Source organism: Saccopteryx bilineata, chromosome 2 (genome assembly GCF_036850765.1).
Source record: "Saccopteryx bilineata isolate mSacBil1 chromosome 2, mSacBil1_pri_phased_curated, whole genome shotgun sequence".
NCBI lineage: Eukaryota > Metazoa > Chordata > Mammalia > Chiroptera > Emballonuridae > Saccopteryx > Saccopteryx bilineata.
Genome location: NC_089491.1, coordinates 344176677 through 344320855, shown reverse-complemented (window position 1 = coordinate 344320855; position 144179 = coordinate 344176677). Strand labels below are relative to the sequence as shown.

Here is a 144179-nt window from a genome sequence, read left to right as displayed (position 1 = left end):
AGAATATCAATCGATTACTGGGAACCGAGGTTGGGGAGGAGAAAGATGTGTGGTAACAGGAGGAGTGAGGATTTAAGCGCCGCCATGGGGCCACAGAGCTGCCCGCACAGCTGGAGATGCTCTGGAAGGGGACACTTACCTCAGCTCAGCAGCCTCTGTTGGGGAAGAACGTGTAAAGAAATTCTTCACTGACGCTACTGTAGGGAGAAGTTGCAAAGAAAGACTTGGGTATTGAACAGATGTGAGGAACCCACTCTCTAAACCTAGAAGTGGTGAATGGGCACAGGTTACCCAGCTGCTTCTTAACTGACAGCAGGACTGGACGGCAGGTGAGTCCTGGGCTCCAGGACCACACTGGTGCCTGATGTGGCACAGGCTGACTCTCCGAGCCCCCTGGGGCCGCAGTACCCATCACCGTCCTGGAGAAGCTGCAGTGTGGGCTTGGGCATCTCACGCTGTGAAGATCTCTGCATTCTGAGGGCTTTATATGATATCTAGACTTGTCCTACGTCTCTGCAAAGACCCAAGAGGAAAGGACTTTGATGATGCCTGTTTGGGTCTCTTGTGGGAGCCATGAAAAATTTCTATTTGCGTGTTGTGACAGTCTTATTTCTTTTATATAATAGTAGTTCCACAGGGAGAAAAAAATCTATTTATGGCCACACACTTTGAAAAGAACCACATTTGAATTTATTCTCCGTTGGAACATGAAGAGGAAGAGATTATTACTTTTAAAGCTATTTACAGATTGTTCATTATTATACAATCTTCAGCTTACTTGAAACAGGAAGGTCATATCAGTTCTCCGAGGGAGCTATTAATACCCAAAGTAGACTTATATTGCTACACTTTAATACATTTTTTTTTTTTGTATTTTTCTGAAGCTGGAAACTGGGAGGCAGTCAGACAGACTCCCGCATGCGCCCGACCGGGATCCACCTGGCACACCCACCAGGGGGCGATGCTCTGCCCATCCAGGGCGTTGCTCTGTCGCAACCAGAGCCACTCTAGCGCCTGGGGCAGAGGCCACAGAGCCATCCTCAGTGCCCAGGCAAACTTTTACTCCAATGGAGCCTTGGCTGAGGGAGGGGAAGAGAGAGACAGAGAGGAAGGAGAAGGGGAGGGGTGGAAAAGCAGATGGGCGCTTCTCCTGTGTGCCCTGGCCAGGAATCGAACCCAGGACTTCCGCACGCCAGGCCGACTCTCTACCACTGAGCCAACCAGCCAGGGCCACATTTTTAAATTAAACTTTCTGTTATAAATGCGTGTGGCATCACCGTGGGCTAAATAAATTTATCATGCAATGGGATCATCATTACTTTGTCAACTGCCCTTGGGAGCGACTTGGTCAATGTTTGATGTCTGGGACAAAACTCTAGTTGACTGAACATTGCTCTCTATAATCTGCTGGGCTCTGAAGCAGCCCTCACGGAGAGAAAAGCTGTCAGAGTCACTGTAGCGACACAAACCGTCCACGGAGACACTAGCAGTTATAAACAATTCCATCTGTCACCCTTATCGATGGCAATTAAGCAGCCTTTCCTACATTTCTCTGCTAGGACGGAAGTCTGAAAACCTTTATTTGCAAATAAAAATAAGGCAATTCTTTCCCATCTCTGGCCTGAATTTATCTCAAAATCCTGGAAAAACTCCGACATGTATGATTTGATATGCTTCACAATTTCCCAACATGGACTTTAATGATATTGCAATGTGGCCGTCACTAGTGGATATGTAAATGACAGGGTGTCCACCAGACAACAGTTGCATCAACCACATCTGGTCACCTGCTGTCCTGGCAGTGTGTAGGGGGGTGGGAGCACCTGGAAAGGGGGAGCACACTTCTCCAAAGATGGGGAACGCCCAGCAATGGTGAGAGGGTTCTGTGGACTACCACAACTGGGATCCTTCATACAAAATGTCTGGGGTCCAAGTTTCATACGATTAATCCCAGATCGTTTGGAGATGTTCAGTAGATACAAATTGACTACCGTCCGTGACATACTGACTCAATCTTATCCTAGCATGCAGCTCTAGCGGCTTTTCTTGGAGGTGTTTTTGTCTGAACCTGTTTTTGGTTGGAGAATTTTTTGGATCTCTGTCCAAGGTACTTGGCGGAGGGGATCAGGAAACTCTGGAAACTCACTGTTGTCCCTCAGGTCCTGGGGTCCCTTGGCTGGTGGCTTCTGTCTGTTGTTGTGTTATGTCCAGGTTTTTCAATCATAAGGGGAGTTTGTTTTTAGTGCTGAGTAGGATGTCACTTTCGTATGTTACTAGTCCCCATGTGGACAAGTAAGGGCCCCAACGCTTCAGTTTATTAGCCTGATAGCAGATCTACCTCTGGACGCAGGAGCAGAGCACTAACTGCACATGCACCCTTGGATGACCACAGCGGTCACGGAAGGAAGCAGCATGGGACCCATGCTGGGAAAGAAGGGTCACAAGACAAGGTGTGGGGACAGGGGTGGCAATGGAGGAGAAAATGTGTTAGGGCTCACCTAACAGAGGTCATGGTGGGGTGAGAAAGTGTTGGAAAGATAGGAATCGGAGCCAGGGTCTGAGTGGGGAACTTGAGATGGAGATGTCAGAGGCAGCACAAGTTTTGGCAACAGAATGGTCTGGGGAATAATCCCAGCAATGGGTGACCGAGAGCGGGTCAGAGGTCAAAGGCATTGGAAGGAGACGGAAGCCCACTACCTGAGAGGCCAGATGCCCAGCGGATCGGCATGGATGAAGGAATTCCCATGTGGGCGGGCAGAATGAGTCACACTGTGTATAGTGAAGAGCGCGGATGGCCAATGAGGAAAGAAAGAGGGGAGATGGTGCTGTAGTTTGATAGCAGGTGCTTCACAGATGCTGGGGCTGCTTAGAGAAGAGTCAAGAGCAATGATCTGGGATGGGCAGAGGATCAGGAAAGGGGCCCTCGTCACCTTTCTACAGTGTTAGGAGGAGCTGGGGGAGGCAAAGGCGCTGTGCCTGGGAGGCTGAGGGGAACCCGAGTGCTCAGTGAACAGCCAGGTTCAAGGAGAGAAGAAACAGAAGATGCATTCAAGGAAGACACTCAGAATATAAAACCTTTTCCTGGAAACGGAGAGTGAGTTTCCCGTGATGACTACGAGTGATTGTGGTATTACAGGAGGTTGGCATTTGGGTAAGATGTGTAGGTCAAATTGAGATTTAAAAAAAAAAAAATCCACATGATGCAAGACAACTCATATAGTGCGGACTTCCTGCCAGCCTCAGTAAACAGGGTTGTGAGGCATGACAAAATTGCGTGGGATAGTCTTTTAAGGGGAAAAAGTGATTAATTAGATCTAATTAAAACCTCTTTCGCGACTGAGCTGTGTCCAAGTCCTCATATCCTGTAGGAGTGGCAGCTTTATTTTGTACTTATTACTCTGGCTTTTATTTCTTTGCCCTCAACACATAAAACTTTAAAGCATAAAAGCTTTAAATTAAGTTTTAAAAAGCTAAATTTTAATACTCTGGGGGTTTTAGCTTGTTGCCTTGCCTATCACAACTTAATTTTCACACCCCTGGGCCTTTAGTTTAAGCCATTTTTTGATTGCCTGAAGTCATTTTCACATTTTTTGTTATAATTGTGAAAGTCTTTTAAAGGATGAATGGGTAATAATTTTATTGAGTTTTTGCATATGTAACTATGCACTGGTCACCATTAAAAGGTGAATCCTGAGATGACGTCAGAGTAATGGCAGGGTAGGAAGTGATACCGATAAATCTCCCCCAAAACTCAACAAGATCTTCAACCAGAAACAGAAAAACCTATACTTGGAGCTTCCAGATGCTTCGCAATACACCCAAAGGTATGATTGAGTGAAAAATTGGCTAAATATATAACCAAACCCCAAAGGAAATAGGGAGTAAGAAATGCCCCGCCTTCCTCACTAACCTAAACAGGGAAGCTTTCTCTGGTAACTGTGAATATAGAAACTGAGGCGGGCAAAGGGGGTGAATAGATTCAGACTGCGACACGAACGGCCGAACCAGGCTGTGGCACAGAGATCCAAGCCGAGGAAAATCTGATCCTGTGGCAACCCGGGCAATACAAGCTAACACTCGAGCCAAACCCAAACAAAGAAAGACAAGCGGAGCGGCCATTTTACCCGGTCTCCTGGTCGGTGCGCAGTTAGTGGGCGAGAATTTCTTCCTAGGCCCCGAGAGTGGGTGCCCGTGTTGCCCCACGGAGAGACAGGGTCAGAGGCCTTTCTGTGGGCCGAGGGCAGAGTCTCTGAGCAGCCCCAGCGCCCTGGGAAAGCCACGCACGGGAGGGAGTGAGAACTAATTCCAACAGTGGAGATTTTCCTTGCTGGAGGGTGTTTCACTCAGAGGGAAACGCGGCCGGCCTCATATCCTGGTTTGCGCGCGCAGATAAGGAGTGAGCGATTCCTCCGAGTGCCTCGGCAGTGCGCGCCCGTGTTATAGCACAGAGGGGCAGAGTCAGGGGCCTTTGTGTGGGCCAAAGCGGAATCTCGGGCCGCCCCAGCGCCTTGCAAAAGTCGCTCACGGGGACGGAGCGAGACTCAATTCCAACGCTGCAACTTTTCCCTGCGGTTGGGGGTTTCACTCAGAGCGTGAGACTGCTGGCCGGATATCCTGGTCGCAGACAGTGAGTGAGAGTTTCCTCCAAGCGCCCTGGAAGTGGGCGCCCGCTTGTGTTACCGGACAGAGTGGCAGAGCCAGAGGTCTTTGAGTGGGCGGAAAGCCCGCCTGATTATGCTAGCAGCTCTGACTGACTGAGCCTTACCCAGAGCCCTGTGCTGAGTGGAAATAGAGTGGGGAGTTGCCAGCTCTTTGAGCCTCTTACTATCCAGGCAGAGGCAGCAACAACCCCATAGCTGGATTATCAGGCTACTAATTGAGGAAGGAAAGACTAGGAGAAAGGCTCCAGGAACACGGACTCTCTCACTGTCGGAGCCTATAAATGCTAATGAGCTTCGACTGCCAACGAGACTAAAGCACAATACATGACATTGCCATAGAGACTTATCAACTGCAAACCTCTACCTGAGCATGCCAAAGGGGCAGAACCCGGGGTACAGAGTCACCGACCAGGAAGAGGGAGAGAAAAGAAAAAGCAAGAAGATAACCTCTCAAAATCAAGAATAATCTGCAGACTTTATAACCTATCCCATTTTATTATATTTGTTCGTTTGTTTCTCTTATCTTCATTCTTGATACTTTTTTTTCCTCCTCCAATTTGGCCGATTAACTCTCTACCGGTCTTACTCTCTCCTCTCCTTGAACTACACTACCCATAAGTGTTACATCTCCCATTATCTTTTCTCTTCTCTTCCTTTCTCTCTATGAGGGTTGCACTCCAAAACCCTTAACTCTCTCTCTCTCTCTCTCCTTTCTTTTTTCTTCTTTTAGTGGTTCCCTCTTTTTTTCTCTCTCTCTCTTTCTTTTCTCCCTCTACATTAGTTTCTTCCTTTCTCCTTTACATCTCCTCTCATTCAAACCTCAATAACAAACAAATTATCTTATCTGGGACTCAAACTTATGTTTGTGGCATTTTGGGGGGTTTTTACTTTACCTTTTAACTCACTAGCAGTGCTCCCATCCCTGGCTCTCCATATTATCTAGTTCTTGTTCCACTAAATACAATAGTAATTTTTTAATTTGTCCCCCCATTTTTCGTTTTCCTCTTATTCCTCTCATCATAACTCTTAGACAACCAACACCTAAAAGCAAATCATTTTATTCTTGACCCAAATTTTTTCCTTATTTGCTTTTTGTGGGTCCATACGCTCTTTTTTTTTCTTTTTTCTTTTTTTCTATTTTTTTTTTTTGCCCCTTTATTACTTTTCCCCAATTCAGGCACTCCATCAAAGGCATTGTTTGTTATAATTCACAGTCCACCACAAGATTTTCTCAAGAAAGAGGGGAGAGAAGAGGAGAGGAAAAAAAGGAGGGGGGGAATAATTTCCTTTTTTTAATTTTTATTTTATTTTATTTTTCTTTATTTCATTATTAATTTTTTTTAAAAAACAACTCTTTTCGATTTTTTATTTTTTTTTATTTTTTTAACTTTTTATTCTTTATTAAATTTCATTAATACTATCAACAAAACCACCCTCAGATGCCATTAAGGAAGAGAAAATCGAATATCATGGATACAAAAGAAAGAGAGGTAACACAGCTAGATGAGGAAAAATCTACGAAGAAAAAATTTAATATATTGGAAACCTTGGAGCTAAATGACAGAGAATTCAAGATAGAAATCCTAAAAATCCTCCGAGATATACAAGAAAACACAGAAAGGCAATTTAGGGAGCTCAGAAAACAACTCAATGAACACAAAGAATATATGTCCAAGGAAATTGAAACTATAAAAACAAATCAAACAGAGATGAAAAACTCAATTCACGAGCTGAAAAATGAGGTAACAAGCTTAGCTAATAGAACAGGACAGATAGAAGAAAGGATTAGTGAAATAGAAGACAAGCAACTTGAGACACAACAGAGAGAAGAAGAAAGAGACTCAAAAATTAAAAAAAATGAGATAGCCCTACAAGAATTATCTGACTCCATCAAAAAGAATAACATAAGAATAATAGGTATATCAGAGGGAGAAGAGAGAGAAAATGGAATGGAGAACATACTCAAACAAATAATAGATGAGAACTTTCCAAGCCTGTGGAAAGAACTAAAGCCTCAAGTTCAAGAAGCAAACAGAACTCCAAGTTTTCTTAACCCCAACAAACCTACTCCAAGGCATATCATAATGAAATTGACACAAACCAACAGCAAAAAAAAAAAAAAATTCTCAAGGCAGCCAGGGAAAAGAAGAATACAACATATAAAGGAAGGCCCATTAGATTATCATCGGATTTCTCAGCAGAAACTCTACAAGCTAGAAGAGAATGGACCCAATATTTAAAGTCCTGAAAGAGAGGAACTTTCAGCCACGAATACTATACCCATCAAAGCTATCCTTCAAATACGAAGGAGAAATAAAAACATTCACAGATACAGAAAAGATGAGGGAATTTATCATCAGAAAACCCCCACTCCCTCCAGGAATTACTAAAGGGGGTTCTCCAATCAGATACAAAGAACAAAAAAAAACAGAGCCACAAGTAAAAGCTCCAAGAAGAACACAATAAAACCAAATTTAAACTGTGACAACAACAAAAAGAAAGAGGGGGAGAAGATGGAGATTAACAGTAGCAAAGGACGATGGAGTGCAAAAGTACTCACAAAATAGTTCGCTACAATGAACAGGGTAGGGACCCTTTTCATTACTCAAAGGTAACCACCATTGAAAAAACCACCACAGAAGCACATGAGATAAAAAAGATAGCAACAGAGGAAAGATGTATGGAATACAACCAAATAAAAACAAAAGATAGAAAAAACGAAAGAGAAGGATCAAACAAGACACAAAACTAACAGAAAGCAAAATATAAAATGGCAATAGGGAACTCACAAGTATCAATAATTACACTAAATGTAAACAGATTAAACTCACCAATAAAAAGGCACAGAGTAGCAGAATGGATTAAAAAAGAAAATCCAACTGTATGCTGCCTACAGGAAACTCATCTAAGTAACAAGGATAAAAACAAATTCAAAGTGAAAGGCTGGAAAACAATACTCCAAGCAAATAACATCCAAAAAAAAAGCAGGTGTAGCAATACTCATATCGGATAATGCTGACTACAAGACAGGAAAAGTACTCAGAGACAAAAATGGCCATTTCATAATGGCTAAGGGGACACTGAAGCAAGAAGACATAACAATTCTTAATATATATGCACCAAACCAAGGAGCACCAAAATATATAAGACAGCTACTTATTGATCTTAAAACAAAAACTGACAAAAATACAATCATACTTGGAGACCTCAATACACCGCTGACGGCTCTAGATCGGTCATCCAAACAGAGAATCAACAAAGACATAGTGGCCTTAAACAAAACACTAGAGCACCTGGATATGATAGACATCTACAGGACATTTCATCGCAAAGTGACTGAGTATACATTTTTCTCCAGTGTACATGGATCATTCTCAAGAATTGACCATACGTTGGGCCACAAAAACAACATCAGCAAATTCAGAAAAATTGAAGTTGTACCAAGCATATTTTCTGATCACAAAGCCTTGAAACTAGAATTCAACTGCAAAAAAGAGGAAAAAAATCCCACAAAAATGTGGAAACTAAACAACATACTTTTAAAAAATGAATGGGTCAAAGAAGAAATAAGTGCAGAGATCAAAAGATATATACAGACTAATGAAAATGACAATACGACATATCAGAATCTATGGGATGCAGCAAAAGCAGTGTTAAGAGGGAAGTTCATATCACTCAGGCATATATGAACAAACAAGAGAGAGCCCAAGTGAACCACTTAACTTCCCACCTTAAGGAACTAGAAAAAGAAGAACAAAGACAACCCAAAACCAGCCGAAGAAAGGAGATAATAAAAATCAGAGCAGAAATAAATGAAATAGAGAACAGAAAAACTATAGAAAAAATTAATAGAACAAGGAGCTGGTTCTTTGAAAAGATCAACAAAATTGACAAACCCTTGGCAAGACTTACCAAGGAAAAAAGAGAAAGAACTCATATAAACAAAATCCAAAATGAAAGAGGAGAAATCACCACGGACACCGTAGATATACAAAGAATTATTGTAGAATACTATGAAAAACTTTATGCCACTAAATTCAACAACCTAGAAGAAATGGATAAATTCCTAGAACAATACAACCTTCCTAGACTGAGTCATGAAGAAGCAGAAAGCCTAAACAGACCTATCAGTAGAGAAGAAATAGAAAAAACCATTAAAAACCTCCCCAAAAATAAAAGTCCAGGCCCTGACAGCTATACCAGCGAATTTTACCAAACATTCAAAGAAGACTTGGTTCCTATTCTACTCAAAGTCTTCCAAAAAAATTGAAGAAGAAGCAATACTTCCAAACACATTTTATGAGGCCAACATAACCCTCATACCAAAACCAGGCAAGGATGGCACAAAAAAAGAAAACTACAGCCCAATATCTCTAATGAATACAGATGCTAAAATACTAAACAAAATACTAGCAAATCGAATACAACAACATATTAAAAAAATAATATATCATGATCAAGTGGGATTCATCCCAGAATCTCAAGGATGGTTCAACATATGTAAAACGGTTAATGTAATACACCATATCAACAAAACAAAGAACAAAAACCACATGATCTTATCAATAGACGCAGAAAAAGCTTTCGATAAAATACAACACAATTTTATGTTTAAGACTCTCAACAAAATGGGTATAGAAGGAAAATATCTCAACATGATAAAGGCCATATATGATAAACCATCAGCTAACATCATATTAAATGGCACTAAACTGAAGGCTTTCCCCCTTAAATCAGGAACAAGACAGGGTTGTCCACTCTCTCCACTCATATTTAATGTGGTACTAGAGGTTCTAGCCAGAGCAATCAGACAAGACAAAGAAATAAAAGGCATCCATATCGGAAAAGAAGAAGTAAAGGTATCACTTTTTGCAGATGATATGATCCTATACATCGAAAACCCCAAAGAATCCACAAAAAGACTACTAGAAACAATAAGCCAATACAGTAAGGTCGCAGGATACAAAATTAACATACAGAAGTCAATAGCTTTCTATATGCCAACAATGAAACAACTGAGAAGGAACTCAAAAGAATAATCCCCTTCACGATTGCAACAAAAAAAATAAAATACTTAGAAATAAACATAACAAAGAATGTAAAGGACTTATATAATGAAAACTATAAACCATTGTTAAGGGAAATCGAAAAAGATATAATGAGATGGAAGAATATACCTTATTCTTGGCTAGGAAGAATAAATATAATCAAGATGGCTATATTACCCAAAGCAATATACAAATTTAATGCAATTCCCATCAAACTTCCAATGACATTTTTTAAAGAAATAGAGCAAAAAATCATCAGATTTATATGGAACTATAAAAAAACCCGAATAGCCAAAGCAATCCTAAAGAAAAAGAACGAAGCTGGGGGCATTACAATACCTGACTTCAAACTATATTATAGGGCCACGACAATCAAAACAGCATGGTATTGGCAGAAAAATAGACACTCAGACCAATGGAACAGAATAGAAAGTCCAGAAATAAAACCACATATCTATAGTCAAATAATTTTTGATAAAGGGGCCAACAACACACAATGGAGAAAAGAAAGCCTCTTCAATAAATGGTGCTAGGAAAACTGGAAAGCCACATGCAAAAGAATGAAACTGGACTACAGTCTCTCCTCCTGTACAAAAATTAACTCAAAATGGATCAAAGATCTAAACATAAGACCTGAAACAATTAAGTACATAGAAGAAGACATAGGTACTCAACTCATGGACCTGGGTTTTAAAGAGCATTTTATGAATTTGACTCCACAGGCAAGAGAAGTGAAGGCAAAAATTAATGAATGGGACTACATCAGACTAAGAAGTTTTTGCTCAGCAAGAGAAACTGATAACAAAATAAACAGAAAGCCAACTAAATGGGAAATGATTTTTTCAAACAACAGCTCAGATAAGGGCCTAATATCCAAAATATACAAAGAACTCATAAAACTCAACAACAAACAAACAAACAATCCAATAAAAAAATGGGAAGAGGATATGAATAGACACTTCTCCCAGGAAGAAATACAAATGGCCAACAGATATATGAAAAGATGCTCATCTTCTTTAGCTATTAGAGAAATGCAAATCAAAACGGCAATGAGATACCACCTCATACCTGTTCGATTAGCTGTTATTAGCAAGTCAGGTAATAGCAAATGTTGGAGAGGCTGTGGAGAAAAAGGAACCCTCATACACTGTTGGTGGGAATGTAAAGTAGTACAACCATTATGGAAGAAAGTATGGTGGTTCCTCAAAAAACTGAAAATAGAACTACCTTATGACCCAGCAATCCCTCTACTGGGTATATATCCCCAAAACTCAGAAACATTGATACGTAAAGACACATGCAGCCCCATGTTTATAGCAGCATTGTTCACAGTGGCCAGGACATGGAAACAACCAAAAAGCCCATCAATAGATGACTGGATAAAGAAGATGGGGCACATATACACTATGGAATACTACTCAGCCATAAGAAATGATGACATCGGAACATTTACAGCAAAATGGTGGGATCTTGATAACATGATACGAAGTGAAATAAGTAAATCAGAAAAAAACAGGAACTGTATTATTCCATACGTAGGTGGGACATAATAGTGAAACTAAGAGACATTGATAAGAGTGTGGTGGTTACGGGGGTGGAGGGAGGAATGGGAGAGGGATTGGGAGTGGGGAGGGGCACAAAGAAAACAAGATAGAAGGTGACAGAGGACAATCTGACTTTGGGTGGTGGGTATGCAACATAATTGAACGACAAGATAACCTGGACTTGTTATCTTTGAATATATGTATACTGATTTATTGATGTCACCCCATTAAAAAAATAAAATTATTAAAAAAAAAAAAAAGGTGAATCCTCTCCGAAGAATAAAAAGATAAGCCACACACTGGAAGAAAGTTTTGGCAAAAGACATATCTGGTCAACACTTATTATCCAAAATATACAAAGGACTCTCAAAACTTGACAATAAGAAAACAATCTGATTTAAAAATGGCCCCAAACCTTAACAAAACACCTCACCAAAGATACACAGGTGGCAAATAAATATAGAAAAAGGTGCTTCACATCATATGTCATCAGGGAAATGCAAATTAAAACAATAGTGAGATACTACTACCCACCTGTTAGAATGGCCAAAATTCAGAACACTGACAATACCAATTGTGGCTGAAATACGGAGCAATAGAAACTCTCATTTATTGCTGGTTGTGTTGCAACATGGTGCAGACACTTTGGAAGACAGTTTTGTTTTGTTTTATAAAACTAAACATACATTTACCATATGATCCAGCAATTATGTGTCTTGGTATTCACCCAAGGGAGTTGAAAATATGTCCACACAAAACCTGGCAGTTCTTTATTTGTAATTACCCAAACTTAAAAACAAACAAGGTTTCCTTTGGTAGATGAACGGATAAACTGATACACACAGATAATGGAGTATTATTCAGTTCCAAAAATAAATGAGCTACTGAGCCATGAAAAGACATGGAGAAAACATAAATGTACATTACTAAAGCAAAGAAGCTAATCTGAACAGGATACGTATTATGTGATTTCAATTATATGACATCTGGACCCATTTTTGCTACCTGGAGGTAGGTTCACAGTGATATAGAATTGACATGTATTATTTAGTATTTCTTCTTATAACTTTTTCTTTTTATTTTGTCTATGAACAGATAGAAAAAGTAAACTAAAGGAATAAATGGGAGGAGCAAAATGCAAAATAATCTTGGTGTGATATGTGAAATCAATAATAACAATTAGCAGAACTAAATAGACATACCTACATTTAAGTTAAAATAAAATGCAATGGGTGTGGAGACTTTGTAACCAGTTTCTAGGAAATAGGTCTTGGAAAATTAACTAAATAATAGACTATGGTGATGAATGATTTCGGAAATAGATACAGTGATGTCTATATAACATTTTTAATGCAATTAATGCCACTGAATTGTATCCTTAAAAGATGGCTAAATTGGCAACTTTTATGTTATATCTATTTTACCACAGAATAAAAAAAAAACAACAGTAAAGTCACAGATATTTTGCACATTATAAGTAAATTTGTTTCTTCAAAAGCAAATGAATTCCAATACTCTGGTCTGAACAAATATTGTGTCCATGTGTTATTTATTTCAGGATATGATATCACATTCTAGATTAAGACACAGATGGTGTTGAAAGTTTTAAAAAATTGCTATTATTTAAGGAAGAGCTGGAGAAATTACTTCTGATTATCCTGGAGGAAATAATTGGAGTATTTTCAAGTGGACAGTCTCCATTCTGTTCTATGAGGTAGAAGAAGCCCTAATCTGTGGAATTCATCTACTATTCACTGCACAAACCAGCTCTGCTTAGTGAAGCCACAGATCATTCCTTCAGACATTGATACACCAATAAAACCAAAGCTGGTCAGATAAAGTCTGAATACTACTGGATAACTGAGGCAAGATGGTCTAAGGTGAGGCTTTCTCATGGATCACTGACATAAATTATCTGGTATCTGTCTATAGAATGAAATCACCAATCAGGTAGAAGAACACTTCATTCAAATGCAAGGATCAGACCATAACAGTCTCTTCATTGTAAATGTGGGCATTCCATCTACACTTATGTGATCTCCCTTTCGTTTTGATGACAGATAACAAGAAGTTCTTACAATTCTCTATCTTTTGTCTCTGCATTTCCCTAAAACTTTCTGGAGAGCAGCCATAACTTCCTTATTTCTCAGGCTGTAGATCAAAGGGTTCAACATAGGAGCCACCACGGCATAGAAGAGAGTAACCAGCTTCTCTTCTTCCATGGAGGAGGCCGACCGTGGCTTCAGATAGGTGAAGATGGCAGCCCCAAAGCACATGGACACCACTGTGAGGTGAGAGGCACAGGTCCTAAACGCTTTGCTGCGTCCCTGAGCAGAGCGAATGTGCAGAATGGCAGCAACTATCCGGCCATAGGAGAACAAGACCAAGGAGCAGGGGAGTATGATCACCAGGAACCCTGAAACGGCCACCATGACCATGTTGAAGGAGATGTCCACGCAGGCTAGGCGCAGCACAGCGAGGGTCTCACAGACAAAATGGTTAATAGTATTGTGACACAGCGGAAGCCGGAAGGTTATGACTGTTTCCATCAGGGAGTTCGTGAAACCAGCCACCAAGCAGCCAGCGGCCAGTCCCAGACACAACCCCCCATGCATGATGACTGTGTAGTGCAGCGGGTGGCACACAGCCACATAGCGGTCATAGGCCATGGCTCCCAGCAGGAAGAACTCAGACCCACCCAATGCCAGGGACGCATAGAGCTGGAGCACGCAACTGTGGAATGGGATGGACTTCCGGACTGTGAGCAAGTGGGCGAGCAGCTGTGGGGCAATACTATTTGCGTAACAAAGGTCCACCAAGGATAAAACAGTAAGGAAGAAGTACATGGGAGTATGAAGCCTGCTGTCCAGTCGGATCAAAAGAAGAATGAGGAAATTCCCCACAACGGTCACCAAGTACATGGTCAGGAACAGGACGAAGAGGGAGACCTGAGTCCCCCAGTCCCTGGACAGCCCCAGCAGAATGAACTCACTTACCAGTGTCTGAGTATTATTTCCCTGGCTCATGAGTTTCTGAGGACCTAACTAAAGATGTCAACAGAGCACATTGTGCAAACTCAGGATGGGAAGGGCGGCTTTTGACCATATGGAGGAGGGTCTACCCATCTGAACTGCAAGTTTTCCTAAGACATCTCAGTCAGACTCTTCTTGAACATCTCCCCAGAGGAAGAACACAGGGGATCCAGCTGAGCAGCTGGAAGTCAAGAAAAAAGAAGTTACATTCTTGGAATTTAATTTATTGGAACATAATGTCTTCCAAACATCTGTTATTAAATTGGAGAAGGAAATGAATAAAGTATTTAGACATAAAATCCTACTCAGTTTCGTAGTTATTGTAGGGAAAATCCTTGACTTGCTGGTGAGAAAGTTCTTGGTCCCCGTGCAAGATAAAATTCTGAATAATGTTCGGTGCCATTTAACCACTTTTTGTTAGTGGGTTTCTTCTCTAAATATCTCTGACACAACCTTACTTTACCTCTCTTCGGTAGACTGTATCTATGAAATCCTAAATGCTTTCAATAAAAATGTTCTTACCCTTTTTTTACTAAATCATTTTAAATTGACCCTCTGTAATTTGCCTTTTTACTTTGAGAGTGTTGAGTGGGAAGTCTCCTCTCTACATATCTCACACAAGTGTCCCAGTTAGGCACGATCAGCCCAAGATAGTCTACTTCAAGAAACAGCTGCTGCATAAAGAAGGTGTACACAGCTTCTAAAATTCATATCTTATGCCCCTCCAAGAGGAATTTAATGGTGTGTTTATTGACATCAGGTTATTACTGCATAACAATGTTTTCTTAAGGAAAGGACAGCTCATTCACTCACAATATAACACTGGTGTCCTCACCAGTGAAGACAGAAGGACAGAAGATTAGCTCATAACTATAGAACTCAGTGTCATAGGCGGTGGTAGTTCTTTGACCACCAAACAAAGAACTGGTTGCTCACTTACAAAAGGAAATGAGTGATCCATCACTAATGTATACAGAGGGGCGTCTGAGGTCTTGGAGATAATCCTGTGACAATACATGTAAGGCCATTATTCAAATGGCGTCTAGACTCTTCATGTTGTAACTATACGTGGTTGGCAGACTGCAGTAACATTTATTGAAAGCTTCCAGCTTCAAACTTTTAGAATGGTTGTTTGATATCGTACCCCTTATGAGGTATCGTACTCCTCTTGAGGGTGTCATTGAGGTGCTACAGGGAACTTAAGACTGTGGTTCACTATTATAAAGATAGCAAGATTCAGATGGTTAGTCACAAAATATTCAGAATCTAGCATTGTTTTGAATAATGTCCAAAATTTCAAGACACTTATTAGAAACAGAGCTTTCTGAAATTGAGCACCACACGACAGAAATGACCCAACAATGTCAGATGCCACATCCATGGCCAGGCTGCCCTGGAAGCTCCAGTCACCCATAGCAGAATTCATTGCAACAAAACACTCAGCTCCAAGGAAGGCAAAGAAACGCCAATGTTTAAAGATGTCAGTAAGAGTCTGCACTGTGTGAAAAGACAATGAATCCAAAATCTTCATGACAAATAAGTAGTTTATAATCAAGAATAATATTCTCCTAGAATAGAATATTCAATATTATCAGGTGGTTTAGGCTCGTGGCTGAAAATCAATAATGTAGTCTTAATTTTTTATAGTCCCTTCCTTGTAATAATTTTTGTGTGTGTGTGTGTGTCCTACCTCTGTGTACATTGATTTCTTTTAGTTCTGCTAACATTTTACCCTGGAAGAGAAAATATTGCCATTATATTGGTTGGAAAATGTCCTCGCCATGAAAGCCCAGGTGACAATGTGGACGGGTAATGTTTATAGTGCTTTCTGAGCCTTGTGTTAATGTACTTCAGACACTGCAACACTTTCTCGGGGTCCACCAATAGCTAAAGAGAACACACCACAAAATACATCTAAATGCAAGCCTCATCCCCCCTTCCCCATCCAATTGCTATGTTCCTGACATATGGCTTCCTACGCTTGCAGTTTTCGGGATATTTGGATTGAGGGGGTCATCTGGTCCATGTTGATAGGCAAGGGAGTTCCCTGGAAAATTCATTATAATTCTTTTTCTTGAGGGTGTCATTTTAAATCTAAATATTGAGCTACATTTTCTCCACATGTTTACTTTTCCCTTTATTTTCTCCTTCTCACCAAATACCTGATGGCTATAGATGGCTTATAGATACGTACACTCACATATTTCAAAATATGCTGACAACACAGATGTTGAGGAAATCCACACTTTTACTCTGTGTTAGGATTTAATTAAATAAGCTACACAACCATGCAAATTACAAGTAAAACCTAAAACGTAATTCAGTGGGGTCAAATGGTTTTCTAGAAGTATTTCTGTTATGACCTGTTCTCCAAAGGCACAACTGTGGTTTGTCCTACGTGGTATGTAAGACTGATTCCAAAGGGCCTTTCTTCAGTCCTGTCCGCCAAGGGCTAAATCGTAGCTGCGATGACACAGCTCCTACAGGTCTGTCGGCAAGTACGTGTGTGCACGCAGGTGGCTAGAATGGGAAGGTGACGATGACGGTGGATTCAGTTACACTGTTACACTTCTACAACCGGGACTTCAAGAAAAGTCGGTGCTTAAAAATCAAACAAACAACAATAAAACAAGTAGCGTTTCCTACCTGTTTCCAAAGACATGCCCAAAAGTAGGGTATCTGTGCTGAAAGCCGTGCTGTTTTCGCTCAGCCATGGAGTCAGGCAAGTGTATTTCCAAGTGACACATGACTTGGGCAAGCAATTTTAAAAAACAAAATAGATTCTGTATGTTTTTAAAGTGATGTGTTCAAGTCAACGCAAAATCTGTTTCTTTGTAAAGTTGTTTCCAAGACTTACCCAACTTATTCACCCTGTGAATCACTGAATGGTCAGGTTCCAACGCAGAAAATCTTCTCGGCACCTGTCAATTCCTTTGGGGCAGATGGTGGGAGAAAAACAAAGAAACTCCTGAAACGCTCTCACCAAGCCAATGCGCAAAAATTCCCTGGGGTGGGGAGAATGTTAAGTGAAGAATTTAAAACCGTAACTGCACTTTTTTTCTATATCAAGTTGATATGAACACTGTTAGCTGAACATCTACTCTGTACTGGGCATTCTATTAAATACTTTCTGTATCTATTAAAATAATACAGTATAATGTAATGTAGTATCATCACAACATGCTGAACTTTGGCTTATTACCTCCGTTTTGCAGATGAAAAGAAAGAGGCGGAGTGAGTGGCTAGGGGAGGACATGGGTTATGCTGCTCCTATACATAGCGCAACCCTGTGAATGCGCAGCAAAGCGACTGTCACTGTTTGAGGGCTGCGGAGTCACCTAACACAAAAATCAGGAGATATAACAAGAGGACTGGGTTCCTACTTTTGATCCCATTCACTCTGGTGCAATGGTGGACCAGAGTAGGCCTCTCCCACTCACCTGTGAACTTGAAGTCGGACCCTTAAGCCACATGGCCACAATGAGAGGGAGGAACTGTAACACAGCACATGCGCCCCATCGAGGACACTCTCCTTGTGGTATGTGATTAACTGGCCGACTCTTTTATGAACTTGAGAAGGTGACCATGCTTCTGCTTTGTATCTGCTATGATGATGAATACAGCAGCTTACAGCAGATCCTTGGCGGGAAGTCTCTTCTCCCCCCTCAAAGAAAAAACATGCAGGGGTCTGAGTACGGACAATAAGGATACAATAATGGTCTTATATTGGAAAAAGATTGATTGAGTGCTTATTTTTAAAAATCAACTTTCAAAAGAAGACTTGAACCTAAGAATATTTTTGTCTAGCTCAACGAATGACCCTAACAGGTAGAAAGTAAAGCATGACATAGGGCCCTGGATGATAGGGATGAGTCTTAGCTGGTTGGGAAGATTCTTCCCTTCTGAGCTATTGATCACAAGGAACGTGGAATCCATTCTCTGCATGATGAGTATTTATAAATAGTGCTCACATATCCCCTCCACTGTTTGTGTAAGTAATTACTGTCATACTAACCTGAGGAAGAGGTTATGTTTCTGTTCACTTGGCAATCACATCAAAGGCAAAGGTAACCTGTTGAGCAGCCGTGTAGTTACGGCAACATCACTACAGAAGTGGGGAGGAGAGCCAGGGGTTCTTTCCATAGTGTCCCTTTGGGTCCCACACAGAAATACTTGCTCATACCCAAGCTATTCATGGACTCTTTTTCATACCTATTTAGTTCTATATGCACAAATAGGAAGCCAACACAACACTGTGAGTGTACTAAATGCCTCTGAATTGTGCACTATAAAATGGCCAATTTCATATTACGTGAATTGCACCTCAGTTAAAAAAAAATTCTTAACAGCCCTGGCCAGGTAGCTGAACTGGTTAGAGCATGTCCTAATACACAAAGGTTGTAGGTTTGATACCCGGTCAGGGCACATACAGTGAATCAGTAAGTGGAACAACAAATCCACATCTCTCTCTCTCTCTCTCTCTCTTCCTCAATCTCTCTCTCTAAAATTAATCAATAAAAAAGTATTTAAATAAAAATTTTTTAAACCTTCACAGATGGTAATATATACTTACTAAATGTCTTGCTTCAAAAAATCAAAACTAGCCCAAATTTAAATAGGTAGACAGGAGGTAGATAAATAAACATATGAAAGAGAAAGCTATACATAATGGGTAAGTGACAGAAAAGGGGAGGATCCTGAGATGTAAATAAGGAGTTATTGACACGCTATCCAAGCAGCAAAGTGAAAAGTTGAGACAGTGAGTTGGGAAGAGAGGGAGACTAAAAGAAGAAAGTACAATGAAGAAACCAAGTCAACAAAAACAAAATCAAATGGGGAAGAAATTGAAACAATGAAAATTAAAGAAAAAAAATTGAAAATAACATTTATAATAAATGCCATTTTCTCAACATTTAATCAATTTGCACATTGCTAGTTATCTTATATTTTATACACCAGGGTTTCCGATATTTTATTTATCCTGGTATTCAGTCCCAGAGTGTGGTGTTTAGTTCTTCCTGGCAGTGTCATTTTTCTAGAATTCGGTCCTACCATGCTGGATGTAAGGTATTTTTCCTTGCCAAGAAGAAGGAAGGGGCTGGAGCCACGAAGTGTGAAATAATAAAAGGCATTATTGAGTACAGAGCACATCCTGTCCGACAAGGTTCCCTAGCCCCGGGGACAGAGGCTAGGGAAGTTGCATGGAGTGACCCGCGTGGGAGATATTTAAAGGGTCTCTAGGGTGGTCGAGCTAATATGACGTAGTGAAATCTCACTGGCTGGCAGACGGTCGCTTTTTTCCAAAGGGCCCTTGGGAAGTTTCTTTTGGCGTGCCTGGATGTGGGCGGGTGGTTCTAGCCAAAGTTCCCAGGTCTGGTGTCTCACATGACCACCCCCCATTGCTGACCATCCCACACTGGAAACCTTGATCAAAATATATTTATCAGGGAAATCAATGGATCCTCAGAAAATTTGAAAAGTGAGATCTTTGAAGACAACCCCCCCACACCCACAAACACCCCCCCAAACACATATCTTCAGGATAAATTTCTTTCTCAGTTACATTACTGAAAAACCCCAAATTTCCCACCGAAAGAAGACTCAAAACCCCTCACCTAAAAAAAAAATTAAAAAAAAACAAAAAAAAAAACCCTCACCTAAGGTATATATAGATATTTGGCATTATTGAATTATTTCCACACAAGCTTAATTTCCGTTCTTCAGCCCCTTTATTACGATCTGCTCTGTAACAAGGAGCAAGTACGTCCAGCATCATCTCTGCATTGTCAGAGCACCGTGGAGCTGATCACAAGCCCCTATCCCTTTACTCAGACACGAGATGAAGAAAAAAAGACCCAGTAAAAATGCACAGAGAGCAGAAAGGAAGTGGGGGGAGGGAGGGTGGAGCAGATTTGAGCTGGAGAAGAAGCCAGGGCTTCAGGGTCAATCTGCCTCCTGCAGGCCTGGTCTCCCCTTCCCCTGCTCTACTCCTTCCCAGCCCCTTTGCTATTAAAGGGCTGTTTTCTCTCCTTTGTCCCAAGGTACTTGTGGAGGATGAGCATCAAGCTAGAACCAGTCATGGCGAGTAGCCCACACGAAATTTTATTTTAAGTAGAATTCCTGCACTGATCGTGAGCCAACAGCAGATTTGTCTGTTTTGATCATTTCTATGCAACTCAAACATTTTATTTTCACGTTGAAAGACCCTTTCCTTGGACTGATGCTTTACGAAAAAGCACATATTCTTCTAAAATCCTACCACAGTTTTCACATCTGTAAAATGAAGAGAATGGCATAAGGAATCCTTCTCCCAGAGGAATATACACAGTTACCTAGCAACAATAAATTAACCAAAGTGATGTATCAATATGCAACTGGAAATAAACTTGAAAATATAAGACTATTTTAAAAACATGCACCGGCTATTGAGTGACCTATTCAGCACACGGTGTGGACACTGGGACCCAGAGAGGTTAAGTTATATTCCTGCCCAGCCCCCACATGTGCAACTATGGAAAGCATTTCAGATGAAGATGCTACTTGAAAAACTTGTTCCCCAAACAGAAATTCCGTATGAAGAGAAAAGAGCCGTATGAAGAGAAAAGGTTATTTTTCCACAGACGTCAGCAAAGAAAAGGCCCATCAGCACAGACCTGGCATCTCATCCCTGTTTCCGAAAGATGATGAAAGGCCAGAGATCAAGTCTGCAAATCTGGCCCCTACTCATTAGCATTCTCAAGCTCATCACAAGTGGGGGACCCTAAGACTCATAAACGGTTCTAATTTGGATAGAGAGAACATTTTTCTTAGGACAGATTGCAACTAGAGGTCATTTATATCAAACTGCCATCCTCTTAGGGGTGAAGAATACAGAAGGAGGCATGGATTCAGGACCTGGTTTTGTAATTTATCTTCCTAAATAAGCACTGAAGAAAGGCTATTAAACTACCAGACTCACCCTTGGAGAGTGAAGGAGGCCGTCCTGTGCAAGGTGGGGAGAGCTGGGTAATTTGAAGCAAGTGTTGCCAGGTAAGGTAACTTTTTCTAACTTTCGTGATGACATCTCAAGAGGCCAATTATATTTTGTTTATTGAATTTCTTTTATTTTCCCACCCCCTGTCTGGTCACTGCTCCACCTTAATACCCTCACCTACATTTCAACGTTGCCAGTGAAAGTTTTATTTCCTGGTCCCCGGAGCATGGGAAGAAGCTTGCCAAACTTTAATTTCTCAGGAGGGGTATGTCTGGGTCTTCCGTGGCACCACTTTTCAATGGTGGGGATTTTACCCCACTTTATGAGCATGAATATATGATAACATCTCCAAGTCCTCATTCCAAGCCACCCATCTCCACATTCCTCTGAGCAACAGCCCTGGGGCCAGGCCATCATTGGGATGCTCTGTGGGACACGGTCTAATCTGAGCATGGGCAGGGAGACCTTTATTTTTTATTTTATTGGGTTGACATATGGCTTTGCCAAACCATACATGTTTCTTGATATAAGGTGACCAACTTTTTTACAATGAAAAAGAGGACAAAAATAAATGGAAGAAAACAATATCGTAAATAAAAGAAACATTTTATTCATTGCAACAATAATACATTATAATATAATAAATGCATAATAAAAACATTTGTAATATTTTATATTGTAATTATGCTTACATGCCTATTAATTTTTAATAATTGTAAGAAAAAAGTACTCATTTAGTAAAACTAAATATCAAAGAAAGCCACTAATTTGGAGTGATATTCAGGTGTATTTATCATTTTCTAATTAAAAAATGTTTGTTTTATGCAACTATTTAATCAAAATGTTTTATTAATAGATATGGTTTGAGGTTGGATTTCCACTTTAAAACTCGAATTTTGGGAAAATACTTGTAAATAAAATTATACATATTTGGAAATTATTAAATAGATAATGAATTAATAAAATGTGAATTGTATTTACCTATGACTGAATAGTCACTGAGAAAGAAATAATCGTAAGTCTATAATGTCGTATGTGCCATGTCATGTTTCAGGAAGAAGTACACAAAGCCATTTGTGCGCTGGGTATACTGCACGCTCTCTCAAGGTCTCCCGTACAGAGCGCATGTGTCTCATAATTCTCGCTACACTGTACTGATTCTTTTTTTTTTTTTTTTTTTTTTTATTTTTCTGAAGTTGGAAACGGGGAGGCAGTCAGACAGACTCCCGTATGCGCCCGACCGGGATCCACCTGGCATGCCCACCAGGGGGCGATGCTCTGCTCATCTGGGGCCTTGCTCTGTTGCAACCAGAGCCATTCCAGAGCCTGAGGCAGAGGCCATGGAGCCATCCTCAGCGCCTGGGCCAACTTTGCTCCAATGGAGCCTTGGCTGAGGGAGGGGAAGAGAGAGACAGAGAGGAAGGAGAGGGGGAGGGGTGGAGAAGCAGATGGGCGCTTCTCCTGTGTGCCCTGGCCAGGAATCAAACCCAGGACTCCAGCACACCAGGCCAATGTTCTACCACTGAGCCAACTAGCCAGGGCTTGTACTGATTCTTGACGAATCATCATGTCAAATACAAATACGTCACATCACATGCAATGGATTGACTCTGCATCAATCAAATACGGACATTTACAGATTAGTCTTCCGATATCAAAAAGGAGGACATGTAGGAGGATACTTTTCAAGGGAGGACGGAACTTACAAAAGAAGGACTGTTCTCCCTAAAGAAGGACGATTGGTCACCTTACTTGATACTATCTCCACACCTTTCCATGCCAGTGCCTAAACACATGCTGCTCATTGTTGAGCTGCTCTCCATGTTAGAACTCGACCACCACCCCATGACCTTTCAGAACTTCACCTCGCCTTTCACTTTAAGGAAGACAACCTTCCTTGCCCTGGTTTGTACTTAGGGATTTTTTAGCGTTCAGAATTGTTAATAAAAGTACAATCATCCCAACCAACTTTCTAAGCACAATACACAATCTGTGCATATATTGTGATGTTCAATGTGAGGCCATATGAGGTGGTGGCAGGGCGGAGTTGGGTTCCCTAACAACGAGTGACAGCTGAAATACGGTGAACACCACGGATTACTATAAATGCTTAGAAGCAGCCGACAAGCAATACGTGTGGGTCTTAAAAATGTAGTGTTACATAGTATAGACACAGGATGAGTAGTTAACCATATAATGCACTTTTAAAAAGTACATAAATGTACCTGAATACAATTATATACATTAAACATATTAGAACAGCTGTCCATAAGCAAGGAAGAAATAAGAGTAAAATGAGATAAAAGAGAATTAATTTTTAAAAAGTAATGAAAGGCCTTCCACAATTGATTAATGTTCCATGTATTAAGGAGTACTATTAATCAATTAACTCAACTCTGCACCTGTGATTTTTAAAAAGTTTTATTTACTAATATTATAAATGCCAACATATATGAGGCAACTCCTAAAATAGTGAAGAAAGTTTTGGGACAGATAGGGCAGGGTATAGGGGGTAAATGATGATAGAAGACTTGACTTGGGGCATTGAACACACAATACAGTGTACAGATGATGTGTTGTGGAACTGTACACCAGAAACCTGTGAAATTTTGTTAACCAATGTCACCCCAATAAATTTAGTAAAAAGGAAGGAAAAAAGTTTCAGTCAATAAACTATTCAATCAGCAGGAATTATTAGCATTGCTAAGGCTCTGGAAATACAAATACGCCGAAATGAACAGTCCTTGCTCTCCAAAAAGCTTACGGTCTACCTGGTGACTATAAGACTGCTTTTAACAAAGCAGCAACTTGGATTTTCTTCTTTTAAAAACTACAAGTTCAAGATACCTCTGCTTTTGATATTTTATTTAGAAATTTTAGCACAATTACTCACGACATGAATTGATAGGATTCAAAATTTCCAGTAAAAGTAGTATTTATGACTGAGTTACTAGGATTTATGGTGATCTACTATAGCCAAAGCAATAGGGAGAAAAGTTCATTTTGAATAATTGTATATAGAGAAAAAGTCGCATAACGCTTACTCCTGTAATTGCATCCTAAAATCTGTTTTTAACAATAGTGAATATCTACTCCACGCCACCACTCTACCTGGTACTTACATGGATGACCCATAATCTTCAAGATAATAACATGCACTGGCTATTATTTTTTATAGCTGAGGAAACTGGAGGTCAGAGAGATTAAGCACATTTTTCAAAGCCATATTGCTGGTAAGGGTTGGGTCAAGATGTGAAGTGTGGCTGTCCTCAGTCTGAAACTCTTCATTGCCCACATTGCATTTCCTAAGAGAATATGCAGGAGGCCTAGGAAGGGGAAGGAGGAATATGAATTCTAGGAGGACAGGCTACCCAACATACCTCCATTTAATCACTGAAGGCATTTTTTTTTTTTTTGGCCATATGTATAATAGGGCAATGATACATAGTCAAAATGTGGACTAAAGTGGAAAGTCAGTCTTAAAAAAAAATGTGCTCACCATGATCTACCTTATCAGCAAAACTGAGGAGAAAGGACATGTCAACTATTTACTCTTGCTTTGAAGTGTTCTCTGGGCTGTTGGAAAGGAGTAGAAGCTATCTCTTTTCACTAAGCTTTCTCAACACTAGTCTAAGGCACCCATCATCTCCTCGTTCCTCAAGCTGTAGATTAAGGGATTCAGCATTGGAGTCACCACGGCATAGAACAGGGCGACCATCTCCTCCTGTTCCGCTGAGGAGCCGGCCGCAGGTCTCATATACATGAAGATGGCCTTGCCAAAGCACATGGACACCACCGTGAGGTGGGAAGCGCAGGTCCCAAACACTTTGCTGCATCCCTGAGCAGAGAAAATGTGCAGAAGAGCAGCAACTATCTGGCCACAGGAGAACAGGACCAGGGAGCAGGGAAGCATGATCACCAGGAACCCTGAGACGGCCACCATGACCATGTTGAAGATGTCCATGCAGGTCAGCCTCAGCACCATCAAGGTTTCAAAAGCAAAGTGATTAATAATGTTACGGCACAAAGATAGCTGAAAGATGATGACTGTCTGCATCAGGGAGTTCATGAAACCAGCTGGCAAGCAGCCAGCAGCCAGCCCCAGGCACAGCCCCCCATGCCTGATGACTGTGTAGTTCAGCGGTGGTACATGACCACATAGTGGTCATAGACCATGGCTCCCAGCAGGAAGAACTCTGTGCTGCCCATGGCCAAGGACATGTGGAGCTGGAGCACGCAGCTCTGGAACAGGATGGACTTCCGGGCCGATGGAAGTGAGCGAGCATCTGTGGCACAGTGCTGTTGGTATACCAGATGCCCACAAATGACAGGACACTGAGGAAAAAGTACATAGATGTGTTCAGGCTGCCGTCCAGTCTGATAAGGAGGATGATAATGAAGTTCCCTAGCATGGTCACCAGCTACCTGACCAGGAAAAGGAAGACCTGAGTCTCCCAGCAGCTGGATAGGCCCAGGAGAATGAATTCACTCAGCCGTGTCTGGTTTGCTCTGCCCATGAGCCTCTGAAGACAAAGCGCAGGTTATAAAATCAATTGATACCAGATATGTGAGGTGACAAAGGGCTAAAGTTTGAGATTGAGAACCCTGTAGAAAAATAAATGTAGTTAACCCTACAGCTTCAGGAAAGCAGAATAACTTTACTACATCTACCATACTATGTAGGGTGGGAAGATTTCAACATTTATGCTTCATATCTCTGATCCAGAGTCCCTAAAATATCCAGATAAACCCACTCTCCATTACAGCTCTGGTAGAACTCTCTAATATTGAATAGTGGCAGACAAAATGGACCTGTCTACTTCAGTCTAGGTGTAAGTTGGCTTTTGTAAGAGTGCTGCCCTCCAACGAAGTGAAAGGCCAGAGGCCAAGAACTCACTGGTCAGACTAGTGAGGTAAGCTGCTGGGAAGAAGTCCACAGGTGCCCCACAGTTGGCTCAGACACAACCCTAAGGAGATGAAGCAATGGCTGAATGAGCAATGTGGGCTGACAGACTCCCCCCAGCAGCTCCGTGCGTCAGAGTGCTAATTGTTGTCACCTCCCAATTTCAAGGGCAAGGCCTTGATACTGCCCAATGTTTCCCCATGGTAGTCTATTCTCTCCATCCTCCTCAACCAACAGCTGAAGCCTTAGATCACTAAAAAGTTAGAGATGCTATTTTTCTGAGGTGTTAGGATGTTCTCCTATAGTCCAAACCTGTCTTTTAGCACTTGTTAGCCTGTTCTAGTGAGCAGTGACCAGGCATGCATGCGTACCTGGTGGAAACACGCACACATACACACACACAATTATCTCCCTAGGCTCTAGGGTGCCCTCATCTCTCCTTCTGCAGATAAGAGCATTGTGCTTCAGTCCCTGAGATATGTGCGGACTGCGGGACTACTGTGAGCAGAGCAAGGTTGGAAGGACACGTAAGAACATTTTTCATGGTGCTATTCAAGTCGTTAACATAATAAAATTGCATGGAAATATTTCAGACTCCAGATAATGTCCCAAAAAGGAGATGAAGAGAAAGTTATGATTTTTAGGGCATAAAAGGGTGGGGGTTGGGGATGTGGTTATCTAAAAAATTCTCAACACAGAAATGTTAACTTTCTCTACCTCTTCAAATCTTTAATATATGTAAATCGACTCAATGTAATTTTGGTAGAAAATAATAACATTATCATTCTCTGATATGATAGTTATGCTCATGCATCATTTAAGTGAATCATTTATCCATTTATCCATTCATCTCCCAAGTAGGATACTAGTAACTCTGAGTACCACCATTTACATATCCACTCATTTACCCAACTGTCTGTCATCATCTCTATACTCTCACCTGACCATTCATACGCTCATGCACCCACCTGTACATTCCATCAGTCATGTGCATACATGATAACCCCTGTATTTCTTGATGTCCATTAATTATCCACTGAATCTTCCATACTCACCCAGCATGTCATCCTCCTCACCCACTAAGCTATTCCATCCTGGTGCCATGGCCTCTGACATTACAGTGCCCAGGGGCTCTGACAGAGGTTCTGTGAGAGTCCAGAAATAGAAAGGAGAGATGTTTCCCAGTTCTCACTTAAATTCCTGAACTCACATAGAATTGGTAAAACTGGTTTTTTATTTTCTCTGAGGAAAGTTGGAAAACTTCCATGACTAGGAGGGGTTTAGTCACAGTATCCAGTGCACATGACGACTGTTTTCTCCACTCACCTGCGGACGAAAAAGGTAAATGCCCAGACTCCAGGTTTTCAACAGGAAGTCCACAGCACCTTCAGTCACTCCTGCTCAACACCTTGGAACGTCCTTCTTCCCATTCAACTCCCACCATTCACCAAGTCATATCAACTCTGACTTGGAAATCTCCTTCACATGGATCCTTCCTTTGCATTATCGATACTGCTGACTTCTACTGCTTTAGCATTTAGTTCCTAAGTGCCCTTCAAAGCATGATCAGCTTCACCCTACCCAGACTGACTCCCTCATAAACTATGCAGACAGGGTCCAGCAAACTGTGTTTCAATTAGCCTTTGTTCCGGTTGAATAAAATTTGAAAGCTGCTAAAACAATTCATTTTGTAAGCCACTGGCAACCAGCCTTTCATTACAACACAAGGGTTTGTTAGCAAGCATGTAATGACTTACATGCCAAACCTCAACTAACTCAGAGCGGAGAGTTGCAAAGTCAACTGCAGTCTAAGTTTTTCACAGCTTCTCCACCACATGAACCCCACCCATCCTACAATTCCTGTTCCCCAAATAGGAAATGCTTTCTCTTCTGCCCACGGTCATCCTATAGGTATCTACCTGCAAGTTGAATTAGTTCCTTTAAGAAGCACTTGTGATAGAAAACTAATATATATATATATATATATATATATATATATATATATATATAACCAACATATTTGCTTGGGTTTGCGAAAAAAACAAAAAACAAAACAAAACATATGCACCACAAATTATTCTGTTATAGGCACTATGCATATAATTTGGATAAGCCACTTCCAAAAAAGTGATTTGTTTGACTTAAAATACATTAGCCTAAAAGTATTATTTTAACTGTTATAATATTTAGTTAAAAATGAGCACCTAGTGAACCCATTTTACTGTGTCTGTTAACTGACCTTAGAAAAAGTAATTTAGCTTCTTCTAGACTCATTTAGGTAATAAAGTTAAAAACATTGCCTCCATCTTAAACAAGCAAAAAATCAGATAATCTATAGCATTATAACTATTTGAAAACGTCAGCGAGCTGAGGTTGCAGAAAATCCAACTAAAAGGAAATCTTAATAAAAGACCAATATATCCAGAAAGACATGGGTGTGAGCAGCATGGCCTTACCTGGGCCAGGATACGGGAGAAATATGGTGCCATCACACATGCCCGTCAAAGCTGTTTCACCAAATGGCTAAAGGCTCAGTTTGGGTGCTATGTGTATACAATTGCTAAGAGCCACAGAAGATAAATGAGTTTGTGTCTATTCTCAAGAGTTCTCCTCATGAGAATGTCTGGGGAAGGCTGGGAAACTGGAGGAGCCCCCTTCATGGTGCAGGTCTTGTGACAGTGTCCACAGCCTCTGCAGGAGGCAGGAGGCTCGCTGCCACCACCAGTCTGTCTCCTTATGGGACAAAGACCAAAGCCACTGGGGAAGGACATCAAACCCTATTCCTCTCAGAGATGGATGAGGACTCATTACTTAGGGAAGAGAACAGAAAAAAAAAAAAAAGAAAACACCACATTCTAGTCCTGGGATTTGCATTGTCAGGAAACCCCTCCGTGTTCAGACCATGAACCAGCTCCTCACAGAGTGGAACAGCAAGACCATGAAGAAAGCCCTGACTCTGAGACACAGGGAGACAGGCTCTGCCGAAGACTGAGACAGACACAGGACAACAGAGAATAAGCCCTCACCTTCCACTGAAGGAATTGAGGATCAGGGAACAGCAGGTGGCCATGGGGGAGAGGCGGCGTGCGGGAAGACACGCTCTCTGACATGCAGTCTCACAGGGAGAGCTGAAAACTAAGGGTGGGCCAGCAGCACTGGGGAAGCCCTCTCACCATTGAGCATCCCTCCTGAGGCACAAGTAGTGACAGAGACAATGGGATTTGCTGGTGCACGAAGGATACCACTGCAGCAAGACTCAAACCCGGCTCAAACCATGACTAGCATAATTCCCACTCTCCACACACTCTATGCTATAGAGTAAACAGCAGAGATGTGCCCACTGCCAGCGCAGTGCTGCTTATATCAGAGTCGAAATGTCTGGGTGTCAATCAGAATTGAAGATCAGAGGAAAAGAAAGGAAAAATAGTGTCCCTGGACCAAGCACTTAACAGAACCAGAATCAAGGATGACTTGGATATAGGAACTACAACGCAGAGGATGAAGACAGCTCTCGTTCACACATTACAGGACCCAGTCGTAAATATGGATGTCCTGCACACGTACATAAGGAATTCTAGCAGAGACTTGACAAGCACATGGAAGAATCAAATGGAAATTCTAGACATGAAGAGCACAGTAACAGAGGTGAAGGAGGCTTATGAGTAGATTCAGCAGAACCAAGGAACAACCAGCGAGGATGAAGATAAGTTGATAGAGATTAGCAAAACTGAAGCATAGAGAAAAACAATTATAATAACAATAAAAAGAGAAAAGAGGGTCCAGGGTCAAACAATCTCTAACATATATGCCATTAGAAAGTCTCAGAAAGAAGTCTGAGACAGAAAGAGTAGAAGAAATATTTAAAGTGTTAACGGTTGCTAGTTCACTTTGTTCACCAGCAACTGTTATCACTGTAAATAATGAGAATTTAACTTACTGAAAAAAGGAAGTCCTACAATTTAAACATCTGTAAGATAGAGATAGACATTGGACACAGGGACTGTAAGACTGCAGTAACTGGTTTCTACAAACAGAAAGCCCACCCTCAGTGTTCCTGCTTCCTGAGAAATGGAGACTTTAGCCTTCAGATAAACCCAAACGAGCCAAGTTGCTGAGGTACAGCAAAGGGACCGTGGGATGGGAGACAGAGAAAAGTCACAGTGTGACTGCAGACCAGCCACAGAGATGAGGCTAAGGCATTTCTGTCTCCTCCTAAAAGTGTTACGTGCATGTTTATAGTTTTGACTACTTCCCTTTCTCCTCTTGCTCCTACCATTTTCTATAGAGCGTGTGCATGGTGGTAAATTTTTCAGCAGACAAGTTACAGAACATTTAGACAGGATCACGACCTTTTTGGAAAGAATGGAATTCTTCCACACGGGAATTCCAAACAGGGAGAAGGTGAAGTTCCTGTTGTAGCTATTGAATCACGTGACTTGACTTGACTTTTTCTTTCCCCGTTGCCACTTCCTTAGTTCAGATTCCTCTTCTAATGTCACATGAGTCATTGTGGATCAGCCTCCTAGCTCTTCTCCTTGGCTCCAAATTTTCTTCTTCTGACTCATTTTCAAGAATGAGTCAAAAAATGTAAATTTTATCAAGGCATGCTCTGGCCAAAGAAACCTTGACTGGCTCCCGCTGCTGTTGGGATAAGCACTCAACGACCCGAGACAGGGCCCCTGTCCTCCACCAGCGTACTCCTCACTACTTCCCCAGTCCTCTCTGCCCTGCAAGAGCAACTTCCAACTTGGGGACGTTATTGAGCCCCCACGCCCTCCCCCCGCTCGGCACCCTGCACCGGTCATCCTTGGCTCAGGTTATCTGGGTCACATGTTCTCATTCTCCTGGTTGCCACCTGGACCTTTTCTAGTCCTCTAACACAGGAAGACTTCTGCAACCACCCTCGAAGGCTCACCCTCTCAGGGACCCAATGCCACATTTCAATTGTTCACCAGCATCCCCCCTATGAAGCCATGTCGTCATCAGGACTGTATCACACTGCGTTTCAAGAACCGCCCATTGTCCCTGACACACAGTAGACAGCCCACTGATATTTCTCAGTTAACAACAAGAGAAATATAGCTCCCTAGCACTGGCATCTTTTGGGATACCTGCCTAGATTGCAAAACTTCAGTTTATTTTTAGGCAAAATTAAAATGTCAAGTGGGCTTTGGCTCATATAAAACTTCAACATTGAGCGCTGAGAATCTGTGACACTGTGTTCCCAAGTGGAAGAACTGCGCAGCAACTGGCTCAAAGGACAGATGACAAGAGGAACAGGCTTTGTGACTTCTTCAAGGGTCAAGGGAGGGAGAGGATGAGCTGCTGTCACATTCTGTCCCCTTTCCCCTTCCTTTTCCCTTGTACAGCTATTTCTTCCTCCTCTTTACCTTATTGAACTTGGCTTTTTCTCAGACTATTCCAGCTCCGTACGTTTACAAGTGCTGGGGTGAAGGGGGGTGGGGGGAGGAGAGGGTTTAATATGGAGACGAGAGGGTGACGTCTGCACAGGTGATGGAACTGTCCTGATTCCCCAAATCCACATTCAGGTTGTCACATCTTTTATTGCATCTTTTATTGCTGACGTATCTTGCCTTTCTTAGATAACTATGGATTTTATCATTTATACATAATTTCATACTTTATGTACTTATTTGCTTCTAAAGTAGAAGAAGTAATAGATTTTTCATACATTTTCATGTCCAAGAGATGAGACAGCTTTACGATATAAAGGGTAACCATATGCAGTAAAACTCCCCTCAAACTGTCTGTACACTCAAGCAGTGCCTGGCACATAGCTCTCCCTTGGCCAGTCTGAGCCGCACATACCAACACCCTTCACGGAGATCCCTGTCAGTGTAAAAGCAGACAGACCTCGGGGAGGCTCCCCCACTGAGTCATCTCCAGCCCTTGGACAAGCACGTGTGTCCCCATGAAGCAGGTCCAGCACAAAAGCATCTCACCAGCTTTGATAGCAACATGCATCTTGGAACAGTGACTCACACAGTTACTGGATGTGCTTACAGACACTACAAATGTGTATTTTTTTAAGTGAGTTCAAAATGTGAAGTGTTTTGTTCTCAATAGAAGCATGACAGTCTTGTAAAGAATGGAGATGAATGAGAACCAGTGGTCCATATGGAGATCCAGGAATAGGTCCGTGACTACAAACAATGTGACAGATTAAAACAGCAAATGGGTTTTATTTATTTATTTATTTATTTTTGGTTTTATTTTCCCCAATTACTTTCAGGTCATACGAAAGGAGATTGGATGGTTATGAAGTTCATCCTTAATGTCAATGAGCATGCTCCTGGGACATTAAAGGCCTCTACATTCTACATTCCCACCTACACACCCAGCCTCCCATCCACATCACCAGTACACATCACGTCATCACCATCCTGGTTGCCAGGGCAATGCAGCTGATGCCTGTCGTGTCTGTCTTATGTGGGAGAACACACTGGCAAAGAGCTTTTCTCTAAGTGATGCTCTTGATTCACCAAGTTGCCAGTTTTGACGTTAATCCAGATAATCATCCCAATAGTTTGTACCACGCCCCCTTCACCTCCTTATTCCTTAGACTGTAAATCATGGGGTTCAGCATAGGTGTCAAAATGGCATAAAAGAGAGAGACCAACTTCTCCTGAAGGACAGAGGGGCCGGAGCGAGGCTGGATGTAAGTGACAATGGCCATGCCATAGCACAGGACAACCACTGTGAGGTGAGAGGCACAGGTGTAGAAGGCTTTCATTCTTCCCTCACTCGTCCTGATCTTAAGGATGGTGGCAATAATCTTGACATAAGACAAGAGGACCAGGCAGAGTGGTGTCATCAGCAGGACAATGCTGGAAACCATGATTGCGATGTCATTGGAGGAGGTGTCCACACAGGCTAGTCTGACCACAGCTAGGAGTTCACATGATATGTGATCAATAAACTTGTTTGAGCATATGGGCAGCTGAAAGGTGATGGTGGTCTGCACAAGGGAGTTGACAGAGCCACTGACCCAGGCGGTGATGGCCAGCCTAGTGCAAAACCCTCTGTGCATGATGACCGAGTACCTCAGGGGGTCACACACGGCCACATAGCGGTCATAGGCCATCGCTGCCAGCAGAACAAACTCAATCCCGCCCAGTCCCAGGGAGAAGAACAACTGGGCTGCACAGCTCACAAATGGAATCACTTTCTCTTCTGCAAGAAAATGAACCAACATCTGAGGGACGATGCTTGTGGCGTAAGAGATGTCAACAAGGGAGAGGTTGGTGAGAAAGAAATACATGGGAGTGTGCAGCCGGCTGTCCAGTCGGATGAGAAGGACAATGAGGGAGTTCCCCAGGACTGTCACCAGGTACATGACCAAGAACAGGACAAAGAGAGAGACCTGAGTGTCCCAGTCACTGGACAGACCGAGGAGAATCAACTCCTTCACCCACGTCTGGTTATCTGTTCCCATTAAAACAGGTGAGGATTATTAATCTGCAGAGAGAGTCAGAAATAACAGGAAATGTTCAACTAAAGAATGGTAAGTATAACTTTTTATGAACACCTACTTTATTCAACCGGCCAGCATTGGCCAGATGTTTCAGATTGGTTATGGGCAATCATCACAGGGTTTATCCCAATATGCACTGTATCTATTCTGCATCAGACACAAGTCAGCGTCTCCACGAGAACACGATGTGGCCTCAGGGTGATGCAGCTGAAACCCGGCGATGACACAGTGCTACTTTAAGAGCTTCCGGCTTGACCAGCTTACCTTCCATTTAAGGTGAGGAGAGCCTGGCACATGACAATGGTAGGTAAATTGATAAACAATGAAGAAAAACCCGGTTGGAAAGCTATAAAAGCCACCTTAAATATATCAACTAGACTCACCTGGATATAGTGGGCAAAGCTACCACAAAAGAAAATGTTTAGAAAAGGCCTGGCTGGTGAAAAGATCTGGAGTCGGAGAACCGAGGTTTGAAACTTGATTTTATTTAGTAGCTATGTGACTCTGGTTTAGTGACAACCTTGTGTAAATGAAACAGGATAACATTTCCCAACCTGCAAGTATATATATTTAAGCTCAAATGTCGGTAATGTTGGAGAGAGTGCTTTGTGACCTGTGCTGGTAGCAGTATCACAGGGGGATAACTATTAGTGGTGACATGCATTCTGCCTTGGGGCAGGTAAGATAGCGACAAATCCCCTCCACAAATTCAGACCAAAGTCATGTTGCACGCAATCTTTAATAAAACAGAGAGCTTAGTAATGGTTGGGTCACTTTGGGGATCCAGGGGGCCACTGCCTATTTTTGTTTTTAATTTCTAAACCATTCTCTTTTGGATGATGACCTTTGGTCTCTTCAGCCTCAGTGGCATTCGATGTGAGCAGGGGATTGTGTTACTATCTTGTTCTTTTTATTTATCTCTTCCCCATTCGCTGCTGTTAGGAATCAACCCTTTGTATTGGAGTCAAAATGAAAACAAGGAAAGTATGAGGATCTGACTCTCTGTCTCCCATCCAAGTACTAACCAGGCCCGACCCTGCTTAGCTTCCGAGATCAGACGAGATCGGGCGCGTTCAGGGTGGTATGGCCATAGACCTGACTATCTGTCTACGAGAGAGGAAGGACGCTCCCTCCCTGTGAACGGCAGAGAAGAAGGCATGACTTCATGGCGGTGCAGGCTGGAATGGAGTTCCACTGGTGTTTCACGTTGCCCTGGAAGTGCTTTTCCCATAGAACTATATCACATCGATTTTGAACATTAAATGGAAACTGTTTACATCTTTTAAAATTCTGTAGAGCTGATTTATTCTTTTTTTCTCCATGCCCTTCCAATTAGTAACTTGCCTTGTCTTGTAGAGTACCAAATAAGGGGAAGGCAGGCCAATGGGGGAGGGGGAGTAGGAAGGCAGAAACCGAGCTGTCTGCATCCTTCCAAACCCCAGAAGGACAAGGCCGGGGTCTCTGAGCAGAAAGGTGAAGACTGTCTACACTCTGACACTCTTAACTGACAAAGGACAAACAAACGAACAAAAATAGGTAGTACAGGCAATGTCCCTCTCTTCCTTCATGGTTCAGACACATCCATTTTTGAAGCCTCTTCTCCAAGTTCCTCCCCCAAACCCAAGTCCCTCCTGTTCTGCTCTCTCACCAACCTTGTCACCGCCCCTCACCTCGCTTTTCCTCAGTCATGGGCAGAATGACAAAACAGCTACTTTCTCAAAGAAGGCATTCAGATTTAATTCTCATACCTCAAGAAAATATTTCATTAAAAAAAAAAAAAAACCTGTTAGCAGTTGTTACATATATAGCAGATCTACAGCAGAAAAAGGAGACATTTCTTTTTCTTTAATTTTAAAATGTTATTATTATTTTTCAATACCAGTTTACTCTCATCATTATTCTGTATTTTTTTATTAATCTGGCAAATCTGTTAATGAGCCATCTTTGCTCAGTGCCACTAGTTCACGGCAAATGTAACACCTCCCTGTCCAAAGAAGAAATGACACAAAACAGCTTGTCATTGCATCGTTCGCTCCCCTGCTACGTGAGCAGGCGGCCAGAGGACGTGCCAGAGGATGACTTGCTGCGTTCCTCTGACACACGTGTCTACTTCAATCCAGGTATAAAAGGTTTCTAAAGAGTGCTCCCCTCCAACAAAGTGAAAGACCATAGCGATGGAGTGTCCCAGGCTCCTTGACTCCTAGGCTAAGAACTCACTGGTTGGACTCATGAGGGACACTGCTGGGAGCAAGGTCGCAGGTGCCCCACAATCGGCTCAAACATAACCCTAATAAGGTGTCGCAGTGGCTGAATGAGCAATGTGGGCTGACAGATTCCCCTAGGAGCTGTGCGCATCAGAGTGCTAATGCTTGTCGCCTCCGAATCCTCTTATGCTGCTCTCTTCTCCCTTGGTGAGCTATTCTCTTAATCCTCCTCAAACTGCAACAATCCACTGAAACCTAAGGTCATCTAAAAAGTCACAGGAGCCATTTTCTGAGGTTTTAAGGTCTCCTCCTAGAGTCCAAACCTGACATTTAGCCCTCATACCCTTATTCTAGTGAGCAGAGACTGCGCCTGCCTCCAAACCTGGTGAAAAACCAATTACCCTCTTCAGCGCCAGGGTGCCCTTACCTCTCCTTCCGGAGTCAGGAGTGCTTTCACTCCTCTGAGGTACGAGCAAAGGGCTGCTGTGAGCACTGGGAGCATCGGTGGCCATCTGAGCACATTTCTCCTGTACCACTTCGGCTCCAGAAACAATAGCAATAAAGACCAAGATTTCAGACTCCAAATAAGATCTACAAAAATAGAGTCTTATAGTCTCCAAAGGAAAAAAAGAGAGAGAGAGAGAGAGAGAGAAGGAAAAGGAAGATCTGAAATTCTCAATACACACTATTAACTTTCCATAGCTCTTCACATTTTTAATATTTATAAAAAGATTCCATGTGATTTCAACAGAACGTGGTCACATTACTCTTCTTTGACATATTCTCTAGACCTCATACACCTTATCAGTGAAGACTTTATTCATTTATCTACTAAGTCAAATACCCAATAATTTTCAACATCACCATATATACATCCTCTCATTTACCCAGTTGTCTATAACCATCTTAATACTCACTCATCCATTCACTTACCTGCTCATCAACCCATTTAAACATTCCTATATCCACATGCTGATTCCTCATTTACCTCATATTCATTAATTGCCTATCCAATATCCTATACTCATCTAATGTATTAACCTTCTGCTTATCCACTAATTTATTCCATCATGGTCCCATGACCTCTGATATTGCAGCACCCAGTGACTCTAACAAAGGTTCTGTGATATTCCAGGAAATAGAAAGGAAAAGTATAGATGCTCCTCGCAGCTCACCTTACTTTCTGAATTCATAAAATTGACAGAATTAGTTGTACATTTTCTCCAAGGAAAGCTGAAAAAAATCCCATAGCCAAGAGGGCTTTATTTAGTCACAGTATCCAGAAGTTCACATCACAACTGTTTTCTCCACTCACCTGTGGCTGACAAAGGTAAATGCCCAGACTCCAGGCTTTCAACAGGAAGTCCAGAGCACCCTCAGTTACTCCTGCTCAGTACTTTGGGACGTCCTTCTTCCCATTCAACCTCTATCATTCACCAAGTCGTATCAACTCTGACTTGGAAATCTCCATCACACGAATCCTTCCTTTGCAATATTAATACTACTGACTGCTATTATTTTAGCATTTGTTCCTAAGCGCCCCTCAAAGAATAAGTTTCATTCTACCCAGATTGACTCCATCAGAAACTAGGCAGATAATGCCCAGCAATCAATATTTTTATGAGACTTTCAGGTGTTTCTAAAAAAATAAAATTTGCAAACTAAAACAATCTATTCTGTAGATCACTGTCCTATTACTCTCCCATTACAACACTCTATTGAACCATTACCCACCTCACAAAGGTTTGATCTAAAGCTTCCAATGACTTTAATGCCAAACCTCAACTAACTCAGAGTGAAGAGTTTCAAAGTCAACCACAGTCTGTTTTTCCCAGCTTCTCCTCCATGAGAGCCCCACCCATCCCACAATTTCTGCTGTTACCCAAACAGGAAATGCTCTCTTCTGCTCAGAAAGGTCATCCCATAAGTGGCTAGCCTACAAATTGAACAGTTCCTGCAAGAAGAATTTGCAACAGACACACTAACATATATATTATCGATGTATATTGATAGGCTTGGGTGTGCAATAAGAGCATGAATATAACATATTCTTTGCTCCAAACTATGCATATAATTTGGGAATGCTGCTTCCAAATAACTGGTTTGTTTGACTTAAAATTTATTTGCTTAAAAATCAGTACTTGCCATTGTTATATTTTACTTACCTGTAAAGTATCCCTCACATCCTCCACTGGTAATTGGTCTGTTCAAGCAGACCTTTAAAAGTAATTGAAAACGTATAACTCTGGTGCAGGATGTTTATAGTGGGAAGATGGTGTAAAAGAGGGGAAGGAACTCTCTGTACTTCCTGCTCATTTTGCTATAAATCTAAAAACCACTCTAAAAAATAGAGTCTACTTAAAAGAAAAATAAATAAAGTAGTTGAGCTTGTTCTAGCTTCCATTTGGGTAATAGAAAGTCGGAAATAGCATTGGTTCCACCTTAAAAAAAATACGGTTGAATAATCTACAAAATGAGAATGATCCTTGAACTCCTTGATGAGTTGAGGCTGCAGGGCATGCAATCTTGGAAAAGCCAAGTTCACCCAGAGAGAGATGGGATGGGAGCCCTTACTCACCTGGGCCAGAGTATGGAAGACGAACAGGGCAACCAGACGAGCCCGTGAGAATTACTTTAACAGATGGGTCAAGTTCAAGTGGCAAAAAGAAAAGTTCCCACCAATTCTCAGTCTTTTGTTGACAGACTTAAAAGCCCTCACAAGAATGTCTGGGAAGGCTGGGAAACTGGACGGAGCCGCCTTCATGGTGCAGGTCTAGTGACAGTGTCCACGGCCTCTGCAGGAGATAGGAGGCTCGCTGCCACCACCAGTCTGTCTGCTTATAGGATAAAAGCCTGAGGCCACTGGGGAAGGACAGCAAACCCTGTTTCCCGCAGAGACGGATGGGCACTTGTTGCTGAGGGAAGAGAATTTCAAAAACACACTGCATGCTAGCCCTGGGATTTGCATTGTCAGGAAATCCCTCTGTGCTCAGACCACGATCCAGCTCCTCACACTGTGGAACAGCAAGACCATGAAGAAAGCCTCAGCCCTGAGACACAGGGAGACAGGATCTACCAAAGCCTGAGACAGATGCAGGACAACAGAGAATAAGCCCTCACCTTCCACTGAAGGAACTGAGGGTCAGGGAATAGCAAGTGGCCATGGGGAGAGACAGCATGCAGGAAAATATGCTCTTATATGCAGTCCCACAGGGAGAGCTGAAAACTACAGGTGGACCAGCAGCCCTGGGGAATCCCTCCAACCACTGAATATCCTTCCAGAGGCACGAGTAGTGCCAGAGACAATGGGATTTGCTAGTGCACCAAGGATGCCGCTGCAACAAGACTCAAACCATGACTGATTGATTCCCACACTCTCTCCCACCAGACAAGACTATAGGACAAACAGAAGTGCCCATTTCAAGTCATAATTCTACTTATCAGAGTCTATTATTCTATACACAAAATATCCTCCTGGTTTCAATCCAAATGAAAAATCACTATGGAACTGAACAAAGAAATTAACAGAACCAGAATCAGATATACTTAGGTATAGAAACTATCACACAGGGGTTTAAAATAAATCTCATAAATAAGCTAAAGGATCTAGTGGAAAAGATGGGCAGCCTCATAATTGAGGAATTTCAATAAAGAATTGAAAACTATATGGAGGAATTAAATGGAAATGGTAGACATGAAATGCACAGAAAATAAATATCACTTATGAGCAGACTAAAAAAAAAGCCAAGAAACAATCAGTGAGGATAAAAATAAGTCAATAAAAATGAACAAAACTCAAGCACACAGAGAAAGAAATAATAATGATAAAAAAGAGAAGAGAGCCTTCCAGAGCTGTGAAACAACATTAAATCATCTAACATGCATTAAAAGGTCAGAAAGTGGAGACAAAGGAGTTCAAGGAATCTTTGAGGAGACAATGGTTGAAAGATAACAGTGAAAGAAATGAAAACACACATCAAATAAATTCAACCAAATAGAATAACAAACAAAAACTAGACATACCATACTCTTACTACTATCTAAAAGCCAAAAATAAAGCAAAAATCTTCTCATCTCTCTCCCTTCCTGTCCATCTGTCCCTATCTGTCCCCTCCCCTCTGTCTCTGTCAAAAATAAATAAATAAAAAATAAAGCAAAAATCTTGAAGGCAGCCTCAGATGAAAAGACGCACCACGTACCGAAGAACAAAGATCTAAATCACAGTGGAATTCTTCTCAGAAACTGTGCAAGCTGGGAGACAGGGGAGTGACATCCTTAAAGTCTTGAGGAGAGGAAAAGCTGTCCACAAAGAATTCTGTGTGGTCTCACTTATATGTGGCATCTAATGAACTAAACGAACTGACAAAATAGAAACAGAGGCATGGATAAAGAGAACAGACTGACAGCTGTCAGAGGGGTGGGGGTTTGGAGAACTGGATGACAGAGGATCAAGGGATTGTATATGTGACCCGGGGACACGGACAACAGTGCAGTGATGACCGGAGGGAAAGGGACTAGGGCATAGGTAGAGGTGAACAAGATGCAGGTAGAGAGATAGGGAACCAAAGAGACTGCTTGGGGTGATGGATGCACGATGCAGCGTGTAGATGATGTTTTGTTGAGTTGTACACTTGAAACTGGCATGGTCTTTTGAGTCAATATCTTCCCAATAAATTCAATTAAAAAAAAAACAATTCCGGAGTTCCACACACTGAAAGCGAAAGGACTGTTATCACTTGAATCTGAGAGACGGGTGGGAGCTGAGGGTGTGGAAGAAGCTAACTATTGCTGGGACGTTCATTCAAGCCGAGGCGGGAGTACGCCTGTGGTGAGTCAACCCGCTCGTGCAACTGCCCGCCCACACTCTGCGAGCAGCCTCCGGTGTGCCCCGTGCCGCGGTCCGGTAGCAGAGCGAGCTCCCTTGCACAGCGAGCGTCCCCAGCGGCCCACACACTGCGAGTGAGAGTCCCCAGTCACTGACGTGCCTAGAGCACCCCATTCGCTTGCATGCCTTGAACGTCCCACTCGCCCACACACCCAGAGCACCCCACTTGCCCGCACACCCAGAGTGCCCCATTCTCCCGTGCCCAGTGCACCCCAGCCGCCAGCGGCAAGGCAAGCGGGAAGGGCGCCAAAGCTATCTTCCCTACTCCAGAGATTCTCTCTGTGGGCGGGGCACCTCACCCAGCCATTCAAGCTAACAATCAAGCGTTGGGGGAGGGGCGCGCAGGCAGCTTGAAATACTTTCTGGAGCACAGCTGCGGATCCAATCACTGAAATTAGCTTAACCCACGAAATCTGTGCACCCACAGGGCTCTAATTGATAAGATCTCTCTCAGTTCAGCGATCCAAGACAAGAGGCATGATATTTTTTAGTGCCTCTGCTAAAGGGGCGGGGGCAACTTTTGATTGACAGAGCCTTCATATTCAGGGATATACACTAACAAGAGGGACTTGGCAGATATTAAGATCTATACTGCAAGCAGCGACTAGTGCCTCTTCTTCCCAGCCAAAACATGCTACAAAATGTGGAAAGCCTGGGTTGAGTGGTCCAACTGAATGCTAGGCACTGAACAGTCACCTTGACAACATTGACTCCCAGCCCTGCCTGATTACGCTGGAGGCTCTGACTGCCAGAGCCTTACCCAGAGCCTTGCACTAAGTGGGGATAGAGTGGGGATTTCCTAGCTCTTTGAGCCTCTTACTCCCCAGGCAGAAGCAGTGGCAGCCTCATAGCTGGATCACCAGGCTGCTAATTCAGGAAGGGGAGACTAGGAGAGAGACTCCGGGAAAGTAAACTCTCTCATTGTTGGACCCTGCAAACGCCAACAAGCCTTGACTACCAACGAGACTAAATCCAATTATATGACATTGCCATAGAATCCCATCAACTGCAAATCCCTACCTAAGCGTGACACAGGGGCAGAGCCTGGGGTACAGAGTCACCGACCAGGAAGAGGGAGAGAAAAGAAAAAGGAAGAAGTTAACCTCTCAAAATCAAGAAAAATCCACAGACTTTATAACTTGTTCTACTATTTTTGTTGTTGTTGTTGTTTGTTTCTTCTATCTTATTGCCTTTATTATTATTACTTCTATTTCCTCCACCTCGGTCCTTTTATTCTCTGCCCATCTTATGCTTTCCTTTTCTTGAACTACACTACCCATGAGTGTTACATGTTATTTCTTTTCTTCATCCTTACTCTCCTATAGGGTTACACGCCAAAACCCTTAACTCTCACTCTCTCCCCTTTTGTTTTTTTTTTTCTTTTCCTTTTTTTCTTCCCTCATTTTTCTCTTTTTCTTATTTTTTCCTTTCTATTCATTTCTTCTTTTCTCCTTTTACTTTTCCTCCCATTCAATCCTCAATCACGAACAAATTATTTAATTTGAAACTCAAGTGTTTTTTTTGGTTTTTTTTTTGCTTTTGTTTTTGGGTTTTTTTGTTTGATTTTGTGGCATTCAGGGTACTTTATACTTTGTTTTTTAACTCATTAGCATTCCTCCCAACCCAAGGTCTCCATTGTATTTAGTCTTTGCTCCACTTAATACAACAGATTTTTACTTATTATTTTTTTCTTCTTTAATTATCATTTTTTTCCTCCTTTTTTCTGTTTCCCTCTTATCCCTCTCATTATATCTCTTAGTCGACCATCACTTACAAGCAAATCATTTTATACTTGTCTAAGATTTTCTCCTTTTTTTTTGCATTTAGTAGGTCCCTACTCCCTTTTTTGCCCCTTGAACTCTTCACCCCAAATCAGGCCCTTCGTTATAGGCAGTTTTTGTTCCATTTAGCATAATATAATTCACAGGTCATCATGATATTTCCCTAAGGAGGGGAGAGGAGGGGAATAGAAGAAAGAAAAAAGGGGAAAATAATAAATTATTATGGTTTTTTTTTGTGGGGTGTTTTTTTTCCTTTTTTTTTTTCCTTTTTATTCTTTATTAATTCTAATTAGTGCTATCAATAAGACCACCCTCAGATGCCAATAAGAAAAAGGAAATCGAATATTATGGATACAAAAGATAGAGAGGTAACACAAATAGATGTGGAAAAACCTATGGAGAAAAGATTTAACATATTGGAAACCTTGGAGCTAAATGACAGAAAATTTAAAATAGAATTCCTAAAAATACTCAGAGATATACAAGAAAACACAGAAAGGCAATTTAGGGAGCTCAGAAAACAACTCAACGATCACAAAGAATATATTACCAAGGAAATTGAAACTATAAAAACAAATCAAACAGAAATGAAAAACTCAATTCACGAGCTGAAAAACGAGGTAACAAGCTTAGCTAATAGAACAGCCCAGATACAAGATAGGATTAGTGAAATAGAAGACAAACAACTTGAGGCACAACAGAGAGAAGAAGAAAGAGACTCAAAAATAATAAAAAACGAGAAAGCCCTACAGGAATTGTCTGACTCCATCAGAAAGAATAACATAAGAATAATAGGTATATCAGAGGGAGAAGAGAAAGTAAATGGAATGGAGAATATACTCAAACAAATAATAGACAAGAACTTCCCAAGCCTGTGGAAAGAACTAAAGCCTCAAATTCAAGAAGCAAACAGAACACCGAGTTTTCTTAACCCCAACAAACCCACTCCAAGGCACATCATAATGAAGATGACACAAACCAATGACAAAGAAAAAATTCTCAAGGCAGCCAGGGAAAAGAAGAGTACAACATATAAAGGAAGGCCTATTAGATTTCTCAGCAGAAATTCTACAAGCTAGAAGAGAGTGGACCCCAATATTTAAAGCCCTGAAGGAGAGGAACTTTCAGCCAAGAATACTATACCCATCAAAGCTATCCTTCAAGTATGACAGAGATATAAAAACATTCACAAATACAGAAAAGATGAGAGAATTTATCATCAGAAAGCCCCCACTCCAGGAAATACTAAAGGGGGTTTTCCAACCAGATTCAAAGAACAAAACAAAACAAAACCACAAGTAACAGCTCCACCAAGAACACAATAAAACCAAATTTATACTGTGACAACAAAAGAAAAAAAGGGGGGAGAGGATGGAGATTAACAGTAGCAAAGGACGATGAAGCACAGAAATACTCATAAGATAGGGTACTACAATGAATATGGTAGGTACCCTTTTCGTTACTTAATGGTAACCACCCTTGAAAAAACACCACAAAAACACTTGACTTAAAAAAGGTAGCAACAGAGGAAAGAAGTATGGAATACAAACAAACAAAAACAAATGATAGAAAAACAAAAGAGAAGAATCAAACTAGATACAAAACTAACCAAAAGCAATTTATAAAATGGCAATAGGGAACCCACAAGTGTCAATAATTACACTAAATGTAAATGGATTAAACTTACCAATAAAAAGACACAGAGTAGCAGAATGGATTAAAAAAGAAAATCCAACTGTATGCTGCCTACAAGAAACACATCTAAGCAACAAGGACAAAAACAAATTCAGAGTGAAAGGCTGGAAAACAATACTCCAAGCAAACAACACCCCAAAAACAGCAGGTGTAGCAATACTCATATCAAATAATGCTGACTACAAGACAGAAAAAGTACTCAGAGACAAAAATGGTCATTTCATAATGATTAAGGGGACACTGAATCAAGAAGACATAACAATATATATGCACCAAACCAAGGAGCACCAAAATATATAAGACAGCTACTTATTGACCTTAAAACAAAAACTGACAAAAATGCAATCATACTTGGAGACCTCAATACACCGCTGACGGCTCTTGATTGGTCATCCAAACAGAGAATCAATAAAGATATATTGGCCTTAAACGAAATACTAGAACACCTGGATATGATAGACATCTACAGGACACTTCATCCCAAAGTGACAGAGTATACATTTTTCTCTAGTGTAAATGGAACATTCTCAAGAATTGACCATATGTTGGGCCACAAAGACAATATCAGCAAATTTAGAAAAATTGAAATTGTACCAAGCATATTCTCTGATCATAAAGCCTTGAAACTAGAATTCAACTGCAAAAAAGAGGGGGAAAACCCACAAAAATGTGGAAACTAAACAACATACTTCTAAAAAATGAATGGGTCAAAGAAGAAATAAGCGCAGAGATCAAAAGATATATACAGACAAATGAAATGACAATACGACATATCAGAATCTCTGGGATGCAGCAAAAGCTGTAATAAGAGGAAAGTTCATATCACTTCAGGCGTATGTGAAGAAACAAGAGAGAGCCCAAGTAGACCACTTAACTTCACACCTTAAGGAACTAGAAAAAGAAGAAAAAAGACAACCCAAAGCCAGCCGAAGAAAGGAGATAATAAAAATCAGAGCAGAAATAAACGAAATAGAAAACAGAAAAACTATAGAAAAAAATCAATAAAACAAGGAGCTGGTTCTTTGAAAAGATCAACAAAATTGACAAACCCTTGGCAAGACTCACCAAGGAAAAAAGGCACAGGACTCAAATAAATAAAATCCAAAATGAAAGAGGAGAAATCACCACAGATATTATAGATATACAAAGAATTTTTGTAAAATACTATGAAAAACTATATGTCACCAAATACAACAATCTAGAAGAAATGGATAAATTCCTAGAACAATACAATCTTCCTAGACTGAGTCATGAAGAAGCAGAAAGCCTAAACAGACCAATCAGCAGGGAGGAAATAGAAAAAACTATTAAAAACCTCCCCAAAAATAAAAGTCCAGGCCCAGACAGTTATACTAATGAATTCTATCAAACATTCAAAGAAGACTTGGTTCCTATTCTACTCAAAGTCTTCCAAAAAATTGAAGAAGAAGCAATACTTCCAAACACATTTTATGAGGCCAACATAACCCTCATACCAAAACCTGGCAAGGATGGCACAAAGAAAGAAAATTACAGACCAATATCTCTAATGAATACAGATGCTAAAATACTAAACAAAATACTGGCAAATCGAATACAACAACATATTAAAAAAATAATACATCATGATCAAGTGGGATTCATCCCAGAATCTCAAGGATGGTTCAACATACATAAAACGGTTATCGTAATACACCATATCAACAAAACAAAGAACAAAAACCACATGATCTTATCAATAGATGCAGAAAAGGCTTTTGATAAAATACAACACAATTTTATGTTTAAGACTCTCAACAAAATGGGTATAGAAGCAAAATATCTCAACATGATAAAGGCCATATATGATAAACCATCAGCCAACATCATATTAAATGGCATAAAACTGAGGACTTTCCACCTTAAATCAGGAACAAGACAGTGTTGTCCACTCTATCCACTCTTATTTAACGTGGTGCTAGAAGTTCTGGCCAGAGCAATCAGACAAGACAAAGAAATAAAGGCATCCATATCGGAAAAGAAGAAGTAAAGGTGTCACTTTTTGCTGATGATATGATCCTATACATCGAAAACCCGAAGGACTCCACAAAAAGATTACTAGAAACAATAAACCAATACAGTAAGGTCGCAGGATACAAAATTAACATACAAAAGTCCATAGCCTTTCTATATGCCAACAATGAAATATTAGAAAAAACTCAAAAAAATAATCCCCTTCACGATTGCAACATCAACAACAAAAAAATACCTAGGAATAAACATAAGAAAGAATGTAAAGGACCTATATAACAAAAACTACAGGGCATTGTTAAGAGAAATAGAAAAAGATACAATGAGATGGAAAAATATTCCTTGTTCTTGGATAGAAAGAATAAATATAATTAAAATGGCCATATTACCCAAAGCAATATATAAATTTAATGCAATTCCCATCAAAATTCCTATGACATTTTTTAAAGAAATGGAACAAAAAATCATCAGATTTATATGGAACTATAAAAAAACCCGAATAGCCAAAGCAATCCTAAGGAAAAAGAATGAAGCTGGGGGCATTACAATACCTGACTTTAAACTATATTATAGGGCCACGATAATCAAAACAGCATGGTACTGGCAGAAAAATAGACACTCAGACCAATGGAACAGAATAGAAACCCCAGAAATAAAACCACATATATATGGTCAAATAATCTTTGATAAAGGGGCCAACAACACACAATGGAGAAAAGAAAGCCTCTTCAACAAATGGTGTTGGGAAAACTGGAAAGCCACATTCAAAAGAATGAAACTCGACTACAGCTTGTCCCCATGTACTAAAATTAATACAAAATGGATCTAAGACCTAAAACAATAAAGTACATAGAAGAAGACATAGGTACTCAACTCATGGACCTGGGTTTTAAACAACATTTTATGAACTTGACTCCAATGGCAAGAGAAGTGAAGGCAAAGATAAATGAATGGGACTACATCAGAATAAAAAGTTTTTGCTCAGCAAGAGAAACTGATATCAAAATAAACAGACAGCCAACTAAATGGGAAATGTTATTTTCAAACAACAGCTCAGATAAGGGCCTAATATCCAAAATTTACAAAGAACTCATAAAACTCAACAACAAACAAACAATCCAATAAAAAAATGGGAAGAGGACATGAACAGATACTTCTCCCAAGAAGAAATACAAATGGCCAACAGATATATGAAAAGATTCTCAGCTTCATTAGTTATTAGAGAAATGCAAATCAAAACTACAATGAGATACCACCTCACCCCTGTTAGATTAGCTATTATCAACAAGACGGGTAATAGCAAATGTTGGAGAGGCTGCGGAGAAAAGGGAACTCTCATCCACTGTTGGTGGGACTGTAAAGTAGTACAACCATAATGGAGGAAAGTATGGTGGTTCCTCAAAAAACTGAAAATAGAACTACCTTATGACCCAGCAATCCCTCTACTGGGTATATACCCCAAAACCTCAGAAACATTGATATGTAAAGACACATGTAGCCCCATGTTCATTGCAGCACTGTTCACAGTGGCCAAGACATGGAAACAACCAAAAAGCCCTTCAATAGAAGACTGGATAAAGAAGATGTGGCACATATACACTATGGAATACTACTCAGCCATAAGAAATGATGACATCAGATCATTTACAGCAAAATGGAATGGTGGGATCTTGATAACATTATACGGAGTGAAATAAATAAATCAGAAAAAAACAAGAACTACATGATTCCATACATTGGTGGAACATAAAAACGAGACTAAAAGACATGGACAAAAGTGTGGTGGTTACCAGGGGTGGGGGGAGGGAGGATGCAGGAGGGAAGGAGGGAGAGAGTTATGGGGAGGGGGAGGGGCACAGAGAAAATTAGAGGGTGACGGAGGACAATCTGACTCTGGGCGAGGGGTATGCAACATAATTTAATGACAAGATAACCTAGACATGTTTTCTTTGAATATATGTACCCTGATTTATTAATGTCATCTCATTAACATTAATAAAAATTTATTTAAAAAAAAACAATTCCATATATACAGAAAGTACTTATTAAGAATGAAGAAGGAATGAAGATGTTTTCAAGCAAACAAAAACTGAATGAATATGTTTCCAGCAGACCTAGATCACAAGACATGTTTATGGAAGTTCTTCAGAGTTTCTTGGAACTATAACTCCCCCTATAAGGCAGTAAATGTAAAAAAATAAATAAATAAATAAAAGAATTGCAATCTTGTCTCACAGCAGAAAAGGAGACAGTTGTTGAAAATTACTAGGGCTATGTGGGAAAACTCAGTGGTTGATTTAAATAGGTTCTGTGGTAGGCTAAGGGATTACTCCCAAAAGATGTCTATGCCTCTGTCCTAGAACTGATAAGAATGCTGCCTTATATGTTAAAAGGAACTTGTAGATGTGTTTAAATTACGGATTTTTGTGAGATGAAGGCAAAAGGATAGTGCAGGGAGTAGGGGAGGAAAGTCACAAGCATTTTAACCAGTAGAAGAAATAAGAAAACAGATTCTACACACATTTTCCTCCTTGAAGTATCGGTGTACATTTGTATTTTGGACCCATTTTGGGTTTTCATCCTATTCCCCTATGTTTAACATAAGGTGTGTTCATGGTGGTAAATTTTATGGCTTATTCCACAAGTTTCAGAACATTCGGACAGAATCATAACATCTTAGAGGAGATGTGGGGTCCACCGAAGAATTCTATTCTGGGAGAAGATGAAATATTCCCCTGAGCTCTCTTAAATCACATGATTTGACTTGACTTCTCTTTCCCCATCGCTGCTCCGTTAGTTCAGATTCCTCCAATGTCCCATGAGTGACCGTGGAACAGCCTCTGAGCTGGTCTCATTGGCTCCAATTTTTCCTCCTCTGACTCATTTGCCAGGGTGATAATTCAAAAGTGTGAATTTTGTCATACCATGCTCCTCTTAAAAAAATTTTTTTATTGAATTTATTGGACTGACATTAGTTAATAAAATTATACAGATTTCAGGTGCACAATTCTATTATACATCATCTGTAAATTGTATTGTGTTCAGCACCCCAAATGAAGTCTCCTTTCATCACAATTTATCTCCCCTTTCTCCGCTTCTACCTCTTCCCATCTCCCTCTCTCTTGCAATACTGATTTCTGTGGCTCTTAAAGGTAAGAGGTATTTTGGCGCTACGTAATCTTACCATTGCTCAGCTGCCTGCTTCATCCGTACTACTTCCTGCATCTTCTCTGCCCTCAAGAGCAGCTCGAGGACTTTATTAAACCCTCACCCTCTCCCCCAGCTCGGCATCTTGCACAGGTTATCCTTTGCTCAAGTGGCTTATTATCTGGGTCACATGTTCTCACTTTCCTGGTCAGCACCTGGACTTCTGCTGGTCTTGTCATACAGGAAGACTTCTGCAGTCACCCTCAAAGGCAGGTTTACCCTCTCAGTGACTCAACACTGCTTTTTAACAGTTTCATTCTCTCCCATCCCTCTATGCAGTCTACTTATTGTAAGACCAGTATCATACTGACTGTAGTGTCTCAAGAACCATTCGCTGTTATAGACACAAGGGAGACCCTCCTACAAAACTTCTGGAATTAACACCAAGAGAAATACAGCCCAAGTCACTAGCATTGACTTCTTTAGAATGCTTGCTTATATTGCGAACTTCAGGATTGGATTATCTTAAAGTAAAATGAAAATACCACAGGGGTTCCAGATTAAATGATCCACTCTGCTTGAATGGTTAAAGTCTGTGACACTTTGTTCCCAAATGGTAGAACTGTGCACCAACTGACTTAAAGCAGAGATGACAGGAAGAACGGGCTCTGAGACTTCTTCAAGGGACGGAGAAAAGGAGCTGTTGTCACATTCTGTTTCCCCTTTCCCCTTCCCTTTCCCTCATACAGCTACTTCTTCCCTCTCTTTTCCTTCTTTAACTCAGGCTTTTTCTCAGACTGTTCCAGCTCAGTAGATTGACAAGATCGAGTAGACCCTGTGCTGGGGGTTGGGGGGGGGGGTAAGAGAGAGTTCACTATAGAGATGAGAAGATGATGCCTGTGCAGATGATGGAACTATCCTAATTCCCCAAATCCACGTTCAAGTTATCTGTTCTTTCATTAGCTTTCTAAGATGAACTACATCTTTAATACTTTACACATTAGCTCAAATTCATGTGCTTATTTTGTTTCTCAAGTCTAGGAGAAAGAGTTAGATTTTTTAAGAGTTAGTTTTATGATTTAAAGGGTACCCCTTCCATATGCAGTAAAACTCCCCTCAAAATGTCTGTACACTCCCTTGGCCAGTATGAGCCACACGTACAGACATCCTTCACAAGATCCCCGTCAGTGTAAAACCAGACCTCCTAGGAAGATCCCCGCTGAGTCACCTCCAGCCCTCGGACAAACACCTGTGTCTGCAAAAAGCAAGTCCAACACAAAAGCATTTCATCAGCCTTTATAGGGACACGCACCTCGGAACAGTGACTCACACAGTTACTGGACGTGCTTACAGACAACACAGTCTTTTTTTAAGTGAGTTCAAAATGTGAAATGTTTTGTTCTCAATGGAAGCACGACAACCTTGTAAAAATGGAAATGAATGAGAACCAGTGGTCCATATGGAGATCCAGGAATAGGTCCATGACGACAAACAATGTGACAGATCAAAACAGCAAATAGGTAGTTTTGTTTTTTGTTTTTGTTTTTTCATTACTCTCAGGCCATGTGAACAGAGATTAAGTGTGGGAAGTTCTGTTACAACAGTGCTTAACTCCTCTGAACATGGTCTTTGGGCATAAAAATACCTCCTCATTCCACACGCCAACCCAACCACTGAGCTTCCTACCCACATCACCAGAGCACACTATGTCACCTCCATCCTGGTTGCCAGGGCAATGCAGCTGATGCCTGTCGTGTCTGTCTTATGTGGGAGAACACACTGGCAAAGAGCTTTTCTCTAAGTGATGCTCTTGATTCACCAAGTTGCCAGTTTTGACGTTAATCCAGATAATCGTCCCAATAGTTTGTACCACGCCCCCTTCACCTCCTTATTCCTAAGACTGTAAATCATGGGGTTCAGCATAGGTGTCAAAATAGCATAAAAGAGAGAGACCAATTTCTCCCGAAGGACAGAGGGGCCGGAGCGGGGCTGGATGTAAGTGACAATGGCCATGCCATAGCACAGGACAACCACTGTGAGGTGAGAGGCACAGGTGTAGAAGGCTTTCATTCTTCCCTCGCTCGTCTTGATCTCTAGGATGGTGGCAATGATCTTGACGTAGGACAAGAGGACCAGGCAGAGTGGTGCCATCAGCAGGACAATGCTGGAAACCATGATTGCGATGTCATTGGAGGAGGTGTCCACACAGGCTAGTCTGACCACAGCTAGAGCTTCACATGATATGTGATCAATAAACTTGTTTGAGCACATGGGTAGCTGAAAGGTGATGACAGTCTGCACGAGGGAGTTGACAGAGCCACTGACCCAGGCGGTGATGGCTAGCTTAGTGCAGAGCCCTCCGTGCATGATGACCGAGTACCTCAGGGGGTCACACACGGCCACATAGCGGTCATAGGCCATCGCTGCCAGCAGAACAAACTCAATCCCACCCAGCCCCAGGGAGAAGAACAACTGCACTGCACAGTTCACGAATGAGATTGCTTTTTCTTCTGCAAGAAAATGAACCAACATCTGAGGGACGATGCTTGTGGCGTAAGAGATGTCAACGAGCGAGAGGTTGGTGAGAAAGAAATACATGGGAGTGTGCAGCCGGCTGTCCAGTTGGATGAGAAGGACAATGAAGAAGTTCCCCAGGACTGTCACCATGTATGTGATGGAGAACAAGACAAAGAGAGAGACCTGAGTGTCCCAGTCACTGGACAGGCCGAGGAGAATAAACTCCCTCACCCACGTCTTGTTATCTGTTCCCATTAAAACAGGTGAAGATTATTAATCTGCAGAGAGAGTCAGAAATAACAGAAGTTATTGAATTAAAGAACCTTGCCTGACCAGGTGGTGGCGCAGTGGATAGAGCGTCGGACTGAGATGCAGAGGACCTGGATTCGAGACCCCGAGGTCACCAGCTTGAGTGTAGGCTTATCTGGCTTGAGCAAAGCTCACAAGCTTGGATCCAAGGTCGCTGGCTTGAGCAAGGGGTTACTCCATCTGCTGAAGGCCTGTGGTCAAGGCACATATGAGAAAGCAATCAATGAACAACTAAGGAGTCCCAACGAAGAACTGATGATTGATGCTTCTCATCTCTCTCTGTTTCTGTCTGTCTGTCCCTATCTATCCCTCTCTCTGACTCTCAGTACCTGTAAAAAAAAAAAAAAAAAAAAAAAAGAACCTTAAGAATAACTTCTTAAAAGAATATTTTATTTGACCTGCCAGTCATAAATATTTCAGGTCATTTATGGACAAGATGATAGACTTGTTTCAAGATGTAATATATCTATTATTATCCATTAAGAGAGAGAGAGAGAGAGATTAGCCCCTTCACAAAAACATGATGCGGTCTCAGGGGATCAGTAAAAGCCCAGGGGTAATGCAGTGCAATTTTTGGAAGCTCAGTTTCCAAGGCATGGGATGATGGTGGTTGACAATGGATGGTGAAGTGATCAACAATGAAGAAACATATTGTTCAAAGTTCAAGAACTACCCTACACATATGTGTATACCAACATACAAAAAAAAAAAAAAAGATTTGAAAGAGTCAGATGTGTACTGTTAATAAGTCTGGTGTTTCATGGAACATTCTGGGATTAGAAAACCTGAATATGTATCCTCTCTTTATAACTTACCAGATGTGGGATTGGATTAAAGATTTAAACTTTTACGTACAAAATAGAATCATGTTGCACAACTTACAAGTACATTTAAGCTCAAATATAAACAACTTATGAGCAAAGTACTTTATGAACTGCTGTTACTTCTAATGGTACTTCAATAGTGCGGGTGTCGCTCGTAGCAGGGGAAAGATAGAGCAACAGATGCACTTTCTTCTCATGTCCCCTCCACAATCTCAGACATAAACAAAAAGGCAGCAAATCCTTTTAATACATCTGACGTCGAAACGGGTGGCTTAGATGCTTTTGAAGCTCCAGGGAAATATGAGCCTTTTTGAGAATTTGGTGTCTTGCAGTCTTCAGAATGAGAGGGTGGGGAGTGATGACTTTATCGTGTTCTTTGCATTTTTCTACTGCTCTCTTTACTTGTTCTGACTCACTCTTGTTATTCTTTGACAACTCTAGCCCTTACATATGGTCTCAGTGAAAAACATCGCATGCAAACGGCTGCTAAGGCTTTGCAGTATAGGAAGGAGAAAGAGAGACAAATCTGCTCACTTTTCTTGCATCAGAAGTAGACATTTCGTCTTCAGTGAATTTGGCAAATAGATTATCTTGGCTAGATGCTGTGATTTCGAGGGTGAATATTATATGCTTTGTGCCCATAATGCTCAAGTAAATGAAAAGACACAGCGCAGGCTGTTAGTACATCACTTGGTCCTCTGCTGCACCGTGCAGGTTGCCTGGACAGCATGCGGGCTGTGATTCACCCTGCTCCTCATAGCCACCTGGCATGTCTTTCTACTACAACCCCTGTCTCACTACAGATGAGTGATAGTGTCACAGATCACCTTCAGGACCTAACATTTCTTGCTTTGAATCTATTCTCTTCTGCTCCCTAAGGTTTGGAGCAAGCTACCTAGCCTCTCTGAGTTTCATATTTTTTAATCTGTAAAATATAGATAATACTGGCCAACTGAAAGGGTCATCAATGCTCCTAGGGGCTGAATAGGATAGGAATGCATCATTCAGTGATGATAATTGGTTGACCTTTCATTTCAAGCTCTTGACCATATTCAGGTCTTATTCCTTTGTTTATCCCCTTTCTACCAACCTGGCAGTGTCTTGACCCTGATTGATTCCTCTTCCTTCATTTAAAAAAAACCATACAAACCCAAACTGGGGAGAAAAATCTTTGTTGCATAATTAGCATTCTAATTCTTTCTTTCTTTTACATCCAGAATTCTCAAATGATTGGTGTCCATTTGCTGAGTTTATTTCCTCAAAGCATTCATTCTTTAAGCCATGGGGAATCTGGTTTCTGCTGTCACTGATCTAGGAAAATTACACTCTTGAAGGTCACTGTGGCTTTCTAATCACTAAATTCACAGATTTTTATTCGACATTGGTTCTTAAATTATTGTTTAACCTTCAAACTCTCAACTCTATGATGCTTTTCTGGCTTATTTTCTTTGTCTGTAATCTTGGATAATTATTTTAAATTCTTTTGCTCCATTACTGTGAGCATTTTCTAAGGTTCTGCTCTCAGAACGTGTACTTTTCTTTCTGTAGCTTTTCCTTCAAGAACATGTTTCTACCACAGGGATAATTATCACCTCTATATCGTTCACTCTCAACTCCACATTCATTTCCTAGGCTTCTCTCCAAAAGTCCAGAGGCTTTCTTCAACAGCTTAATGAATGTTTCCTCAACATCTCACCATCCACTCAGTTCATCTCTCCACAAATGGTACTTTCTCCTGACTTCTTTATTTCTATCAAAACACTAAAATTCTGCCCCTCTCTCAAGATATGCTTAATTTCTCCTTCTTCATCAACATTCCACAGAATAACATTCTGCAGAAACACCTTTCTGTGTTTTATTATGCATCTCCCACCTCTCCTTTAGTCTTCATTCACATTGCTAATATACTAACACAAGTCCCATCGTCTCCCTTGTGATAATGTACAACAATGTCCTTTTGAATTTGACTAATTTCAAACCAGCCTATACTCTTTCACTAGACTGACCATTCTAAAATTAAAAAATTAATCATACCCCTTAACTACACAAACCACTTCTAGTGATGTCTACTTGCTTCTAGAACTAAGTACATTCTGGATAGGAAAGTGTCCAAAACTCATTATAAATCCTGACCTATCTTTTATCAGTTACAGCATTTATTATCATGTGTGTGCTGCAGAGTAAAGCATTCTATTATAATGCCCTGCTAATACTTGAATATTTTTCACAGATATGACAGCTAATTACTTTTAACTCATCAAAGAGTGTATTTATTTCTAAACTTCACCACCTTGATTTCAAAATAATTTAAATTTAATGAATTCATATCCAAATATTCCTGTTTTCTATAGTCATAAAGTCCTTTCTTGGATACCTGGTAGGCTAAGAAAATAGAATTAGCATCTTCATTTATTCCTTTATGTTGACATTGTCCCATTTGTGAATTTTTAGAGTAATTTTTTCTAAATGGGATTTTAAAAATATGATATACTTGACTTTATTTTAACCTTGGAAATAAAACATGTAAGAATAGAAAACCAAAACCCTTACAAATGGTGGAGGAATAAAAAGTGACCTTGATATTACAGGGAAAATCTGTTACGAGATATGAATAGCAAAAATTAACTCCTCATTGTTAAAATATAACCTCCATGTTCCTTCTCCCATTATCCAGTTATTAATATTTCCAGCAAGTAGAACCAAAATGACCTCTCTCTCTGACAGAGAAACAAAAACAAAAAAGAATGTTTTCATATTCCTAATACAACACATTTTTTATAACTTCATACAGCTAACTAGGAAGTTCAATTTATAGTCAGTTGTGGGATTTTTTTGTTGTTTAAATAAATAAAATCTGTCCATTTAGCCTTGAACCTATTTGACCTTCTGTACTGGGGTCTTAACTATTTTGCCTAAGACAAGGTCAGGTTCGGAATACAGAAGCAGACCACAAGCTGCAGATATGTTTCTGTCGTGCTGGTGAGAAAAACTCAGAGCCTTACCTTTATGAAGTTGAACTGTCCGTGCAACTATCACTTTCTTGCAGAGAAAAAGCTCTCTGACTCATGACTGAGGAGTTGGTTGATAGAGACATTGAGTGCATCCATCCCAAGCAGGAGTATTTGCATCATCCTAACGTGTGTAAACAGAGACCCCGGGCCCTTTGGAGGCATCTCAAAGACGGACATGACATCCTAAAAGAATAATGCATTGTTTCTCTTTGGGGTCGTGTTAACTTCCTCTAGCCTCATTTAGTTACCTGCATCTTCACCACATTGAGTTTTTTTCACACTCAGTTTCTCCAACTTGTGTGATTTGATATTCACATTTGGTGCCATATGTTCTTATGGCCTCGTTGTGTGACTTCTCACCTTCTGTATATTTCTTATTCCTTGTAAGCTGAGACTACAATGTTCTTCTGCAGTAACATTCCCTCAGTCTGGCAAGTCTCCACAGTAAGAATTCCTACAGCCGATTCTAGAGGAACTGACCCTGGAATGAGAGTTGAGAGCCTTACATCCTAGCCGCAGTCACCCTCTGAGCGCCGGAGATCTTTGAATGAGCCACTCATCGCCTACATCTTAGTTTGTCCGTTATTAAAAGGAAAACCATAAGATCATGGGACCAAACCCTTCGGAAATAATTGAGGCAAGATGTTTTAAAGCAATTGCTGATTTACCTTTTCTTGTCAGGAAATGTAATATGCTAATATTCCCTCCACCTGCCAGTCACTATAATACCTAACTAAATATCATATTTTATACTTCTGAGGTAGTGACTTCCTCTCTGTATGTCAGTACTGAACCTTAGAGAAGCCTGTTTAAAACTTTATATCCAAACCAAAAATGGCTGCAGAGCAGAATTATCTTATTACATGTGCTACAATGTTTAGGATGAAAAGATGTCACCAGTCATATTTAGTATCCCTGATCCAAAGTCCCTAACAAGTCAAATCATTTCTACCTCTGCCCCTTCAAAACCCATGAGCTCACACACTGTGGATGCCACTTAAATGCTAATCCATGTCTGAGAATACAATGTCTGCTTTGCTCTCGAGTTACGTTACTCTAAAGAATGCTCCCCTCTGGTGAAGTGATAGGCCATATAGAATACTTATCTCCAATTCCTTGGGCTCCAGGGCTCATGAATCACCAGGGACTAATTGCGGACATGAGGGACACTACTGGGAGGGTGTTGACAAGAGCTCGGAAAACAGCTGACACACAGACCTAATGATCTCTGGCAGCAGCTGCATTGGCAATATGGGGCTGACCTTGCCCCCTAGGAGCCCTGGGCACTACAGTGCTAATTGCCTCCGCCATTCCCAGTTCACAAGAGCAGAACCACCTCGCTACCCTTCTTCTCCCAGTGGGAGGCTGTTCTCCTCCATTCCTCTGCCTCTAATGCCTTCATTATAACCTTAGGTCACTCCATAAAGTCAGAGACGCCAGCTTTCGAATGTTCTCTTTTAGCCCAAACCAAACCTTAGCCTTTAATCACCCAGCCTAGGGAGCTGTGACTTGGGCTGCATCTGAATCTGGTGTAAACACCGCTCTCCTCTTTGGGCTCCATGTGCCTTCCTTCTCCTTCTGGAGACAGGAGAGACGCATCTCACGCCCCGTATGGGCAAAGATTGTAATGGGCTTCTGTGTGCATCGCAAGTATGGTGGACATGCTAGTCCATCTCAGGGTACTATCTAAGCTCCAAAAATAACAACATCCATGACAGATTTTTTTTTAAGGAAGAACATGGCTTATTTATTTATTTATTTATTTACAGAGACAGAGAGTCAGAGAGAGGGATAGATAGGGACAAACAGGAACGGAGAGAGATGAGAAGCATCGATCATCAGTTTTTCATTGTGACACCTTAGTTGTTCATTGATTGCTTTCTCATATGTGCCTTGACTGTGGGCCTTCAGCAGACCGAGTAACTCCTTGCTCAAGCCAGCGACCTTGGGTCCAAGCTGGTGAGCTTTAGCTCAAACTAGATGAGCCCACGCTCAAGCTGGTGACCTCAGGGTCTCGAACCTGGGTCCTCCACATCCCAGTCCGATGCTCTATCCACAGCGCCACCGCCTGGTCAGGCCTATGACAGATTTTAAAATTCAAATCCACAAAAAGTTTTAAAGGGATTATTAGCAGCTACTAAAAAAAAATGGTCATCCAAAATCCTTAGCACAGAAAAGTGACATTTCTATACCTCTTCAAACCTCATTTGAAGCATACACATATATGTGTGCATGTGTGTATACACTCATAAGATTAATAGTAAATATAATTGACAATAAAATTATACTCCTGAAGGTAGCTTAATATTTCATTTTTTAACAGAGTTTATCTCAGAGCATACTTTTTTTTTAATACTGGTGAGACAAGGATATGTAGCATTGATGACATAGTTTCCTCCTTGATGTGTCCTGGATGTGTTTGTGTTTTGACTAATTTCCTCCTTTCGTCCCCTTTCTCCAACCATTTTCCATAGGGTGTGTTCACGGTGGAACATGTTTCACATCAGTCTGCAGGTTACAGGCTATCCGGGCAGGATTTTGACATTCTAGAGAATGATCAGAGTTCATCCAGGAACTCTGGGGTGCAGAGGACCCAGGTTCAAGACCTTGAGGTCGCCAGCTTGAGCACGGGCTCATCTGATTTGAGCAAAAGCTCACCAGCTTGGACCCAAGGTCACTGACTCGAGCAAGGAGTTACTCGGGGTTCATCCAGGAACTCTGGTCCTAGAGGTGAAAGGAGGCCTTGACTCTATTCAAGAAGCCTGCTGGTGCATTCTAGGTGTGTACTGTGTTAGAGGAGGGCTTTCTAAAGGGGGGGGGGAGGGTTGTTAATGTGGGAAGAAGGAAGTGCGTTGATTCGGGGGTTACCCAGAGATGTGAAATGTAAGCAGCATCTCTCATGACTTTTTTCCACCCAGCATCTAAGTCTCCCCTCTCTGTTTGGGGAGTCCTTGCTTGGGATGTTGTAAAGTGCGAGACCCAAAGAGACATGAGGAGTTACAGAAAATTTTTGAGGAGTTTATCGCCAGCGGCTTGCATGGAGTTCGATACACACTCAAATCATGCAGCCTCAAATAAGCTCAGGAGTTCACTTTCAAAGGCATAGACCACATTTTTGGGCAGGGGGAGAAGAGCGGGATACAGGCACCTAGCTAAGAGGGATTACAGAGCAAAACAGGCTCCTTAAGCTAGGGTTATCTTTAGAACAATCTAACAATCTTGGCTGTGTAGTCTAAATTTCTTAACAATCAGCTGCAGGCCCCCTATCGTCTGCCTTTTTGCAGACTTGTTAAGCCTGCATAATAACTTCCCTAAAATGAACAAAAATAGTCAAATGTTGAGGCTAAGGAGTCTGGTTTCATTATAGATCAAATGTATAAGCTAGTCCTGGGTAGCCTACAATGCAAAGGGGGTTACAATTAGTTGGGTCCCTTGTAACAGGGAAAGGCTAAAATGTGCTTAGCATCCCTTGCAGAAGGGGAACAGACTTGTGACCCACACTCTGTCACTCAAGGGCTTTTGTGCCAGAATTTGGTACAAGGACTAGTGAAGGAAAGAGGGAAGAATTGCCGGAACGAAAGATGGCAAGGCTGGCGCAGGCGGCGTTGAGTCATCTCAAGGATCAGCAATATGACGATGTGACAGGGGTGTGTACAGCACCGGCTCCACGGTCTGGGCCCAGGGAACACTGTCATGGTGTGTCCTCATGCAACCACTCTGCAGAGTGACTTCTGACCGTTTTTGCTCACACTGGTCAACTCCAAGCCTGACCTTCAGAGAGTCTGTGAGCTATTCAGTACTTCTTAATAAAAGTGTCTTCTGCTTAAATTAGCCAAAGTTCGCATCTCTTGCTTGCAACCATGATACTGGATGATGACGTGGAAACTTGGTGAATAATAGAGTGGTACGATGACTGGGTTTTTTTCTTCTTTCCATTTTTTTTTTTTTTTTTTTTTTTTTTTTTTTTTTGCTTACTTGTCATAATAGAATAAGGGGAGAAATGGGTTTCTTTTTTATTTTTGTCTGTCCATCTGACTTTTCTTTAAAATCTTTGGCCCAAAGGAGACACTTGAAGAATAATTGCAGAGATTAACCCTGAAATTTCAAGGTGCCAACCTCACCTGCCATGACCTGTTTTGCACCGGGATGAGAGCCGTGCCCTGTGAGAGCATGAGTCACCACAGGTCATCAGGAAAAGTGCTCCAAGCTGCCCATCAGTGAGCGCCTCTCTGACAGTTCGAAAGGCCAGCGTCCTGTGCCTGCCAGAGTCCATTTTCCTAGCTTAGGCACTTAGAACTCATGAAAAGATGTATTTGGTTACCTACCTGTAGTCTCTGGAGCGATTCTTCATGTTTCCCTCTCGAGTCCCTCAATCTTTTTGTCCCTGAAACCCAAAGGGAAGCTTCTATAGATTTGTAACAGCATGCCATTCCTAAAAGTCATAACACCCATGACTAGTTCTTTCCAGTCCTGAAGGCCTTTTGATCTACTTTATAGTTCCTTTAGAAAGAAATGGAATGCAACTCTTTTTTTCTATGGGCTTTTCTATCTCTGGTTTGAAGTCCCTTGACATTTAAAAATAATTCTCAAAAGCCATTAGAATTAGTAACCGATGATTTCTGCAAATTTTTCATGATAGCATTTCTAGGAAGGATCTGGCTAAAAGTTTGGGTCCTTGAAATGTTTGTAAATCATTTTCACATAATATTCAAAACACTATTTTAACATTAGCCGGTTCCATTTTAGCTCCCTAATTTACCTAAGAAGAGAAACCAGTGAAAGTAGATCAATAGACCTTAAATTAAGCATGAAACACAATTACAGAAAAGAAAATGAAGAGCCCTGATATAAAAACTACACGTCCATATGATGGGCACCATGGGAAGTTCTCCCTGTGAGCTGATACCTGCAATCTCAGCAGGAGTTCTTTTGATGTCTGTGGGGAGGGCGCTCTGGGGAGTGGAGAAGTGAACAAGAACTTGAGGGCTGGTAAAGGGGGTGCCTCTGGAAAGGTCCTGTTGACTTCAGTAAAAGTGGGCACAAATGATAATTCCCTGTTGTTAGCATGCATGTGGCTACAGAGGGATAGGACGAGAGAGCCTGGTGGTAATCCAGCTGTTCCGTGTCTTGATTCCACGGTGCTTACACAAATCTACATGTGTGATAAAGCAGCATAGAACCACCCACACATACACAGACATGAGTGCATATAAAACTGGTGAAATCTGAATTAGCTCTGTGGAGTGTGCCAATGTCCCCTCCCTGGTTGTGATGTTACACAATAATTGTGCAAGATGTTATCATCAGGGAAAACCAAGTGAAGGGTCCACAGGAATTCTCTGGGCTTTTTATTTTTTGCAACTTCCTGTGAATCTATCATTATATCAAAATTAAAATTTTTTTTTCAAATTGTTGAATGATTTAGTTGATAGATTAAACCCATGTTGCAGCTGTTTTTAAAAATAGAGATTTTAAAAAGGAAAATGTTATGAGTACTTTTCTTGGACCTTGTAATGATGGGAAATTTATTTTTAATCTTTCTAATGGAAAGTAAAAACAAATTTAGGCTTTCATTTTTGCTTTGTCTCTTTATTTTTCTTTTAGATATCCTTCGACTCCGTTAAGACAGAAGGAGGCCTTCAACCATTCCATGAAATTTAAAGATATCACCCCTCCTTCACCCCACCTCCCTAAGCCGAGCCCCCAGTTTGCACTAAGGGGAGAGCACATTCATGGAACTTAGTGAACCACACGGACAATTAATTAGCAAAGTTGCTTTGGAGTTTCCTGATACCAGTGGTCTCTCTGGACAGCCCTTCTAAACTGCCTGCCCCCTGTCCCATAATAGTCAATTTGTTTTGCTTGGTGTTTGAAACTTATTGAAAGAACAGATTTGGCTTGTGTAGGTTCTTTGTTTTTGTTTTCTTATAGTTAATTTGCATAAAAGCAATGATTTCCCTTTGCCCCACCCACCTGAAACAGGGAGAGAGAACCTCTGTGGGCTCGTGAGGGCCTGCGCTCCTAATGCGCTGGAAAACCCGAGCCCATGACTGATTCTTTCCACTCCTAGAAGGCTGCTTGGCTTTTTAAATTACACTTTCTACCTTATTTCAATGATAAACAAGCTTATCCTTTCTCCATTATGCTTCTTTACCCAACAGCCCCTTGATGATCATTTTCAAAAGCCTGTCGAAACTAGCACCTTCCCGCTGTGCAGACTGTCGGACAGTATGTCAGTGAGACAGCTGTGTCAGCACCCATACCTACGAAACAACTTGATCCTTTAAAAGAAAATAAAGGACATTTTAACTAAAAAAAAAAAAAGTTAAATGGTTTTATACTTTTTTTCACTCAGCTCTACAAATTTCCCAAGCATCTGAGCCCCACAAGTTCTATCTATAAATCTTATTGAATCAGACTCCACAGCACAGCTCTGGCCCCCAGGCCCCACAGTGAAGCCCAGAGGGAAGAATTCTATGGACAATGATTCTCCTCTTCACTCTCTTTTCCTACTTTTAAACCTCCAGACTGTTTATCTAGCTCTTCATCACTTCCCTAAAGAGAACTCACTGGAGCAGGAGCACAAACAAGGGAGCTGTTCCCTCTGAAGACTCTGGAATATGGAGTCGAGGGTGAGTGTGCAGATGGACAGACAGTTGCTGAGTGGGGCGGGCAGTGAAGCAGTCTTAAAGGTACATGTGGGCTGGAATGGCAGACCTTTGAGAATATGTGAAACACAGGGAGGGATATGTCTAGAGTTAGAGACCCTGGTCCCAAAGGGGGCAAGACTTTTCTTGGCAGTCATCTGTTTCCGTTTTAGTCTCATGCCTTCTTTCTCCTCTTATTTCACTTGGAGTCCAGAAATTCTGAATGGGGAGCTCTGGGGCCTTACCGCTCACCCATCTCACAGATTCCTCTGACAGGCAGAAGCTTAGTTCTCTACTCCGGCAACAGAATGGAAGACTTTCCCCCTTGCCTAGCAACAGACCTAGTCAATGAGAAACTGCCATGACTCAACCAATGGGAAGCCACTACACTTCCACCTCCCGGTTTCCTCCAACAGAGGTTTTATTTATAATAGCTCCTTCTAACTCCCCTTTTTTCTCTATAGTCCTTTGTTCTCTGGACTTGCTTATGGTTTGCCAGAGCTTGTATGTCCTGAATTATAATTCCTCTACCATTCCAGAATAAACCCAGTTTTGATGGTAGAACAACCAGCTGGGTTCTGTTTGTTTGTTTGTTTGTTTGGGGGTTCGACAAAGGTGGGTGGGTGAGCTGGAGACTCAGGAGAGCTGATGGTGTAAACCAGCCTGAAGGACCACAAGCTAACGACCCAGGAAGAACTGATGTTCAGTTCATGTTGTAGGTAGGGCAACATCCCAGTTCAAAAGCAAGAAGAATCCTCTCGTACTGATCCGAGGTCAGCTCTTTGGTTCAGAGGCACAATCACTGCTTTTTCTTGTTTATCTCCTTTACTTTCAAAATTGCAATCCTTTGTCCTTCACTCACTTACCTGCCAAAGTTTAATATCCCTCAGAACCACCCACAAAGGCTGGTCTGAGATTGGAGGACAGACAGGGGGGTTCATTTTTCAGAGGTTTCTAGAAATGAGAAGCCGGCCTCCCAAGCACAAGGGGGTAGTTTCTGACTACGAATCCTTTGAGCATGAAAGGCAAAGCGAATGTCTGAGCATGTTTGTGCAGTTGAGGGTGGTGTCTGAGGAGCCTGTGGAGGCATACGGGGGGTTAGGGATTGCAGGCTGAGTGTTCCTGAAAGACCCAGGTTCCCTGGCATTGAGCCTTTTCTTCTTCTCATTCTCTCTGCCGAGACAGCTGCATTTCTCTCCTGCCATAGCCCTCCTTTTCCCAGAAACTGACAGCGAACAAGGGCACATGCCTGCCCACCCCCACTCTCTCCCAGACATACCCCCAGAGCCCACCATTCTCAGTTGGTGTTCTTCTTGTGTATTTGGCCACAGTTTCAGAGCTAAAATATCTCATCCAATCTCCCCCTTTATTAAAAGACAAGAATACTGAAATGCAGGCAGCAGAAAGGGTTAGCACAGGCAGATAGGAGCATGACCTTGACTTTCAGGGGCCCACTTAAGACCCCAGCACTTTCAGTACAAAATCCAGGAGGCCAAGATGCTGGTAAGTCCTCTAGGTTTTGCTCCATGAGCGTTCCTGAATGTGTGTGGTGTGTGTGTGTGTGTGTGTGTGTGTGTGTGTGTGTGTGTGTGTGTTTTGGGGGCTGGGAGCAGAAAGGGCCAGTGCAGACTGTGGACCTCCTCCACCCTGCAAATACAGGCAGACTACAGACTTTAGCCAGCAAATTCCCTGCCAACGGGGACCAGGCTGTTTTGCTCAGTTCCTCTCTTCTCTCCCTAGGCCCCTCGTCCCTCCTCCTCTGACATCACTGGCAGACTCTTTGTGAACAGGCTCTTGGACTGGGAAGCAAAGTTTGGCCTGGGTGAGGGCCCTGGAGAGGAGAGGGGGGCGAGGGGAGCCCACGTGGACAGGGAACTTAGTACTGACAGCCTCTGAGAGTTCAGAATGTCCTTTCTCACATGTTCTCTCACGTATTTCAACAACTCTGAAGAGCACCTGACTTGTAAGTGGCAATAGGAGGACAGCACAAGTGTTCTGTTGATAAGCTGTCCACCCCACGACACTTTCTCCCTGTAAAGAACTCAATTATCTGGGGGATGAATATGAATACTGTAGAAGACAGAAGATGAACAGAACGACCTAGGGAAAATGAGGAGAAGGGGGGACGTGGGATTTAGAATTGGGGAAGGCCTATTAGACCCGGAAAGGTAATAAACAGGTCAGACTTGCTCAGAAGTATGTACGAGGAGAAGCAGAGACTGAGATGTGACAACAGCAGCATAGGTCCACGTGAAGGGATCGCGGGCTTTGGTGATTGATGAGCTGGTTAGGTTGGAGCAAGGTGCCCCGAGCCAGAGAATATGGGCAGCCTCTAGGACAGGGGTCGGGAACCTTTTTGGCTGAAAGAGCCATGAACGCCACATATTTTAAAATGTAATCTTGTGAGAGCCATACAACGACCCATGTACGTTACTCATTATCCAATAAAAATTTGGTGTTGTCCCGGAGGACAGCTGTGATTGGCTCCAGCCACCCACAACCATGAGAGGTAGGAAATGAATGGATTGTAATACATGAGAATGTTTTATATTTTTAACGTTATTATTTTTTTTATTAAAGATTTGTCTGCAAGCCAGATGCAGTCATCAAAAGAGCCACATCTGGCTTGTGAGCCATAGGTTCCCGACCCATGCCATAGGACCTGGGAAAGACAGGGTGACTGGCTCTCCCCTAGAACCTCCAGAATGGACATAACCCTGCTTACACCTTGGTGTCAACCAGGGAGATACTGGCTATACATCCGACCTACAGAAAGGTGTGATGATGAAGATAATACATGGGATGTTTCAAGCCACTCAGCTTGTGGTCATGCTCCCAGCTGGTAAGTAAGGATGTCACAGCGGTTTTGAAGTCCAGGCTTTTAACAGCCAAACCTTTTCTCTCCATCATGTCCACTGTCACCTATTTTTTGGTTAGCAGAAATTTTTAACGCCTTTCTGTTTTACTTAATTCATAAAACAATACATGGAATATTTTCAAACAATTCAGTGGTTATGAAGATAGTGTATCAATAGCCAGTTCTTCCCTCTTAGCCCTGCCCTTATATAAAGAAGCAATGCACGATCTTCTTTTTATAAGAATGTAATCATACGCTTCATTTTAATACAACTTGATTCTTTTCATTAAAAATATGTCTAGGTAACCCACGGATTTTTAACTCGTCTTTGGCAATCCTTTTGCATTATATAAAAATATATTATTATTTATAACCTCTGACTTATTCGTAATGGTCTCACGGATTTATTCTTCAACAAACAGCCTTGCTGCACTAGTACCTGGCGCCAGCGTTGCCATCCTGGATTTGGGACTGCATCTTCCTGCAGAAATTCGGACCCTCTGCGGTCCGAAGGTAGCCGGCCAGGCTCCGCCCCGAACGCCGTGACCGCCAATCAGATCTCGGAACGCCCCCTCACCCCTCGTGGTCCATCCTCCCTGCGATTTTCCACGTCCCAGGCCGCGCCCGCAGCCCCATCCCCTCCCTGCTGAGGCTAAGAAGCTCTGTGCTCTGGGGAACTGTCGCTGCCCGCTCCTAGCCAGTCCTCTCTGCCCCCGAACTCGCGCTGCAGGGATCAGCGGGGCCAACGGTGAGTGGGGGTCCGCGATCATTCCGGACCAGGAGAGGCCTTGGATGTCCCGGAGAGGGGGAGATGTGCTGCGAGCCCGTGGAGGCATAATCGCTTGTGGGGTCAGGAAGGGTGGAACGTAGTGTGGGACCTCTCTGTGTCCCCGACGGGTGGGAGGCAGGCGTGCTCCACGCAGGATTCCTTGCGTGGGATCCTTCTCGGTTGTCTCCCTGTAGCTCGGTCTCTAGTGCCATCTCGCCACATTGTTATTTACCTTTGCTTGTCAGAAGGCGGTGATGACCCACTATTTTCTTGTGCCTGATTATTGATCTTGCCTTTTTACCACTTTACCCTTTGTATTGAATTTATGGAGGTGACACTGATTAACAAAATTATACAGCCAACATTCGGAAGCAGCTCCAGTGCCCATCAGTAGATGAGTGGGTAAAAGGGCTGTGGTATTTCATTTGCTTATTTTTGTTCTCCGCTTGCGCCATTGTGTTATGAGCTCAAAGGAACCCTGGAGGCGATGTTATCTCACGTCCTGGGGCTGGTTCTTGAATTATCTGAATATAGCCTGTCCGCGCGCACCCTTCCCTCCCCCAAGGTTAAAGTCCTCACCTACCCAAGGCTGTACTGGGGCCCTGAGAATGTCTGGGGTGGGGGAGGGAGGTGCAAGGTGGGGGCGGGCTGGTGGTGAGAGTGGGTGCAGGGAACCCTGTGGTATGTTTAGTCTGGAATGCATTTGGCCTTCAGGTAAGTGCTGAATTATGCAGTTAGCAGGTAAACAGCCCCTGAGCTGGCCTCTGAGTTGACTCAACCTGTAATGGAGGGATAAGGCCTTAAGTATAGGAGAGAAAAACGTTTACCAATGGGGCAATCACGGAAACTGCTGGAAGAAGTGCAGGTCTAACTATACATAAAGGACAGACTACCTGTCGTCTAGCTGACCATCCATCCATCCATCCATCCTTTTATACTCCAAACTATTTGTCAATTGATTTCATTTCAATACAGTGGTCCTCCCTTATGTGCGGTTCCCCGGTTTCAGTTATCCATCGACAACCATGGTCTGAAAATATTAAATAGGAAATTCCAGAAATAAGCAATTCATAAGTTTTAAATTGCATGCTGTTCTGTATAGGGTGATGAACTGGTGCTGTCCCTAGTCGACTCAACCAAGATACTAAAGATCCACTGTCAGGTATCATAGTGCTTGTGTTCAGGTCATCTTATTTTACACATTAGTTCTTGGCCATATGGGCCTCTGTATAGGAACTTGCTTCCTAAGAGTAAAGGCTGGGGGGTGAGGAGGCGGGGTGAGGGAGGGAGAGACAGGAGAGGAAAGCCAGATTCTTCTGTAACCTAATCTCAAGAATGACGTCCCATCGGTTTGCCATCTGTTCATTAGAAGTGAATCACTAGTTTCAGCTCACACTCAAGAGGCGGGGGTTATACTAGGGAGTGAGTACCCAGAGGCAGGGATTAATGGGGGACAGTTAAAGGCTGCCTACTGCCTGGGATATTAACAAATATTGTTCTCTAACATGTTTGTACAGGACTTCTGGTTCACATGGGCAGGAGTTTCCCTGGAATTACTGAGCTATAAGATGTGTGTATGTTCAACTTTATCAGGTTATTTCGAAGCTATTTACAAAATGTCAAGCCAGTCTGTGCCCTCTTCAGCAATACATGAGAGGTCCCATCACTCTACACACTTGTCCTAACTTGGAATTAATTATCAATATAAACTTTCCCTTTTAGCCAGTCTGGCAGGCATGAAATTGGATTCTCTTGTGATTTTGATTAACATTTCTCTAATAAATTCTGAAGCTGACCATATATATTTTCATACATTGATAAGCTATGGTGCTTTCTCTCTGTGATAATTCAGATTTTATTTTTCTCATTTTCATATTGAGCTCTTTGTCTTTTTCTTATTGACTCATTGGAATATTTTCTTTTAATGTATATACTGCCCAAGCGAGCCCTGGAATGCTTTCTTTATATGTCATGCCTTTTGTTTTAAATTCTGAATATGTTCAGATATCAAATTAAGGTTTGCTGGATTGGTGTTTACCTCATTTATCTATCTTTCATCCATTGACTGACTGTAAATCTTTCTAAATCTGTTATAAATATATATGTGAAAAACTTATCTTTTGGCCCTGGCCGTTTGGCTCAGTGGTATAGCGTCGGCCTGGCGTGCAGAGGTCCCGGGTTCTATTCGCGGCCAGGGCACACAGGAGAAGCGCCCATCTGCTTCTCCACCCCTCCCCCTCCTTCCTCTCTGTCTCTCTCTTCCCCTCCCGCAGCCAAGGCTCCACTGGAGCAAAGATGGCCCGGGCGCTGGGGATGGCTCCTTGGCCTCTGCCCCAGGCGCTAGAGTGGCTCTGGTCGCAGCAAAGTGACGCCCAGGAGGGGCAGAGCATCGCCCCCTGGTGGGCAGAGCGTCGCCCCCTGGTGGGCGTGCCGGGTGGACCCCGGTCGGGTGCATGCGGGAGTCTGTTTGACTGTCTCTCCCCATTTCCAGCTTCAGAAAAATACAAAAAACAAACAAACAAAAAAAAAATCTTTATTTTTTTAAACCTTGGGTTTTTTTAATTATTGCTTGATAGTTTATAACTTGTCATTGAATAATTTTAAGTCATTTTACTTATTGTAATTAGTAATGCAATTAGATTGATTGCTACCATCTTATTACATGCTTTTTATTTTTCTGCTTTATCTGTCTCTTTCATTCCTCTCCCTTCTTTCTCCTTTTTTTGCTTTCCCATTTTACTTCTCCTCTTATTTGGAAGTTACATGTTCTAGTGTTTTAGGTTGAATGCCTTAGGAGTATTCTAGTTATATTACACACTTAACTCATATACTTGACAAATACATATAATATATATAGTGTACAATGTAATTTTTTATATGTACATATTGTATAGTGATTACTACAATCAAGCTAATTAACATATTTATCTTGCTCAATTAACCCTTTTTTGGTGAGAACAACTGAGATTTACTCTGCTAGCAAATTTTAAGTACAAAATATAGTAATACAGTATTATTACTATAGTTATTGTACTAGACATTAGATTTTCACAACTACTCATCTTACTTATCCGAAACTTTGCAGTCTTTGACCAATATACCTCCATTTTCCCCAACCCATAACTCCTAGTAACCATCATGGAGTTCTCTGCTTTTATGAGTTTGACTTTCAGATTCCACACATAATTGAAGTTATACAGTGTTTACCTTTCTCTGTCTAAATTAGCTCGAAACTTAGCATAATGCCCTCATGTTCCATCCATCTTGTGCAAATGGCTGTATTTCCTTCTTTATTACAGCTAATTAAATTCCATTGTACATATGTATCACAACTTCTTTATCCATTCATCCATTTGATAGACACTTAGGTTGTTTCCCTAACTTGGCTACTGTGAACAATGCTGCAATGAACATGGGGGTGCAAGTCTTACGTCTTACTGCTAGGTACTTACTGTTAGGTACTTGAATAGATACCCAGAAGTAGCATTGCTGGATAATATCGTAGTTTTATCTTTAACTTTTTGAGGAACTCCTTTATATATTGTTTTCTACAATAACTTAAATTTACATTTCCACCAACAGTGCACAAGGGTTCTCTTTTCTACACATCCTCAATAACACTTGTTAAATGCTTGTCTTTTTGATATCTCCTGGTTTAAATTTGCATTTCCCTGGTGAATAGTGGATTTGGCAACCTTTTCATGTGTCTATTGGCTGTTTGGATGTTTTCTTTTGAGAAGTGTTATTCAGGCCCTTTACTCATTTTTTTTTTCCTGAAGTTGGAAAGAGGGAGGCAGTCAGACAGACTCCCGCATGCGCTGGACCCGGATCCACCTGCATGCCCACCAGAGGGCGATGCTCCGCCCATCTGGGGCCGCTCCAATGGAGCCCCAGCTGCGGGAGGGGAAGAGAGAGACAGAGAGGAAGGAGAGGGGGAGGGGTGGAGAAGCAGATGGGTGCTTCTCCTGTGTGCCCTGGCTGAGAATTGAACCCGGGACTCCTGCACGCCAGGCCGACGCTCTACCACTGAGCCAACCGGCCAGAGCCCTTTACTCATTTTTTAATCAGATTATTTTTTTTCTTGCTGTCAGATTATTTGAGCTCCTTATATATTTTGGATATTAACCCATTATTGGATACTAGAAAGCCCAGTGGTCATACAAAATGACCGCTGTTCTAGATATTATAAATTGTAATTAAAATGATTTGTGCAAAGGTGTCTGCTAATTCAAACTGAATTACCCAGGGAAGGCGGCGGCGAGGACGCCCCTTTGCTTACTGCCCCACGGAATCCCCCCCCCTACTTGCTTAATTGCTTAAAGTAGAGTGCAATGAAGGAAACCACTGGCAGTACATTTCTTAAGAGCCACCGCTAGCTCAATAAATAAAGGTGATTTAAATAATAAAATGTTAATTCACATGTCAAAGATCTCTTTGTACACAACATTTCTTGTGTAGATCTTTCCATCATTTTTAAGCTTGCCTTGCAGAGGACCATCAATTTTTAATTTTACGTCCGTTCTTTCACGAACTCTTGAACAGGCAACATAAAGTTGACTGTGTCCAAATGTAGGCTCAGGTAAAAAAAATGCCAACACGCTTAAGCATTTGGCCCTGAGACTTATTGATGGTCATAGCAAAGGCAAGTTTTATGGGAAATTGTCTACGTCTCAATTGAAACGGCAACCCTGTTTGAGATGGAGCCAAATCAATTCTTGGAATGACATGTATTTCACCTTTAGAGGAGCCAGTCAAAGACTTAGCTATTATGATATTATTTTTCAATTGGAGAACCTCTAGTCTTGTACCATTGCAAAGACCCCTTCTGGTGTTAAGATTTCTTAACAGCATAATAATTGCTCCAATCTTTAACCTCAATTTGTAAGGTGGCATGCCAGAAGACGGGACTATTTGAATGCCGTGGCAACTTCACCCCATTGGCTAGTACAGTTACGCAAGCAACCAATAAGCTATCGGTGACAAACAGACACTTAAGCCACATATAATAAAGATATGGTTTGAAACTATTTCTCCCATTCATAGGTTTTTCCTTCACTCTGTTGATGGTTTCTTTTGCTAAGCAGATGCTTTTTAGTTTGACATAGTCCCACCTGCGTTTTGGGGTCATGTCCAAACACTTCATTACCCAGACCAATGTCAAGGAACTTTTCCCTATGTTTTCTTCTAGTTGCTTCACAGTTTCAGGTCAAATGTTTAAGTCATTAATACATTTTGAGTTGATTTTCATATGGTGAAGAAAGGGTTCGATTTCATTTTTTTGCACTTGGATATCTAGTTATTCCAACATCATTAACTGAAGAGACTATCCTTTCTCCATTATATGGTCTTTACACCTTTTTTAAGGATCAGCTAAATGTAAATGTGAGGATTTAGGTCTGGGCTCTCTATTCTGTTCCATTGGTCTATACGTCTGTTTTTATGCCAGTTCCATGCTGTTTTCATTACTATAACTTTGTAGTATTGTCTGAAATCCAGCACTGTGATGCATCAAATTTTATTATTCTTTTTTGACAGAGACAGAGAGTCAGAGAGAGGGATAGATAGGAACAGACAGACAGGAAGGGAGAGAGATGAGAAGCATCAATTTCTTGTTGTAACACTTTAGTCGTTCATTGATGCTTTCTCATATGTGCCTTGACCGTGGGGCTCCAGCAGACTGAGTAACCCCTTGCTCAAGCCGGCGACCTTGGGTCCAAGCTGGTGAGCTTTGCTCAAACCAGATGAACCTGCGCTCAAACTGGTGACCTCAGGGTCTCGAACCTGGGTCCTCCGCATCCCAGTCTGATGCTCCATCCACTGCACCACCCCCTGGTCAGGTCAAATTTTATTCTTCTTACTTAGGTTTTCCTAGGCTATTTAAATTCTTTTGTAGGTCCACATGAATTTTAGGATTTTTTTTTCTATTCAGTGGAAAATGTCATTGTAGTTTTGATAAGGTTTGCACTGAATCTGTAGATAGCTTTGGGTAGTGTAGACATTTTAACATTACTAATTCAACCAATCCACAATTCTCTCAGCTTCTATTTATCTATAATTGTCTTTATTTTGCCTTCATTTTTGCTGTGCATAGAATTTTAGGTTGGCAGATTTTATCTTTTTTCTTTTTTTTAAAGCAATTCTATTGTGTTTTGGTTTCTCTCATTTCTTTTGAAAACCAGCTGTATTATTGTTCTGCTGAATGTAAAGTTTCCTTTATGTCAGGCTGATTTTCAATTTCCTCCTGACTTTGTTTTTTAGCAGTTTGACTATGATGTGCCTAAGTGTAGTTTTCTTTGTATTTATTCTACTTAGGTAATGTAGTTTTTTCAAGTTGAGTTTTGGTGTTTTTCATCTCTTTCAGGAAATTTTTAGTCATTATTAATATATTCCTTCTGTTTCATTCTCCCTCTCTTCTTCTGGGCTCTAATCACATATAATTTATATCTTTTTATCATGTCTTATAATTCTATTACGCTCTTTCTAAATTATTTCATCTCTTTGTACATCATCCTCCCGTCCCTGTATTATTGGTTAATACTTTCTATTAAACTTTTTTACAGTTCATCAATTCTCTGGTCATTTGTGTCTAATATGCTATTAAAACCAACTATTGAATTCCTGATTTCAATGATTATATTTTTATTTTTAAAGTCTCTATTTTACTCTTTTATGAGTTTTAAGTCTATCCTGAAATTCTCCATCTTTGTTTCTGTTATATATGGACATATTCACAGTTATTATAAAGTCAGTCCCTAAGAATTCAACTGTCTGTACCACTTGTGAGTCTGTTTCTATTATCTGTTGTTTCTCTGAGTTCTTGGCAGTTTACCTGATTTTTAGCCTCTCTCTAAAATTTTTTATTAGATGCAAGACATAATGAAAAATTATAACGTTCTTGTTGATGTTGTTATTTTTTAAATAACTTTTTCAGGGGTGAGGGATAGATAAAGTACTAGCAGAGTAATTTCATATTATACTATCAAAGGTTAGTTTTAAGCTTTCTTGGAACTGATCCATTTCAGATTTTTCCTTTATCCAACAGCGTAGTCCTTACTCCTAGAGTGTCATTCTTAGTTACATGCTATGGAGTTTCTCATATCGTAACTGAAAACAGAGCGTGTTGATAAGAATTGTTTCCTTTGGTGGTAGTTGGCCATCACTGCTTTATTCCCAAAACAGTGCAGCTACTGAAATGACCACTCAATTGTTCTTTACTATATTAGCTACCATTTTCTGCAAATTTTTTTTAAATTAATTAATTTATTTATTTTTGTGGGGAGTGTGGGGAAGGTATCTCTCTGTAATGCATAGTTCAGGAGTCAGCCAGGGACTTGAGGGGAATATGTACATAGAATTTTAGATTCATGTCTTCTGAGATTTCTTCTTCTCTGAAGTTTTGCCCTTTGAGTTCCAGTGGTTTGGTAATCTGAAGCCAATAAGACTCACACTTCTACTTGCCCTCTGTTACCCAGCATGTGAACTAGAAAATACGCTAAAGGAAAAAGCCACAGGGAATGTTGGAGCTTCTCAACTCCTGCTTGTTTAGTTGGCTCTTCAGAGTCTTCCATTGTTTCCTATATTTTGTTTAACTTTTATTGCTGTTTTCAGTGGGAGCGTTGTTACAAATAAGGTGTTCTCTCAGTGCCACAATTAAAAGTCTCTCATTGTTCTGTCTCACATCTCAAATGATCAGAGATCATTTTATTTCTTCTTTAGACACATGCTTTAGAATTTTTTCAAAGCAGGTATTTTACAATAACCCTTCCATACTTGTTGGTCTGAAAATAAAATTTTAAAGAATGTTGTAATTGAAGATTACTGTAGGGGAGAAAGCAGAGAGGTGGCACTTGGGTAGCTTCCAGGATGGTCCTGCTTTGAACATTGCTGCACATGCTTTTTGGTGGTGTGTGTATGCATTTCTAGTAGCTATATATCTAAGAGTGGTATTACTGAATAGCCCCCCCTTCTTTTTTCAAACAATTTTTCTAACATTTTAAAAAACATGAAATGCCTAAAGGAAAAGTTACTGGTCAACTCTCCCCACTTCCTGAAGTCACCAAATATGTCCTTATTTTTCCTGCTAGATAAATCTAAACATAAAAAAGAATTGTAAATGTTTCACTGAAAATATAGATTGAAAGCATTCCTCAAGGTATGACGAGCTCATCCTTTTCAAGAACTGCATATTTTGTAGTATGGATCTTTTTTTTTTTTTTGTATTTTTTTCTGAAGTTGGAAACAAGGAGGCATTCAGACAGACTCCCGCATGCACCCAACGGGGATCCACCCAGCATGCCCACCAGGGGGCGATGCTCTGCCCATCTGGGGCGTTGCTCTGTTGCAACCAGAGCCATTCTAGCACCTGAGGCAGAGGCCACAGAGCCATCCTCAGCGCCTGGGCCAACTTTGCTCCAATGAAGCCTTGGCTGTGGGAGAGGAAGAGAGAGACAGAGAGGAAGGAGAGGGGGAGGGGTGGAGAAGCAGGTGGGCGCTTCTCCTGTGTGCCTTGGCCGGGAATCGAACCCATGACTCCTGCACGCCAGGCCGACGCTCTACCACTGAGCCAACTGGCCAGGGCCTATGGATTTTTAATAAACTATTCATTCCTTCCTATGTTGCTGAATATGTATAGAACTTACTATCTCAAAAGTGATTTCAGTATGTTAAAATTTCATGGCAGTCTCTACTCAGGGCAAAAACTGGAAAGAAAACCAGAAACTCTAGGGGAATTAGCAATAGGGAAGGATATAGGACTTAAAATTGAGTTAGTAACATGAAGTCAGAAACAGAGAGGTTAGAACCTGCTGAAATTTTGGGAGATATAGAAAGGAAACAAAAGGCTTAGGAGAGAAAGTTAAAAGGAAACAGCACAAAGAAAAGAAAACTTACAGTGCAGTACAGGAAATTTGTAATTAATCCATTTTCTACATCAAGCTGCTGTTTGTCTTTTTTTGAGGAGGGATACTAGGATTGCCTTCCTTGGTCTGCATTCATCTATTTTGTCTATCAGTCCATCAAGTGGACATTGTGGAGCACCTGTTCACAGGTCATGTGAAGTGGAGAATCAACGGAAGAAAATAACCACAGTCCGTGGCTTATGCCTACTCAGGTTGGAGAACTGTAATGAAACCCCAAAGTATAATAATTACAGGATGTGGCACTCTACCCCCTTTACCACGGAATCCACATTCCCGCACAGGGTCCAGCCTGGACACTGTTTTGTGGTCGGTTTTGTGTTTGAGAGAGAGCTTTTTAATGATCTCTTCATAGGGCCCGTTTGATCTGGGGATACCTCCTTAGGTCCCCGGTGAACAGAGGCCAGAGGGTGATGGGTGAGGTAGTGAGAAAACAAGAGAATGAACTGAGACCACAAGACCTGTTCAGGGCCTTGGGGCCAACCACAAAAAAGGACCAGTGATTTTCCCCCAGGTTCTAAAGTTGTGCTCACAAGGCTAGATGAGCAGATACTGGTTCAAGCAGGACCGGGTCAGGCAGAAAGCCAGGTTCTGGCTCAAAAGTCAAGGGCTGAATTTCACTCTTACTCGATTCAGATGAGTCAGGACTATAAACAAAGTGCAAGAAACCCACCCAGAGGGAGAAATCATATTTAAAGAGTGGTTACTACCAGCTGTCTGAACAAAAATATTTTAACTATTTTTAGTTCACTAAATTGGTCTATCTTTATCACAAAATAATATATTTAATAGTAGTATTAAAACTTCAGTGAGAGCCACGGCTGGTTGGCTCAGCAGTAGAGTGTTGGCCTCGCATGTGTATGTCCCAGATTCGATTCCCGGTTAGGGTACACATTTGCTTCTCCATCCCTCTCCCTCTCTCTTCTCCTCCCCTCCTGCAGCCATGGCTTGATTGGAGCGAGTTACCCCCCACCCCACAGACGCTAAGGATGGCTCCATGGCTTCCGCCTCAGGCACTAAAAAATGGCTCCAGCTGCAACAGAGGAAGCCCCCCCCACACACACTGAACAGAGCATTGCCCCTTAGTGGGCTTGCCGAGTAGATCCCGGCGGGGCGCATGCAGGAGTCTGCCTCTGCCTCCCCTCCTCTCACTAAAAAATAAAAAAGTCAGTGAGGTGTAGGAAGAAAAATACATAAAAGTAAGCTCCTCTTTCCTGTCTAAAGTACTGATGCTAATAGTTTGATGCATGTTTTTCATATGGTTTCTATGTTTATATAAAATATTTCTAAAGATTTTTTGTACAAAAATGCAAATTCCCCATTTTACTACCAGGTTGTGTTTATTTAAAATCTAAATATAAGCCTAAATTCTGCCAAATATTTAGATTTAACTCATCCTTGCAAATAGTTGTGCATTATTTTATATAAAAATTAATCATAATTCGTCACCATTCCCTTGTTGGAAAATAGTCTCACAGATATATTTTTCAACAAATCGCCTTGCCGTGCAATCTCCATCCTAGATTTGGGGCGGCATCTTGATGCTGAAACCGACACAAAGCAAGGCCTCTGTGATCAGGGGGCGTGGGGGTGGCCAGACTCCGCCCCGCCGCCGCCGCTGCCAATCGGCTCCCAGGACGGCCCCCATTCGCCCCCACTCTGCACCACAGACCACCTACCCTACACCGCTTCCAGTATCGTGGACACCAGTTTTCAAATCTGCAGGCTCTATTCCCTCTCCTCGCCACATCTCTGCGGAGGAGGAGGCCCTTCCCCCTCCGAAGTAGCCCGGTGTAAAATTGCTGGACAGCCGGTGAGTCTTATTCAGTGACGATTTCTGGACCCGGAGCAGGCCTGGGTGCAGCACCGACAGAGTCCAGTGGTCCGGTCCAGTGGTCCTGGGTGGGAGAGGGGGAGTTCGGGCCCAGAGCCGGGGAAGCACCGGGGAGGGGCGCCCGCGGGGCTGCGGAGGCGGTCGGGTTTGAGGCCTGAGACCGCTTGAAGGAGGCAGATGCGTTTCAAAGAAGATTGCCTGCGGTTTCTGCCTTTTTTCCTCCCCTCTGGCTCTTAATTACTGCGTGCTGCCAGTCTTCTCCTCCAGGAACCTAACCATCAGGAGTCTAACATATCCCTGTCCTTTAAAAACATTTCTCATGAAGACATAGTTCAAGGCTATGGATACGTGCAGAAAATAATAACACAGATGTATCAGAGGTTGACATTTTATCACCTTTGCTTCAGCTCTGCCTGTGTGTGTGTGTGTGTGTGTGTCTTCCTTTCTAAGAAACAAAACCTGACAAGACCTTTTCCCCACCAAATCTCATTTCCTCTTCCTTAGAGGTAAATCAGATGTTATCTTTCCCATTTATATTTTTGGGGTTTTTTACCATTTATTTTTATGTAAGCAATATATGCGTTTTCGTTTTGATTTAAAATTTTTTATAAAACTCAGTATTTTGGGGTTCCACCTTTTGGTGCGACTAGTCTTGGCATTTCAGACCTGAAAGGGACACAGCAAGCTAGTTGCCAGCCCTCCGTGTTTGAGGACGCATAGCAAGGGACCTGTTTTTTGTCACACAGGTGGTCCCTGAAGGGACCCTGAATTCAGGTTCTCTTGATATCTCTTCCTGGTGTTTCCTCTCTGCAAACCGTGCCATTGAGCTCACCTACTGCATTCTGCTATTGATTATTGTTCATAGGAGTCAATTGGGGGTGCGGGGTGGGGGGGGCAGTGTTTAAAGGGAGATTGGGAAAGGAATATGGTTTCAGTTGGGACCAAAGCCCTAGAAGTAAAAGATTAAAATGCACATCAGGTTTAAAAGATACACATTTTCCCGAAGCATGGAGTATTGATGCTTAGGCCTACCTGAAGATTTGTTTTACTTACACAATCATACAGTCTTACTATCTGCTAGACAGAGATAGAAGAACTTTACAAGTATTCACTCACCTAATACAAACCTTAAAATAAATCTGTAATATAGGTACTTAGTTCATCCTCCCCATTTTACAGGTAATAAAACTGAGGCATAAAGGAATTAAGTAACTTGCTCAAAGTCACTCAGCCCACAAAACGTAGCCCTGAGATCTGAATCTTGGCCATCTGATGGCAACCTGGGTTTCTGACCTCTATACTACCCTCATTCCACAGGCCCCGGGTAGCACCTGAGCCAGGGCAAGTCATCACACAAAGTAGGAACTTGCAATTCATAGAAGGGAGGAGCAGCTGCCAAACAATCATTAGAGAGGACTTAGCTACCTGTTGTTTGTTTGAAATATAATATATCCTTATTTTTAGTTTACAAAAGTAACATAAAACAATGCCAACAAGATAGCGCTATATAAAAGTTTCCCTCCTCTATTCCTCTGGTTAAATCGTATTGACAGAGATGTATCATTCCCTTCACCTACCATAATATAAATATACACAGGGCTGTTTTATATTATAAAAAAAGAAAGCATATTGAACAATTCCTACAGTTTTTATTTTCCCTTTGGCAATACTTCAAGCAAATTCCTCTAACTGAATGGAGATCTAAGCTCTCTATCTATCTATCTATCTATCTATCTTATACAGTAGTTTATCCAGCCTTTCTCTTATCAGTGAATAGTCAGAGAAGTTTATGTCTCAAATAAACGGCCGGTCCCACTACCATCAGGAGGGGGGCCAACGCCGCAGTGTCCAGCTGACTGGGCAGGCGACACAAAGAAGCGCTGTCCCCTGCCAAGCGCCGCCCCTCGGGCTCGATCCCGCCCGGGAGGAAGTGGGGAGGAGACTGCTCGGGAACCCCTCCTCTGCTCCCCCTCCGTCTCCTCCGCACTCCTCGCCCCGGCGCGGCTTGCGAGGAAGCCCCTTCCCCGCTGCCCCGTGCGCCCCTCGGCGTCCAGCCCTGCCCCTCCAGCGGCCCCTTTGTACGTTGCAAGGCGACCAGGTGAGTGGCTCTCTCCAGGCCGGAGAAGGGTAAGTGGCGGCGGATCGGTGGGGGTCTGGGGAAGGGCGGTGCCGGAGGCCGAGAGGGGGGCGCGGAGGGACCTGTGGGAGCCCAAACCCGGGACATAATCCCTCGCCGCTTGTGTCGAGGTCCTGTTAGCGGTCGTCCTCTGCCCTGGGGCTCCGCGTCGCGCCTGCCGCAGTGCTCCTCCCGGGGGCCCTGACATGTGACATCTGTTTGCCTGCTTTGTGTCGTCGAGTTACACGCAGGCCTGCCCTGGAGGAATTGCATGGAATCCGCAGCTCTGGGCGATGAGAATACCAGGGCCCGGCGAGGAGGCAGGGCTGCCTCAGGGTCACACAGGTGGCTGGTGGCGGAGCATTGCTTCTGTCCTCCTGCCCTTTAATCTTGGCGCACACCGTGTCTGGGACCAAGGTCCCCCACCGACTCGCACTGGTCCCCTGGAGGCTGGAGCGTGTGGAAGAGAGGCCACCCGTCCCTCCCCAACCTCCTTGCCAGCAGGCCCTGCCAACCCCAGCTTTCCCCTCGGCACCCCTCCTCCCCCAGCTGTCTCCACCCTCTAGCTGAGCCCCCCTCCTCTCCTCCCCTGACGTCACCGACTTGCTCTTTGTAGATCGGCCCTGGGCCTAGGGAGGAGAGTCTGGCCCCGGCGAGAGCCCGCAGTGGAAAAGGGGGGAGAGGAATCCCGCCCCAGAACTTAGTAGTGACAGTCCCTGGAATGTGGGACGTCCCTTCTCCGGGCTGTGTGCCTTTGACAGAACGCCCTCGGAGGCAGCCTGATCGACACCTAGTAAGAGGCAGCACCAGGAATTTTTTAAAAAGCAAAGCAGGCTTTCTCACCCAAGGGCTGATGGTCCTCCATTCTACTGTTCCGGGAGGTTACACTGTTAGAGAGGTGAGCGGAAAGACAGAGCACCAGGGCAGCTCAGCCATTAGGAAGGGAGTGCAGTAAGATCAACCGTGGGGAACAGAAATGGGGGTGGGAATGATTCCAGAGAGCTACAAGCACACCTTCAAAGATAACAGCAATTGTCTTTTTTAAGGCTGGGCAGTGGCATATGGGAATCAGATTAATTTTTTTAATTGTTTTATTAATTTACCATCTGTATCCTTCCACGTGCATTACATATTCTTTTAAATGTATGGATTAAACCATTTTTAAGTGACAAGGAAGATTGAGCAGGGACTATCTCAGACAGACTGCAAAAGAAGAAGTTGGACCCACCCTAATTCTGGCTTAAGAGAAGTTGATGGACATTGGAAAAGATATTGGACATGTAAGGAAAAAGAGAAAGGGATTGTGGAAGAAAAGTGCATGAAGAGGAGCAGACCTATATAATTGGATGTCTCTGATATGCACCATTTTCAGGACCAGGGTAGCTGTTTGCTGAAGAGGTCATCCTTGGTGGCTCTGACACCTGTACCTTATGGCCATCATTCAGTCATCCATCTACAGAGTTCCTGTTGACTCTCCTAGGAAATCCACAATCTCCTAGATCTGATCTCAGACGTTCTCCCTATCTTGCGGATTTGAAATCGAATTATAATGCAGGATGTGGTACAATAAGCAACACAGGCTCATGACTCGCCTTCCTGCCCATATACATCTCTTAGGGGAAACCCTATTTAGATACCCTGGGGTCACTCTGTGGCAGGGGTAGGGGATTTGTAAGGCTCTCTCCCTGAGTTCTCAGTTGTACCTGCAGTACCATCTGCTCTAGAGGCGCTTGGGTTCCTGCAGGAGAGAAAGCAAGACCCATAGAAATAGAACCAAAGGTGAAGGACTTAAGAGGAGAAGTCAAAGGTATTTCTCCAGACTGTGTCCGTCTGAGCTCACCACGCTTGGAGGGCAAACAGGGATTCAGGCCACAAGAGGAGGCATTTGGTTGAAGAGTCAAGTGTCAGAGTTACCCATAGCTGGTTAAAGTAGAAACAGACCCAGCTGCAAAGCTCAGGGTACCCCCACAGAGGAGAAAAATCAGGCTTCATGATGGGCATATACATGCACAACTTACGGGGAGGTGAGGGAAGACATTTTGGAATGAATGACATAGGATCAATTATCAATCTAATCATTTCTGGGCTCAATCATTTAATGCATGTTTACTTGGTTCACTGAATTCATATTACCTATGCTATTTTTAATTGTAACGCTAGTACCGAAACCAGTTCAAAGGATGCAGACTTGCAAATAAGAGAGAGTACTGTCGTTGGCCTCTTCCCTTCCTAATGGAAGTCTGTTGAAATGTTGCCTCATAGGTTTTTTATATATATAAGAAACAGGTACTTAACAGGCTGATCTATTTCTTAGGAACATGGACTCCAGGACTAGCTTTCCTGGACCTACCACGACTACCTGTGTGACTTAAGCAAGTAACAAAATCTCTGGCTGTCTTTTTTTGTTTTCTTTGTGTTTTTGCCCATCTCTAAAATGGGGACAGTGATAATGCATACCTCACAGGTTTATCGTCAGGATTAAATAATTTATGTAAAGCACTTATAATAACGCCAGGAACCTGGTAAGCACTGTCGTGTCACTGAGTGCTACTACTCTACTACTAAAATGACTAGTTCTACTGCAGCATCACCGTCCCAACAAAAATGGGTTTCTGTCCTATATATTATGATGATTTGAAATTTTCACTTAAAATAGATCTAGGACATTCTTCTAGGTAGAGGCAAAATGGATGTAAGTCATCCTTTGTAACAGCATGTGATACTCTATGAGGCAGATTACCATACTTGGCTCAAACATTGTTCCTCTCAAAGGCGGCCTGGCCACATGCACAGCACAGGCCGTGTTCATACTCAGGCTGACGCTGCAGACTCCCGGTGCAGGAACGGGGGCGGGGGGGACTGGCAGAGAAAAAAGGGGGCCACGTCCCCCGCCAGACCCTGCTCACTCGAGTTGTCAGTCTGGGTCAGGAGAAAGGTACAAGAAGGAGACCCATCAGGGAAAGCCTTCCTCTTTTCCCAAGTCCCCTGCTTTTGAAATCTCCAAGCCACCTGCCCTTCCCTTGGTCATTTCACAGATATTTCTTCTCCCTTGTACCAGCTCAGAGGACAACCAGAGAGACAGAAGTGTGAGTTCCCTGCTCTCGGTGTGTTTGGAGTGTCAACACCAGCAGCGACACAGGCCCAGAGAGAAGGGGTCTGAGGGGAAGCTCTACATGGGGAGTGCATGGGGGGCTGGCGGGGGACTGTGCCCCAGGGTCATATGTTGCAGTATAGGGAGTTGTGGGGGCAGGATATGTGGATAATGTGTGTGGCTTTGGGTTAGAGATCCTGAACTTACAGGAGTCAAACTGGTTCCAAGCAGCATTTCCTGTCAGTTACCTATCTCCATTTCTAGGTTGGTTTTTTTTTTTTTTTTTTTTTTGCATTTTTCTGAAGCTAGAAACAGGGAGAGACAGTCAGACAGACTCCCGCATGCGCCCGACCGGGATCCACCCGGCACGCCCACCAGGGGGCGACGCTCTGCCCACCAGGGGGCGATGCTCTGCCCATCCTGGGTGTCGCCATGTTGCGACCCTCCTGGGTGTCGCCATGTTGCGACCAGAGCCACTCTAGCGCCTGGGGCAGAGGCCACAGAGCCATCCCCAGCGCCCGGGCCATCTTTGCTCCAATGGAGCCTTGGCTGCGGGAGGGGAAGAGAGAGACAGAGAGGAAGGCGCGGCGGAGGGGTGGAGAAGCAAATGGGCACTTCTCCTATGTGCCCTGGCCGGGAATCGAACCCGGGTCCTCCGCACGCTAGGCCGACGCTCTACCGCTGAGCCAACCGGCCAGGGCTCTAGGTTGGTTTTGTGACAGTAAGCATTCCTGGATCTTTAATACTGCTGCTTTTATTTGTAAGAGCGGTTATTAGAGGAGGGATTGCTCATCTGTGGTTGCCGTTGTCACATGGTCGTTAGGCTCTCAGTCCTTATGGTCCTTAAAGCCTTTGGACGCTGGACATCATTAGCTACCTTTGTCTTCTTCAACTTCTTCTCTGCCTTTTCCTCTCTTCCTTCTTCACTGCCTTCTTTTTTGACAACATGAGCAACATAAAGTTATATTTTTATTTGCCTGATTAGTGAGATTGAGCATATCTTTATAGACTGATTGACCACATGAATTTCCACATGAATATCTCCTCTCAGGAGGACAGGATTTCAATGGATAGAAAGATGGGGAGTGGGGAGTGGGAAGGGACGAGAATGGGAAGAGAACCTAAAGGAAAAGCTGGCATGTCAGGGATGCCAGGTGTCCCGGAAGCCACAGAGAGGTTGGGTGGCAGGAGGTACGGCTGGGAAAGTGAGGAGTAGCCAGCCCTGGGGGCCTCACACCCGCTCTGAGCGCTCAGATTTCCCCCTGTGGGCCATGGTGAGGTCCGGCAATGGGGGTCCTCTTCTGGGTGGCTTTAGAAGAATACTGGTGACCGCAGGTACTAGTGACTGAGAAACTGGATCAGTGCAGTCAAGGACTGAGTTACAGAGGACCCGAACTAGGTTAATGGCAGTGTGACTAGAAATTGAGAACAAGGACATTGACAGGATATGGAGCAGGGGGGAGGGACACAACTGTGGTTCTGGGTGGCTTGCTGCCCTGGTTATTTGTGGACACCAGGAGAGCAGGGAATGGACAGGCTCTCATTAGCCAATTAGCTGCTGACTGTAGCTTTTCAGTAGTTCTCTGAGGTAGAGGTCACCCTTGTTGACCATCGGGGACATCAGGCTTAGGTAGTGTACCTAAGAGGGGCTGCATTGGAGGGAAAAGGATAAATGTCATACTTCTTGAGTTTTAGAGACGGCTGCCGATCAGAGAGTATGCTCTTTGCGTGGGGACTGGGGCCTTCCCAACATGACCTGGGGAAGTGCCACAGGCTTTTTCAGGGGTCAATGGAAATACTTGGGAACTCAATACAATACTAATTATTATTAGTATTGCCTCCAAAATTATGAAAACTATAAAATCAGAATCAGTATATCCTTAATCCAACATTTGTAAAATCTACAATAGCATTAGATCGGGCTTTTTTGTTTACAAGAATTCTGTTACGCACATACTTAGTTTATGCTTGCCCAATTATAAGCAAATATACATTGGTATGTGTGTGTATATTTCTGTATAATCTCATATACATTATAATAAATGATTAATTCCCCTAAATATAATAAATAATTGAAAGACACTTAACCTGTATAATTCCCTTATTCCTCGGGACATCCTTACGTGGTAGATCCTACTACCCTTACTTAACGAGTGCGGAAACTAAGTCTGAGAAGACGTGCCTGATTTCACAGTTAGCAACAGCAAAACCGAGATTCAGACCCAGAAAGCCTAACTCCGGAGCCGAACTTTTAATCTCCTGGCCATATTGCCTTGTGAATGAGCGTGTTCTCCGACAAAGGAAATAGAAAAGAGGTAAGGGCCTTAAGAGGGAGCTCATGGTAAAGAAGCGGAGGATCTTTGTGAACACACACACACACACGCCTTCCTCCACCTGGAGAGGTGAAAATAAGAATCTTCCATGATTTTATAACTTGTTACCATCTGCAAATAGGTCACATTCTCAGGTACTGGGGCTTGATACTGAAACAGCTCCCTTTGGGGACATATTCTTCACTTCTGTTTGTTTCCCTGGGTGACTGAAAAGCATTGAGTCCTTTTAGTTTGACCCCGAGGGTTTAAGAGGACAGGGTGTGACGGGGTCTCCTAGACTGCACACACGGCCACCCCTGGTGAGTGCCTGCGTCACTTCATGGTGTCAGTCTCATCTGTGTAATGGGAAGAACTTCCCAGCTAGTGCAGGAATGAACCGCTTGGCCTGTTGACTTGTTTATTCCTCCCCAAGTTTAGCCTTTGCCTTCCTCTCTGCAGAAGCCGATCCAGCCATGGCGACCCCCTCTGCTGCCTTTGAGGCCCTTATGAATGGAGTGACGAGCTGGGATGTCCCTGAAGATGCCGTCCCATCTGAACTGCTTCTCATTGGAGAGGCCTCCTTCCCCGTGATGATGAATGACATGGGCCAGGTCCTCATTGCCGCATCCTCCTATGGCCGAGGCCGCCTGGTGGTGGTGCCCCACGAGGACTACTTGGTGGAAGCCCAGCTCTCTCCCTTTCTCCTCAATGCAGTGGGATGGCTCTGTTCTTCCCCTGGGGCTCCAGTTGGGGTACACCCATCCCTGGCAGCCCTGGCCAAAATCCTCGAGGGCTCTGGATTGGAGGCAAAGCTTGAGCCAGAAGTGGAAGACTCCCTGGGGGTTTACTGCATTGACGCCTACAACGAGACCATGACTGAGAAGTTGATCAAGTTTATGAAACGTGGAGGAGGCTTGCTCATCGGAGGCCAGGCCTGGGATTGGGCCAACCAGGGCGACGATGAAAGGGTTCTGTTCACATTCCCTGGGAACCTTGTGACCAGCGTGGCGGGCATATACTTCACCGACAACAAGGGAGACACGAGTTTCTGCAAAGTGTCTAAGAAGATGCCCAAGATCCCAGTCCTAGTCAGGTGAGTGCATTCCCACAGCAGGGAGCTGGTCCCAGGTTAAGAAGCAGACACTGTCCTTGTGTTCAGGTTACTCCCAGACTAAACAACAGAACCTGGCACTCAGACGTGGATTCTCCATAAATCATCCAGCTAGTAAGAATACCCTGAGTCACAGGAGAGGCAGGGTCTCCATTGCTGCTGCCTACTTATCTCTTTGAGGGGAGAAATTTCTTAGTGGCCATATTTCACTCAGCATCTAGCTTAATAAAATAACCATGTGGGTTCCCAGAGTTTGCACGGCTAACCTGGGAAGGTTCATAGCAGAAGGCTGCTTGCAACTGAAATGTGAGGAAAAAGAAAACAGACGTGAGATGCCCTATACGACTGTCTAGAGAGCCGTGGCAAAGGTTTTAATATGTCCAGCCGGGTGGGATTAGGATGGCAGCAAGAAGCAGAGAAAACAGAAAAGACGGCACAGGTTGTCTACACTCAGTCTAGGAGTTAGGAGAGGGTATCCTCTCTTGGTCGGTGCCCAGTAAACATTGACTGGATAGATGAGCAGATGAATGGATGAAAGTGATTAGAAGCTGGCAGGCTCAGGAGTAGGAAAAGTGCACCAGGACACACCCTGTATTGCATGTTAAAGCTCTCACAGCCCTGGCCAGATAGCTCAGTGGGTTAGGGCATCATCCTGAAGCAGAGGTTGCTGGTTTGATGCCCAGTCAGGACACCTACAGGAACAGATCAATGTTCCTATCTTTCTCTCCCTTCCTCTCTAAAATCAATAAAATAAACATTAAAAAAAAAAAAAAACTCTTATAGTAGGTTAATAGGACATACCAGGGCTGCTAGAGGGTCAAGGAACGAATGAGTCATGCCTCTCCTTGGCAAGGACCTCCTAGAACACCCCACAGCTCCATTCTCACACGTGCAATGAGGGGAGGCACAGTGCTCAGAGGCATACTGATTGATCCAATTGATCAAACTTCGATGATCTTGGAATAGGAAGGTAAGACTTGGCCATAGTTTTATTTCTTACCAGCCTAATTCCCCCTTAGTTGCCTTAAAAGTTGTTTTTCTCTTCCAAAACATACCTTTTTTTCCTTTGGCTATGCCTAAATCATCTCTCCTACGCAGTGATTCCAACTCGGGGGTGGTTAGGTCATCTGTGTACGTGTATGTATGTGTGTGTATGCATGCACATGCACATGCAATCAACTTGAAAGCTAATGCTTAAGAAAACATCTGATTTAATAAAGGAAGTGTGTAGCATCTATAGTGGAGATTACAGGTTACTATATTGGTGATTTACTAGGTAAGATTGCATCGTACCTCCTGACTCTTTGCTTTTATAGGGAGGTACATTACTCACACATTAGGTGGGCAACTTTTTGACCCGTGGATGAATTGAGGGTGGTAACAGTCACTTTCCTGAGATTACTGGTTGAAGTGAAGTAAGCCGAAGAAACTAAAGTGCAAATATTAACTACTGCCCACTGTTGAGCGCTTGGCCCTTCCTCCACTCCTGCTGTGATAGGTAATGTCATACAAAATACCTTCCAAGCACTTTAGAAATGCTAGACAGCACAAGACACTGAGATGCTTCTGTTAGAATTCAAGAAGATGATTTCCATCACCGGCTGAATGAGGTTTCGATTAAAAGCCCCTGTGGGTTTAGCCACTCTGCCAAAGTGTCTTGTGACTTATTTTTAAACCCTCCTTTGTACAGATGAGTGCAAATTAACCTTTCACCTTTAATCTCATTATTTGCAAGTTTCTTACCAAATTAAATTCTAAACAATATCTTGGAATTCTCTCCACCTTCTAAAATTAGAGTCCATAGGTCTTATTAAGGTGAATCAAATTCTTTCAGAAGGAGTTACTACCTTGCATGGTCAGAAAAATAAAACTATAAGTGGTAAAACCTTGTGATCTACTTTTAGCGTGATAAGAATACCCACCAGATGTCAGGACATGAGCCTCATAGTCACTGCCCTACCTTCCCACAAGTGTCGTGATATACAGTTAGATCACTTAGTCTCTGTGTCCGAAGCTGCCTGTAGTCTGTTCCCTTGAGCAGTCTCTCCATGTGCAGAGCCAGTCCCACCTTCTTCTTATTAAGAATTTCATATGGACAGGCACCAGGTCCACTGTCATAAACTACCCGCAGCCCCACCACAGGACTTGGGATTCTAGTAAGATCTCATGTGCCCTTGAATATGCACCGACTTTGGAGAAGGCAGACTTTAATAACTTGACAAGCTCTGTTGGGGGCTTGCTCTAAACCACTGAGCCTGAGCTAACCTCTCTAAGCCTCATCTCTAAAGTGGAATGACTAATGACTACCTTCCAGGGTGGTGAGAACTGAATGACTTAAGCAACATGCCCAAAGTACCTGAGACATTTTCATTATTTGACATCCTGTCTCCCTGCTATGGTATGATGCGTGTGATGTCATGACTACTGCTTCCAACCAGTGAAAATCACCAGCATCCATCCTGCTGCTGCTTTTTCCCAAATCACATGCATTGTCTGAATTGTATTAAGTATTGAGATTCTAATTGATATTGTTACCTGCTTCCTCCATCAAATGGAGACTACACCATCATGACAGATAGCCACATTTTACCCCCTTTATACACTTAAAAATAGAAACAGGTACTAGACACCGATAAGCTATCGATGCAGATTAAACATATCATGAGATAACCAATCTTAGGGACATTTCAGGAGAATCAACCAAAATATTTTGTCTACTCTATCTTTCAGATAAAAAGGCCCTTGTCTCATTTTAACCCAAATTGCAGACTTCTCTTTAAGAGTTCTAACTATGTGTGTTCATTTGTACATTCATTTAGCCAGCATTGGTTGAGTAGATACTATATCTCAGGCACTATTTCTTATTTCAAGAAAATGATTTCAAAGATCTGAGAGTTAGAAGCCAGTAAAAGCCCCACTGAGCTGACTTCTGAGTCCTTTGACACGCCCCATCAGTTTTTTAGTACCTAACTTCTGAAGCAATGAGAGGTGGCAAGTTTACCTTGTCCATTTCCTGTCCCAAACCTGGATTCAGCCGTTTCTCTGAGGAATCCTTCCTGTTAGTGGTAAACGGTATTTAGAAACCAAGTTCATCCAGATATGCTCATGGTTGTTGGACTCATCACTTCTGGACCCCTAAGAAGACAGAGCCAAGAAATGTATATATTTTAATTCTAAATCCATACCAAATATAATTCAAATTTAATCCAAAACCGCAGAATTCTTCTCCTCCACCCACTCCATATTGTATCTTCCTTCTCCCATAGTGAGAAGACTGGTTTCCAATAACCTCAATATGTTCTCATTTGCTGTCCTACAGTGCACACAAAATAAACATGTGATCACTATTTCCATACTATTACCAACAGAAAACAAAGATAAGGTCAAGATTTTTTTTTTGTAGTTTTCTTCTTCTTTTTATTCTCCAAATATACTGCACAGAGCATAGAAAGTTTACGTATTGTGTTCAAAAATTACCTGGGTTGGTTTTACATTTGTTCCTATCTGTTGATTCAATCTTAATGTCTGAATGTGTAAATGATGAACAAGGTTACAACAGCAGAATGCACGTCCTTTATAAGTATATATGAAATATTCATGAAGCAAGACCATATGTTATGCCATAAAATGTCTCATCAAGATTAAAAGGTTTGAAGTCATACTTAGTATATCCTGATCACAATGGTATTGAATTAGAAATCAAAAACATAAGCATATCTGGAACACCTAAATATCTGTAAGTTTTTAAAAAAACAAATATTCTGTAAGTCAAAGAAAAAAACTACAAAGGAAATTAGAAGATATTTTGAACTGAATACAAAATGAAAATGCAGCATGTCTAAATTTGTGGAATGCAGTTAAAGCAGTGCTTAGAGAGAAATTTAAATGCTTTTTATTAGAACAGTAAAAAAGTTAAATTCAGTGGTCTAAGTTGCCACATCAAATATCTAAGAAAAAAATAAAAAATAAAATTAAACCCATAATATGTGGAAGGAATAAGAAGATAAGGAAGATGAGAAACAATAAAATCAAAAGCCAGTTAATAGAGTAAAAGTGATAAATTTCTAGGTATTCTGGTTATAACAACAAGAGCGATAACGCAAATTACAAATTTCAGGAATGGAATAAAGAACATTGATACAGATCCTACAGATATTAAAAGGATAGTAAGACAATATTATAACAACTTGATGCCAACAAATTTGGATGAAATGGACAAATTTCCTGACAGACAAAAACTACTAAAACTGACACCAGAAGAAACGGAAAGTATACATCAAATGAGTTGAGCTATAATTAAAAACACTTTAATACTAAATGAAGTGCAGTAACCGGGATGCAATCCTAACAAATATTAGTGGGAAAACTGGTGAAATTTGTACAAAGGTTAGAGTTTAGGTAATAGTATTTTACCAATGTTAGCTTCTTAGTTTTGACAAATGTGCTAAGATTATATAACATGTTAATATTAGGGAAACTAGGTGAAGGGTATATAGGAACTTCCTGTACTATATTGTAAACTTTTATATTTTTTATTTTAAAATAAAAAAATTTGTTTAAAATTAATGTAAAAAATATACCCCCTCAAAAATCCTCCAAATCCAGAGAAATTCCTTGATGAATTGTATCAAACATTCAAGGAACAAATATACTAACCCTCTGTGTAGTCTTCCAGAAAATAGAGGAGAGAAGAAAATTTTTTTGGAACTTGATTTATTAAACCAGTATTTTTCTGGGACCAAAACCAGAGAAAGACCTTGCAAAAAAAGAAAACAGTATCCCTCATGAGCATAGATGCAGAGACTATTTTTAAAAATATTGTGAATAGAATATTATAATACATGAAAAGGATAATACATCACAACCAAGTGGGCTTATCTTAGGAATGCCTGGCTGGTTTAACACTCAAACATCAAGTTAATTCACATGTTAACAGAAAAAATGAGAAAACCATAATATTCAACACATGCACAAACACAAAAAGCACTTAACAAACTTTAATACTCCACTGTGATAAAATTTTAGCAAACTAAAATTATAAAGGAACTTCTTCAATGTGGAAGGACTCACCTCTGAAAAACTGATAGCGAAGAATGGACTTAACAGTGAAATATCCTAGGACTAAGAGTAAGGAAAGGAAGAATGCTCTCACCATTTTTAGTCAAATTGTACAAAAGATCTTGCAATAAGACAAGTAAAAAAAAGCATAGAGATTAAAAATTAAAAAGTGCATCTGTGTTTATTTGTAGAAGGCATGATCATCCATGTAAAAAAAGATTTTCAGTCTATAAAACTACTATCATAATCTAGTTGAGCCAGGTGGCAGGATATAAGGTCAACATACAAAAATCAATTATATTTTTATATATGAGCAGCCAAAAAATGATCATTGAAATTAAAAATGTGGCATCAATTAAAACAGGACCCAAAAATCATAAAAGGGTAATGGATAAATTCAACAAAACATGTTATCAGATCTTTATGTTGAAAACTACAAAACATTGAGAAATATTTAATAAAACCTAAAAAAATGGAGAAATACACCATGGTGATGGAACAGAACACTCAATATTTTTAAGATGTAAAATTTCCTCCAAATGACATACAGATTCAATGCAATCCCAAGCAAAGTTAGAATTGATTCTAAAAGTATATGCCCATGAAAGGAACTAACATGACCTAATTTCAAGACTTACTAGAAAGCTAAAGTAATCAAACCACTCACTGTGGTTTTGGCATAAGGAGACACATGCAGATGTATGAAAGACTAGAAAGTTAAAAAATAGACCCACAGTTTTATGCTCAAATTATTTTTTGGCAAAGGTGCCACGGTAATTCAATGTGGAAAAGAGTATCTTTTCAACAGATGGCTCTAAAACCTTTATGGGGGAAATAAAGTGAATCTTAAAATGTATCCTACTCCATACAAAATAAATAATTAAAAATAGATCTAGACTTAAATGCAGAAGTTAAAATTCACTGTTTTTCAGCATTGCCTTCAGCTGCCACAATCTTACCAAATACAAGTGACATAACGAGCTCTGGGGTCTCAAGCCTATAGAGGTCACTCTGCCCCCATCTCCTAATAATTCCACTACGTATCCAGCCCCCATCTCCATTTTGAACAGGAACAGACGGGTGCTCAGAAAAACCACAGGGCATGGATATGCGTCACTCCTGTAGGCTGGCAATGAATGGGTGGAGGGCTGGGTGTAGACAGTCCTCTTGGGTTCAGGAAACAGGAGAGTCTCACTAGAGTTGAGGCCAGTCAGTTCCCCTGGTCCACACTGAGATAATAGTGATTCTAATAGCACCATGCACTCAGCTGTTCAGGAGTTTATTTGCAGAAACTTAATTGCATGAAATTTATAAATAAGACTCTTTAGAAGGATGAAAATATGATTTCCCATTCAGTTCTTTATATAGTGCTTAAAGGACACTTTTAACACTTATATCTAGAATATCTAACATACAGTGTTGGATGAAGCCAGCAAGGCTTTCTTCGGGGTTTCCTTTGGAGAATTTATACACAGAGAATGTGCTGAGCAGAATGAATGCTTAGTGCCCCCACCCCAGCACCTCCTCTTCCCTTAAAGGAGTCCCCACACCCAGTGATATCAGATCTGTCCACGTGGTTCTCCCAGCTCTCCTGGAAGAGCTAACAATGGTAATATTAGCAAAGCTGATGCTAGCTAGACTCTGTTCTAAGAGCTCCATGCAGAGTCTCTCCTTTAAGAGAACACGTGTCTACTTTGCAGCTGTGAAGACGATCTCTCCGAGGACAGAGACGAGCTACTGCATGGGATTTCAGAGTTGGACATCAGCAACTCAGATTGTTTCCCGTCCCAGCTGCTCGTGCATGGGGCTTTGGCCTTTCCGCTGGGGTTAGATTCCTACCACGGCTGTGTCATAGCGGCCGCCCGCTATGGCCGGGGCCGGGTGGTCGTTATGGGCCACAAGGTCTTATTCACCGTCAGTAAGCTGGGCCCCTTTCTGCTGAATGCGGTGCGCTGGCTGGATGCAGGCCGCCGAGGCAAGATCGTGGTGCAGACAGAACTGAGGACAATGAGCAGCCTGCTTGCAGTGGGGGGCATAGACACCAGCATCGAGCCCCACCTGACCAGTGATGCCAGTGTTTACTGCTTTGAGCCCGTGAGTGATGTGGGAGTCAAGGAGCTGCAGGAGTTTGTAGCCGAGGGCGGGGGACTGTTTGTTGCAGCCCAAGCCTGGTGGTGGGCCTTCAAGAACCCCGGAGTGTCCCCTCTGGCTCGGTTCCCAGGAAACCTCCTTCTCAACCCCTTTGGTATCAGCATCACCAGCCAAAGCCTCAATCCCGGGCCCTTCCGCACCCCTAAAGCGGGGATAAGGACCTATCACTTCCGCTCCACCCTGGCCGAGTTCCAGGTTATAATGGGCAGGAAGCGAGGGAACGTGGAAAAGGGGTGGCTGGCGAAGCTGGGGCCAGACGGCGCGGCCTTCCTGCAGATCCCCGCGGAGGAGATCCCCGCCTACATGTCTGTGCACCGGCTGCTGCGGAAGCTGCTGAGTCGGTACCGGCTCCCGGTGGCGACCCGGGAGAACCCAGTTATCAATGACTGCTGCAGGGGGGCCATGCTCTCCCTGGCCACGGGGCTGGCCCACTCTGGAAGTGACCTCTCTCTATTAGTCCCAGAAATCGAGGACATGTACAGCAGCCCCTATCTGCGCCCCTCAGAATCTCCTATCACCGTGGATGTCAACTGCAACAATCCAGGTATGGAATGAGGAGGGGGGAGCTCAGAGTTGAGGGAGCCAGGAGACCGGGGTATGATGACTTAGCTCACTTCAGGGACCCGGTCACCTCCAGAATGCACCTCCACCCTCTGCTATGCATTTTTAAGAGATGAAGGTTGGGGCATTAAGTAAGGTTTGCAAGAGTTGAGTTAGGGCAGTGTGGAGGGGGAAAGATGGGCAGAGCTGGCAATGGGACCATGGAGATGGTGGGTGGAGCTAGAACCACAGAGGAGAGGGGTCAAATCGGCCCTGTGCTTTCTGACAGGCACCCGATATTGCTGGATGAGCACCGGGCTCTACATACCTGGACGGCAAATCATAGAGGTCTCACTGCCTGAAGCCTCTGCCTCTGCGGACCTGAAGGTAAGGCCACACCCCCGTCCCCCGGGAAACGTGGAATCCAAATGTTCTTGCTCTCACAGTTGACGTCTTCCTTGATCCGTCTTCCTTGATCCGAATAAAAACCCTATTGGCAATATGGGGGGGGGGGGTTGTACTTTTAACCCCATTTTAAGGATGCTGCAATTAAGGGGCAGAACAGGTAAATGATTGAATAAAATGTATAGATATATACAAGTGGTCCCTAGTCTATCACGGGGTTAGGTTCCAGAACCATAGGCAAAAATCCACGAAGTAGCAACCTTATATTTATTTTATTATTTATATATAGTTTAAAGCTTTATAAGCCCTCCCCACACTCATAAACCTTTCCCACACCGTTATTAACCTTTCCCACACTCTTATAAACACTTCCTATGCTCTTAAACACTTTCTACACTCTTAAACTTACACAATTTTAACAACATATAAAATTCTATGTGGGTACTCACCAGTGAATATACTATAACTTGAATGATGAAGATGCTGATGAATTAGCCGTGCAGTACTGATGATGATGAAGGTGACGATGATGGAGATGAATGTACTGCACAGCCAAGAAGGGCACTACAGCTTATTTTACCACAAAAATAATTAAAATAATAAATATATAAAAATACCTATATATCGCAAAATCCTGTGATATAGCAAAAAATCCGCAATACAAAATTAAATATATACAATTTAAAAATCCACAATACAGTGAGACTGTGAAAAGTGAACCATAATACAGCGAGGGACAACTGTACGTGATATGTATATGTCAGAGTCCAGGACTCAAACCTAAGCACTTTCTGACCCTGAAGTTCTGTGTGTTCCTCTGACGTCATGGAGTAGGTGACTGAAAAGATGCCCTGTGGGAGAACCCCTGGCACACAGTGGAATTCAGCAAGCCTCAGTTCACTTCCCACCCATCCGCCTCTCCCTCAGGAGCACAAGGCCTTCCAGACTCCGGCTTCTTCCTCAGACGCCAAAGACTGCTCCTTGTTGGCCCCGTCCCCCCCTCAGCTGTCACGTGCACATACACACACAGACTAGGTTGCCACACTGCTCTGTCTCTCCCGAGAGTCGCTGTGACAGTTAGAACCTACTCTGTGTCTGCATCTATCCTGGAACTTGATAGCATAAACCCCAGAGAACAATTCCAGGGCTCCACCAAAGACAGGGGTCACTCCATCTGTTCAGGAAGGGGGGCCTTGGAGATCAGGAGGAACTGAATCAGCCCCACTGGGCCTCCTCTCAAGTCAGCAAAGGCTGGACCCTCTCCATCCCGTTAGCAACACTAAAGTCCCCACCATGGAACACCTGTTACCCCTCACACTAGTGTCTCAGCATCACCCTAGTGGAGCTGTCTGACTCCCCTGGGAGGATATTTACACACGACTCAGTCCATGCCACCTAAGGAATGATGCGATTCATAGGGTTAGCACATGTGGCTCGTATACAGGAGGGAGGCTGGGGTCGTACAGCCCACCTTCCACTGCACATGCCCTGATGTGACTCGGGGCGGGGGGGGTCTCTCTGCTCCAGGTCCAGATTGGCTGCCACACTGACGACCTGACCAGGGCCAGCAAGTTGTTCCGAGGCCCACTGGTTATCAACCGGTGCTGCTTGGACAAGCCCACGAAGTCGATCACCTGCCTCTGGGGCGGCCTGCTCTACATCATCGTGCCTCAGAGCAGCAAGCTGGGTTCTGTGCCCATCACCGTGAAGGGCGCCGTGCACGCCCCATTCTACAAGCTGGGTGAGGGGAAGTGGTGGCGTGAACCCTGGCGAGGGGAGAGCTGGGGTGAGGAGGTCACTGGTCCTTTGGTGCAGGAAGAGAGAGTCGGATTGGAGGATGGGAGGAAGATAAGCCTCCTTAGATTCAGCTTTGGAGCCAAGGAGATAGACCAAACCATATCCATGGGGGCGTCACAGAAGAAGGATGGAGAGGGGGACGTGGTTGATCATGACCTTAGTGTTCTCCTCCTGGGGTTCAAGTTACGTGTTGTAATGAGGGGTTTGGAAAAGGGCGTTTCAAGCCCCTGGCCTCCCTTCGCAGGGGAGACATCACAGGAGGAGTGGAAGAGGCGTCTTCAGGAGAACCCAGGTCCCTGGGGAGAGCTGGCTACGGACAACATCATCCTGACGGTGCCGACCGCCAACCTCCGCACACTGGAGAACCCGGAGCCGCTGCTTCGCCTCTGGGACGAGGTGATGCAGGCGGTGGCACGGCTGGGGGCGGAGCCCTTCCCCTTGCGGCTGCCGCAGAGGATTGTCGCTGACGTGCAGATCTCAGTAGGTGGGTGCCCTGGTCGAAGCAGCCCCTTGCGCACGCTGCCCCTGAAGGACTTCTTTTCTTCCAACAGCCATGCGGTGGGTGGCCAGCAGGGTAAAAAGGTTTTTACAGCAAGACATATGAGATGTAAGCCTTGCTATTTAAACCAAAGAGCAAAAGTGTAATTGGAAAAACATAGACTCAGTGACTTCCTTTCACAAAAAAATTGGAAACTACCTAAATCTCCAACAATTATGGAATGGTTAAGTAACACATTGTGTGTACCCTCAGCACACTGAGGAAGACATTTTGATGGCTTTTTACCAGTGGGCCAAGTGGTCTAAAAAATTGAGGGAAGGGGTATCTATAGAAATTAAGGAACCATGGGCATTGCTCAGGACCCCAGTTTTCTTGGGTTATATAGATGATCCCTATAAAGTAATGTCAAAGGGAGCAACTCCACATCTAAATAATGAGAAGGGGGACACCCTCAGTGAGTCCTTAATGCTGAGAAAAGAGTATAATGACACAGGTTCACATGGGCAGGGCACTCTCAGAAAAAGAGAAAAACTGAACAGTGGCAGGAACAGCGATGTGTGACCTGCATCACGTGCTGTGAGCACACAGCCTCAGGTCAGAGTGAGGGTGAAGGCGTCACCACAGGGCGAGAGGAAAAGGAGGAAAGCCTGGGGGGTCTGGGTTTGGAGTGGCCATCTGAGCCATATAGGGTTCAGAAGTCATCGGGGCTACTGGGTATTTTGGGAGACACAAAACAGAGAACTTTGGAAGACGTGTGGGGAGCGTGCTAACCCCTTCTCCCCCCTGCTCTGTGTCGCAGGCTGGATGCATGCGGGGTACCCCATCATGTGCCATCTGGAGTCGGTGCAGGAGCTCATCAATGAGAAGCTCATCAGAACCAAGGGGCTCTGGGGCCCTGTCCACGAGCTGGGCCGCAACCAGCAGCGGCAGGAGTGGGAGTTCCCCCCGCACACCACCGAGGCCACCTGCAACCTGTGGTGTGTGTACGTGCACGAGACGGTCCTGGGCATCCCCCGAGGTCGTGCCAACATCGCCCTGTGGCCCCCAGTCCGGGAGAAGAGAGTCAGAATCTACCTGAGCAAGGGTCCCAACGTGAAAAACTGGAATGCGTGGACAGCACTGGAAACATACTTACAGGTACACTGGGTAACAGCGGAGGGCCCGGGAAACCCCTGCCGTGGGGGAGCCAGAGCAGCATCGCCAGGTGACACACCTGTAGCCCAGGAGACCCCCCACTACACCTGCCTCCCACACTAGGCCTCAGGAGACCCTGACAAAGCCCAGTTGTCACGGTCCTATTAGAAGGTGCCTCTCAGTGCATCATTTTGCATGACTCTAAGTCAGGGGTCCCCAAACTTTTTACATAGGGGGCCAGTTCACTGTCCCTCAGACCATTGGAGGGCCGGACTATAAAAATAACTATGAACAAATCCCTATGCACACTGCACATATCTTAAAGTAAAAAAAAAAAACCAAAACGGGAACAAATACAATCTTTAAAATAAAGAACAAGAAAATTTAAATCAACAAACTGACCAGTATTTCAATGGGAACTATGAGCCTGCTTTTGGCTAATGAGATGGTGGTGCCCCTTCCGGAAGTGCAGCAGGGGCCGGATAAATGGCCTCAGCGGGTCACATGAAGCCCGTGGGCTGTAGTTTGGGGACCCCTGCTCTAAGTGGAGTTAACTGCCTCAGCCCCACCCACACCCCGGAGCCTAAAGAGATGTATGAGAATAGATAGAAAGTACTGAGAAAGGTGCAGTTAAACCCGAACTGGGCTATTTAATAGCTATCAAAACCCAGACACCCCCCCCCCCCCCCAGACACACACCATCTACGGGAGAGGACCTGCTCTTTCTCCACAGATGAGTATGCCATCTCATTATAACTTGGCTGTGCCTCAGTTTCCATCTTACAGGCAATCCAAGATTGATCCCCCCTGGTGTGGACATGGAGGTTGCCTTTGCCTTGAATCATCATTCGGCCCCAGCCCCCAGACCTCCCCACATCCCTGGGTCAGCCCCCAGCTCCCTGTGCAGAGTTTCATCACCTTGAACTCTGGAACCCACCACTGGCCAAGCACACTGTATTCTGGTCCTTCCACCTGCTCGCACTCCTCTGGGTTCATTCCCACGGCCATGAGGATGACCATGACACTGCCGAGGACTCTCCTGAACCTCGTCACTGGGGCCACTTCACCCCAGGGACAGAAGTTCCTCATGTGTGCAATAACCTTGACGTTCTTCTAGGGACGTTAGTTCTCCCTAAAGCTCTGTAACCCAGCCTACGGGGACATTTCCAACGGCCTTGGGGCGGCTGCCTTTTCCTAAAATTAGACTTGTCTCAACTATGTAGTCTGCTTCTACCGGACTCACTCCCCCGCCCCAGAGGCCATTTTGGTAGCTTGCAAATTGACAAAGGCCTACAATTAAGGAGGATTATGTCACGATAAGACTAGGAGTTCCCCAAATATTGGGGTTCACTTTTACAAATATGAAAGATATGAGGATTTTTTTTTTGCTTCAGCCCATTTTAAATCCTTGTGCAATAATACCCTATCACCACTTTCAGATCTAGTGAGACATAAGGGTAATGATATTGGTGGTAAACACTGATAACAATCCTTGCAGTTATTACCACGGTCATCACTGATTGAGTGCCCACCTTGTGCCACGCTCTGCTAGCCAAGAGGCCCTTGTTAGAATATGAGAGAGTAGGGCATGAAGCCAGCAGGTAACACAGGAGAGAGGGTCCATCAGAGCTACGTGACTAGTGTGGTCGATGCTCTAAGTGCACCTAATCAGGTGTTTGCTGGAGCTTCCCGTGGTAGACCAGATGTCTCATCCTGCAACCTTCCTTCTCTTCCCAGCTCCAGGAAGCTTTTGGGTGGGAGCCATTCATCCGCCTCTTCACTGAGTATCGGAACCAGACCAACTTGCCCACAGACAATGTTGACAAAATGAACCTGTGGGTGAAGATGTTCTCCCACCAAGTGCAGAAGAACTTGGCTCCCTTCTTTGAGGCCTGGGCGTGGCCAATCCAGAAGGAAGTGGCGACCAGCCTGGCCTATCTGCCTGAATGGAAGGAAAATATTATGAAGTTGTACCTCCTCACACAGATGTAAGGAGTGCCCAGCGAGGTGGCAGGTAGAAAGGTTTGGGGAGGGAGGCAGAGATGGGGATTCACTCCTCAATCTCTGTCTCTTAGAGTTCCAGCCTTGTCCACTGGGCTCATGACCCCTGTATCTTATTATTTAGTTCTAGCTCTAGAAAGTGGGTTAAGAACACAGTGAGAAAGTGGAATCAGAATTTCTCAGGGGCAAGGCCTTCGGTTTATGAGTCTGGTTCCTCAGCTGTCAGACTCCCTCCTGACGTTATCTGGGCCAGTTCTGAGGGCCCTGGCTCTGTGTCTGGGCCAGCCCTTGGTTCACCACCATGCCCCATCACCTATAGAGAAGGGTTCTTACCTAGACTCTCTGAGCTTCTTTCCAAAAACCCTGACCATAGACCGAAACACAAATCTACCATGAGCTCCCAGAGGACTCATATTTTTGTGTCCTGGATAGTCTTCAAAGAGTATGAACAGCAGTCTGGTGAAACAGTGAAACAGAGCCCATAGCTAGGGTTAGCTCTCGGTACTCCCATTTCTTTGTGTATGAGATGAGGATAAAAATTCCTGCCCCACGGGGTTGTCACAAAGACTCAGATGGGTCATTCCGAGAAGGTTCGTGAACACAGTACATGCCGTCTGAGGGGCTGCATCATTTTATGCTGGTTCAAAGATAATGAGCTGACCACCCCCCATAGCCTACAGGCTAAGATCAGCATCTCTCACGGTTGACTTCCTGCGTCCAAATCCTGGTTCTTCCACTTGTTAGTTTTATGACTCGGCAGGTTCCTTAACTTCTCTGTGCCTCAATGTTCTCACTTCTAAAGTGGGATCTATCTCATAGAATTATAGTGAGGATTAAATTTTAGTGCCTCTAAAAGTGATTAGAACCAGTGGCTGGCGGTTAGTAGGTACAGAGAATATGTCAGCTGCCATTAGCATTATCTAACTCACTCACGATCATTGGAGAGCTAGACTTCACTCTCAGGTGGCTTTTATAGATACAGGGTAATTAATCCTGTGCCTTCCTAGCTTTCCTCCACTAGCCTCTGGAAGGAGTCTGGTAGGTTTCTTTATGACCTAAAGGAAGGGCTCTAAATTCTCAGGGTTTTTGTTGTTTTGTTTTGTTTATTGTATTTTTCTGAAGTGAGAAGCGGGGAGGCAGAGAGACAGACTCCCACATGCACCTGACTGGGATCCACCCAGCATGCCCACCAGGGGGCAATGCTTTGCCCATCTGGGGCGTTGCTCTGTTGCAACCAGAGCCATTCTAGTGCCTGAGGCAAAGGCAATGGAGCCCTCCTCAGCTCCCGGGCCAACTTTGCTTCAATGGAAACTTGGCTGTGGGAGGGGAAGAGAGAGATAGAGAGAAAGGAGAGGGGGAAGGGTGGAGAAGCAGATGGGCACTTCTATGTGCCCTGGCCAGGAATCAAACCCAGGACTTCCACACGCCGGGCCAATGCTCTACTGCTGAGTCAACTGGCCAGGGCCAATTCTCAGGGTTTTAAAAGCTACTTAGGGTTTGGTCTCTTTATTCAAGTCCATTGTTCATATAGAATTCCTTCTTTGATTAAAATCAAGAATGGAAGTCACTTGAAAACCCAGAACAGTTCCACGGGGGTGCTTATCTTTAGCAAATAGTGGGCATCTGGCTTAGTGATGGTGTTTATATATCCTCAGTGTCAGATTTCTAACACTGTCAAGAGTTACTAACTAGCTGGGCAGATTAAGATCACACAGATAGAAAAATCTTTACTCTGGAACCAGAGAACTAGATATAACTGACTCGAGTTTCATTTAATTGCAACACATTCAAAGATTTTCTTAAATTTTCATCTAATTGTATCAGAAGCTCCTATTTCTTTGTAGTTTCAACTAGAATTGGGGGTCTATGATTACTGTTGTGTACATTCAGCCAGTTGCTGATTGTTTTTATAGCTCACTTATTTTTATTTAGTTATTTTAATGCACTATTATTAGAAATTGGGTGGATGTATAGATGATAATATTTGACCGAGATAATGTTTTTCTTTGGATTTTTTTTATGTCATAGCTCAAAGAATCATTTCCCCTTATTTCATGACTATTTTTATTCAAGTGCTTTAAACATAGATGTTGACTATCTGTTCAACCTTTAAAATAGTTGCTATCAATTAGTGGGGTGTTGAGAATGTACCAAGTATTGGACTGTTTCCTTTATAGAGATTGTTTCATTTAATCTTCACCATAACCTCATGAGATGGAAACTCGCCACTCCCTTTTTAGGAATAAGCTGAAGGAGGGCGAGTGAAGTGCCTATGGCTACATTGCTACCAAGTGCTAGAGCTGGGATTTGAACACGGGCATTCAGATTACAGTGTGGGTGTCAGTAACCACAGTGCTTTAAATAACCAAATAAATGAGGAAACAAAGATACCAACCAGCAAAACAGAGGGACCTTTCTGTCCCTACTTGCCCTCACTTTAGCTGCTTGTGCTTACCCCTCATCCAATTTTATCAGAATAAAAGGTCTCTTTGTTTATCCTAAACTCCAGTTCAAAGAAAGAATTTGAGGTAGGCTCCTGAAGTGCTTTTCAATAGACAGAGCTGGGATGATCCCTATACTGTCAGCCAGGTCTTTTTAGGTCTCAGGTTATTCAGGTTTCGGTCATTCCTTCTAGGGTATCATGAAGGCATTCTATTAGCTTATTGCGTTTTAAATGATGGGTTATTTTGGTATAGTGCCTGACTCCCTAAAGTCCCTGACATTGCATATTCTCACAAGAGAAATTAGATCCTCAGTCATTTAGAATAATATTTATATCTAGTCTTGCCCTCTTTAATCCATTTTTAGCAGTACAGTCCCGGGGATGTTTTTATAATGTAAAGCTTCCTATTTAAAACCTTCCAGTGGTACTTGGAATTTAAGGTGATGAACTAACCATGTAAGTTTACCTCCCCTCCCTCTACAGGCCCCACTGAAATTAAAGTCAAGAAATACAAAAGGAAACCGAAGGCATTTGGTTATGAGTGAAAAAGACCTCAACACATTTCCAGAAGAGTGAAAGTGGATGAAGCATGAGAAGAAATGAAAGAGCAAAGGTACCTTTCAGACAGAACATAAGCTGATCTGAACAACAGAGAGACATGGGCACCAGGAAAGTCTAACTATTAAAGAATTATACCAGTTATAACATTGAACCCTATCCCATCCTGCCCCATTGTTTGTGCATAGAACACAGGCAGTCAACTATTGGTACCAGTGAAAAATCTGTTGTTGCTGTTGTTGTTGTTGTTGTTGTTGTTATTCTTGTTGTCTACATAAAGGAATTGAATAAACTGCCCAGGGAGAGAGGCAAGAGTTGGTGCTCCAGAATGGAATTTCTCTTTTTGTGGAAATAAGGGACCCCCTAGCCTATCAACTAATTCTCTACTGACAGCTGAGATGCCACTCAAGATTCAAGTAACCAAGTGTTTCCAGAACATAGAAGAAGCTTACTGGAAAAACAGACCAAACCATTCAATGGCAGAGGAAACCCACACCAACTCCTCTCTAACAGTCAGCAGTGATATTGATACTTAAATACAAATGGTCAACTAGGAACTCCTAGACATTGAGCATTAGAGGGGTGGGGGAGGGTGGGAGGGAGAACGGGGGGGGGAGAAAACATTATCAATTGGAATTAAAGAGATTTGAAAACTACAACAAATTCTGGAGGAAACAGTTAAAATGGAAAAGTATCTTTAAAAGATACTATATCTTCAGAGGTGTCTGAGGTGTAGTTCTAAAATGAAACAGGATGCTACAAAGAAAGGAAGAACTCTGAGAGGAAGGAGAGCTCTTTGAAAGTAGAATAAGATTGTCAAAAATGCTCTGTAGACAGGCTAGAAAATAAAGTTGAGGGAATCTTCCTAGATATCAAGCAAAAATAAATAAAAAATATGAAGAATGGCAAGAGACCTAGACAATCAGTATCTCATCATTAGGAGTGTCTGGAAGAGAAAACAGAAAGGATAAGTGAAGAAAAAAAATGACTGAAGAACAGAAACAACTAAGTCTCCAGATTCAGGAATCTGTAATAAAACCTACACCAAGACTCGATCTTATGAAATTTTGGAATTAAGGATAGAGGAAAGATATGAAAAATGCCCAGAGAAAATAAAATAAGATTAGGTCATAATTAGCTCAGCTAAAAAATGGATAAGAAGTAGAGCGGCAGCAGATATTTCATCAGCAACACTGAAAGTTAGAAGCCAATGGAGCAATGTCTTCACATACTTTATGAAAAATTTTGTACCCAGGATTCCATAGCTGTCATGTCAAAATAAAGTTATTTTCTAACATGCAAGTTTTCAGGAAAAAAAAATCACCAATTATAATTAGGTGAAAGCTTTCTTTGCACCTTACTGAAGAAGTACCTGGAATTATGTAAGTTCTGCAAAATGAGGATGAGAACCAGGAAAGAAGAAACAAAATCCAGAAAACAATGGACCTCACCCAGGATGTGTCACTCTAGAGTGATCCTTGTCCAATCTAGATGTTTCACTCTAGACTAGAGTGACAGTTTTCCAGCAGACAGACCCACTTCAGCTGAGTGTGCAGTCTTGGGCTCCCTGGGAAGAACATGCATTCTATTCCATAGATAGTACCACTGAGAAGCTTCAGTGCTTGAGAATATGAAGAACATATGTTCTTTAATCAACAGAAAAGAAAAGTATGTCAAGGAATTTAAGTCCATTTATGAAATAACAAAAATTACTCATCAGAATGTAAGAAAAGACTTGATTTGACATTGGCGGTAGGTACATTTCTTTGCAAGTGGCACAGGTATGACATTGGATGTACATGGAAGAACATGTCTTAGTTTCTCCTTGGCTCTCATTAAACAGTATTTACACAGCTACAATAACGTAGATGATATTTATTGGTATTTAGTGTTCTGATCAGCCTATAGACAAAACATGAAAGGCTTAATTTTTTATTCAGAAATGAAATCTAAGTGATCTTGATAATTAAGGAAAAGAGAGCAGAAAGAGGTTGAGAATTAACTGTGAAAAGAGAAGTGGAAGGCAGAGTAGGGCTACCTATATATTTAAAGTGGAGATGAGAAAAGAGAGTCTATACAGAGGAACAAGAAAGGGAGGATTGGTGTATTGTGCAAAGCGATAGAACCAACAGAAGTGTTGAAAATGGTATCTGTCAAAAATTTGGGGAAGGATTGGCAAAGGAAAGGTGGAGACAGTGTAAGTTAAATCCTTATCTTTTGTAATGGTGTATTATTAAAGATTGTCTAAAGTTAATAAGCCAAGAAATTATTGTTCAAACATATTATTTAATGTTAGGAAGTTAGTTAACAGAAGATCTAAAACTAGAAATGGTTAAATGCGTTGCCTCTAGGGAATGGGACTAGGGTTAAAAGGGGCGGGCTGGGGAGCTGTGTTTTCATTTTGAGTCCTCTGTACTATTTAATTTTTTTTACCTTGTGCATGTATTACTCTGAAATATTTTTAATAAACTCAAATAAAAACCCTTCAGTGGCTTCATTCATATCAACTAAGATGCAGTCCAACCAAAACCCTTAAAATGGCTTCTAAAGCCCTCACGTGTCCCCCTGACGCATCCAGGCTCCTCGTATCTCCCCATTCCTCTCTAGTTCTAGCCACACTTAATATCCTCCAACCTTTCAAACACACTTCACCTCGTTTCCGCAGGTGTGTTCCGCAGAAAACAAGGTCTGCCCCTGATCTCACCAGGGGTCTGATGATTCACTATACTGTCTAGCAGGTTTTCAATATTTGTTCAGTGAATGAATGCACAATAGGGTGATGCGTGAAGATTGCCAACTGGTGTTCTTTCCCAAGAAGGCACACAATATTCGTCCTTATTCCAATATCATTTCAAGATCAGAGCTGTCAGCTTTCCTGCACTCCAACGCATTGGACAGTTTTACTAAGTTTTAGTCTCGTGTGAGACCAGGTGGTGTCAGAAGACTTCTATCCTTCTGTCATTCTCCTTAGTATGTTCTTTGCCACTTTGCCCAAACATCATAACCTGTTTGTTCAGCTATTTTTCTCCCTGTATTTGGCAGTGATAGGTTCCAGGACAGCCTCTGTGCTTGGATTATTGTGGGCTCCTACCATATAGATTCTACATACTTATGAACCAATAAGAAAATGCAGGCCCACGTTAATTTCAAAAATACTACATCAAAAAAATTAATATGAAGGTTTTTATAACTCTGAATTAGGGCTGGCCACCTGCCCAGAGAAGCAGCAAACTTCAGCTTCATTGCTTTACTTAGGCAGGCAGGCACCTGCCCTTAGAGATGGCCCATGCTATAATTTGAACAAAGGTTATCATACACACATGAGAGAATGAAAAACGCAGTGAATGAGTCTTGCATACATATTTTCAAGTTAATGGTTTTGCTCTTTATTCCTATTACAACACAGTTTTAATGAATAAACTTGAGTGTTTTGATGTTAGGAGATATAATTATAGCAGTACTTGTGTTAGCCACACAAGCCAAGATGAGATCAAATGTGCCGGGAGAGAGCCATCAGACTGTGGTATCGGTTTAACCTTGTGAAGGAGGGAGCAAAGGAGAGAACGGCTTGCACTGCAGTGCGGGTCTCAGTTAGTCAAAGCCAATGGGGAGTCTTCCAGCCAAAGACGCTCATCAGAAAGAAGAGCCCCATGTCTCCCAGGAATGGGCCTATCTTAATACCCCCACAACACTTAATCGCCCCTGGGCAGCTTGGCATTGGCGCCCAGGATTCCAGAGCCACCAGCTGGGGCCGTCTGTCAATTATAAACCCACTCTCTGCATTTGGAGATGTGAGCGGACCCTTTTCATGGCCACCACAGTACTCATTCTTAAAACAGCTGTAGACACCTGTTCTGGATCATCTTAAATAGGGGCTTAGTCAACCTCCCCAGTGACTCACACCAGTAAGGCACACAGGTGGATTTATCCATTTCTATTCCTAAATTAGAGTGTGGCTAATCCTTTCTAGATTCTTGAGGGCCTCCAGGGAAAGAATATATGGGGCACATAAGTTTAACTCATAACTAAAAATAATTGAAGGAAGCCAGCGATTCTTCCTGTTAGACCATAATTGGAAAGCATAGGCATGAAGGAGCCCCTGCATTTGGCTGAGTGAGAATTCCTGAGGGATTTTCTTCTAGTTGACAAAGATAGACTGATTTACATGAACAATTCTGATTTGTCCTCACACGGTTTTTCTTCTGCGTATGAGCATCTCGGGTGTTTCTTCCTATTATAGGAACACTGTAGATGGTGATGGAGGGAGACTTGACTTGGGGAGGTGAACACAATGCAGTACACAGGTGATGAATTATAGATTTGTGCACCTGAAATCCATGTAATTTTACTAACCAATGTCACCCTCAATAAATTCAATAATATTTTTTAAAAGACCAGTGATATTGGATTAGGGCCCCACCTCTCATTGGCCTCATTTTAATTTAATCACCTATTTAAAGACCTCTCCAAATACAGTTACATTCTGAGTTACTGAGGATTGGCACTTCAGCATATGAATTTGGGGAAAAGGGGGACACACAATTTGGCTCATAACAAGAAGCATTTCAAGATGTATTAAAATAAGAATCAGCCCTTAATTTCTGGTTACCCCCATTCCCAAAGGAAAAAAAAACTGCTTTAAAATAAAGTATGTTTTGGTAAAGTTCCAAAGAGAAATACGGCATTATGTTCGTTTTAAGAGAAAAGACCGCAAGTGAGTGAGTCTGCACTGCGAAGTGTGCGTTGGGGCAAGAGGGAAGGCTGGGGCAATGGACCTGGAAGGGAGTCCCCTGGGGACCTTGGAAGGAAATGAAGCGGTACAAGCAGAAACCGCATCGCCGAGGTTTGAACTTCATTCTTGGCAAAGCACAGCGTGAACCATGGGGAAGAAACGGCACGTTCTATACAGAGAGGCAAGGAAGGGAGCTTAACCAATACATATCTTAGTCCAGGAAGGAAAACAGCAGGAGATAAAAATGAAAACAAAAAGGAGAGAGAACTGGACAGCAAGACCTCGGAGGAGACGCTGTTCTATAAAGAGGATGGGCTCCAGGTCTGGGAAGAGGCTGGTCTTGACAAGCCCCCCCCCCCAACAGGAGAGAGGATGTGAGTGAAGGGTCCACTGTGTGTCTGTGGGAGAAAGTGCTGCTGCTTTTTTTTTTTTTTTTTTTTTGTATTTTTTCTGAAGCTGGAAACAGGGAGAGACAGACAGACACCCGCATGCGCCCGACCGGGATCCACCCAGCACGCCCACCAGGGGCGATGCACTGCCCACCAGGGGGCGATGCTCTGCCCCTCCGGGGCGTCGCTCTGCCGAGACCAGAGCCACTCCAGCGCCTGGGGCAGAGGCCAAGGAGCCATCCCCAGCGCCCGGGCCATCTTTTGCTCCAATGGAGCCCTGGCTGCGGGAGGGGAAGAGAGAGACAGAGAGGAAGGAGAGGGGGAGGGGTGGAGAAGCAGATGGGCGCTTCTCCTATGTGCCCTGGCCGGGAATCGAACCCGGGTCCCCCGCACGCCGGGCCGACGTTCTACCGCTGAGCCAACCGGCCAGGGCCAGTGCTGCTGCTTTTAAATGCTGCTTATGAAGAGACAGTAGAACCTTTTCTTTAAAAGTAGGTACATCCGATAACTTGATATGAATAGCGTGATGACGTGCGTGTAAAACCAATGGCAGCCCCAGAGAGCGCTTTAGCAGAAAGGGCTTGAAACCCTTTCTCCATAATCACCTAACTTTCGTGCTCCTTCCTGTATCTTCTCTTCCCTCCTAAAAATAAAACAAAATAAAGCTGCATCGAAGTAAAAATAGCATGCATCTGCTGTGCAAAACTGTGCATAGTCAGCTTCGCGCCAAATCTCCCAGTACTGTCCCCCCGTGACTGTCACCTGCCCACCCCTCATGGGTGAAATTCAAGCAGCAGCCACGCCATAGCATTAGCAGTAAATTCTGCAGACCGGCGTGGACGTGTCTGTTGGTGATGCAGCGGGGTAGGTACGTTTCCTTCCCAGCAGCAGTATCACTGCACCTGATTTCTGTGTAACCCCTGAACCCCTTCTCTCGCCGAATTCCCTGGACCGCCCACGAATCACCCGCAGCACAGGTTGCATGGCCGGTACTGACCACTAGGGGGCAGGCACTCAACGAAGGAGCTGTGGGGCAGCAGTGACGCGGCAGCGGCAGTTTTGGGGCGCCGCACACCAAGATCAGAGGGGAGTGAGCCCGATTCCACGCCGGGCGGCCGGATTCCACCCTCAGCCGTAGGTTACGTTGTTGCTAGGGCACTATTTGCCCAACTCTGGTTCACTAGAGACTTGGCGTTTGCGTTCCTCACGCAGTGTGACAGCAACTTTGCAGAGCGCCCTCTCGCACTCCCGGATCCCTCGCGAGACGTGGGAGAGCCGGTTTAGGCCCCGATCCCCACAGGCCGAGAGGTCCACCCTCCTAGAGAGACTGACTGCTCACCCCGCATCGCCCCCTCGGCCCGCGGCACCGCCCCAAGTGCCACCGGCCAGGAGGGACCTCGAGGAGGCGGCTCCAGGGCGCGTCCCGCTGGGTCCCGCCCTGTCCCGCCCCTCCGGCCGCCACCTTCGGACCGCCCAATGCATCCCAGTATTAGTTCCTGTGCAGGAACCAGCGCTAAAGACCCGGAAAACACTAGCGTGAGTTTTCAATCCGAGCTCGTGGCGGGTGGGCCAAGCACCCCGCATACTGTGCGCCCCCCCAGTGTCAGACGCCTCCTAGGGAACCTTCCCTAAATCGGGATGTTTCTGTCTTCTCGCCGCCAAGTTTTTATTTCGCTGTGTTTCGCGGGTCTGACTGTTTTGACTATTTCTCTCAAAACACTTTTCTCTCACCTCTTTGAAACCGAGAGTCAAGACTTTGACAAAGTGATTTCTCTCAAAAACACTTTTCTCTCACCTCTTTGAAACCGAGAGTCAAGACTTGGGTCGAGAGTTGGCGTCAGCGTCCCCGGGACACATTACTCATCTCCTGGGTTTTGTGTTGGTTTTTCCTGTGAAACTAGCGCTGCCCAGATTACTGAAAGACCTCCCTTGCCTTCTCAGAGATAGCGCAATGTTTTCTTTTCATCCTAACCGCTATTCATTGCCGCATTTTATTGACTGGTTCATCTCCCTGCTTACTTATGGCCCTTCCCCTTCTACAGGATTCATGAAAACAGGACCTTCTGTCCTGCTACTTGCTGCACCCCAGCACTGGTTCCCAGTGGGGACCTGAGAAATGGTCATCACCGAGTGCGCTCAGTCCTAGGTGCTCGCGCACACCTTCCTTCATCTGCTCTGACCGCGCTGTCTTCGCTTTCCTCTGCAGCCATTCACTGACCATGGCCACGACCCCTGCCGCTGCTTTTGAGGCCCTTATGAATGGAGTGACGAGCTGGGATGTCCCGAAAGGCCCTGTCCCGTGTGAACTGCTTCTTAGCGGAGAGACCTCCTTCCCCGTGATGGTGAACGGCAAGGGCCAGGTCCTCATTGCCGCGTCCTCCTACAGCCGAGGCCGCCTGGTGGTGGTGTCCCACGAGGGCTATCTGCAGGATGCCGGCTTGGCTCGGTTTCTTCTCAACGCGGTGAACTGGCTTTGCCCCTCTCCTGGGGCCCCCGTTAGCGTGCATACCTCCCTGAAACCACTAGTTAACATCCTGCAGGGCTCCAGGGTGGAGGCACAGGTTCAGCCAGAACCGGGAAAAGCGCTGGGGGTTTACTGCATCAATGCCTACAACGAAGCCCTGACAACAGAGCTGATCCAATTCGTGAAACGTGGAGGGGGCTTGCTCATCGGGGGCCAGGCCTGGTATTGGGCTAGTCAGCACGGTCGTGACAAGGTGCTGTCCATGTTCCCTGGGAACCGGGTGACCAGTGTCGCTGGGATCTACTTCACCGACACCTACGGGGACACAGGCCTGTTCAAAGTCTCTAAGAAGGTGCCCAAGATCCCTCTTCAGGTCAGGTGAGTGATATGTCCCTACGCAGAGTCTCCCCCAATGAAACCAGGACTAACCTTCCATTCCCTTTCCCACACTGTTTCCATGGATTCCCTAAAGGCCAAGGTCACAGTCTGTGACCGCCCACCCGTGGACTTGCAAGTGCCTGTCTAGCCAACCAGAATATAGCGCGCCATGAACACAGTGACGTTGCCTGTCAGGTCTTCTGCTTTATACTTGGTGTCCGATGGGTGTACAGAGCAACAAATACCTGTTCACAACAGATATCAGTGACTACATGTTAGATGACTACCCATCCAAAGCCTGAACAAGAGAAAGGGTAGCCTAGGATACTAGTGTGAAGCCCACAGACGGCTTCACGCAGGGAATGTGCTCCCAGGGGAGCTACATCTCCGAGGCCACAGCCTCAGCCCAGAGCAGCAGAAGCTCCAAGGTCCAGGAGGCCCTTACACTGAGCCCAGGCCTGCAGTTCTATCCCCGCCTCCCACACAGGACATCCCCTCTGAGGTTATTCAGTGAACCTTCCTGCCAACAGATCTTGGGCAGAGGCTCCTGGACTGACCTAGCAGGTTTGCTAGCTTCCAGTTTCTGCTAAAGGCTCAGGAAGTCCAGGGTTGCTCTGTCTGCCCAGAGAGGGATGGCTCTCCAAGCCAATAGAAAATCCTTTCGCTCATCCTATCTCCAAGGGCAAGAGCTGACTGCACACCTGGTTGGTACACCTGGGAGGGCACAGCAGTTACTTTTATGTGCAAAATCAGATCCAAATGCACTTTTCACTTTAATGCCCAAAGAACAGTTCAGAAAAAATATTAATCTTAGGTCAAGAGCTTATTACCCTTACCTACCTACCTACCTACCTACAAGGCCAGAACCTAACAGGAGGTGCTTATATAGAAGGAAATGAATGCTAGCAGCCTAGGCTTATGATCTCGTGAAGATTCTGTGTTACCTCATTTGCTTCTCACTGCAGTCCCCTGGAGGTCAAGGTCTTTGTTTAAGGACTCCCAGCCTGTAAGCAGCACAGTCCTGTTTTCATATTCAAGATCCACAATTGTAGACTTTCCAGGTGAAGATTGTGGGAAACGAAGCTCAGATCCCGGACTCACCCTCTCCACCAAATCTGACCGAACGAGTGAAAAATGACAAGCAAGCAGCTGAAATTGGAGCTTCTGGTGCCGAAGCCTACACCACCAAGCACTGGCCAGGGGAGAGACGGCAGCTGATGTGCAACTGGGCACACAGCAGCTGCCGACACCACCCTCACCCAGATGTGCGACTGAAAGAAAAAACTTGAAACCACAAATCCAAGAACAATCGTCATCACTTCCTCACGCTGTAGGAGAAGGAACAAAGTGGATGAGTGGACACTTAAGAAGCAACAACCCGCCTGACCAGGTGGTGGCACAGTGGATAGAGCATCGGACTGGGATGCCAAGGACCCAGGTTCGAGACCCCGAGGTCGCCAGCTTGAGCGTGGGCTCATCTGGTTTGAGCAAAAGCTCACCAGCTTGGACCAAAGGTCGGTGGCTCGAGCAAGGGGTTACTCGGTCTGCTGAAGGCCCCCGGTCAAGGCACATATGAGAAAGCAATCAGTGAACAACTAAGGTGTCGCAATACGCAACGAAAAACTAATGATTGATGCTTCTCATCTCTCCATTCCTGTCTGTCTGTCCCTGTTTATCCTTCTCTCTGACTCTCTCTCTGTCTCTGTAAAAAAAAAAAAAAAAAAAAAAAGAAGCTACAACCCTCAAGTGTAAGAGCAGCAACATGACGTGAGGATTGGGCGGAGGCCCAACGGATGCTGAGTTTCCCTCTTCCAGGCACGGGGGTGGGTCGAACCCCTCAAGTGTGTTCCACCATTGGTCGGGTGGAAGACACCTAAGCTTTATGTCCCCAGTGAGGGGAGGGACCAGTCCCCAGCAAGGACCTTCGTAGGCCCTGGCAGGTCTCTGCCATTCAGTTAGTGCTCTGAACTTCTGGGGATAAGAAAGTGAAAGGAGGCAATCAATACACAGACCTCAGTATGACGGGAGAAGGTGGGCGGACGTGTGTACAGAATCTGACTGATCCTGGGGGACCCAGAGCATCGCAGAGAATTCACCCACACTGCGTCAGGACACGCAAAGGATCCGTCCATGCCCGTTGTGAAGAAAATCCACATACAAATGCTGTAATGATTTTGAATGGGAAATATAAGGGAGACAGAAATTTAGTCTGGAAAGACAACAGAATCGGCCACACCTGGAGGAAAAGTCGGCCCAGGGAACAGAAGCAGATCTGCTAAGAATGCTTTGAGGAGGCCATGAAAGAGCCAACAATGCCAATTCCACAATCATATATCATCGATTGTTAAGAAGGTGAAAAAGTATGTCTTAGACATAAAGAAAAGTAAACGGTGTTACCTCCTAAAATCCTAAATGTTACCAGTAAGAAAGAGGAGACTGGCCTGAACTATGTCATCTTTGTCCCCACACAGAGATCTCTATTCAGTGAGCTCATTTCAGTGGTTCATTGTCAGACTGTTGCCCTTTTGTCCCCCCTGTCACTTTCCAGGTGTGGAGAGGACCTCAGACAGGACCAGGACGAGCTCCTGCAAGGGCTCACAGAGCTGGATATCAAGACGGGAGGCGTCCCCTCGCAGCTGCTGGTGCATGGGGCCCTGGCCTTCCCTCTGGGGTTAGATGCCTCACTGGGCTGCTTCCTGGCCGCCGCCCGCTATGGCCAGGGCCGGGTGGTCCTGGCTGCCCACGAGGGCATGCTCTGTGCTCCCAAGATGGGGCCTGTCTTGCTCAATGCTGTGCGCTGGTTGGCCAGAGGCCGGACGGGCAAAGTGGGTGTGAACACAAGTCTAAAAAACCTGTGTACCCTCCTGTCGGAGCACGGCCTGGACTGCAGTCTGGAGCCACGTCTGACAGACAGTGTGACTGTCTACTGCTGTGGGGCTTACAGTGACACGCAGGCGCAGCAGCTGCAGGAGTTTGTGGCTGAGGGAGGCGGCTTGCTGATCGGTGGCCAGGCCTGGTGGTGGGCATCCCAGAACCCGGGCCGTCAGGCGTTGGCTGGTTTCCCTGGTAATGTCATCCTCAATGGCTTTGGCCTCAGCATCCTACCTAGGACTCTCCAGCCAGGCTGTTTCCCCGCCCCCACGCCCCAGATGCTGAGCTACCACTTCCGCAAGGCGCTGTCGGAATTCCAGGCTGTCCTGCACCCGGGGGCTGGGAATTTGGAAAAGGGCTGGCTGGCAAGGCTGCGAGTCGATGGGGCCGCCTTCCTGCAGATTCCTGCAGCGGGGGTCCCTGCGTACCTGTCCATGCACCGACTCATAAGGAAGATGCTGCGGTTGGTCGGCCTCCCAGCTGTGAGCCGGGAAAACCCGGTGGCCAGTGACTCCTGTGAGGCGACAGTGCTCAGCCTGGCCACAGAGCTGGCACACTCTGGGACGGACTGCTCCAAGCTGCTTCAGGGGCTGGGTTGCAGGGCCTGCCCCTCCAGCCTGGACCCCTCAGAACACCCCATCACCGTGGACATCCCCGGAAACAACCCAGGTATGGAGCAAGGGCTGCGCTGGGAGCGCTGTAGGACCTGGGGAGGCTGGGGAAGCCCAAACAGGCAGCTCCATTCTCTCGGCTACTTTTGAAAGAGGGCGTCGGATTCTGCTCGGGTTTAGAAGGGGTAAGAGCAAGAAGTTCGGATGAGTTAAGGTCTGCAGGGGAGGGGCTGTGCCTGTGGGAAGGGCTGAGAGGCTCCTGGCTGGGGAAGAACTCAGCTTTCCTGTGCTTTTCTCAGGCAGCAACGAGTCCTGGGTGAGCACGGGGCTCTACGTCCCAAACGGACAAACTGCAGAAGTCTCACTGTCTGAAGGTGTGGCCAGCATGGGCCTGAAGGTGAGGCCCGAAGGCCCGCTGCCCACATTCCCAAACCTCAGGGCTGCTGCACTCTCCCCCAGCACATGGCAGGGCTACCCAGCCCGGGAAGGGAGTGTCCTGCCTGTTCTACAGGCTTGCCAGGTGTCACAGGGGGCCTCAGATACAGTACTCAGACCTAAGCCTGTGAATTTACAGGGGGACCTTGGCAGCAGAGATAGCCTTGGGGACTGTCAGCCCCTGCTCAAGGGGGTGGGACCAGCCCTTCTCGCCTCTCCGCCCTTCCTCCCAGTCTCCATGGGGACTTTCCTGTAAATCCTTATTCATATGGCTTCTGTTCAGTTAGTGTTTACGTAGGCATTCAGGCTGACTGCTCTATAACTAGTTGTAATTCTGGTTCGGTCCTGAGAGGAGGGTTGTGTAACTCCCACCTACTCGGCCGCCATCTTGGAGCCCCTGGAGTTTTCTAATACCCTTCGTCCACACAGCACCACACACAGCCCCCTCACACACCGCCGGGACTTAGCTCCTCCCGCACATGGTCGCATCACCTCTCCAGGTGCAGATTGGCTGCCACACAGATGACCTGACCACGGCCAAGAAGCTGTCCCGGGCCCCCGTGGTGACTCACCAGTGCTGCATGGACAGCACCACACAGTCTGTGCCCTGCCTCTGGGGTGGGCTTCTCTATGTCATCGTGCCCAGAGGCAGTAAACTGGGACCCGTGTCCATCACCATTAAGAGGGCTATACCTGCCCCGTACTACAAGCTGGGTAAGCAGACTGAACCTCAAGGGAACAGGGGGTGCCGAGGATGCCATGGTAGCTAGGGGCTGGTTGCTAAGGAGGAGAGTGTGAGGATGGATGGACAGAAGGAGGGAGGCTGAAGTGGAGGCAGGGGAAACTGAACACCACTCTCTGTCTGCAGAGACTTCAGGGTAGGTCCGAAGGGTCTGGAGGCCTGTCCTTCACTTCATAGCATGGAGACCCGCATGACAATACCTCATTATTTCAGGGTCCTCCTCCTGGAATTCAAGTTGTGTGTTTCAACTCAAGGGAAGTTGGGGAAGTGGCTGACAGATCCCCCATATTTGTTCCAGGTAAGACATCCCTGGAGGAGTGGAGGAGCCGTATCCATGACAGCCCAGCTCCCTGGGGAGAGCTGGCAACGGACAACATCATCCTGACGGTGCCAACCACAAGCCTCCGGGCCCTGGAGGACCCCGAGCCCGTGCTCCGCCTGTGGGATGAGATCATGAGGGCCGTCGCCAGGCTGGCGGCCCAGCCCTTCCCCTTCCTCCGGCCTGAGAGGATCGTTGCTGACGTGCAGATCTCGGCAGGTGCGTGCTCGCGGGAAGGAAGGGCTCCCGTCAGTGGATACTTGTTACTATTTTGCCTCTTTTTAATGTCCAATATGGGTAAGGCATAAATGTACCAACAAAGGTAAAGACATACAAGATATGGATCTTGATGGGATGCAAATATGTTTACACATGAGAAGGTAAACCCTTTACACCGACAAGGTGAGGGTTCACAGGGGTGGTGGAACAATCTCAGAAAACAATGGTACTAGGAGCTCTCAGATGACTCGGAGGGTGGTTCAGGGAGAGGCTAAAAGAGAGAGATTTCCTTCCAGTGTAAGTCCGCTTTGGCAATGAAAAGAGATCGTGAAGAGGTTTACGTCAAGTACTGAGTGATTTAAGAAGGAAACCTAAAGAAAAAATAACAAAAGCTGGTTCCATCGTGGAAAATCCTCCTCTGGACCTCAGTTTTCTTATCCTTAAAAAAAAAAAGACGCGCTTCTCTCTGTTAAAGGGTATACGTCTGCAGTACAGAGATGATGTTCTTCTAGCCTCGAGGATTTCAAATTCAGACACAGGATATAATTACATCACAGCCTCGCAGGCACACAGAGGAAGCACTGAATTAGAGCGAGAATGCATGTGATGTGTGTCCATAGTCTTGGGACCAGAGTGAGGAGGAGGGTGTGGCTGCAGGGTGAGAGGCTGGGAGGGGGAAGGGCTCCAGTTTCCGACCCAGTCCGAAACGCATCTGCTTTCCTGTGACCATGAGGTTCCGGACGGTGAGGGAAAGCTGCACAGTGGAGGGGGTGAAGGGAGACGGGTTTGGGTGCCCCCTCCACCTCATCTCCTCCTGCTGGGTTCCCAGGTTGGATGCATTCAGGGTACCCCGTCATGTGCCACCTGGAGTCAGTAGAGGAGCTCATCAGCGAGACCCACATGAGAAGCAAAGGTCTGTGGGGCCCCATCCACGAGCTGGGCCACAACCAGCAGCGGTGTGGCTGGGAGTTCCCCCCGCACACCACCGAGGCCACCTGCAACCTCTGGTCAGTCTATGTGCACGAAACGGTCCTGGGCATCCCCAGGGCGCAGGCCCACCCTGCTCTGAGCCCTCCAAACCGAGAGAAGAGAATCCAGGAGCACTTGGGGACAGGAGCCCGTCTGGAGAAATGGAGCGTATGGGTAGCTCTGGAAACGTATCTACAGGTACCAAGCTGAAATAGACCAGACCCTAAAATCAGAAGTTAATGATGAGCCCCTCTTTTTGATCATTTTCTTTCACTCATTTTCTGATGACAACTTTGCATCATATCAACTCCGTATTCTTATAGAGTCAGTCCGAGGGTCTACAAAGACACAGACCTGAAATGGTAGGGGGTGGTCACTGAGATGGACAGTTAAAGCCCTAATTCTGCTGTCCCCTCTTCCCCACTCACCGTGGAGCCCTGAATATCACTTTGCAGAGGCTATGGAAACACTTGTCATATCAGACCCTGAGCCTTGGCCTCAGGACAGGCAAACGACCACTCCTTCTGCCCCCTCATTCCTCCCGCTGTGACCTTGGCTCGGGTCCCCATTCTTCTCCTTCATCTATTCCAGCGGCTTCCTACATCATTCCAGCCTCTTGTCTTGACCCCGACAGCCCATCTTCCAAACCAGTCTCCACAGTCCACGTTTAACACTCTCCGCGTGCTCTCTTTTCCATACGGGACAAAGTTGGAGCTTGTTAGCAGTGTCACCAGCACCCTGTCATCAGACTGTCATCGGCACCTCTGGCTCCATCTCCCAGTGTCCTCATCTCCATTGTTAATGTCCAGTGTACCAAGCTGCTTCCTGCCATAAGCATCCTTGCTGTTCCGGGTTTTTGTGCCCGCCCCTATGATTCTGTCCTGCGGCTCAAACTTGCCTGAACATCTTGTCCAGTTCCTGTCAAACTCAGCTCTGTTTCCCTCTTCTCCCCCGTCATCCCAAATATGTACGACATGAGGGCTTCTTGTCTCCCTCGGACTCACACCTGTCACATACCTAGAAGAACATAGAGGCATTTGGTATTAGACTAATCAAAGATAATAACAACAGTGACTGTCATTTATTGAGTAGTTACCTCCTTTCAGATATTAGGTTCTCATGAAATCTGCTGCTAGATTCAGGTGGCCTAGGTTTTTGTGGCCAAGAGGGGGAATGAGCCAGTGGGACCGTATTTCTGGGCAGGGGTCGGGTGGGGAGACAAGGACAAGCAACAGAGCAACGGTAATGGGTGGTCAAGGGGCAGTCATCGCCGTAAGTGAAATGTGGCCGCTGATTTTGCACACCTGACACTTCCTCCTGCCCCTTCTCCCCCTCCCCAGCTCCAGGAGGCCTTCGGGTGGGAGCCCTTCACCCAGCTCTTTGCCGAGTACCAGGCCCTCTCCAGCACCCCCAAGGACAACGCCGGCAGGATGAACCTGTGGGCAAAGAAGTTCTCTGAGAAAGTGCAGAGGAATCTGGCTCCGTTCTTCAAGGCCTGGGGCTGGCCCATCCGGAAGGACGTGGTAGAGAGCCTGGCTGGTCTGCCTCTGTGGGAGGGAAACCCCCTGCAGGCTCATGTCCACGCAGAGCAGCAGTAAAGCCATGCAGAGAGCGGTGTGGGGTGAGGAACGGCCCCCTGCTAGCTCCACCACCCATGTGTCTGGCCCAGTGTCCCCTGACGCTTCACCCACTGCCCTGCCTAGGGAAGGCGGTGGAGGTCTTAAGACAAAGAAACCAGCTTTCTCTGGAGAGCATCCTGGTGCCCCTCTGTGTTGTCTTTGTATTGTTTCTCTGATGCTTCTGCCACTCTTACCCCGAGCCCCGCTTCCCATCCTGGTCCTCCAGTGGAAGACTTCCTATCTTGGCATCTTGAGGTCCTGCAGGCTTCTGTTTTAGCCCTTCAGTTCTAAAGACCATGGATTGCCATCAAAATCTGGTATCATCCCCTCACCCCTGCCAGCCTGTAACAGGCTCTGAATTTCTTGTGCTTTGATAACTTTTCTAGCAGTAGGACAGGTGGGCTGGTATAGGGGAGGGAGCCTTCAATTCTGTGGAACATCACCTCACCTTTCTGTGTGTCTGTATTCTTACTCATGACATGCAGATAAAAATTATTGCTTGATGATGGTGAATGTGTTTGTGGACCATGACATTTATCCATGTGGAAGGGTGTTCCTAAGCTTTCACCAGATCCCATGATGATGGCCTGCGTGTCCAGTTTCGTGTGGGCAACCTTGAAACTGCCTCTCAGTCTGAGTGGACCACCTTGAGAGCAGCATTCAGTAGTCATGTAAGAGAACTGAATGAATGCTATTGTGCCCCCCCATACAGCACTGTCGGGACCCCAGCCTGTCCCACATCCTTTCTCCTGCCTCTGGAATGATTCTGGGGTGTAACCCAAACCACAGAATGGTGTTACCAAGTTGTTAGGGTTTGGTCTCCTTGGTTAGTTCCATTTCCCAGTATTTTGTTTCAGCCAGAGGTAAAAGTCATTGTAGCAGCCCCTGCCATGGCAATGAACCTGGTTTTTAGCATAAAACAAGTGACTGACTCCTCTGGTTGCCAAGGAATCGAGGCCCTGTCAAGTGACGGCAGCTATGCTGAAAGGTACACGGACGTGACAGGAGATTCTGTGGAACAGGATTACTGGGTGCAGTAGACCCATCCACCCACTGAACTAACCCACTGCTCAGTATTCCCCGATCTCTCATCTTCTCATCTCACCCTGCCCCACCCCTTGGACGAGGTGGAGTTCTAACCAGAGACTCATCTCAGGGATTACTGGGGTAGAAATCTAGCCGGTTTTCTCCAGCTTGCTTTAAAACCCTATTTTTGTTGTTTTGAATATCAGTCCTTGAGCCTTGTTGAGAGCAGAGTGGCCTAGGGAATGTCTTAGAATTTGAGTGCCATCAAGACTGCCCTTGATTGTAGGACAATTTCCTTTTATTTTACTCGTGCCCTTTGCCAGGTGCTTTTCATATAAAAGATGCTCAGGAAGTATTTGTGAATTGAAAGGACAGTAATGACATGTCACACCTCACGAGCAGTGGACATGTCCCAGGCATTGGCCAAGACATTTTCCGTGAGTCACGATATCTTGCAGCAGCTCTCTGATTTAGAGGCTATTAGTCCCATGTCACAGATGAGAAAACGGACACTAAGGGATATTAAATAACTTCTGATGTCACAAAGCTAATAAGAGAAAGAATCTGGGCTTGACTGAAACCCATCATGATGAAAAAAATTGTGAGGTTTATCCTCTGAGAATGATTTACAATTCAAACAAAAATTCACCCAGAAAATGGAGGAAAGGAAGTTAAACAAAGTTCTGTCTTATCCCAAGTTCTCTACTGAATTTTTACTAAACATCAAACATAGCCCCCACAAAGGTATCGGTACCTAATTTCCTCTTTGTCTCCATAGGTCATCAGCCTTTAGGTAGAGGCAGAAGAATGAAGGAGGTGAAGAGGGAATAGGGTTCGGGCAAGCGACTGTTGTGCTAATAAGCTCTTCACTGGTATTTGAATATGTTGTTGTTGTTTTTTTACTATATATGTTTTCTGCTGTATTCTATTGTGATGCTTTTGCAAAAACAATAAGTTAAACTAGCTTCCAATTTTCCACACAGCTGACAAGGTAACAACGAGGTCCCCATGTTTTTCCAGTTTTGTCTTGTGCCACTGTCCCCTTGTTTTCTTTGGGATTGAATTAGTGAAGATCTATGTGGGAAAAGTCAGTGGACAAACGAAGCTAATGGGGCAGTTATAACAAATGTTGTGCGCCTATATAATCCGTTCAAAGCCAAGAACCTATAAATCTTTATTACAGTTGCTCCCAAAGATGCTCACGTAGGTCTGCTGATTCATTAGTAAACTGCTCTCTGCCAGGACCAGTTTATTTCTGCTCACAACCGACCTACAGAATATGTAGAGTCGCTGCCGCCCTCATTTTGCAGAGGAGGCAGCAAGATGCAGAGCTAGCAAGTGGTGAAGTCGCATTTCTGACCCTGGAGGCCAGGCCCTGGAGCCCACACCCTTGGGCACGGTAGTTATCAGACCTACCACAACCTCCAGCTCCGCTTGCATGAAACAATGTGCATGGTTATTGAACCACCAAATGACCAGACCCAGACTGCTAAAAACCAAACAGGTTATTCATAGTCATTTTTTTAAAAAAGAGCAATTACTTGGAGCAGCAAGATGGCAATGGAGTAGGTAGACATACCAACTTCTACCTCCCAGAACCAAAGTGGATTACAACTTAATTTTAAGAACCATCATCTGGAAAAACCAACTTTGGACTAAACTAAGAAGATTCTTTAACCAAGGATCACTGAAGAAGCCACACTAAGACTGGTAGGAAAAGCAGAAATGCAGAGAGGGCTGCCCAGCTCCCGGGAGCAAACAGCAGCCCAGAGGGACTCGTGTGGCAGGAAGTGAGTTTAGCGGAGAGGGGAGGGTCCTAGGCCCCAGGATCGAAGCCCCAGCCTGCAGCCTCAGAGCCTAGAAGAGGCGTACGGACAGTATTTAGCTGCAAAACAAGCCAGGATACTGTTTGTGAGAGAGACAGATTTCTCAGACCCAGGATTCTTCTTAAAGGGACTGCACAGAAAACCTCTTTCACAACCACTCACCCGGGACTCTGGGAGATGGGGAGAGATGAGAGGACTGGAGTAACAGGAAGACAGTATAATCTAGGAGGCACAGAGAGAAACACTTTGAGAGACAGCCACCCTAACCCCTGGGCTGAGTCACTCCTCAAATCTAAAGTGAATATTTCCCCTGGAACCAGCAATATCAGCAAAGGGAAACAGGACATCAGCCAAACAGAAGCCCTCCTGTGGCACTCAAAGCACAGTCACTTAGAAGAAGGGAGACATCTGGGATACAGTATTGACTGCTAAGGTCTGAGCTGCATCGCCCCCCCACACACACACTACTCAGTGCTCGCTGAAGGGCGGGTGGCAGTGAGACACAGAAGCGCAGTCCCGTTGGTGGGGATGTGAGCTCAATCTGTGGAGCCCGGGCTTGCGGCCTGGCACACGAGTGCAGCCCCACCTGCAGGGACAGGGAAAAGGCCAATGCCAGCCAGGGCTTGTAGCCTGGGCATGTGAACACAGCCCTGCCTGTGGAGGAGAGGCAGAAACCACAGCAACTGCCTCAGCAGGCCAGTGCCGGCAACACCTGTACCCGAACACCTGAGGCAGTGGCAGAGGGGGTGGCAGGCTTGCAGACAGCCACACCTAGGGAACACAGAGGCCACAGCCATTGGACTTCTGTGGCTATACCCTTCTTATACACAGACAAAATGGGAAGGCAGATAAATGCAACCAAAATGAATCAAGATAAATCCCCAGAAAAAGGACTTGAATGAGTCAGATATAACCAAATTACCAGATGCAGAGTTTAAAATAATGATTGTTAGGATGCTCAAAGATCTAAAAACAACAATGGATCGACATAATGAGCACCTAAATAAAGAGATAGGTATAAAAAAAGGACATTAAAATAATAAAAAAGAATTAGTCAGAAATGACATACAATATCAGAAATGAAGACCACAATGGAAGGAATTAAAAACAGGATGGATGAAGCTGAGGATTGAATCAGCGAGTTAGAGGACAAGATAAATGAAGACATGGAAGCAGAGCAGCAAAAAGAAGAGAGACTCAAAAACTCTGAGGAAATTCTAAGAGAGCTCTGTGACAACATGAAGAGAAATAACATCCGCATCATAGGGGTTCCTGAAAAAGAAGAAAAATAACAATGGAGAGAGACCTTGTTTGAAGAAATCGTAGCTGAAAACTTCCCTGAATTGATGCAGGAAAAAGTGACACTAGTTCAAGAAGCACAGAGAATTCCATTAAAGAGAAACCCAAAGAAATCTACATCAAGACACACCATAATTAAAATACCAAAGCTAAGAGATAAAGAAAATACTAAAAGCTGTAAGAGAAAAGCAGTCTATGACCTTTAGAGGAACCCCCATAAGGATGACATCTGACTTCTCAACAGAAACACTTGAGGCCAGAAAGGAATGGCAAGAAATATTCAAAGTAATGCAGAACAAGAGCCTACAACCAAGATTTCTTTATCCAGCATGGCTATCATTTAAAATTGAAGGAGAAATAAAAAGCTTCCCAGACAAAAAAGTACTCAAGGAATTCATTACAACCAAAACAATGCTGCAAGAAATGTTAAGGGGCCTGCTGTAAACAGAACAAAGGGGGAATAAAATCTAGTAAAAGAGGAATGTAGATTTAAAGAATAAAATGGCAATAAACAACTACATATCAATAATAACCTTAAATGTAAATGGATTAAATGATCCAATCAAAAGACATGGGGTTGCTGTGTGGATAAGAAAACAGGACCCATACATATGCTGTCTACAAGAGACACACCTCAAAACAAAATATACACATAGACAGAAAGTAAAAGGTTGGAAAAAAATATTTCATGCAAATGGAAATGAAGTAAAAGCTGGGGTAGTAATACTTATATCTGGCAAAATAGACTTTAAAACAAAGGCTATAGTAAGAGATAAAGAAGGTCACTACATAATGATAAAGGGAGCAATCCAACAGGAAGATATAACCATTATAAATATCTATGCACCTAATATAGGAGCACCTAAATATATAAAGCAAAATTCTTTTTTTTTTTGTGGCAGAGAGAGAGGGACAGATGGGGACAGACAGACAGGAAGGGAGAGAGATGAGAAACATCAATTCTTCATTAAGGTTCCTTAGTTGTTCATTGATTGATTTCTTATATGTGCCTTCACCGAAGGGCTACAGCAGACTGAGTGACGTTGTGCTCAAGCCAGCAACCTTGGGCTCAAGCTGGCGAGCCTTGCTCAAACCCAATGAGCCTGAGCTCAAGCTGGTGACCTTGGGGTCTCAAACCTGGGTCCTTTGCATCCCAGTCCAATGCTCTATCCACTGCGCCACCACCTGGTCAGGCTATAAAGCAGACTTTGATGGATATAAAGGGTGAGATCAATAGCAATACTATAATAGTAGGGGATTTCAATACCCCACTAACATTATATTAGATAGAGCCTCAGGAAAGAAAATTAACAAAGAAACAGCAGACTTAAAGGACACAGTAGATCAACTCAATTTAATAGATATCTTTAGAACCTTTCACCCTAAAGCAGCAGAATATACATTTTTTCAAGTACTCATGGTACATTTTCTAGGATAGACCACATCGTAGGGCACAAAAGGGGTCTCAACAAATTTAAGAAGACTGAAATCATATCAAGCATCTTCTCTGATCACAATGGCATGAAACTAGAAATCAACCACAACAGAAAAACTGAAAAATACTCAAACACTTAAAAATTAAATAGCATGTTATTAAATAACGAATGAGTTAACAATGAGATCAAAGAAGAAATTTAAAAATTCCTAGAAATGAATGATAACGAGCATACAACAACTCAAAATTTATGGGACACAGCAAAAGCAGTACTGAGAGGGAAGTTCATAGCATTCCAGGCATACCTTAAGAAGCTAGAAAAAGCTCAAATAAACAACTTAACCCTGCATCTAAAAGAACTAGGGCACTGGCCGGTTGGCTCAGTGGTAGAGCATCGGCCTGGCATGCAGGGGACCCGGGTTCGATTCCCGGCCAGGGCACATAGGAGAAGCGCCCATTTGCTTCTCCACACCCCCTCCTTCCTCTCTGTCTCTCTCTTCCCCTCCCGCAGCCAAGGCTCCATTGGAGCAAAGATGGCCCGGGCACTGGGGATGGCTCCTTGGCCTCTGCCCCAGGCGCTAGAGTGGCTCTGGTCATGGCAGAGCAACGCCCCGGAGAGGCAGAGCATCGCCCCCTGGTAGGCAGAGCATCGCCCCTGGTGGGCGTGCCGGGTGGATCCCGGTCGGTCACATGCGGGAGTCTGTCTGACTGTCTCTCCCTGTTTCCAGCTTCAGAAAAATAAATAAATAAATAAATAAATATAAAAGAACTAGGAAAAGAACAGCAAGTAAAGCCCATAGGAAGTAGAAGGAAGGAAATAATAAAGATCAGAGCAGAAATAAATGACATAGAGGCTAAAAAAATAATACAGCAGATCAATGAAACCAAGAGCTGGTTCTGTGAAAAGGTAAACAAGATCAATGAACCTTTAACCAGACTCAGCAAGAAAAAAAGAGAGAGGACTCAAATAAATAAAATTAGAAATGAGAGTGGAGAAATAACAACTGACACAACAGAAATACAAGAGGATTGTAAGAAAATACTACAAAGAACTGTATGTCAAAAAATTAGACAACCTAGGTGAAATGGACAAATTCCTTGAAACATATAATCTTTCAAAAATCAATCTGGAAGAATCAGAAAACCTAAACAGACCAATTACAACAAATGAGATCGAAACAGTTATCAAAAACCTCCCAACAAACAAAAGCTCTGGACCAGATGGCTTCACAGGTGAATTCTACCAAATATTCTAAGAAGAACTAACTCTTATCCTTCTCAAGCTATTTCAAAAAATTCAAGGCAAAGACGACACAAAGAAAGAAAATTATAGGCCAATATCCCTGATTAATTTAGATGTTAAAATCCTTAACAAAATATTAGCAAACCAGATACAGCAATATATAAAAAAAAATCATACATTATGATCTAATGGGATTTATTCTGGGGAGGCAAGGCTAGTACAATATTTGCAAATCAATCTATGTAATTCATAACATAAACAAAAGGAAGGAGAAAAACCACATGATAATTTCAATAGATGCAGAAAAAGTATTTGATAAATCCGGCACCCATTCATGATCAAAACTCTCGGCAAAATGGGAATACAGGGATCATACCTCAACATGATAAAGGCCATCTATGACAAAACCACAGCCAACATCATACTCAATGGGCAAAAATTAAAAGCAATCCCCTTGACCCTGGCCAGTTGGCTCAGCGGTGGAGCGTCGGCCTGGCGCGCCAGGGGCCGGGGTTCAATTCCCAGCCAGGGCACATAGGAGAGGCGCCCATTTGCTTCTCCACCCCCCCCCGTCTCTCTCTTCCCCTCCCGCAGCCGAGGCTCCATTGGAGCAAAGATGGGCCGGGCGCTGGGGATGGCTCCTTGGCCTCTGCCCCAGACGCTGGAGTGGCTCTGGTCGCAACAGGGCGACGCCCCCAGAGGGGCAGTGCATCGCTCCCTGGTGAGCGGAGCATCGCCCCTGGTGGGCGTGCCGGGTGGATCCCGGTCGGGCGCATGCGGGAGTCTGTCTGACTGTCTCTCCCCGTTTCCAGCTTCAGAAAAATACAAGAAAAAAAAAAAAAAGTCTACAACCACTTAAAAAAAAAAAAAGTAATGCCCTTAAGATCAGGAACAAGGTAGCCCTGGCAGGTTGGCTCAGTGGTAGAGTGTCAGCCTGGCGTGCAGAAGTCCCAGGTTCGATTCCCGGCCAAGGCACACAGGAAAAGCGCCCATCTGCTTCTCCACCCCTCCCCCTCTCTTTCCTCTCTGTCTCTCTCTTCCCCTCCCGCAGCAGAGGATCCATTGGAGCAAAGATGGCCCAGACGCTGGGGATGGCTCCTTAGCTTCTGCCCCAGGCGCTAGAGTGGCTCTGGTCACAACAGAGCGACACCCCGGAGGGGCAGAGCATCGCCCCCTGGTGGGCAGAGCATCACCCCCTGGTGGGCATGCCAGGTGGATCCCGATGGGGCGCATGTGGGAGTCTGTCTGACTGTCTCTTCCCATTTCCAGCTTCAGAAAAATTAAATAAATAAATAAATAAATAAGATCAGGAACAAGGCAGGGGTACCCCCTTTCACCACTTTTATTCAACATAGTTCTGGAAGTCCTAGCCACAGCAATCAGACAAGAAAAAGAAATAAAAGGTATCCAAATTGTAAAAGAAGAAGTAAAACTATCATTATTTGCAGATGATATGATACTGTATATAGAAAACCCTAAAGTCACAGTCAAAAAACTATTGGACCTGATAAATAAATTCAGCAAGGTGTCAGGATATAAAATTAATACACATAAATCAGACACATTTTTATACACCAACAATGAACTATCAGAAAGAGAAATTATGGAAACAATCCCCTTCACTATTGCAACAACAAAAATAAAGTACCCAGGAGTAAATTTAACCAAGGAGGTTAAAGACTTGTACTCAGAAAATTATAAAACATTGATAAAAGAAATCAGGGAAGATACAAACAAGTGGAACCATATAACATGTTCATGGATAGAAAGAATAAACATCATTAAAATGTCTATATTACCCAGAGCAATTTATAAATTTAATGCAATACCAATAAAAATACCAATAACATACTTCAAAGATATAGAACAGATATTCCAAAAATTTATATGGAACCAAAAAAGAACACGAATAGCCTCAGCAATCTTGAAAAAGAAGAATAAAGAGGGAGGTATCCCACTTCCTGATATCAAGTTATACTACAAAGCCATTGTACTCAAAACAGCTTGGTACTGGCATAGAAACAGGCATACAGATCAATGGAACAGAACAGAGAATCCAGAAATAAACCTACACATTTATGGACAATTGATATTTGACAAAGGCAGTAAGAGCATACAATGGAGTAAAGACAGCCTCTTTAACAAATGGCGTTGGGAAAATTGAACAGTTACCTGCAAAAGACTGAAACTAGACCACCAACTTACACAATTCACAAAAATAAACTCAAAATGGATAAAAGACTTACATATAAGTCATAAAACCATAAGCATCTTAGAAGAAAACATAGGCAGTAAGCTCTCCAACATCTTTCTTAGCAATATATTTGCTGATTTATCTCCATGGGCAAGTGAAATAAAAGACAGGATAAACAAATGGGACTATATCAAACTAAAAAGCTTTTGCACAGCTAAAGACAATATGAACAGAATAAAAGAACAAACCACACAATGGGAGAACATATTTGACAATATGTCTGATAAGGGGTTAATAACCAAAATTTATAAAGAACTTGTAAAACTCAACACCAGGAAGATAAACAATCCAATCAAGAAATGGGCAAAAGAGCCTGACCAGGCGGTGGCACAGTGGATATGCGTCGGACTGGGATGTGGAAGACCCAGGTTCGAGACCCTGAGGTCACCAGCTTGAGCGCAGGCTCATCTGGTTTGAGCAAGGCTCACCAGCTTGAGCCCAAGGTCGGTGGCTCGAGCAAGGGGTTACTCAGTCTGCTGAAGGCCCACAGTCTAGGCACATATGAGAAAGCAATCAATAAACAACTAAGGAGTTGTAACAAAAAACTGATGACTGATGCTTCTCATCTCTCTCCATTCCTGTCTTTCTGTCCCTATCTATCCCTCTCTCAGACTCTCTCTCTGAAAAAAAGAAAGAAAGAAATGGGCAACAGAAATGAATAGACACTTCTCTAAAGAGGACATACAGATGGCCATTAGACAGATGAAAAAATGTTCAACATCACTAATCATTAGAGAAATGCAAATTAAAACCACAATGAGATATTACCTCACACCAGTCAGAATGGTGCACATTAACAAAACAACACATAATAAGTGTTGGCGAGGATGTGGAGAAAAGGGAACCCTCCTGCACTGCTGGTAGGAATGCAGATTGGTGCAGCCACTGTGGAAAACAGTATGGAGATACCTCAAAAAATTAAAAGTGGAACTGCCTTTTGACCCAGCCATTCCACTTTTAGGAATATACCCCAAGAACACCATATCACTGATTCAAAAGGACAAATGCACCCTTATGTTTATGGCAGCAGTGTTCACAATAGCGAAGATCTGGAAACAGCCCAAGTGTTTGTCAATGGATGAGTGGATTAAAAAGCAATGGTACATATATACAATGGAATACTATGGGGCCATGAAAAGGAAGGAAATCTTACCTTTTGCGACAACATGAATGGACCTGGAAACTATTATGTTAAGTGAAATAAGCCAGACAGAAAAAGAAAAATATCATATGACCTTACTCATTTGAGGAATCCAATGAACAATGTGAACTGAAGAATAGAATTGAGACAGAGGTGGGATCAAAGGGACCAGAGGAAAAGGGAACAGAGGGAAAGAGGATGATAGGATGGGATAAACCTGAGGGAAGGGGGGAGGGCGCTATGGGGAGGCGGACAAGGGAGATGTTGAGAAGAATACAGGGGAGAGGGGATGCATCAGGGCAACACTAGAATCTATGTAAACACAATAAATTAAAATCAATAAAATTTTAAAAATTAAAAATAAATAAAAAAGCAATTACTTAATGGTAAGGGTCAATCATCTAAGACATATTCCTCAGTACAATGACTCTACCCTACCTAGTCTGGAGGTTACCATCCTAGCTTCACATAACCACTTAGCAGATCTTGGAAGAAGTTTGTCTTAAGCACAGGGCTAGTCTCCAAGTGTGCTTTGCTGATTCTTAAGGATGTCCCAACTTTTAACCTCACGTCTGAGAGTACTGGGCAAGGGAACATATACATTCTTATACGTTATTAGAGCCACTACCTGAAACACCCAAATTCCTAGCAAATTGGGTAAGTTTCAAAAGAAATAAATTAACCTAGGATATTGTAGGTAAATCGTAATAGTTATTTTAAAGTTTTAAAAAAGATAAAAATGGATTATACCTGTACCGTCTCCCCTGTGCACAATCCAGTCATTGACTTATTAGGAGACCAGGCAATTGATTTTTTTTTTTCATTTTTCTGAAGCTGGAAACAGGGAGAGACAGTCAGACAGACTCCCACATGCACCCGACCAGGATCCACCCGGCTCGCCCACCATGGGGCGACACTCTGCCCACCAGGGGGCGATGCTCTGCCCATCCTGGGTGTCGCCATATTGCGACCCGAGCCACTCTAGCGCCTGGGGCAGAGGCCAAGGAGCCATCCCCAGCGCCCGGGCCATCTTTGCTCCAATGGAGCCTTGGCTGCGGGAGGGGAAGAAAGAGAGAGGAAAGCGCAGCAGAGGGGTGGAGAAGCAAATGGGCGCTTCTCCTGTGTGCCCTGGCTGGGAATCGAACCCGGGTCCTCTGCACACTAGGCTGACGCTCTACCGCTGAGCCAACCGGCCAGGGCGGCAATTGATTTTTTAAAATACTAAAGCATTCATGTTTGGTCACACTAAATGGAACCATCAAACCTCCTACTTCTGACTAATATTGTAAAAGTGAAATGAGGCACCACTGAAGGAAATTAAAGGACAGTCATGTTGTTGACATAACAGCCAACAAGGAACCACATACACAATGGTGATCCTATGAGATTATAATTTCATTGTAACCTTTTAATCCGTATTTTTACTGTACCTATGTTTATATATGTATAGAAACACAAACACCACTGTGTTACAATTGCCTACAGTATTCAGTTCAGTAATATTGCATACATAGGCTATAGTGCAGTAGGCTATACCATCTCGGTTTATGTAAGCGCAATCTATCATGTTCACACAATGACAAAATCGCCTAAGGACAAATGTATCAGAATGGTTTCCTGCAGTTAACCAGCGCGTAACTCTAATTTCTATCATTTTTTTCTTTTTATTAATTAATTTTAATTTATTGTGTTTATATGGATTCAAGTGTCCCCCCAAATACAACTCCCTCAGCCCCACCCCCATGTCCCCCCAAACCCCCTCTTGACCCCCTCCCCTCTTCCCTCTAGGATTTGCCATCTTGCTATCTATATCTCTGTGTTATGTATATAAAACTTCACAAATCACTTTACCTTCTCTGTTCCCATCCCCTCATCCCCACACCCTTGAATGGACCGTAGACTTTGTAGATTCTGTGGTCACCTAGGTTTCTCTTTCTCTCCCCCTTGTGGCCACTTAGAAAACCTGACAGCTCCTGACCATCAGCTAAGAGTTTTCAACATTTTTTCTGAGTTCATGGTTTCTATAAGCCGTTTAAGGCAAGAGCTGCCTTGTAATGTCATCATCTTAGAAAACAACAACAAACCAAAGACAAAGATCTGTATCCCTAAGAATATAGCTCAATAATCAGGATCTAGTAGTGCTCCAAGCTCCAGATCAATTCCCAGACTTTATCGTTTCCTTGATCAATAAATTGCTTCCTTTTGCTTTGACCAGTTTGAGTTAAATTTTTTTCCGCCAGTCATCAGAAAAGCCCAACTAGAACATGTTTCACCTTCCTCATGTCCTCTTCAGTTTGCTGTTAGAGCGATGTGACCCCTGCCTGTCCTCATGGACGGTTTGTCACACCTCTCTCCTCACAGTCCGGGGACCCTAGTACCACATGAGTCATGGCAGCAAGAACACCAGCCAGAGGGTGAAGATAAGACAGCCAATGCCCACCAGGGCCTCTGCCTCTGGAAGTCCATGATTCTGAAACCATACTCTCTTCTTCTTAAACAAACGTTTGCATAGAGAATTCTTTTCATAAACAAAGAATTCGGGGTGTTTTTCCCCTGCTTTGGGAAGACAGGAATCTGATAAGAATGACCAATGGTTGTGTCCCCTGTTTTAAGTCTCAATTTAAAGACCTGTGCACACTGTTTATGGGCAGTCATACCTCCCATGCTTTAATACTTCCCATCTCATAGGGAAGTATTTTTTACTGCTTATTTACTGTCCTCTTCCCTCCCTAGTCAGCACAGATCATGAAGACGGGACTGACGTTTGCTTTTCTCAGAGCTTTATCTACAATACTCATCACAGTGCTCGTCACATCACAAGTTTTCCGTAGGTCGCTGTGTACTCAGTAAAGGTGTACAAGACTGATGGAGGATTTCCAAGTCCTGTCCCCACTGAACATCCTAGAGAGGCCTGTGACACTGACTGAAACTCAAAGAGATTCTCCCATTAATCTAGAAGGAAGTCTCAGTATGACTTTAATCTTTCCTCTCCATTTTTTTTTTCTACCTTCCAACTGGCTACATAAAAATTCTGGTCACACTGGTGGTCAGATTAGATGAAGGCCATTTTCCGTTGGTTTCCTCCCCTCCCATTTATACGTTAAAGATTGATTACTTATAAGAATATTTTTAGCAAAACTATTTGTGGGGATGGAAATACTCAGCTTTTAATTAAATTGTTTAGGCCTTGACAGTTTCCAGTCTTTGCCTTCACTTCTTCCCACACCAGTTTCTTCCCTCACCATACTTGAACTTCCGCCAGCATTACCTTTGGAGGGGTGTTTCTCTTCTCTGAAGGGCCACATCCCCGGCCCTGCTCTATGTCATCATATTCCAGATCAAGGACATTCCCCTCAGTCAGGATGATCCCAGGTCTTTTTTACGTCATCAGCCAAAATAACTCAGGTCCTTTCCTGTCTGGCCTCAAGATGGCACACGAGGCACAGGCTCCGGCCCCTAAGTTACTAGAAAGGCAAGATGTTTTCTACAACTCCAACCGGGCATTGGAAGACCAGATAGCAGGCTGCCCCTAAACAGCCAGCGAGACAGTATCACATGGTTCAGGAAAACCACGAACCTGCCTCATGCAAAGTGCTTCACACAGCAGCTGTGGCCACAGAAGTCCTCCCAGCCCCTGGGAAGTGATGGGAGGAACAGATACATCTCAGGAATGCAAAGGTATCTAATATGTCCACTAAACTTACAGATTCCAGAAGAAACATTCTATGATCATGTCAACGAGGAATTTGAAAAATCCAAGACCCAGTCATAACCAAATATTTGCAGCACACTAAAGTGGATAGAAATATTGTGTTACAAAGAGGACATCTACCGGAAACCTTCAGCAAGCATTAGACTCAGTAGTAAAAACTTAGAAGCATTCACACTAAATTCAAGAACTTGAGAAGAGTGTTCACTCTTAAGGCTGCCTTCAACATATCCCCAAAGGTCCTTATTAATGCATTAAGGTGAGAAAAATAAGCTCTGGCCAGGTAGGTCAGTTGGTTAGAGCACTGTCCCGATGCACCAAGGTTGCAGGTTCTATCCTTGATCAAGGCACATACAGGGATCAACCAGTGAATGCATAAATATGTGGAACCATAAATCAGTATCTCTCTCTTTCTCTTTCCCCTTCCTCTCTCTCTAAATCCAAAAAAAAATTTTTTTTAAGAATATAAAAACAGTAAGCAAACTGAAAAAGAAGTTACAAATAGTCATTATTTTCAGAAAATACAGTTCTCTATATTTTGAGAGTGGAGCAGTCGCCTTGGCTGATGAACTGAACGTGATGGGGAGAGGAAAAGAGAGATCGGGAATGATACCCAGGCTCCTGCCTTGAGCCATCAGAGTTACCCGTACATTAACTGCGATAGTTGGAAATGAGAGTGTGAGATTAAGAGGAAATATCAGATAGACAGTTTGATAGATGAGTCTAGACTTTGGAGGTTTCGCATACAGCATGCAGAGGAGCTATTAGATAGGCAGTGTGATGGATGAGTCTAGACTTCCGAGTAGAGGTCAGGCCTGAAAATGTACATTGAGAACTTATCAGAACACAGATGGCATGCAGAGAGTTAGGCCAAGTTGATATCCTTCTGAAGAAGAACACCCAGAGGCTGCTGGCCAGCACCGGGAGGCGAGCAACCGAGACTGGGAAGGACCAGCCTGCTGAGATATGAGGAAAGCCCAAATTTACAATAGCGTCCCAGAACTGTGGGAAAGAAAATATTTTTTTTAAAGCAGAGGAGGAGGGAGATGTCAACAGTTGTGTGTTATTAAGTGCCTGTGAAACCCTCGTGTAAAATGAGGGTTGGGAGGAAACATCAGTGCTCACAGACGCTGTTGGTGATCTCACCAAGGAAGGTGGTGGCTGAGTCAGAAACACTACCGGGGCGGGCTAGGGAGAACTGGAGACTAGCAACTCAAGACAACTCATATGCAAAATGCTTTTTGTACATTCTTCTTGGTAAGGAAGCAAAGAAACAGGTAACTGAAGGGTTAAACAGCCAAGGGAAGAATTTATTTTATAAAATAATGGAATACTACTGAATATTTATACATAATTGTGAATAATCTAGAAAGGAGGGAGAAAGTGTAAGCTATGTATTTGAGGGGGGAGGGTAAGTACATTATATTTAGTTTTATATGAACATATAAAGCAATTTTCAAGTAAAAGGAAAGAGTTTAGATAGAGCAGGATCCACAGGTCATCCAGACAAATGATTATCTTTCAACTCGATTACATTTTATGATGCTTGACGTTTAAGAGACTAATGAATGTGTAAACAATATTTTTTCTTTTAATGAATGACGATTGGTGCAGATATTGTGTTTATAATAGTAAGACATCTGGGAAAGGCGGGTTCCCCTAATACTAGCAACTTACTTCTCAATATAACTTTGGGGATTTAAAATGAACCTATATTGACAACAAACTTAGTAATTCACATCTAAAAACCTATGAATGAAAGTGAAAATTTTACTGGACTCAGACTATCTGCTGTCAACTCACTTAATTCTGTTGAATTTTAAACAGACACAGGGAACTTATGTTTCCTTTCTTTTCTTTTTTTTCTTTTTAGGTTACTCAGCATTTGGATCCTGACTCTGTTTGGGATCCTACTCAAATATTCTGAGTCAGAGTGGAAGACAAGGTCCTTCTTCACAGCACCCTAGCTCAAAATGCCTAACTTGTGTAGGTCAGTCAAGTCCAATGGGATGTTGAGTCCCACGCAGATGACTGAGAAAGATGTAAAGTGTGGAATTAGCCCTTCTGGTGACATCAGTGACCAGCAGCCACAGAAGCCAAGTCCTAACCAAACATTTTCCTGTGGCACAATTGTTGCTGGACTGCATACTTCATTTATTGTGCTCTGCAGATACTGTGACTTTTACACAGTGAAGGTTTGTGGCAACCCTGTGTTGAGCAACTCTGTTGGCGCCATTTTTCCAACAGTGTTTGTTCACTTCGTGTCTGTCTCATATTTTGATCATCCTTGCAATATTTCAAACTTTATAATTATTATTGTATCTGTTATGGTGATCAGTGATCCATGACCTTTGATATTATTACTGTGCTTGTTTTGGGGCACCATTAACTGTCCTCATAAAAGACAGCAAACTTAATAAATGTTGTGTATGTTCTGACTGCTCCAAAGGCCAGCTGCTCCCCATCACTCTCTCTTTCCCTCACCCCGCCTCCGGCTTCCATGTTCCCTGACACACAGAAATATTAAAATTAGGTGAGTTAGGAACCCTACAATGGCCTCTAGGTGCTCAAATGAAAGGAAGAGTCACACAACACTCACTTTTACCAAAAGCTAGAGATGATTAAACTTAGTGAAGAAGCCATGTCAAAAGCTGAGATAGCCCTGGCCAGTTAGCTCAGTGGCAGAGCGTCGGCCTGGCGTGCAGGCATCCCGGGTTAGATTCCTGGCCAGGGCACACAAGAGAGGCACCCATCTGCTTCTCCACCCCTCCCCCTCTCCTTCCTCTTTGTCTCTCTCTTCCCCTCCCGCAGCCAAGGCTCCATTGGAGCAAAAGTTTGCCCGGGCGCTGAGGATGGCTCTGTGGCTTCTGCCTCAGGTGCTAGAATGGCTCTGATTGCGGCAGAGCGACGCCCCGGATGGGCAGAGCATCGCCCCCTGGTGGGCATGCCGGGTGGATCCCGATCGGGCGCATGCGGGAGTCTGTCTGACTGCCTCCCCGTTTCCAACTTCAGAAAAATGCAAAAAGAAAAAAAGAAAAATAAAAAATCTGAAATAGCCTGAAAGCTAGATCTCTTGCATCCAATAACTAGTCCAATTGTTAATGCAAAGAAAAAGTCCTTGAAAGAAATTAAAAGTAGTCCAGTGAACATATAAATGATAGGAAAACAAAACAACCTTATTGTTGATGTGGAGAAAGTTTTAGAGGTTTGGATAGAAAATCAGAGCAACTACAACATTCCCTTAAGCCAAAGTTTGATCCAGGGCAAGGTTCTAATAACTTGATTCAATTCTATGAAGGCTGAGTGAGGTGAGGAAGCTACAGAAGAAAGGTTTAAAGTTGGCAGAGGTTGGTTCACGAGGTTTAAGGAAAGAAGTCATCTCCATAAAATAAAAATGCCAGGTGAAGCAGCCAAGTGTTGAGGTAGAAGCCACAGCAAGTTATCCAGAAGATCTAGCTAAGAAAATCAATGAAAGTGGCTACACTAAGCAGAGTTTCAATGTAAAAGAACCAGATTTATTTTAGAAGATGCCATCTAGAACTTTCATAGTGAAAGAAGAGAAATCAATGCCTGGCTTCAAAGCCTCAAAGGAAAGGCTGACTCCCTTATTGGGAGCTAATGCAGTTGGCTATTTTAAGTTGAAGCCAATGCTCATTTACCTTTCTGGACATCTTAGCATTCTTAAGAATTATAAATCTACTCTTACTGTGCTCTATAAATAGAACAACAAAGCCTGGATGACAGTACATCTGTTTACAGCATGGTTTACTGCATATTTTAAGCCCACTTATGAGACTTACTGCTCAGAAAAAAAAAATTCTTTCAAAATATTACTGCTCATTGGCAATGTTCCTGGTCACTCAAGAGCTCTGACGGAGATGTACAACAAGATCAATGCTGTCTGCATGTCTGCTAACACAACACCCATTCTTCAGCTCTTAGATCAAGGAGTAATTCTGACTCTCAAGTCCTATTACTTAAGACATACTTTTTGTAGGGGTACAAATGCCATAGACAGCGATTCCTCTGATGGATTTTGGGAAATTAAACACCTTCTAGAAAGGATTCATCATTCTTGATGCTGTTCAGACCATTTGTGACTCATGAGAAGAGTCAAAATATCAACATTAGCAGGGGTTTGGACGATGTTGATTTGAACTCGCGAGAAAGCTCTGAGCAGTTCAAGACTTCAGTGGAGGAAGTAACTATGGATATGGTAGAAATAGAAAGAGAACTAGAATTAGAAGTGGGCCCCGAAGATGTGACTGAATTGCTACAGTCTCTCGATAAAGCTTTAATGAATGAGGGGTTGCTTCTTATGGATGAGCAAAGAAAACGATTTCTTGAGTTGTAGTTCACTACTGGTGAAGATGCTGTGAAGACTCAAAAAATAACAACAAAGGATTTACAATATGACATAGACTCAGTTGATAAAGCAACAGCCGGGTTTAAGGGGACTGGTGCCAATTTTGAGAATTCTGTGGGTAAATGCTGTCAGACAGCATTTCAGGCAACAGAGAAATTGTCTGTGAAAGGAAGAGTCGATTGGTGCAGCAAATGTCATTGCTTTCTTATTGGAAGAAATTGTCACAGCCATCACAGCCGTCAGCAAGCACCATGCTGATCAGTCGGCAGCCTTCAACATGGAGGCAAGACCCTCCACCACCAGCAAAAGACTTTGACTTCCTGAAGACTCGGAGGATGGTGAGCATTTTTTAGGTTCCGCGACCTTCTCTATACAGTCCCTCTCTTTTGCTGGTTGTGCAGAAGCTGTTCAATTGACTCACAGCTGTCTCTCAGGAGGATTTGCTCTAAATATAGGTGTGCACTTGATTATGTTCTTGTGAGGGGGCAAGTTCAGCTTTCTCCTGCGCTGCTATCTTAGCCCTGCCTCCAATAAAGCATTTTTAAATTAAGGTATGTAATTATTTCTCTAGCCATAATGCTATTGCCTACTTTGTAGACTACAGTATGGTGTAAACACAACTTGTGTATTCACTGAAAAACCAAAAAATCTGTGTCACTTGCTTTATTACGATATTTGCTCTATTGTGGTGATCTGAGACTGAACCTGTACAGGTATGTCTGTACATCTAAACACCTAGGTCCTGGTTCCTAGTGTGATTAGACTTGGTTCTTCAAACGCATCATCAATCATGAGAGCTATCCAAATATGTCTAGTAAATGCCTTTCCTGTAGACCCTCGCTGACGCTTTCTTTTCTGTTGCTTGCCAACCAAGACCCCTGAGAGCCCCTCTAGACTCATAACCGCAGCAACCTCAGGCCCGTCTGATGGCCTCTTCCTCCAAGAATTCTACCCAGTTGTTAGACTTCCTAGAAGCCCATCTAGTACCTACATCTTCTGCTCTGCATTAGACCCTATTTGGCTCACAGTGGTCTATATCTTGGACACCAAAAGTTTGCTTTAGAGTCAGGCAGAGGAATGGACGAGAATGGTGTGAGTACGAGACTCCTGACACCCAGAATGTGTATCTCTAGGAAGTAAAATTCACTCCCATTTCGTCTCTGACTGCCACCTTCCCCAACCACTAGCCAGTGATTACACATAGGCTTTTAATAAGTATTTGTTGAATAAATAAACTCAAGGAAAAAAAGGAAAACAGTATATGGCCCGGGCGCTGGGGATGGCTCCTTGGCCTCCGCCCCAGGCGCTAGCGTGGCTCTGGTCACAACAGAGTGATGCCCCGGAGGGGCAGAGCATCTCCCTCTGGTGGGCAGAGCATTGCCCCCTGGTGGGTGTGCCGGATGGATCCCGGTCGGGCACATGCGGGAGTCTGTCTGACTGTCTCTCCCTGTTTCCGGCTTCAGAAAAATACAGAAAAGAAAAAAAAAAAAAGGAAAACAGTATAGCATGGTGGAGAAAGAGCTGATATAGGGATTAGGAATTAAAGCATTCTCTACTTTTCTCTACTACCTCAAATACTCTCTGGGCATCATTTCTCTATTTGTAAAATGAAGACACAAAATAGCTCTAAGTCCTTTTCAACTTGGAAATGCTCTGATTTGGAATAAATAAAGATTGTGTACTAGGACTTGGACCTCTGTTGTGTAATTTTTTTAAAAAAGGATTCTTTGGTGAGGAAAAAAAGATGGTATATCTTATTTATTTTTCCCAACACTCAGCATGCTGATTTGTTCGCATTTGCACACACAAGAATGGGTCCCCACAGAGTGTGCTGAGTACCTGTCGCGGCTCTACTGCAGTGTCTACTGAACATGTTACCTCCGAGGGCCAGGCAAGCTCACGTTCCCACGGCATGTTCTAAGGCTATACCCTCCTCCTCGGGGTTCAACTCGTCAATGACAGGTGCCCAGCTGGGTTTTAATTAAAGCTCCCCCTCTCCCTTGGGTTTTTCAATCATCATACACTTCTCCTTCTCCACTTTTCTGCCTCAGTCGTTGCTCTCCTTTCCCTGAGCCCCTGCCCTGTGGGTCCATGACGAGGAGAGCTGACAATAATGAGGCCCCAGGAACCTACTGCAAAACTTTGTAAATTGAACCCTAGAGATTAGAAGTGTTGCAATTAGAATGTATGATTTGAAGTGAGCCAATATAACCCTGCCATCTTGCTTGGCACAATTCCGTACCGATGGGGCTCTGGTGTTAATGCCCTGGCTGAGAGTGCTATGGCCAACCATTGACCATCCTGCCCAAGAGGGGGCAGAGTCTCCCCTGGGCATTATTTGGAAGTGTCCCAAGCCCTCCTCCTGTTGAACAGTGAGGCTGTGCTTCATTTTTCACTATTAGAACCAGTTGCTTTGATAAATGACTCTGGAGCTAAGTCTTTGCATTTGTGACAATTTCCTCAAACTAGATTTCCAGAGGGGAATCAGACTGAAATGGCAGAAATATATTAAGGACTCAATATAAATGCAATTATTTCCATTGTCCTCATTCATGCAAACGTTTACTGAACTGCTCTGTGCGCCAGGCACTCTTCTGGGAGCCTCACGGTGGCTGTGACAAGACAAAGGAGGTCTCTGACCTCACAGAGGACCTAGTCTAGCTGATAAGGAAAACAATACACAGGAAAGGAAAAATACATGACATAATCGTCAGTAGTAACAAGTGCTATAAAAATACATAAAATGGGATGATGGAGAGTGGGTGTTGGCTTCTTCCCTTCTTTCGAGCCCTCATACAATTATCAGCAGACTTTGTCTGCTTTCCCTTCCGGATAGATGCAGAGAAGACTGTGCAGAGCAGACTCCATCGCTTCTCCCCTCCTTGACCGCTGCCTCCCTAATCCCCGTCTTCTTTACATTTTGCCTGGATGTTTACAATACCTTCCTCTGCCTCCGCATTACCTAACTATGTTCTAGTTTCCCTAACTATGTTCTAGCATTCAGGTTGAGTCTTTTAAAGTATAAGTCAGATCATACAACTAGTCACTGCCATAGCCTTGAATGCAACTCAGGGGCTGGACACTGCTCTCATCTCTCCACTCCCTTCCCCCCACGTGCTCCTCTCCAGTTCCAAGTGTGACCCTGCCTCAGGGCCGTTGCACTTGCTCTTTCCTCTGTTTAGAACACTCTTTCCCAAGCTAGTTCTCATTTTTTCCAGCTCTTTGTTCGACTATTAGTTTTCTAAGAGAAACAATCACTGGTGATTGCAAATAAAATAGCACCGCGTCCCCAAGCCTTTCTTCTTTATATTGTTTTGGTTTTTCTCACTGCACATATCATCCCTTGACCTGTTTATCTGTCTATTTTGTTACTGACTGTCTGACCAACTAAAACAGACATTTCACGGGTGAATGACTTTACCGTCTTATTCACTGCTGTACCCATTGTTGCCTGGGTACAATACTTGCTGAATAAATGGACAAACCACCACATGCAAAATGTGTTCATTTAATGGCACAGTGTCAACCTGGTAAGAAAGCTCTAGAAATATTCTGTAGGACTAGATAATGTGCCCTATTTTGGTTTTGATTTTTATCAATGACACGGATCAAGAAATAATACAGGGCTTCACAAATGCTGTCTGTATGGTCTGTTATCAGAATCGTCTTCAACCATGTTTTTAAACTGAACAACACTGACCATTAGGAAGCAGTGAATGGCGTTTGGCAAGTTCTGGACAGACTTTTCCTAACAAAGGATAATATAGGTAGACTGGAACAGCATGGAATTAAACTGGGAAAAATGAGCTTAACCCACAATATGGGTAAGTGTTGTTTTGTGAAAGTTTGTTTTAATTATGTGTACATGGGTTCTTACTGCATAGACTGAAGGACAATATAAAGTAATCATTATAAATCACATTTTTTAAAAAAAGTTTAAAACACAATGATCTCCAGTGTTGATTCTGAGATATCAATCTGAAATTCCCAAGACATAATAAGAATAACAGCATAGCCCTGGCCAGCTGGCTCAGTGGTAGAGCGTCGGCCTGGCGTGCAGAGGTCCCAAGTTTGATTCCTGGCCAGGGCACACAGGAGAAGCGCCCATCTGCTTCTCCACCCCTCCCCCTCTCCTTCCTCTCTGTCTCTCTCTTCCCCTCCCGCAGCCGAGGCTCCATTGGAGCAAGGATGGCCCGGGTACTGGGGATGGCTCCTTGGCCTCTGCCCCAGGTGCTGGAGTGGCTCTGGTCGCAACAGAGCGACGGCCCGGAGGGGCAGAGCATCACCCCCTGGTGGGCAGAGCATCGCCCCTGGTGGGCGTGCCGGGTGGATCCCGGTCGGGCGCATGCGGGAGTCTATCTGTCTGACTGTCTCTTCCCGTTTCCAGCTTCAGAAAAATACAAAAAAAAAAAAAGAATAACAGCATAAATCAATGAAACAGAAAAAAGAGAGAGAGAATCAGTGAACCAAAAATCTGGTCCTGCAAAACATGGTGACAAAGTATTTCTCAAGAAACTTGCATTTATGTGTGAGATTTACCATGTGAGTTCACCTCTGCTTCCTGTTAAACCTCACTAAAGTGACAATTAAGGGTTTACAAAAGGTATAAATCTTCAAGGATCAAGAAAGTGGGAGTAAAAATGACAGCAAGAGAATTTTAGACTTTGCAAAACAGATGGACAGATAACCAACCTGGCAAATCAATGAAAACAGAAACCCAGGCTTGGAAAACGCAGCCCCGAGGCTCGGACTTACAGTGCAGATGACCAGGAAGACCCTGGGATTGGGGAGGAGTAGAGGTTTGAAGGGGAGGAACATAAAAGTCTGCACGGAAGTAGTTAGATCCCTACAGTCAATGAGCCGCCCAGGTGAAGATGGCAGAGGTTGAACTAGAGGACTTTGTACTCAAGGGCACCATACTACGCAAGAACAAGTAAGTATGCTAGAAACAGAACGTCGAGTAAGACTTCCCACATCACCCTCCAATACCTTTCCCTATCAGATTCTCAGGAAGTCGGCAGGCAGACTTGTACCCTACAGGCTCGAAGTTAACAGGTCTTTCTGAGTATACTGACATCAGAAGAAGAGGCTCATAGACTGACAGAGATTCCCCATGAAAGTAGCCCAGGCACTGCTCAATTGCTGAAGCCCAACAATCAAGGAACTTTGTCTAGACATACTCTTCTCCTAAATACCATATTTTTCGCTCCATAAGTTGCACTTTTTCCCCAAAAAAAGTGGAGGGGGAAATGCCCATGCATCTTATGGAGCGAAAAATATGGTATTTGATTAAATATTTTAACATACCATTTGGTTCAGAATATTTTTTTTCTTATTTTTCTTCTTAAAACCTTAGGTGTGTCTTATGGTCCTTATGGTCATGTGTGTCTTATGGAGCAAAAAATACAGTAGTTTCTACTAACTCATCATAGATATGAACAGAAAATTAGGAAGCACACCAGACATTTTAAAAACTTCTAATATCAGAGAACAAATACACACACACACACACACAAAATCTCAGGGAAAAGAAAGATATTACAAAACATATATATACTGAATTTCCTCAGAGAAATTAGAAAAGATATTGCATAACAATTAGAACATCGCATCATACAGGCTAGCCGCTAAAGGAACACCAGAGAATAACATGTTCTTTAAAAACAAAAATTTGAAAGTAGATATGAAAAAATTAAAGTGTTGGAAATAGTCAAGAACATTTCCCACAAGGAAAAAAAAAACAGAGGGAAAACATTAGCTAAAACCTAAGACATGAATATCTTCCAGAAACAAGAGCAGTGAGTTTCAAGAATGAATGAACCCACCAATGCACTCAAGATTTATTTTAAAAGTGCCCTACACCAAGGCTCAGTGTCATGACATTGCAGGCGCTCTGGACAAAGACACCAAATGTTTTCAGAGAGAGAAGAGAAAAATCAGTTCTATGAAAATAGAAATGGGACCTACTGCTCCAAAGCAAACCTGGCTACCGGCAACAATAAAACGATCCTTCACAGTTCTGAGGAATAACAATTCTCAGCACAAACGTTTACACCCTCGCCAATCACTCATCCATCGTGCAAAGACATTATCAGACATGAAAGGTCTCAACCCCTGTATTTTCCCACACTCCCTTTTTTAAGGGACTGTCCAGAGGTATATTTTCCAACCCTCAAGGGAGTTGAGGAGGAAGAGGAAAATCCAGCGTCCAGGAAGCAGGGATGTAAGAGAAAGTGAGGTCGCCTGCAGGAAGGTGGCGAAGGCAGAAGTCAGGAAGACAGCTATGCACTGAGCAAAAACCAACAGGTCCATGTGGGGATGAGTCCGAGGCTCCAGGAGGGACAACTCAGCAACAGTGGTAAAGCTGACACGTTGGTGATATGTTCAAATGTGCCTAAAGATTCACACCATTGGCTCAGTGTTCTGGGGTAAAGTAGTCATAGCTACATAGAAAACAAGAAAACAACAATAACAAAAATGAGATGATTATGAATCCTAGGGAAATAAAAGTTTTACAATAAGAAAAATGTAATCATTGGTGATAATAGTATAATCCATGGCTCATCTGTGAATAATATTAACATAATTACAATCATGTGCACAGTGAACATCATTCAACACTGAAATTATGATTTAATTATTATTATGGGGAAAAGATGTGTTTGTCTAATATGTGTTTGTGTCAGGAAAAAAAGTACCAGAAAGCCAAATTTTTGTCTTCCACAGTAGAAAGTTGAGAAATAATATGTAAAACTAACACACACACACACACACACACACACACAACCAATAATAAAATAATATGTTGAGATGGTTTTTAAGTATATTGCCACAAGGAGTAATTAAAAGAGTTGATATTGAGGGGCAGAAGTCCCAGGTAGGAAGGGGCAAAGGAGGGGACGGATATTTGTTCAGCCTTACCTAAGTGCTTTTTATCTTTGATAAAAATAAAACTTCAGCCAAAAATGAAGTGTGTTTTCCTGCCAGGAGCCTGAGGGTGAAGTAGGATATATGGGGGAATTCATGACACAGGCTGACGAGGAGTCCACCAACAGCATAGGGGGATCTGATTCACAAGCAATGCCCTGTCCAGCACTTCTGAGAAGCCTTCACAGTGCTGTGAAGGGCAGGAGAATTCTCCAGATGAGACCACAGAACGGAACTTGGATGATTCTGTCTGGGAGCCAGTAGCTCGAAGACAGAAATTTCCCTCAGTGCCTTGGAATCAGTAACAAGATTGAATTTTAGATTCAAGCCCACCTAAATAAATTCAAGATCCCTGAGAACACACAGAGGGTCAGCCTCATGGGAAAGACTATATACCATGCGCTGCTCTTGTTCTGTGCTAAATGTAGTAAAACAAAATTATAATAAGTGATGCTCAGGGATCACAGAAATGACTCCATGGTCTCTGGCTTGAAGCCCAAGTTCGCTGGCTTGAGCCCAAGTTCTCCAGCTTGAGCAAAGGGTCACTGGCTCATCTAGAGCCCCCTGGTCAAGGCATATATGAGAAGCAATCAATGAATTAAGGTGCTACAACAAAGAATTTATGCTTCTCATCTTTCTCCCTTCCTTTCTATCCCTATCTGTCCCTCTCTCTCTGTCACTCTCACTAAAATAATAATAATAATAATAATAATAATAATAAATTATGCTCAGTGAGGACTTACTCTGTGCCACGTGCTATACTCACCACTGTGCAGAATGGTTCCTCTGCTCCCTCACTCAGACCCTATAAACAGGTGTTTAGAGAACACTGGCTGAGCACTCGCCATTCTGGGGTATCATGCCAATACTCCAGTAAATCCTCATAACGGCACTCTGGTGGAGGGACGATGGCTATTGTCCCTGTTCTGTAGATGGGGGAACTGAGAAA

At 43.6% G+C, this 144179-nt stretch overlaps 5 protein-coding genes and 1 pseudogene across 11 annotated transcripts; 2 read left to right on the top strand and 4 right to left on the bottom strand.

The window, feature by feature from the left end:
- Positions 1-13337: 13337 nt before the first annotated feature.
- On the bottom strand, positions 13338-14279 carry LOC136323462 (olfactory receptor-like protein OLF3). The gene has a single exon (XM_066255306.1). It carries the CDS (start codon positions 14277-14279, stop codon positions 13338-13340), a length of 942 nt encoding a protein of 313 aa, XP_066111403.1.
- Positions 14280-24854: 10575 nt separating this feature from the next.
- Positions 24855-25775, bottom strand: LOC136323461 (olfactory receptor-like protein OLF3; annotated as a pseudogene).
- A 6921-nt stretch (positions 25776-32696) lies between these two features.
- Positions 32697-38516, bottom strand: LOC136323460 (olfactory receptor-like protein OLF3). Its single transcript, XM_066255305.1, has 3 exons — positions 38439-38516; positions 36288-36474; positions 32697-33640 (listed from the first exon to the last, which is right to left on the bottom strand). Exon 3 carries the CDS (start codon positions 33615-33617, stop codon positions 32697-32699), a length of 921 nt encoding a protein of 306 aa, XP_066111402.1. The 5' UTR covers positions 33618-33640; positions 36288-36474; positions 38439-38516.
- A 12656-nt stretch (positions 38517-51172) lies between these two features.
- On the bottom strand, positions 51173-52129 carry LOC136322627 (olfactory receptor-like protein OLF3). The gene has a single exon (XM_066254543.1). The coding sequence runs from the start codon at positions 52127-52129 to the stop codon at positions 51173-51175; it is 957 nt and encodes a 318-aa protein (XP_066110640.1).
- A 13996-nt stretch (positions 52130-66125) lies between these two features.
- TCAF1 (TRPM8 channel associated factor 1) lies at positions 66126-104739 on the top strand. Of its 4 annotated transcripts, none has more exons than XM_066262508.1 (10): positions 66148-66270; positions 76730-77019; positions 85019-85652; positions 92429-93423; positions 93709-93806; positions 95352-95565; positions 95866-96105; positions 96920-97257; positions 98992-99242; positions 102182-104739. In XM_066262508.1, the coding sequence occupies exons 3-10, from the start codon at positions 85033-85035 to the stop codon at positions 102189-102191; spliced, it is 2766 nt and encodes a 921-aa protein (XP_066118605.1). In that variant the 5' UTR covers positions 66148-66270; positions 76730-77019; positions 85019-85032; the 3' UTR covers positions 102192-104739. The 4 variants fall into 4 exon arrangements, with proteins under 4 accessions (XP_066118602.1, XP_066118605.1, XP_066118603.1 ...); XM_066262506.1 differs by lacking the exons at positions 66148-66270; positions 76730-77019 and adding exons at positions 78973-79138; positions 84378-84562; XM_066262505.1 differs by lacking the exon at positions 76730-77019 and having other exon boundaries at positions 66126-66270.
- Positions 104740-108429: 3690 nt separating this feature from the next.
- Positions 108430-120298, top strand: TCAF2 (TRPM8 channel associated factor 2). Of its 4 annotated transcripts, none has more exons than XR_010729461.1 (9): positions 108430-108511; positions 109584-110219; positions 112768-113759; positions 114001-114098; positions 114637-114850; positions 115177-115416; positions 116246-116583; positions 117726-118675; positions 119809-120298. XR_010729461.1 is itself a non-coding variant. In XM_066262500.1 (9 exons), exons 2-8 carry the CDS (start codon positions 109597-109599, stop codon positions 117981-117983), a joined length of 2763 nt encoding a protein of 920 aa, XP_066118597.1. In that variant the 5' UTR covers positions 108841-108913; positions 109584-109596; the 3' UTR covers positions 117984-118006; positions 119809-120297. The 4 variants fall into 4 exon arrangements, 2 of the variants coding, with proteins under 2 accessions (XP_066118597.1, XP_066118596.1); XR_010729460.1 differs by lacking the exon at positions 108430-108511 and adding an exon at positions 108841-108913; XM_066262500.1 differs by lacking the exon at positions 108430-108511 and adding an exon at positions 108841-108913 and having other exon boundaries at positions 117726-118006; positions 119809-120297.
- The last annotated feature ends 23881 nt before the right edge of the window (positions 120299-144179 follow it).

Bases quoted from the DNA above. Each gene is read 5' to 3' on its own strand.
- LOC136323462 (XM_066255306.1), bottom strand. From the start codon at position 14,279: ATGAGCCAGGGAAATAATACTCAGACACTGGTAAGTGAGTTCATTCTG.
- LOC136323460 (XM_066255305.1), bottom strand. From the start codon at position 33,617: ATGGGAACAGATAACCAGACGTGGGTGAAGGAGTTGATTCTCCTCGGT.
- LOC136322627 (XM_066254543.1), bottom strand. From the start codon at position 52,129: ATGGGAACAGATAACAAGACGTGGGTGAGGGAGTTTATTCTCCTCGGC.
- TCAF1 (XM_066262505.1), top strand. From the start codon at position 85,033: ATGGCGACCCCCTCTGCTGCCTTTGAGGCCCTTATGAATGGAGTGACG. The intron at 93,424-93,708 runs GTATGGAATGAG...GCTTTCTGACAG, and splicing joins TGTCAACTGCAACAATCCAG to GCACCCGATATTGCTGGATG. The intron at 96,106-96,919 runs GTGGGTGCCCTG...TCTGTGTCGCAG, and splicing joins TGACGTGCAGATCTCAGTAG to GCTGGATGCATGCGGGGTAC.
- TCAF2 (XM_066262500.1), top strand. From the start codon at position 109,597: ATGGCCACGACCCCTGCCGCTGCTTTTGAGGCCCTTATGAATGGAGTG. The intron at 113,760-114,000 runs GTATGGAGCAAG...TGCTTTTCTCAG, and splicing joins CATCCCCGGAAACAACCCAG to GCAGCAACGAGTCCTGGGTG. The intron at 115,417-116,245 runs GTGCGTGCTCGC...CTGGGTTCCCAG, and splicing joins TGACGTGCAGATCTCGGCAG to GTTGGATGCATTCAGGGTAC.